This window comes from Toxotes jaculatrix, chromosome 15 (genome assembly GCF_017976425.1).
Source record: "Toxotes jaculatrix isolate fToxJac2 chromosome 15, fToxJac2.pri, whole genome shotgun sequence".
NCBI classification, from domain to species: domain Eukaryota; kingdom Metazoa; phylum Chordata; class Actinopteri; family Toxotidae; genus Toxotes; species Toxotes jaculatrix.
In genome coordinates, this window is record NC_054408.1 from 21,311,053 (window position 1) to 21,442,419 (window position 131,367).

General features: G+C 40.0%; 2 protein-coding genes across 7 annotated transcripts; one reads left to right on the forward strand and one right to left on the reverse strand.

Annotated features, from left to right (window-relative positions):
• Window positions 1-2,569: 2,569 nt before the first annotated feature.
• Window positions 2,570-68,209, forward strand: gulp1a (GULP PTB domain containing engulfment adaptor 1a). 6 transcript variants are annotated; one of them, XM_041056578.1, is made up of 13 exons: window positions 2,570-2,743; window positions 28,272-28,347; window positions 43,119-43,199; window positions 52,192-52,253; window positions 56,762-56,833; window positions 59,337-59,435; window positions 59,596-59,733; window positions 59,945-60,061; window positions 61,273-61,359; window positions 62,044-62,274; window positions 62,493-62,631; window positions 62,860-62,954; window positions 65,819-68,209. In XM_041056578.1, the coding sequence occupies exons 3-13, from the start codon at window positions 43,172-43,174 to the stop codon at window positions 65,888-65,890; spliced, it is 1,140 nt and encodes a 379-aa protein (XP_040912512.1). In that variant the 5' UTR covers window positions 2,570-2,743; window positions 28,272-28,347; window positions 43,119-43,171; the 3' UTR covers window positions 65,891-68,209. The 6 variants fall into 6 exon arrangements, with proteins under 6 accessions (XP_040912512.1, XP_040912510.1, XP_040912507.1 ...); XM_041056573.1 differs by lacking the exon at window positions 62,044-62,274 and having other exon boundaries at window positions 2,581-2,743; XM_041056575.1 differs by lacking the exon at window positions 62,044-62,274 and having other exon boundaries at window positions 2,581-2,743; window positions 28,275-28,347.
• A 247-nt stretch (window positions 68,210-68,456) lies between these two features.
• col5a2a (collagen, type V, alpha 2a) lies at window positions 68,457-105,795 on the reverse strand. Its single transcript, XM_041056572.1, has 54 exons — window positions 105,538-105,795; window positions 86,966-87,187; window positions 86,400-86,419; window positions 86,256-86,288; window positions 86,118-86,150; window positions 85,777-85,830; window positions 84,620-84,712; window positions 84,152-84,220; window positions 82,481-82,525; window positions 82,304-82,357; window positions 82,085-82,138; window positions 81,717-81,770; window positions 81,546-81,599; window positions 81,272-81,325; window positions 81,133-81,177; window positions 80,803-80,856; window positions 80,556-80,600; window positions 80,226-80,279; window positions 80,017-80,115; window positions 79,792-79,836; window positions 79,596-79,694; window positions 79,448-79,501; window positions 79,158-79,265; window positions 78,501-78,554; window positions 78,282-78,380; window positions 78,111-78,164; window positions 77,874-77,972; window positions 77,724-77,777; window positions 77,297-77,350; window positions 77,156-77,209; window positions 77,002-77,055; window positions 76,782-76,826; window positions 76,594-76,692; window positions 76,372-76,479; window positions 76,005-76,058; window positions 75,730-75,783; window positions 75,372-75,425; window positions 75,183-75,236; window positions 74,978-75,085; window positions 74,656-74,709; window positions 74,483-74,536; window positions 73,796-73,957; window positions 73,311-73,418; window positions 73,009-73,116; window positions 72,852-72,905; window positions 72,663-72,770; window positions 72,309-72,362; window positions 72,002-72,109; window positions 71,403-71,456; window positions 71,194-71,301; window positions 70,680-70,989; window positions 70,056-70,237; window positions 69,490-69,732; window positions 68,457-68,837 (listed from the first exon to the last, which is right to left on the reverse strand). Exons 1-54 carry the CDS (start codon window positions 105,626-105,628, stop codon window positions 68,691-68,693), a joined length of 4,485 nt encoding a protein of 1,494 aa, XP_040912506.1. The 5' UTR covers window positions 105,629-105,795; the 3' UTR covers window positions 68,457-68,690.
• Between the last annotated feature and the right edge of the window lie 25,572 nt (window positions 105,796-131,367).

The following is a 131,367-nucleotide window of genomic DNA, read 5'->3' on the forward strand; positions in this document are numbered from 1 at the left end:
CCCCACAGTGTATTTGCAATGTCATCAAAAGAGTCTCTCTGAAGCTGGTCAGAGGGAGAGAGTAGAAGCACAGTGACAGCACCTGGGGTGATTTTCTTGTGATATTGATACATTTTTAGAAAACTGTAGACAAGGGGAAGCTATTTGAAGCTGACTGTCTGCTGGCTTCTTTGAGACCAGGGTCTATAATCCTCTGTGAAATATCTAAGCCATTCTTGGGCTGCCATGAAATAAACAGAATTTTCTTGTAAATGCTTTAATCAAGGGCCTACATTTGACTGTGCAAAGCACATCTCTCTGTCAGCGTGGATACAGTGACTGACTTATTTGGATTTTGTTTGGAGAATCGTTCTGTTTTGAATCCTTATGAGAGGGATTTATATTTTAATGCAAGATGTCACTGATCCTTGTAGGAAACTGTCTTTTTGCTTTCCTCACAGCATGAAAATGTTAATTATTATCGTTATTATTAAGTATTCTACCGATTATTCTGACACTAATTGAGGACTCAGTCTACACACAGTGGGGTCCAAAAGTCTCAGACCACTTGTCAAGATACTTCTGTTTTCCTTTATTTTACACTTGTTTTGAATGTAATACTTTTTTTTTTTCATTACAAATGATAATGTTAACAATTTGAGTGAAAAGTAAATCTTTGGACAATGTAAATGAATTTCTGAATATCTTAGTATTTGGTTTGTCCCTATTTTGCTTTAATGACCACATGCACTCAAACTGGCATGGACTCCACAAGTTTGTGCAAAACCTGATGACCCATATTCTCCCAGCATGATCTGACAATGTTCCAAAGAGCTTCGTGTGATGTTACTGAATGCTTGGCTTTCCCAGTCTTCATTTGCCTCCATAAATGTTCAGTGGGGTTGAGATCAGGTGACTGTGGAGGAAAGTCCATGACAGTCAGGACTCTTTGGTCTTCAAGTGGTTCTTACAAAGCTTTGAGGTGTGTTTGGAGTCATTATCCTGCTGCAGTGTGAATGCTTCTTCACATGTCTTTGTAGGATGGAGTGGTACTCCTCATTGGTCAGGGTGTAGTCACTTCAGTGCAGTTGTCCAACTCCAGAGGAGGCAGAACACCCCCAGACCTTAATATTCCCATCACCATGTTTCACTGTGGGTATGATATACTGCAGTATCATTCTCTGTCCTGACTGTCTCCTTGCATTCACCCCTCTGCTACTGCTATCAGTTTCAGACTTGAATTCATCAGTAAATAGGACTTTTTTCCAGTCATGTACTGTGAAATTCTGGGATTTCTTAGCCCACCACAAATGTTTGGCCTTGTTTCCCCTCCTGAGAAGTGGTTTAGAAACTACTGCTGGTCCTCTGAGACCACTCCAGGACAGCCTACTTTTGACAGAACTTTTACTGATTGGAGTCTTGGGTTCTTTATTTATCAGGTTCTTCATCTCTGATGAAGTTGCTTTCCCATCTGTCAGGGCCCTAAGCTGGATGTATTGATCTTCTGTTGGTGTGGTCACTTGTGGTCTGCTTGATCGTGGTTTGGATACGACTGATCCAGTTTTTGCAAAGTGTTTTAGAGTTTCATCTACTGCCCCCATAGCAACCTTTAGTCTTGCTATGATGCTGAGAAAGCCCCTCTCCTCTGAGAAGAACAATATGACTTCTGACATTTTCACTTAGTTCTGATGCCATGCTACTTCATTTTTATTTTTATTTTTTTAAACAGGTGAACACTGGCTGCAAAGTTGGAGTATATATATATATATATATATATGTCCTATCAAAAATATGGATATTTGATATATGGACTTTAAAAAACCTTAAATATCAATGTAAAACAAAAATAAAAACATGAGACACTAAATACCCATTATGGAGCATTCCAGTTTTCAACACTGCAAAATGTTTTAGTATAACATTGCTTAATTTACTTAATTACTTAAATGACTTAATTAACCAATTACCCATCCAGTTATTTAAAAATAATATTTTGAAAAACAAAATAGTACAAATTAATCAATAGACTATTTGCTCAACTCTGCACAGTTTGGGATAAGAAATATCACTTTGGGAGAAAGCATTATACTAGCTTATAGTACTAGCTTAGCACAGTTACTGCCCTTTTACCGCAAAGCTAGGCTCCATGATAAGCCTTTTTTAAAAGGAAAGCTAATTATTGGCTAACAGTTTGCTAACAGCTAGCAGAAAACTACTTATTAGCCATGTTAAACTGCCATTTGACCTTATATTTAAATGAGTCCTATTAGCTTACCTACATAAATGTGCTGTTTGTGTCACTTTTTGACTTGAATGAGTGAATATTGAGGCAAACATTTTTATATCCAAGTGCTGATGCAAAAACATGAGGGAAGCTCCTACAGTCAAAAAGGCCCTCTTCATAACATTCTTGAGAAAGACATGAATGTAGTATTTCTTTTTTTTTTTTTTTTTCCGTTAATGAACATGGACCATTGTCGTGAAAGGGTAGCCTCCTCTCATGTGGTCCCTGCCTCCCCCGGTCCTTTCCGGTCGCGTCTCTCCCCTCCTTTTCCATGTATTATTCAAGTTGCGACCAAAGAGCTGAGCCGGTGGAGACTGAGAGCTCGTTGACGTCAGCAAACTTATCCAGCAGCTGTAGAGGCGAGCGGAGGAGGAGAGGGAATGAGACTGCTGGATGTGGAGCTCGGACTGTGGAGCTCTGAGGACCGTGGGCTTTTTTTTCTTCTACGGGACTGTTAGGACTTCTTCTTCTTCCTTCAGAGTAAGTAAAACTGTCTCCGTCCCCCCCCCCCCTAGACATACACTCACCTCCCTGTGTTTGAGAACTGAGATTCCTGTACTGCTGCTTGGAGTTAGCTGTCGAGTTTCTCGGCTGCAGGCAACAATCTTTTGTTTATTGGTGCACACTTTCGCTTGTGTGATTGTGCTGTCTGCCGACAGAAGTCGAAGTTGACACAAGTTGCTGTGGACTGCTTATGGCTCTCCTATTGTAGGGGAATGTGCTACATTTGTGTTTCCGAATTAAATTCACTCCTGACCTAACGGGAAACTTTGTTGCGCAAGTCCGTGCAAGGTGGACTGAGCTAACGTCGAGCTTTTCCGTCTTTTTCTTGCTCTGAAATCCTTTACCGTTTACTGGTCGGCACTTTGAAGTAAATAATATGAATATTGACCCCTGTATTAATGACGTTTGAGTATTTTGTGGAGGAAAAGAAAAAAACTGGTGCTGTCACTTGCATTAGCGGTGGCGTTAGACGTGTTTGGTGCCTTCGTAGTTAATGATGGAGGTGCACATTGTAAGAAATCTCTACTTATTACTGTTTCTAAATATAAACGGGAGAGCACGACTCCGGTTAAGCTGCTCTACTTCAAACGCATCTGCTTTGTTCTGTAACCAGACGTGAAACATCTTCTGAGGGACTATTTTAGACTTTAGCTCGTCATGTGTGTGTCTGTGTGTATGTAGCTTAAGACTTGGCGTGCTGAGAGCATCGCTTGTTTTATTTTATTTATTTTTATGTTTTATTTCCTCAGGCAGGAGAGGCACATGGAGACTTGTGACACTTAACCTTCAAAATGAACAGAAATCTATTAAATGGCATTTACCTTTCATCTTCACCTGCCAGATACCCTGCCCACCGGAGAGCAGAGGTTGCAGCTTTGTGAGCTGTCTGCCGTTGTGCTTTGCGCGGTATTAATAACTTAAATAAATGATGCACCCAGTACTTTGAGGATGGATAAGCATCTGTCAGAGTAGGTGGCCACTTCTGGTTTCTGTTTCATGGTTCTCATTTCACGGCTGAGGAGTCACCGCGTTCTGCAGTTGTGAAATAGAGGTTCTGGGAAAACCTGTTGGAGTCAGCAATAACCATTGTTTCACAAATGTACATCTTCAGTCTCCAGTCTGCCTCTGAACAGGTTGATGGTGTAACATCCATTGAACAAGCTGTGGATTTTTTTTTTTTCAGCCACTGGTGGCAGTAATTGAATAGCTGCTCTCCGAGTGGCTCCTATTGTGTGCTGTGAAAATCAGCATGAATTAGCCTGTAGGCTTCAAAAAATTGCAATTCAAGAGAGCAGTTTTCAGGTTCCTAGTAGTCCTCCGGTGCTAAAACAAAGTGGTCATGGAGATTTGATTTTAAGAAGGGTTACATGAAGGTCATACACATTAAATGATAAAGTCTTATTCAGCTTAAATAGTCTGGGCACCCAGTGTGTTGCCACCCTTCGTTTTAGTGAGTTGGCTGAGCTTTTGTTCAGCACAAAGAATTAAACGGTGTGGTTAAAATATATCAGTGGTGTGATATTGTCTTTTGTAAACAAGCCTGCTGCCACTTGTGTTCAGATGCCAAAAATTCAAGTGCATTTAAGATATAAGGTACTTTCTAATTCACAGAAGAGCCAAACAGTGCCCAAATCCAAACACAGGGAACTACTCACGATGTTGCAAAGCTGTGAATGCACAAATGTCCGTACTTAATATTTATTTGGGAATATAATAAACATGAAAAATACAGATGAAGACAGCAGATGAAAATTTATATATTTAAGTCTCAGATCCCTCTAGTGTCAAATGATTGTTAACCCTTGGTTGTTTTTCCTCATGTTTTTTCTCTCACTTCATTTTCAGACTTTTGGCAAGACATGTCTTAACTTGGCATGAAATATATATAGTTATTTTCAGACTAAATCTGGATACTCATGATATTTTATGAAAAAGAATTGTCCACAATTCGAAATTATTTAGATTTTATTTTGTCTTATGTCAACAACAACAACAAGTGTTTTCAACACTATTGGACATAAGACAATGTCTGCATATGGATATTTTGATGGGACATTCTGTGCCCTCTCTGTGCTCTATAGTTTGTATCACTCCTATTGTTTTTTTTTTTTCTTATTTTGGACTGCATAATGCTGTATGCATTGTCAGCCTTTTTTTTTTTTAGTTTCTGTTTTGATCAAACATGGTCATAGTGCGTGTTTATATTGTTATTTTGAACATACAGTATGCTGATGATGCTTAAGAAAATATTTAAACTGCTTATTATGATGCAAGATTTGAAGTTGTATGGGGTATATGTTATATTATTTCTAAACAGATTCATGCAGTTTTTACTTAGTGCACATCAGAGCTGGAACTGCCAAGAGTTAGACAGTAAGAGGTGATTTCAGTGGTACGGAGATGACTAATGTGTTCATACTTGACCACGTTATGACCCTTAGAAGACGGAAGTTGTGGGTTGTGATGCAGATACCATGCCACAGATTCAGAGGGTTAAATTCTTAACTCTGAACTCCAGCAACCATGTAGGCAGACACTGGCTTTAAGTTACGTGCAGCAGAATTTCAGCGAAGAAATTGGTTGGTGGCAGTGGGGGGCACAATCAGCAATCAGTCACCCGCTAGGGCGAACCAGACTTACCCTGACGTGTCTTGTTATCAGTGTAGGTACTATATGACAGTTGAAACTGTGTGACATAGTGCCTCTGCTTGTTTTTACATCAGGCCTAATAAGCCTAATATTTAGAGGAGAAATGATTAGTTTAAATATAATCTGCATTTATGCTATTTTTGTAATTGATCATTTCTTTCTGCTTCTAAATTTGAGGATTTGCTGCTTCTCTTTCATCAGTCATCGCTGTAAACTGAAAATGTTTGGATTTAAGACATGACCTTTCCCTATTTCTAATGATTATTTACCTCATGAAAAAAATTATAGGCCGAATAAACAACATCGAAAAACAGTTAGCCCGAGTAGTATCCCTACTGATATCAAAAATGTAATTTTCTTCTGACACTAGCTGTGGCACTCGCTATTTCAGGCAGGGCTCGGTGCCTCCACTGTAAATGCTAAAAGAATCCCTGTGTGGCTCGCACACACCTGAATGACAAATATGTTTCTTCAAGGCAATGGAGACAAATGTGACTGTTATTATTTGCCACTATGTTTGGTCTGCAAGGTGAACAAGACATTATGAAGTGTTTTTTGTTGACGTGGAAGGTCACATTATTCGCATGTTTTGCTTGAAATAGCCTAATGAAAGTATCTCTTCTGCCTGTTTAGTTTTTGGAATAACAGTTTGTGGTTTAACAAGCTGCCAATTCATGAGACTAGTCAGTATGTGATACACTGACTCCTTCCTCTTCCCTGACAGTATATATGTAAGATACTTGGTTCTTGTGGAATATAGTGATTTTGTTCACAGTATGATGTTCATATATTGATTTATCACATCTGAGTAATGACCACATCTTGGCACATTAAGTAGGTAGTTAAGAAAATCAGCATTATTCCTACTGTAATGTTGACAGCACTCATGTTTACCACTCGGCGCCTTTCCTTCAGGAGGTTCAGTAGACACTTCATCTATCAGTGTGCGATCACACAGTGACTGATAACATCATTACTATCGGCCCTTGCTGTCCATTCCTCACTGTCACCAAAAAACTCTATTACGACAAGTTCATCTTTCCACCCAGAACCGTTTGTTGTCACGCCGCTGGAAAGCTGAAGTGACTTCAGCCTCATGCACAGTCGGAAACATTAAACAGCTTCTTATCCACTATGACTATTGCAGCTGCTACCTCTGGAAGCAAAATTGAGCAGGAAGATAACAGTGCATCTTATTACTGATTCATTTTTTTTTTCTCAATATCTCTGTGTCAAAACAAAATCCTACTTATTGTCTTAAACCGCACCAGTGAGTTGCCTCAGTCAAGATAATTGATATTTTTGTCTTTGTGGGTTAGGTTGTTGACACTCACAAATGTCAGAGCCTTCGGTCTCACCATCTCTGAGATTGAATTAATCTTCTCAGCAGTTATTATACATCTCAATTAATCATGGGCTTTTACAAATGAGACAGCTGAGGGAGCCTTGGGTTTGTGCATGCTACTGCCTGTTCCACACTCGTGTCCTGGTTTTTTTTTTGTCCATCTTTTTTTTTTCCTTGGATGAGACTGGTATTGTTTTGTTAAATAGAGGCTCCTTTTCAGTGCTAATGAATCTTTTTTGTTGTTGATATGATGTGTCACTCTGGAAATATATCAAGACCCACAGAAATGGAAGAAAAAAATTAATATATCTGAAGTCCCAGGCACTAAAAAAAGGTGTATTTTACATTCAGTGCTTTGATGTTTGAGCTGAAAATAACACTTTTGTGCCACTTTCTGCAGCATAAATCATTTTAAAAGACCCACATACAGCAGCCAACCAAAAAGGTAGTGATACAGTGTATGAAGGTGGCAAAAGTATATGAATCATTACTGGACAGTTGTTTTAATTCTGTTTCAATCAAACGTGAGATATATAAACACTATTGTTTATTGACCTCACATTAAGTTTGAATTCTTATGATGCAGGTATTATTGATAATGTAACAAAGAGAAATACCACACTAGACCTAAAACAGTTATTAGGGATAGTAGTAATCAGCAGGGATCAAATTTATTCTCTCTTGATACTGATACCTGGACTTAGGCTATCTGCCAATGTGAAATACCAATCTGATACCAGTTTTCTCTTTTTGCCAAATTAGAACTCTTCATACCTTTAATAAACTGAGTATCTTTGTGTTTTGGACCATGAGTTTTTCTGTAAAACTGTGAAAGAGATTAGATTTTCCAAATGATGGACCAAATGAAGCCACATGTTTACAGCCAAGTGCGTTCCAAAACAGTCTGTAGGCAGTACAGTTTTTTGAGATGTGTCTGTCACTGACTTGGGCAGCCACTTCAGAATGGACCAATCCATATCTTAGTATTGGACATCATTGTATAAGACAAAGTGCAGCCCTCGAATGGCTCCACCAAAGGTAGCTACAATGCTTATGTAGGTTTTCCTGGATCCAGACCACTGCCTGTAAACTCAATAAAAGGTGTGTAGAGGTTGATGTAATAGAATCATGTCTAATAACTGAAAGGGGTACTACATAAAACATACCTGAAAATGTAGACAGAATTAAAAAACAGCCTGTACTAGGGACATTTTCTGGGCTGGATAGAGTGTTTACAACAGCTGGACATTCCCCCTTTAAAAAGCCAAATGAGTCAAGGGTAAATAAATCTGCCAGATAAGTGAATGAAACGAGGTGCTGGTCCTAATGAAAACTTTCAGCATGATAAATGAACCATCTTATTGGCCTCGCTCCTTGGATACCACATTACAGACCAGAGTGGAAATGACTTTTCTGGAAAATGCTTCCCACAGTTGTTCCTTTAGGTGCCTAAACACGATCAGCATTTAGTGCCTCAGTCTGTGTCAGTCTGACAACTAGGTGTGCAATCCTTCTCCCTAGGTTGTGATATATTTTTGGTCTTATGATTTGATGAAGTTTAAAACAGACAGGGTGAGTGTATTGATTTCTTCACAGTGCCTGCTTACACAGTACACAGTAAAGCTTCAGTCTCATTGGTGGTGCTTTGAAAGGTCAGCTGCAAATACAGTCAAAGTTGAACTGTGCTGGGGGGGGCAAACTGAACTATCAAGGTTAGTGCTGACATCAAGGTAGGCAGCTGAAATATGCCACAGAAAAACAATAGCTCAGTCAGTGCAGATCTGGCTTGCCTTTGATAATGTGTCCAAGCCTTCACGTATGTGTGATAAACGACATCATCCGTGTGTAATGTGGGGTGACTCATTTGTTTCCATTGCTTTTAATAAAGCTGCTAATAACAAACACTGAGTTTTTGAAATAATACTCAATCAGATTGGTCCTCTAATCTCAGACTCATGCACAGTTATGTTCATTTTCCAGTTTGAATGTTGATCTATTATGCTTATTTAGCACATTGTCTCTTGTAACCTTAAAGCACCAATATTTTTAAGTAATGAATGGGTCTACACAGTCATTTCATTCAAACATGGCTTCTGTGTAAGCTTGGCTTGTTGCCAAACCTCTGGGATTTTACTGTAAATCCCAACGATGTAGTAGGGCTTTCATGAACTGTGCTCAGTGACACAAGTAATCACTTCCTATAGACTTTTTGTTGTTCTCTGCCAGTGGAGGAGAACATGCTGGTGAACAGAGTCATTCTGAGGCCTTTGTCAGCTCTGTCTTGTTGCTTGAGTCATGTCAGAACCCATAAACACCCGGGTTGGGATGTACATGTTACATACAAAATTGAGCAAAATTTCATTAAATTATTTTAATCTAGGAGTAATATATAAGCTATTTTTTAATCAATAATTTCTTAAAAAATGTGAAAACCAAAGATAAATACCATCATTTCTTTGTCACAGGCCGAGGTGGTAAAATTTTATGTTTATAGTTATAGATGATGATGGTATTTCAACTTGATAAATTACAAGAAATTAATGATTGATTACAATTAATTGATACAACTAATGATTTTTTCCATTTTATAAATGTTTTTCTTAATCAATTGTGTTTTTTAAAAAATGTCCACTACCAGTTCTTGTTCCTTCTGTTTGAAAAATTCTGATTGTTGACTTGATTAATTGACACATCTTTTCAGTCCTAAACATTTCAGCTCCAAAAACAGTATTTGTTTGTGTTTATTTTAATATTTTAATATGTTAATGTATAATCTCCAGCCCTTTAAATGTCGTTTGCTAAGACAGACAAAAAAAGGTGCGTGAAGACAGGAGACACTTTTGTGTTCATAACCATCTGTTTCCCATTAACTGTCTGTGGAATAGGTCGGATTGATCTTGTAAGTAAATCACAGCTGAGACAAGGGAAGCTGGTGACGGAGGAAAATGAGCAGACGAGCACTTGAGGCGCAGGCTCCCATCAGCCTCATGACATTATTGCTTTCAGAATGTGGCTTTAGACTTTCTCTGATTTGTGGCAAATCACAGCCACTGATTTGATTTAATGTGGTGTGCTACGTCTATGGCTCTGCGAGCAGTGCTGCATCCTCTCTCTCTCTCTCTCTCTCTCTCTCTCTCTCTCTCTCTCTCTCTCTCTCTCTGATACTTTCTTGCCTTGCTTGTCTGAATCTGGTGTACAGCATTTATAGCATTTAGAGCCAAAATGCATGGAAAAACTGAAATTAGTCACAGAGATTCAGATGCTGAACTATTTCCTTTTAAGAATGCGTGTCAGAGTTAACCTATGACACATGCGTGTGTGTGTGATATTGAAAGCTGGGTCACAGATGAATGTCAGTGAGGATTGCTTGTCACAGTTTGGGCATGGATAAAGTTATACATTTTGATTAATGAAAGTCTCTCAGCAATGTAATTTTCTGATGAATGTACTTCTGCCTTTGTAAGTGATAAGCTAATGGAATGAGAAACATGGCTTCTCACAATTAGCGCTCATAGCTATCAAAATTTGATAGTGATGGTAACTATAAATAGGCACATCAGACATGTGGACTGAATGCTAAATCAGTTTGCAGGTCTGACATTTTGCTTTGTTCCTCACACCTTTGTCCTTATAACGACAGCAAACTCGTGGACATAGTTACTGGATACGACCTTTAATTTGCTGTGGAAATCAAAGCTGATAAACTGTGCTTTATCTCCCGGATGGTGGTCGAAAATATTTCCACATCCACAGGGTGGTGCATATTGTTCGCTTAGGAGTAAATTTGTGTTTCTACATGCCTGTGCATGATCATGACCCTGTGGCAGCTTATTTGACTCATGGCTTATCCTTACTGTAGTGCAGAATAAGTTATCCACTCAGACATGAAAGCCTCACTTTACTCTTTCACGTTGCTCAAACACTCAATGAAAAGAAATCACTGCTAAAATATAATGCACTTTCAAGTAAGTTGGTAAATTCAATTAAGACTGAACGGCTGCACAAAACATCTGAAGGCCAACTATGAGACATCGACTGAGAAGTGAAGATAACTTAGCATTCCAATGTTCTCAGCATGAATATGGATGTAGGCAGAGTGATACACAGGGCTGGCTCCTCCATCAGAAGACTAAGGCTTACACTGTAACATTAAGATAGCACATGTGGACAGGTTACCAGTCTCCCATTCACTTGACTGTCATGGGCATATACAGTATGTTCACTTTTAAGTAAGATACGGTTTTAGAAACTGTGTGACCATTACATGGTCTGTCCATCAACTCTGACAAGTTTATATTTCAACTGTAAAACAACCCTATCACTAAATATCTTGGCAGCAAAATTTAAGTATAACCATGCAAACAAATACAAGAGATCCTTATCCAAATTGTTTCTTTACATATTTATCGTAGCAATGGAACATCTCCTAATATGTTATCAGTAACGATTTGTTCAAATATCTTTGTCAGTATTTCAAATCCTAGAAAATCAGCCTCAAAGATCCAGTATCAGTTGGTCTGTATTGAAAAGAAATGAAGGCACAGGCATATTTCTGGAAGACTTACACCTTTGTGCGGGTACAATGGTGTCAGGGCAGCTTTTTATCACAGGAGTTAGTGATCAACTGCAAACGCCTGGTTAATGTAAGTAATCTACATCAAAATACAGTATGTGTACATCAGTGGACCAATGTTGCATTGGAATAGGAATGCAAAAGAAGATGCAGCCACAGTGAGCCACAGGTTCACGATGAGATGCATGTGACAAACACATAATGCATTTTGTGAAAATATTACACAGTGACATTTCTGTTTTATGGAGGATAACTTGGGCAAATGGCCTCATTATCCCAACCACACAGAAATTTGGCACAACAGGCGCCTCCATGTACTGGCCTGTATCTCTTGTCTGTTCACATTTGTGAAAGGCACTATGCACTGCCCATAAAGGCTTTGGATATCTGCATTTCATCACACCATCACAGATTCTTTTCGGCATTTATGTGGCTGGCAAATGGCATTTAGAGCTGATGGCTTTGAGCAAATCAGACAGGGAGACAGACTAACACTGTCTCCACTGGTGTTCCAATTTGGCTGAGGCTTTCTAACGCATGTCATCTTGATCCAACACCTCCAACGAAATCCGTGGCACTCGCCTTTCCAAGGTGTCCTCGGTTAATTCGAGAAGTCATCCTGTTGTGAGCAGAAACAGACCGCTTTTTATGGCTCTTTTATTTCTTGATGAGTACCATTAATTTCAAGGGGCAGGCCTCAGTGCTTTGCAGCTGGCATTTTTTTATCTGGATGGGACAACATGACTGCATTATCCTCCTTCTGGTAATGAATTGGCAGGAGTTATGTGTGTTTTATTGGTATTGTTTAACACTTTAGTAGGGAGGCTGATTTCTCTGTTCATTCTCTGAGTAGACTGCATATCTCATCCTCGCAGGCCTGAATGGATATTTATGTGTGGTAGATGTTTTGCCAGGGCTGCAGTCTGGAGTAAATACTTATACTTCTCAGGTACATTATTTATTTTCTCCTACACTATCAGCCTGGAAGCTTCCTCTATAAAAATCATTCACATTAAAGCTAATTAGATTTATTTGGGCTCATTACAGTTCCACCTCCCTGTGGAAACACAGTCAGGATTTCAGTGTTGTTCTATTACTGTTTGTGCTCCAAGTTTACTAAAACGCCAGCCTTCTTTATCACTCTGACATATAGTTGGCTGGATCATTTAAGTCACTTTCCAACATTATTGTAGCTAAAAAAAAAAAAAAAAAGTGATGACACCACAAAGATGCAAATAATAATTTTACGGTATCAGAACTATATAAGGTTTTCCCTTGGGTGCAATGAAATAACCAGTTCTCTGAACAAAACAAAACAAAAACAGAACTCATTGTGTGTTGGAGTATACTTTTCCTCTTCAGTCCTGTCAATTGCACATATTTTGTAAACACAATTAGAAGAACTCCAAGCTCGCACTTTGTTACTGCAACAGTTTAGAGCCGGTCAACTCTGATGAAGGGACAGTAGACTGAGACCTAAATGTTTTTATCACAACATGTGCCATGTTGTGTAATTCCAAACCTACTAGTTCCACATTTTCCATTATGTGTACTTCTCTGGTAAATGATGAACACCTCAGTAACATGTAGAGAAGCAGAAGTGATGGCACACACTGACACAGTTCTGTGAAATGTGTGCTCAACCCTTCCATATAAAGAGGGCCTTAGCTGCTATTTCACTGGTGGTGAAGTGTGATTAGAGTGGTGGAGTCAGGAGTCTGGGAGGCTACTGATCAGTTCTATTCCAAGAAGAGCAAGGAGACAGTGAGTCAGAAGAGGAAGTATCAGAAGAGGACAGCGTGAAGGAAAACCCTGATCACTATTCCTCAGATGACGATGATTCAAGTGAAGAGGACTCTGAGGAAGAGCAGCAGGCAGCAAGGGAGACATTTATGTCCAAGGATGACAAAATCTGTTAGTCTTCAGTAGCGTATCAGTCTACAGACAGGATGGCAGCAGAAAATGTTATCCAGATGACTCCAGGACCTGCAAGACAGGCTACTTCCCATGCATCTGACATTCTGACATTTGTCAACTTTCCAACTCTTCTTCCTTCCAGACAATGAAAAAATTGCCATTGAAATGACAAACGAGGAGGGGTTACAACGGTGTGGCAAGGAATGTGATGTTATATGGAGGGAGGTGAACTCCACCTTGAGAGAAAGCAATAGGTGCTGGAGGAGGGTCTTTTTGGGGGAGCTTGGAAACATCCTTTTGTTCCCTCTCATGCAAAGACAAGGCCACCTTCATCACACACCAGCCACAACAGCACGTTTAAGGGCAGTGCAGCAGTCTGAATCTGGCCCTGATCAATCTGCAGTCGCACAGTCAGTTGACACAAGGGGACAAGAGAGAAGGAGAGGCAACTTCTACAAAACAACAGAAAGGACTGTAAAACAAGCACAACCTGCTGCAAGTGTGGAAAACCCATATGCAAGGTCTGCACATTCAGTGTTTCATGCTCATGCAAAGACTGTTTTTTTTTTTGCAATTTGCGGTACAATCATATGGAGTTTTGTTCACGTTTACCTGACTCACGTAGGCCCAAAGCTCACCCCCCTTTTCTGCTCTGTTTTGGCCTTCACCGAGGGGACTATCTGGGTTTTTAGCTGCTAAATTATTAATTGTATTGACAGGCTAGTTGCTAACTGTGTGACTGCTGTTAGTATACAATGGGTTTTTACAGCTGCCTTGTGCTTTTCTAAGCCCTGTAGAGCTGAGGGGAAGTGTATTGCAGAGTTGATTGATAGTCCTGTGTGGGTTTTACCATTACAGTCATTAGAGCCATTGTTAATAGAAAATTATTGATTTTCAGACACTTAAGAGAAGGTTGTGTTCTGGACATTTCTGATGTTCTACATTTGTAAACTTCCACATTGTATTTTATAGCCGTGAACTTCAAACTCAACAATACAACAGCATATTGTTATATATAAGTACAACCAAAAACAATATGGCAATGATGGTAACAGTGCAGTCCCTGTAACAGAATAAACCAGCATGATCTCTCATTGCCATTAGTGGCAATTTAATTCTAATCACAAAGGCAGTTAAAATAATTGCATAATTTAATAATAATGAAAAGAAAACTATCCATATTTAAAATGTCATTTTTGATTGATATTGGAAATGGTTTCCTCAAGCACAAAATAATGCAAATAATCCTGATAAGCATTTTTATTTATCGAACAAACTAATATGGGATTTGTTCAGAGAAACAAAATGACTAATACAACAACTACACTGTCACATCAATCAGTTTTAGTCTGTTTTTGTTTTTTTTTTTTGTTTTTTTTTTTTTGGAATATTGGACAGTTTAATTTTTATGGCAGGATGTGTCAGTAATGCAGACCTATTTGAATTCCCCTCAGATCACCAAAACAATGCACCCTGTGAAATTTTCTGAGCCGGCTGAAATGGAGATTCCTTTCAGTCTCCTGGTAGTTGTTGCTTTGCTTTATCCGGCTCACCGGTGTGGTTGGTGGTTGCTTGGAAAGCTTGTCAGGCAGGAAGGCCAAAAATGAGGCCAGTGAGGAAATCTGGTGTGTAATTGCAGCACTAGCAGCAGGCCAGGTTAGCTCTTTGTGCACGAGCTGAGATACAGACCTAGAGGGTGGCTCCTCAGAGTCTGTTGATGCAGGCTTGGTTGGATATTGTAGAGTCGCTGTGGCCCACTGCCACGGAGACTCTAAGATCACTCCCCAGGAAGAATTGTAAAATGAAATTGTTGCTGAATTGTATGCAGTGCCTCCCTCAGACTCATGACTCAAGATATCATTCCTCTCCTGTCATACTCTGTACCTGCTCCGTCTCCATCTTAGACAGAACTTAAAGTCAAGCGACTGTGCATCAGCTGTAACTATCTGTTCCTTGGACCCCGGTCAGATCAAAGACTGACCTCCTCACAGTTCTGTGTTACATAAGCCCACTGTAAGCATAGTGTGTAAACAGAGGCAAATAAGAGAAATACAGTTTAGATGACAGAAAAATAAATAGAAGCTTAGGGTGCATGTTATTTGTCACCTTTTTTTTTTTTTTTTAAACTGTGCCTGGATGACTTGGACACACAGCAGGTACAATATGTAGAGTACAAGCCCATTTCAGAGGTCATAGTCATTTGTTTACCACGATATTCTAAATTCAGTTTGCATCAAAATATGCACGTCATTGCTTTCTTGATAATTGTAGAGCTTTAATCTTTAAGAAAAGATGAGATCACAGGTGGAAAATTCACATTTATGTGTTATTTTCACCTGGCTCTGTTAGTGCCAGTTAGCATTTAGAGAGAAAGGTTATGGAAACAGAGTGTTGTGACTTGCGTCTGTTACAGCCACCTCCACTGTTCAGTGTGATGAACTTTTCACCTGTCAGCACTCTCAGTAGCCACACAGCAGAGGTGCTCCAGTGCACGCCAGGACCAGCTGATATTTTTACATCACAGATAATGAACAAAGGCAGTACAATGTGAGTCTTAACTGTAAAACATGAGACTCATGTAGCTGTTTAGCGTAGGTTGGCTGCTCTGCAGGTGCGCTGGACAGGACTGTAACTGGGTGGAGGAATGAATAATCTACATAATAATAATCTTTCAATTGTATGTGAGGTGTATTGAAGAAGAAAAAAAGGGAAAAGAAAGAAAGAAAAACTATCAGTAATAATGTTTAGTATTTTTAAAAAGAAAAAAAAAGATCTATAGATGAGAAAAAGAATGAACCACAAGCTGAAGGAAAAAGTCAGACAAAAGGTCCGCACACAGCACTGAGAGCTCCCAGAAAATTGAATTCATCACGGCAGCGTTTCCACCTAACAAACATCTTCATCAGGCATTGTCAACTTGGCATGACAAAAAAAGAACAAGCAATATATAGACACAAACACATTCATCACTCAGATGGTTGTGATCTGCATCTTAATACTGTTTTTCCCAGGTCACTGACTGGCAAACATAAGGCATCAGTATGCCTCAAAGTAACTGAAGTGTCTTCTGAAGTGCCACATCTTTGCAACATTAGAACAGGGTGATTATTTGCATTTACTCAGCACAATCCTGCAAGCAGCTCACTTCACTCACTGACCGACTGTGATAAAATAGGCAGGTGTTTGAGCGCTCGTTAGCTTCCCCTTTTTTTTTTTTTTTTTTTTTTAATTTTCACATATTAATTTCTTTTTCGTGTACAAATGGTCGTAACACTGTGTGTCTGCACTCCTATCCCCAAATTTGAACGGTTGTCCTATATCATCCATCTCTATGATCTCTCCATATGATAAGTTTTTCATATAGTGACACTGATTTACTGTTATTTTTGACTTTGAATTTTCAATTACTGGCAAAGCAGTAGGTTTCAGGGAATTAAAAAATGCCAGGACTAACAAATGGAGCTCTTGCAGCTTTGTCTTCTTATAATGGACTGTCACTTACCAGAAACATCCCATTCTTTGATCACTTTAGAAACTTAAAACACCACTTTCCAACTTCCCTTGTCATGAGGAAAATTAGAATAAAATTAGAAGTCAGACACTTTCAGACACTTAGCTGTGGTCTTTAGTCACACCAGTGTGACCAAAGGAGTGCCACTACTTGGGGCTGGCGGGGGGGGGCCTTAATGTGAGGAAACGGTCATGCTCTGCAGCCCTGCCCTGCAAATACCTCTCATTTGCATTGGCATATTTTTGCTAACTCTGTTGACCGGGCTGTTGTTCATCTGTCAGTTTAAGATGGATTGCAACCTGTGCAGATGAGGGAATACCCTGCAGACTGATATTTGTCTTCATTGACAGTTCCTCATAATAGGCCTGTATTAATATTCTACCTGTAGTGTACAGTTTACAGATTTTACTAGTACACCGTCACAAGCTTTCCTGCACACAAACAATAGGTATTCAGACTTCTGTCATCCTCACAAAACCCATTTTTTACCCATCCTTATCTCGACCTTTAAAAGCTGATGTCCCAACCTTGTCATTCGTCTCAGCGGACCCGGCTCATCTTCTCCCCTCCTAGGCTTCTTTCTTCTGCCATGCTTTGCTGTTTCACCCCTGATTGTGTCCCCTTCATCTGTCACAGCCCTCTCCCTGTCTGAGAGGAACAGACAGTGATGGATGCTAATCACTTTTTCTGTGTGCCCATCCACCGCACGGCCTATCCAGCAAGCTCAGCCCAGGCTTCCCCCTTCTAGCCTATGAATAAATGAGCTGCTCTCCTCATTTCTAACGCCACTGTCACTGTTCGAAATGCACCTGTACTCATTATAGTGGACTCCAGGCATATCCAGTAGTCACTGCACTTGACATAAAGAATAATGCACACAATGCATTAAAAAATATAATATAACAAACAAGAAATGTATGTGTATTTCAACTTTTTCCAAATCAGTACCTCAAACAAAAATATCCCAAACTCTCTAGGTTTTTCCATCTAATGTGAAATAAAAAGTGAACTTTCTCGGGCTTCTGATTTACTCTGCCATTCATAAAGTGCAGACAGAGACAGTCAAAAATATCCAAATTTCATCTGTTTGTAACCCAAAGCCATTTATTTACTTAGGTAAATAATAAGGTGATGGCTAGAAGAGGTCTTTTGAGAAAGCTGCCTCACAACAACCACTTTGATCCTGGCAGGCTTTATGTTTGTTTGCACAGATGGCTTTGTTGTGTTTATTACTGTGGTTTGTTGCTTATGATAATGAAATAATTCTGGGTGTCTGAATTGGCTCCACCCCGCCCCAATTCATAAAACCTTTTGTAACATTATCTGTAGGTTTTTTGATTAATAAACATGATTTTTTGATGCATGATTTTTCATGTATTTTCTTTTTTCTGCATTTTGACTGATTGAAACTTTTTTTTTAAATTAAAAAATTAAATTCAGTTTTAGTTTTGCGGTTTAACACATTTTGACAAAATCATGCATAGAAGCAGGCTTGTTTTCCAAACTCCGACAGTGTACTGTGTTTAATGAGTGCTCCTCTGCAGTCCCGGTTTGGAATTCTGAAATCCATTTTCATTAATAAGCTGCTGACGTCCTTTGTCAGAAAACATTTCAAGCAATTAAATGTTGATGAAAATCACTCACATGGCAGTATTTGAAGGAGAACATCGGCCCTCTAATGATGACTGATTGCTACGGTCTTCCAGAAACTTGATGGAAATATTTAAACATTCTATTTCTAAAGTACTAAGTTCAAGACAGCTGGATTTGTGTTCATAGTCCTAAAGACAAAATAAATTCTCCTGAGTGGTGGTGAGTTTCCAGGCCCTTTACCTGTTTTGTTTTGGGTTGTTTATTGTCTGAACCCAGACAGTTATTTTCATTATCTGTTAATTCTGCTGATTGTTTTCTCTATTAATCTATTAATCAGTTGTTATATACATTTTTCAGAGAGAGTGAAAAGTGTATATCACAATTTCCCAGAGCCCAAGATTATTTGCATTTACTCATTTGACGAATACTTTTATTGAAAGTGACATATCAGTGAGGCAACTCAGGGTTCAGTGACTTGCTCAAGGATTCTTCTAACCCACGGACAGGAGGGGTCATCGGACTGCCCATCCTGAGATCAGTGGACCTGAGCCACAGGTGTCCACATAACTTGAAGATTATGTCTGTTTTTTTTTTTTTTTCTATTTTTCCCTTTTGTTTGTTTGGAGAAAGAACGATAAAGTTCTCTAAAACAGAGCTCGACCTTACCTACCCAATATGGGATATTGAAGTCTGTGAAGTATACTGCTATTATGTCCCATACATTCAGACAAATCAAGGCCATGTTCCCTGGGGTATAGAGTTAGGGTCATTTGTGATGTATTCAGATTAAACGTGGCGAGGATCCAGTCCATGATCTCACAGTTACAAGATCTTGTCTTTCTGCAGGAGCCCTGAAATGGCAAATCTGGAGCTCATTCAGTTTGGTAATGACCAGGTTTAGTGGCCAGTGAAGTGTATTGACCAGAACCTTAGAGGAGAGCTTTACATTGATTCAGGAGGCACCACCCTTGTGGAAAAGTGCCACTGTTATTTGTCCTTTTTTTTTATTTCTCAAGGCTGATCCATGTTCCCCTCTTAATGCTCAATGACAGGTGATGAATATGGATTGTAGCAGTCAAAGGGTCAAAGAGCAGCAATGTTTGTTTTGCTGCTGTAAAATAGTTCAAACTGTAATAGGTCATCTTTTTTGAAGCAGATAAGTTCAATTTTGATCAAATTCAAACCTTTTTTTCCTCAAAAACACATTCAGTTATTAGTAACATCTGTATCGACCACACACCCAACACCAATGTGACAGTAACAAATCATGCTTATTTGAAGACTTTAATGAAATGGAGATTTACTTATGAGAGAAGTGAAGAGATTGTAGTTCGATTGATATACAGAAATGTGCTACAGCTTTTGCTGGTGGGCGTGCTGTGATGACGGTGATTGATAAGCATATTTAAATGGGTGCTAAAAAAATCCCAGCGGCGAGGTTACACTTTTTGCAAGGGCACAAAATATGTTTCTAATTTTTTTTTTTTTTCTGTTTTCTGATCCCAGCTATGCAGTTAGTCACACAGTTGTTCTGCACATACTGTAGCAAGATTATCAGAAGCATAATAAATACTGAACACCAGAATGAATTAGTTACGGTAATGTAGTTTACACATGTGGTAGAGAGAACAATTTGTTTCCAAGGGGGAGCTTCATAACTCACTCAGCATTAGAAAACGAATTTTCATTTGGGTTTCATGCTCTCATTCAGCCCCACAGGGAGTCTGAGCTCAGTGTAAGAGCTGAGGAATCCTGACCTCTATGTTGAACCACTAAATCAAGATGAGCCAGGAGAAGTCTGAAGATGTGTTTCGCTTGCTTAGTTACCCTGAAGGCTATTTCCTGTCACAGCTACTCTATACACTGACAGAGAAGGATAGCCCCTTGGGAGATTGTTTTGGCCACTGGCCCATACATACATTGAACTTTAAAGTTGGCATGAGATCTGTCTTTCTTTGTGTGAGGGGAATCCACCCCACTGAAGTTCATTTCATGAGTCTAGCATGTAGAAATATACTGGAACCATTGACATGAAGATCTCACCCATGTTATTTAAATTATGTGAATATGTTCAGTAAATTCCTTCAGGTTTGACATTTGTAGCTCACCCTTTTACTGCGCCAGAGTCACCTCTAACCCACAGAGCAAACTACTATCCCTGTCAGTCAGAGTATGCTTGTGTCCTTTGTGTGTGGTCATTCAAAGTGAAGTTTAGCCAGCATTGTTCCACCCAGCAGCTGCGCCTAGTTAACCATTACAGTACATTTGAGTCCAGCTCGATTAGAGAAGATGACTCAGATGCTGAAGAAATTGCAGCTGGGGGCACAGATGAAGAAGAGCTACAGAAAACAAATGATGGTCAGTTGCAGACACACATTGCGATACAGCACAGAGTGAAGTGAAATGTCTATAAATAATTGCCCGAGCTGTTTGTTCCATTACATGAATCACAGCCATGTCATAGAATATCACGAGTGCATAGCCAGGGAAAAAACTAAAGGCAGAAAGTCACATATTTCCCACACAGCACTGTTGCACAAGCAATCATGCAAATGACACTCTGTAGCCTTAAATGTCCCCCAGATAAAATGAGACCATGGAAGACTTACATATGTTATTGGCCTATTTTTATATTTATAATAGCTTTGTATATATTTTGTATTTGCAAGAAATGTGAAACTGGGCGTATTTTAATGTGATGCTCTATATTTTAGCTCACAAATGCCTAAAGGCTTCTTAATGAATATGTGAAGTAAATGTCACTCAGAGTTACAATCAACGATTTACTGTTTATTGTTCAGTATAAGGATTTAACAAGAGGTTCCCTGCAAGGACAAACAATCTTGTTCAGGGGTGACTTTAAAAATAAAACTGGCTCTAAAAATATCACCCAGTCCTGCTTTCTAACAGCGTCTCATCTTTTCAGTAAATCGTTTCCCAAAAGAAATCGTCTTTCGTCCCACTTCTGGGTTTCCAATCACTTGAGTCACCCTTGTTTTTTGCACTACAAGAGTTGCTCAGCCTAAAGTTTCCTGTTGTCGGCAGTGTTCATCGTGGTACTCTTTAAAATGTCCTGCACTCGCTTCCAGAGGCAACAATAAAGCTAATGAAAACTGATGATTCCCCATCACAGTGGCTTAGACCTCTCATCTACCACGTTCCTGTCAAGCTCAAAATCAGAAGTGAAGTCAGCCGTCAACACACTACAGCTGCTGTGATGCTTTCAAAGGTCACCAGTTTGAAAAGGTCACTTTCCCCAGGAATAGGTTCAGACACATTCAGAGTGAAAAGCACTGCTGTTGTTTAACCTCAAAAAGAGCCGTTAAATGTAAATGCAAGTTCTGATGAGTGAATAATGTGAGGGTGTTATTTTTTATTTTTTTTCCACTCATTTTTATAGACTGCCAACTAAGTCATTCTAATACAACAGCCCTCCAATAAACACTCCCTTCATAAAGGTTATAATTCAGTTTGTGTTGAAACCATTTCAGAGACGTGTTGATTCAACCTCATGGTCATTTTGGAGGCTGCAGTTTGTGGTTCTGTTGAACTGTGTTATACAGGCAGGTGTTTCTGTTATTCTGTGTGTGCCCCATTTATCTTAGTGAGAGCAGCTTAAATAACACAAACACTTCTCTGTTATTTTTTCCATAAAAAAACAAAAAAAACTAAACTAAACTAATTCAACAAACCTTAGGTGAAAGTAGTTTAAAAACACATTTGAGAGGCTGGGAGTTGCAGAGGAGTGCTGCAAAAGAATGTTTGGGAGTTGAAATGAGAGGGTTTTCATGGTGCTGGCTGCACAGTCAGGAAACATGGATGACTGCAGTGGAACCCGTGTGTTGCTGGATTGGCAACTGGGCCCCTGGAGACATGTGGGGAAATACAGAGAGATTTTGACTTAAAGAAAGACAGGGTCGGACAGCAGGCTAAATGTACCATTTTCTTTTGTATGTGACCATGACCAAAGGCAGGCAAGCAAAACTTTACTTAAATAGTCCATTTTGTTTCAAGGGAAATCCAGTTTCACGGCAAAGCAAAGAAATCTAGTAGAGTATACCAACAACTAAGACCATAATAACTAGCAGCAGCATCGCAGACCTTTGACACAACCCTCTGAACACTCAAAAAGTCCTGTGCCGGAGGATCTGAGAGGCCTGACTCATTCCTCAGAGGTCTGTCAGTGAGTGTGGAGTAATGCAGGGCTTTTTGGACAATAAGTCCAGTTTTATAATTGAATCAAAGATTACCTGGCAGCCGATGCACTGATCTGAGGCCAGTTTGTTGTTCCCAGATGGAAAATTTTCCTTCCTGTTAAAACTCTGGCCCTGGCATTCTGAATAAACTCATCACCCAGTCTTTTTAGGAAGAGCAACGGAGGCATTATAGTAATCAAACTACCAGAGGCGAATGCATGTTCATGTTATATCTGCATCCACTGAAAAGAGGGTCTAAAATTCTCCCAGCCGGTACTCTGCAGTTGTAAGTATCCACACGGACAAGCCCATTATGGGCAGTTGGATAGATGTTATTAACCTGATAATCAGACTGACTTGCTGTTTCATTTTCACTTAACCTTTCCGTCTGACATTGTGTTCATGTCAGCTGTTTACAATATGGCAGGGGAGCTTATTGCACCCCAACCAATCAGCAGTGACTCATGTATCAGTCGATGTAATTTGCAGTTGATATAAACAGTTATTGTTTTTCCGACGATGTAAACAGCTGTCAATGAGCCCACCATGAGGCCTATTTGAAGCTGAGAAAGAAAAGGAAAGTCATTGAGTCAGAGGTGCTGAATCAGGCTGGGATGTATTTGAGAACTGGAAGAAGTTCAGACATCTCCAAGATTTTAATATGCACACCCACAGGGAGGTTTGACAGATCTGATGATGGAATTTCCATCATGGGGGAATTGTTGTTGTTGTTGTTTGTCCCAACTGTAAATGACCATGTTTGCCTGAGCCCCATCAAGGCTTTGAAAAACATTTTTCCTAACTGCCCCCAGCTTAGGTATTTTTGTTGCGTTGTCTGTTGGTTTGACTGGCTCAGGTAGCTGCTTGAGTAAATGTCAACACTGTGACAAGAGGAGAAAAGCTCTCTTCAGCTTTGAGTGTAATGCTCAGCCGGAGGTATGTGTTGTCTTTCAAAAACCCTGAAACCACATGAGACGACAGTAGAATTCACTTACACATTAAAAAATAAATAAATGTTTATTGTGCATGTTGGCCTGGCTCAGCAGAGCCAGAGATGTGGAGTGCTTCTGTATTTATTTCAAATTGAGTAGGTGCACATGGTAATGTTTTATCAATAATACAAATCCCCTTGTTGCGTTTGCGTGTCAGCCTGTGGTCTTGCTGTGTGCACTCTGCAGTGAGAACCTGATTAATTCGGCTCTGCTCAGATGGAATTACAGTTCAGCCTTGCTTGACTGAGGTTGACGTGGAATATCAGTTAGTGTTTTAACTGGGTCAGGTTGTACATTAAAGCTGCTGAAAGCTGCCTTTCTTCTAAAGTACACCAGGAAAGATGCAGTAGGTTTTTGCTGCATCAAAACATTTGTGTGAGGTGTGTGTGAATATCTGTGTGTGTGTGTGTGTGAGTGTGAGTGTGAGTGTTGCTGGCTGACTCTCTAGTCCTCTGAGGTGCAGGATATGACATGAGCATAAACAGTGTTTGCACCTTTTATATATTTCTCAGCTTTTCAATAGATGTATTCAGACCTTATTATTATTAGATGCCCAGTTCAATTTTCTCCTCCTTTGTGACTTTTCTTTCCTCCCAGATCTCATTTTTGAAGTTTTTGCAAACTTCTTTACCCAAGAAGTTTATTCCTGAGATCTGAGGATGGAGACAAATAACAGACATCAATAGAAATCATTTTAAACCACACAATATAATTGAATATAGCTCATGAACATCTGGGAGCACAGATGCATGTTTGCTATTTCCTGTGTGTCTGTGAGGTTTTTACTTTACATGGTGTTGTGTGTGTTGCTGATATACGTGCTGATGTTTAAGTGCAGATTATTACTGTATGTGTAAAAAAAATGGCTGCTGAACACACACACACACACACACATGCCAAACTCCATTAAGTACTGTTCTTGTGCTTTCAGTCACATCACATGATCTTCATCAGCAGACTGAGAATTCCTATTTCTCGTTCCATTTTTTTTCTGATCACATTAAGGTCTTCTCCTCTGTGCTATCCATGTTTGAAAGCTTAAGAACAGCTAGTATTTACAAGTTGTGGTTGTTGCATGAGAAGTCTAATAAAATCTCTAAATCTCAGTCATTAAAAAAAAAAAAAAAAAAAATCCTCAAACTGGGGATATCTGGTTCTGTGACCACTTCTATTTCCTTCTATATCCTTTGTCGTACAGCTGCATCCAGTAGCTTCCTCATCCGCAGATCTCAGCAATAAAACTGCTAAATGAAATTGTTTCATAACCAAAGTGAATGATGGCCCAGTTTACAAAAAAAAAAAGACTTTTCCATAACCCGGTTTATCAGCGATCTAGCAGTCAAAGTTTTCAAATTAAATTATTATTAGGCTGAAATCTCCTTTACGAGATGGCTCTAAAGCTGTGCTTGATATACTTTATATTTCATGGTGGTTTTATTTAAAGCACACATTCATAATCTTTTCCCATTGTTATTTAATGCTGTGAGAGCACTAATGTACCATGAAGGATGAGCTATTTAGAAAGCCTAAGAGTCACAGAGTCTCTGCTTGTTATTTTGAGCAACCCATTTTGTCAAATGTTTCAAAGTCGATGCATTTTGAACGTGTGTCTCTGTGTGCAGGTCAGAGTGCCCCAGGTTTTAGGATATTTGTGCCAGCTGGTACCTTTTGTACACGAAAACCTGACATCTGCCCAGTGCAGGCACAGTTCTGCCCCTCAGGAACTCAGATGGGGCCAGAGCCAGTATCTGTCTGTCCCCTCTCTCTTATCTATCACTTGCAGCATCTTATGTACAGGATCTGTGCTACTGCCTGCATGGTGGTGTGGTTTTTTTCTATCAGGAAACTCGTGTTTTACAGCCCTGAGGGAAGAAAAAAGGTTTAAGATCTTTATAAAACTTTTTTTTTAATGTGGCAGTATATGATGGAAGGTGCTGCCTACCACGACCACATCCTCTAAAACTGCTCTATCCACTGACACTCCTTCTTTGTCCTGGAGCAATTTGAAGAACTAATTTAAGTATTTGATTGGACTTAACAGTATTTCATTTCATTTCATTACTCACCTCACTGGACATATTTCTCGACCTTACTTTATTAGCTGTCATGCACTGTATTGGATTTACTACTTTGGTATTAGACCTAAAATAATCTTCTTGTTGGATTGTAATCCTATTTTCTGCAACAGCTGTCTGTTTTTTAATTACAATTTCAATCCATCTACTGCAGCTCTTGCAGCTCTGAGGAGTTTGTCGTTTTGATTTGGTTCTTTTTGGGGGATGGTGGGCTCTCTGTTGTTTTAGAGACCTTGGGCTGGGTTGATGTTTTCAAGTCATATTTAATATTTAAGCATAAAAAATGACTTGGCTTGGAATAATATATCAAGGCTTGTTTCTTCAAGTTTGTTTTGGAGTCGACTTTCTGCCCAGCTGTCGAAACTTGCCTAAGAGGATTAATCCGCTAGACCTCCCTCCTCCATAACAAGGAACTCACCCTCTGTCCTCTGGACTTTTAGCTTCTCACTGCCAGGACATCTTAATTATGATTTTTGGATGATTCTCCTCTAATGACAAGGAACAGAAGAAATCAGCTGAATGGTGCTGTGAACTTCTGCCATTTTCTTTCACATGTTGTTCCAATGAGCACTTATTACAGGGACCAGGAAGATGAGTAATAAAACTTAAACAGAAACCGGTTGTTTTTGTTGCTATGATGTTTTACAGGGGAACTGACTGCCCACTAGAAAGACACCAAACCATTCTTTTCCATAACAAATGTACTTTTAATTTAAATCATCCAAGTTTTACAACTTGACTATGTAATGAAATGAAATGATGTTTCACAGTATGAATAGCATTTACACACCCATTTCCTTGTTAAGGTTTGGATTTCTATCAAGTAAAACTGTATTTAAAAAAAAAAAAATGCATTGCTTAAGGGGAGATTGTTTATTTATCTACTCTCCTGCATTATTCAGTATAATACAGTATATACCGCCAAAATTCACCCACTTGAACACATTTAACAGTGAGAGAAAGGCTGAAGAAAAATCCATTTTACATTATTCCTCAGGTGGAAAGAGATAGAAGAAATTTGATCCTGTCAGCTTTGTTTTGGCTGCAATGGAAATGACAATATGAGGTGCAAAAGGATTTGATTTTGAGACGATATTCATTCTAAATAATACGAGGAGGTACAGTTTGTTTTTTGTTTTTTTGTTTTTTTGAATGAAACACAGTTGTCACAGTCACAAACTTCTTCATAAATTCATTTTTCCTCACCTGTGCAGTTGTTAGACTGATACTGGACAACTGCAGCTTTTCACCGCTGGTAGTAAAAACTTATTTTTTTCATTCTGTGGATGCAGATTTTTGATGTATTAGATGGGGGTGCTCTTCGAACAGTGCTATGACCATGAACTTGCAGAGCTAAGCAGTAAATAGTACGAACTCTCTGTGAATGCGATGCACTGTTTGTGTTATCCATTGTGCTCATTTTAAAATTCAAGACTAGTGTGTGCAGAGATTATCTCCAGCAGCATATATCAGAAAGATTTCACATACAATAATCACTCCGGTTTTAGTAATGCAAGACCTTCCACATTTATGCACACTCTTTGCTCTTTACATTTGTCTCTGAATGTCATTTCTCATAAATTCCTCAGACACTTTCATGATAACTCTGCAGTGCTCCAGGGAAACACATAATAGAGGATTTTGGGCCCTCATTTATCAAGTCTATAGACAACCCGTTTAAATCTTGAAAAGAGTACGTACTTTTACAAAGTGATTATTTGAACTTGCACATACTCAAAGATCATGAAGGCCAAAATACAGTGGAGAGTCTCCTCAGTTCTTCAAAGTTAAACCAGGAATCATGTGGGAAGAAACTTGAGGGGGTTGGAGGTCTAATGAAGACACAACAGATACATTATTCTAGTCAATGGGTCTGGCTGTGTTAAGGTTTTTGATTTCAGATTTGCTAGAGAGGCATTTCATAGATTTATTTATTCAATTTTTGAGAGTCATTGATCAGTGTGCTTGTTTGCTTTCTTTAATCCATTAATAAACACTGACAGCTCACAAATCTCCAGAGCTGACACTGTGCTTTAAATTTGATAACCTACATGAATAAAAATGCTTTATAGCATTGAACATAAAGCAAAGCTTATGGTACTTGAATAAAGCATTTTTCATGTGCTACCATGAGAAAAAGCTGAGTCATCAAACACACACTAAAATAATAACTGTGGTTGAATGTAATCTCTGATTAGATTTTTCCTCTTGTGTGTGCTTACATTATTTGTGCTTTGTGTTATCTGATCCACACACTTGTGTGCTCTTTAATGGTGTTGAAGGCATTGACATGGGATGTCCTTTGCCTTGTAAGTTTAGACTTATCCTTGTTCCACTTGTCAGTCTGAGGTTTGGTATAATTCATCAGAGAGAACATCTCAGTTTCACTTGGATGAAGTAAATAGCTTTTCATTATGTGTCTGTGACAGCCTCAATTGCAACTGAAACACGCGGTTATTTCTTTCAATCCATAAATTCATTTTCTTAAACTAAATAAAATTAATAAATAGCCTGTATGGATAAGTAACTATATAGATTGGAGTAAATTGCTTAATGTAATCACTTCAGAAGTTAGACTTCTATCAGGGCTCATTTTATCTCTTAAAAGCTTCATTCTTAATTTGATTTTTTTCTTCTTCCTTCTTGCCTTCAGAAGATGCAGCACTAATGAGCCTTTAGATGAGTGAGGCCCGACAAAGAAACCTGAACATCAAGAGCCCACAGTAACAGTAAGACTCCTTATCTGCAATCTTCAGAGGCCGTCTGAGAAGTTATCATTATATATCATTATCATCATCATAGTACACATGCTTATTGTTCAGATCAGTGAATATCACTGTGACTGTGGGAACAAAACCATCAAATGGCATATGGCAGCACACACACACACACAGCTCAGACACATTATTAAGCTGTGTGTATCTCGTCAGGGTTCCTTTGCTCTTTAATATAACATAGATGGGACAGAGGTGACATTTTGATGCCATTCTGTTGATCCTAGAAAATGTATCAGTGCTCGGCAGTGACATTTCTGTTTTCTTCTTTTAAGAGCAACATTCAAATTCATACAGTACAGGGAAATATTTCAGAATAAAATAGACACAAATAAAACCCCTTCGTAGGAGTTTTCTTTTTCATTATAACCCTCCATGTGCACCCATGCACACATCATGTCACATATTTTATAAATGAAATATATATATATATACTCCTGTGTGTGTGTGTGTGTGTGTGTGTGTGTGTGTGTGTGTGTGTGTGTGTGTGTATATATATATATATATATATATATATATATATATATATATATATATATATATATATATATATATATATATATCTCTCTCTCTCTCAAGATTGGGTAAAATGATGGAGGCCTGTTCTAAATCAGTAAATGTGTGAGCTGTTTTTGATGTGCAGATTTCCAGAAAAATATTGAAGTCAAAATAAACATGAACTATTTATCATTCTGTTCAAAAGTCTAATCAGATTACATTTTCACTCATGCGTTAGCTCTGTCTTCATTTGTCTCTCTTAGTTTACATGGCACCATTATTGCATTAGGTAGCTTCACCCTTCAGATGATGCCTTCCAGTGTTGGGCAGTGACCATCCCCTGTCCACAAAATGCAGTAAGCCAAGTAGCTTTCGTTGGCACCTCAGGTTCAGTCATGTCAGACTGTGTTTAGGGCTAAGATGTGTTAGTATTTCTTGGATCTCTATTTACGGTGCCAAATATTTCCAGCGTTTCCTATGACGGCACTTCTGACGGCACTTCATCAGGAGAACCTGCCTGCTAAAGCGTGTTGTGTTAATATGACAATTTGACAACCAGCAGCTGTGAGCTGACATTACCAGATTCAGCTGATTTTGTTGTTTTAGGACATAATTAACTTTCAATGTTTAATACTAATTTAATCTGTTATGAGACATTTGTACATTTGTTAGTGTTAGTCTTTGGATGTGGTGAGATGGTACTGGTTAGGTAAAATACATACATATTTACACACACACACACACACACACACACACACACACACACACACACACACACACACACACACACACACACACACACAGGAGTAGATAAGCTGTACAGATAAAGAATTGGATACACAATAGTTATGTTGAAATATGGTACATATAGCTTGTGTACATTTGATTAGTACATAAGTGATAAAATGGAAAACACCTATGCAGGAAATATCATAGAACTTTTTAGAGCTTTGCTTCCTTCCTTTTTGTCAGGGGAAAAAGTCCAAACTAGACAATACTGTGTGTCTTCTTCAATTCGAGGCATTATTTCAGAGGCACAGTCAGTAGAGAGAGTTATATAGAGGCAGAGGAAAGGAGAGTGGCATGCTATAAAGTTGAAGCTTTGATGTTTTCTTGCACTGAGAATGGCAGTGTTGTAGAGAATGTGATCAAAGTTTTTTTTGTTTTTTTCTGGGGGGGCAGGGCAGACATCACATGAGTGGTGTGCCTCTTTAGCAGCACCTTACTTACCATTTTATAGAGGACAGTTTGTACAGGTCTTTCATCATTGTGAGTCCTATCTGAGCTTCTGTGGACGTTTTGGCTCGTATTGAGTGCCTTGTCTTCTTCTCATGCTCCTCCTGTATGTTTTGAATGTCAGTGAGAGTAAACGTGGCCTGAAAATCTTTTCATGTATAATTTGAGAATAGGCTCTCCGGCGTGTGTAGTGAGTACATTTAAAACAGTCACTGACAGTAAAATATGATCATGTATAAATGACTTTGGCCAGATTTTATGTTGAAGCTGGGGAATGTCTTATCACACAGAAACAGGGGTGTAGATTAGAAGTAAATTATTGAGGTAGATTTGGGTCATAAACGGGCCATTGAAATCCTTCTTTAAGATTTATGAGTGTGTCACATCAGTTAAAGCGCCATTTTTATTCTGTATGAAACATAACTGCAATCCTGAGGCAATTGCAGATGTAATGGCTACATGCTATCACTCGTCTTATACAGCATTGGTTTCTGTCTCTAGATTTGATCTTTTTTTTTTTTTTTGGTCCCAAAATGAGCTTGTTTACAATGTGAAATCTCATTTTGTTCAAAGAGTCATACAGTCATAATCGGTGTATTATAGAGAGATTAAAGAAGAAATCATTTGCTGGTGCTGACTTTGTGAAGGCAGAGGTCATACTTGTTGCTGTCTGGGATGCAGTGTAAGCAGCCATTCATCATAGCTGTAGATGATGGCCCTTGACAGAGCTGTACAGTCTTTATCCAAACACTCTGGAGGAGCTGCCATGCCCTTCCACATATGCTGTGCTTGGTCAGCTGTTTCCAGAGCTGCAGTCAGGATGTGGTTAGCTTAGTGTAGCATAAAGGCTGGAAGCAGAGTGAAACAGCTAGCTTGGCTATGTCCAAGAAAATGTTCAAAAGTGCACCCACCAATGCCTCTAAAGCTGACTAATTTATACGACCCAGGCAGCTACAGAAATGTAAAACCACATTTTGTGGTTATAGGGGGAGTCATGTATTCGAACTGTTTCTAGACAAACAGCAGTTTATCCATCCACCAAATGCCTCTGTGCAGCTGCAGCCTGGGCTTCCAGATATGGTCAGTGACCGTAGGTTTTAGTGTCTGGGAGAATCTTTCTATATCATTGTTAGGACAAGCCTTCGGGAAGCTGTGCACAAACACAGGATTGCACCATCCTTACCGCACATAACACATAACCATGAAAAGATGCCAGATCTTCCATTTTACTTATTGAGCTATCAATTAAAGCTCCAGTTAAAATTTTGAAACTTACTCCAACAATTTTGTTTAACAGCTTCTATAGCTAAACAACTAAATATGTTGTTTCTACCTTCTGAAATGCTTTTCAGAATGCCCCATACGGCTGTTCCTAATTTTGAAATGCTAATCCCATGCTTATGCTACGGCTATACTTGAATCTACCAAATACCAAAATGGCAAAGGAAGGAAGAGCACATACACACCATCTGAAGGATCCACCAAAGTGCTGCCATCTTTGAAAACGTCAGACTTGCATCTGAAGATGGATCCTGAAGAGATCTGTCATTTGCAGAGAATACCAGGGAGCTGCAGTCACACACACAAGACAAAAGTGTAATGAGACTGATCTGTGCTAAAACTGACCTATCACCTACTGAATCTACAAGCAACATCTGTTTATGTCATGAAGTCATGTTAGTCTAAGAGCAACAGGTTGTATCAAATATGCTCTTAAGACTTGCAAATGTCCTTCACTTGTGGACTTTCAGTATGGGTCATACAGGTGAACTACTGTGAACTGCCAGTTAGGTTTCACTAAAAATGTTTTTACTTCTTTACTAAATGTCTTTACTTACTTTATTTCCCCCGTCCATGACTTTCCTCAAGAAGCATAATAACAAATTTTTCATGGTAGTGTGGCAGAATGGTCTCCTCTGTTCCCCCCAGACCATCGGAATCTGTCCATTGCTAGTTTTTGGAGCAGTTAAAAAAAAAAAAAAAAGTGTGTGCAGCTTGTTTTAGTCCTAAAACTAACAGGAAGCTTTAATGATAATTTGCTAATATTGACGACACCTGATGTCATCTGTACCGTGCTCTCCTGTGTACAGTCTGTCTCAAATAGCAATTTAAAACGGCACATTTCTCAAACATCCTCTAAATTGGATTACACAGGTAGAAAAAGCAGTGATCCCATTAAGAGGTATTTGGCACAATTCATTAACCTCCCAACGGCTTGTAGTTTAGAAAGAACTGGTTATATGGACTGTACCCTCTCTTGCACAGTAAAGCGTAAATTATTGAGTGCAATATCATTTCCTATGACTTTTTCTTCCTCCTATTGCCAACCTTTGGAATTATTATTGCTTCAAATTGCAAGTGTAGTGCAAACAGAACCGAACCAAGGGTGACCCTCCCCTTCCTCCTGGCATAGGTGTGACTCATAACTCTTCATATACAGCCTCTCAATATAGTATTCACAGCCTTTTCACTCGCTCACCATCATTTTCAAATGCTCTGAGGATAATTCGCATGTGTATACGTGTGTGTGATTGTATCTGTATGATAACAAGTGTATCCTGTCCGCGAGTGGTCTATTTATACTGTAAGATTTGGACCGTGATGTAGCTGTCCATCAATCCAACATTGTATCTTATGTAAAATCTGAATCACCCCTGCTCTGATTTCAACAAAACCTGGAGGGATGAAACATCTTTGGACGCCATCGTTTAAAAGATAAGCTAATCGGCTTAAAAGGGGCACCGTGAGAAAAGGTCAAAATTTGGAACACAGGCATTGTGTATCTATCTATCTATGCAATTTGAAGGAGTAATTGATTTCAGTTCTGTGTTGGCCTTTAGAATATTACACTAATTGGCCTTAAGGGTTTGATTCTGTAAAAGTGAAAGGTGTGAAAGAAATTTCATCTATGAATGCCTGGATTTACTCTATAAACAATGAGGTGAGCGTGTCATTCAAGGCTTGTGAAAAATAAAATGGTGGACTGATCTTTTAGGAATTGAGCCCGAAAGAAAGGTCATCAGAAGCATGGATGGTTAGTCTTATCTTAATGGTAGAGTTGAAAATGTCCAAACCAGACTTGCTTTCTATGTAGTGATGATAGATTTATGCTAGCAGTTACTAATAACTTGATCGGTAAATCACTGAAGTCTATCTGTTTTATATGCACAGTCTTTTGATGAAATCAAAAATGTTTTTTTCCCTTTCACATTATCTTGCATCTCAAAACACAGGCCTGTCTAGTGCAAATACCTCAGAAAAAATATGAGTCAGTCATATTCAGGCCTCTCATTTTAGCTGGTAACCATCAGTTTGGTCAGCTGAAATGACCACTGTTGCCTACAGTTGTAGATTTCCCAGAAAAGGAAACAACAAAATATTGATTTTTGAAAAGTAAGAGAATGTGTTCTGAGTAGATCTCTTTAGCCTCTATGCTAATTTCAGAATTCAGATCACAATTCCATGAAAAAAAAAAACCCTCTACATTTTGGTTTTCTGTGACAACAAAAACATGTTTGTAATCCTCTGCACTGAAAAAGCATCTAACAGATGCCAAGAGAAACCTGGTCACTGCTGAACTGCTTCCCAAAGCTGCGGCAGGCTTCACACTAAGAAAAACCTCAAGTGTCTTGTTGTACCTGAGGTCAATATTACTTGACACGCTTGAATAACGCAGACTATTTTTGATAGAAGTGTTATATCTACAGGGTAAAGCAGCATTTGCATCTCACCCACGAGATCTGTTGAGCTACAGCTAACACACACAGTGGCCCTGGGAGCTCAACGCAACTTAGGAAAACATGCAAATAGACAAAAGACAAGGAAACTAAGGAAATGTCTTCAACAATAAAACAACACAGGTGCAACATTTAGAAAGAATGCTGCAACTGCACAAAATACTGTCAGATGAAAGCTACAGAAATACAAAAAAAGGTTTGTGTACATTCAGACCAAAAAAGAAAAATGTGGGGACCTCTGCTGGTCACTTTAGAAAACACTATTTGGGAAAGACCACACAGGCTTTTTCCACCATTTTTTTCCATAATTAACTAGGCCGTTAATTCACACTACGCTAAATAATATTTCACACACTCTTTGGAGAAAAGATATTTTATGTCTTAATGAAAAGAACAAAATAAAAATGATTTTTATTTATGTTGCCTGTCAATCGATCAATCAGTCAATCTGTCTGCCACTTGTTAGTGTCCCTGCAAACATTTCTCTGTAGTCTGTGCTATTTGCAGCATTTGTGTGTTTCTTTTTTCTGTATCTGATTCTTTAACTGCTAAATGCTCCTCTCTGTTCTCAAGCTAGTCACTAACTCTGTCTGTCTGCTGCTTCACATCTCACAGACAGTTGATCCATTGGTTAATGTAGCTTTACATGAATCTTCCTACAGAAAATACTGCTCAGGAGGTATATCCGTCACGGGGAGACCCCGTGCCATAAAGTAAGGGTATGAAGGGTATGTGTGGTATGAACATTTGTTAGTCTGCTACAAATGATACAGAATAAATCAGAATGAATTAACCCGGAGTGCTTCTGTGCCTCATATCAGCATGGAGTGGAATTTGTCTTTGCCACACTCCAGCTGCTGAGAGACTACAGGTGAATTAAGAAAACAGTGGAATAAAAGTTAATTTATTCACTCCAGTAATAAAGCATAACAGCAGACACAACATGACCTTTTGAGCTGTCTCAAGCAAGTGTGTGTAGCATCCGCAGTGACAAGTGAAACATTACCAATACCCACCCTCCTGCTTTAACCTGGTAGCCCCTGATTTTGCATGGCTGGTCTCTTTTAATTAGCTTCCAAGTGTAGAATCAGCAAAAAAAAGACCAGTTCATGACCTATTGAGTTTTCCTGTTGTACAGCTTGGAGGTAAATTGATTTCAGTGTGATGTGTTCTTTTTTTTTAATGAATGTTAATGCACTTTTGAGATTTGCCATTGCCTATTACTAACTGCTTCAGACATTTTTTTTCAGTTTTAGCCAGAACAGCCATGTAGGCAATTAGAAAGGCACCTTGCCCCATCTGTGGATGGGGCCCCACAGATTTTACCCTTTTATTTGGGAAAAAAAAACGGTAAAACAAACTGGTACCAACAAAATCACACTTATTGTATGTGCAGTGTATTTTTTATATTATAAGCTTAATATTATATTGACCCGTTTATGCTACCTTGACTTTTTGTCCAATGTTTGGCTGGCTAATGCTTCACTGTTTACACTTTAGTGGCCACTAAGATTTATAAGACTACTTTGCTCATCTAGAGAATATAAATGTTAGATAGAGGTTTTAGCATCGGTTTATGGAATGATTTTATAACACATTTCGTGAGTAGACTTATTCAGGGATTAAAAAGCTTGTTTTTTCATGGTGTCTCATTACAAAAATAAATAGCCAGTGTTGTCAGACCTCTTCTGAAGCTGTGAGGTCTGGTTTCACAAACCTGAGGTTGAAATCAGAATGAATTTGAAGAACTGCTGGATTCGTGTTACTAAGGTTGGATATAAATCATGTCAAATCAGCATTTGCTTGTGTTAACCTTGTTGAGATTGAACAGTGCACAGTAGTAGTGGATGGAGATGATTGCTTTCACTCTTGGCCATAGTCATCATAATTTTTGGCACAGTGAATGGTGCAGGGACATTTACTCGCCAGTACAAAGTGAAAATACAGCGCAGGTATCACACATTGCTATTCTGCATTGCTGCTCAGATGGAACACAAATCATGTGGGGGCTGCAAATCTCAATGAAAATCCTCTGAGATGCTTTTCATTGAGATGCACATTCCTGCTTCTCCACCCACTCCACACTCCCACAAAAGGCACAGACACACACACACACACACACACATACACATCCAAAGTGAGAAATGAAATAACTGGACTCTGAACTTGTTTAAATCAGCAAACCATGAGAACTGTAAACATTAGTCCTGTCTACTATGTTGCCCGGCTTGATTTTTCTCTGTGTACATTTTACTACTGAACATGTAATAAGGGAGAAAAGTATGTTGCTGTAGCCTAGTTACTAAACAAAGTCTGAAAAGATGACTCATTGGTTTTGTTTTCAACAGTTGACCTAGATGCATTTGAGTTGTTCGGTTGGTGTCGGTTGTGCTTCTTTGCTGCTGTTTTGAACGTCTTTGCTTCTCAGAAAATGGACAGGTTTCATCTTTGTGAACTGTATTAGAGGGAGCCATACCTTTAGAAACTGTATATACACAGACAAAAAAAATAGTCCCATATATAATTAAATAGAACTTTTTCCACTTCAACTGTACGATGAAACAAAATTTCCTTTACTTTTTTTAACCCAGCTTTATTTTCCTCTGTGTGTGTGTGTGTGTTAGCATACAGCCCCCCTCCCCCTCCTTTCCCGGAAAGTGTCTGGGCCAGTCACTTCCCTTACCCCTTCCACAGCTGTTCATACAAGACGCAAACATGAAATGATACAGGGCAGAGCAAAGAAAAACCCTAGAAAAATAAAGTGTGAACAGAACAGCCCAAATCCTGAGACCCTCCCTGTTTTAAATGCTCTCTCAGGCAGAAACCAAAATTCTGCTGACCAGCAAGAACCCCACCACCACCACCACCACCACCTAAGGCCCTGAGCAAGCTGAATCTCTAAGCAAATACTCTTAAATGTCCTCCTTTGCTTTCAGTGACCTTTGTAAATTGGCTGCCAAGTGTTGGGGACCTTTGAATTTTCTGCCTTTTTTTTTTTAAATGATGGCAAAACTACTTTTCCTCTTAGTTGCTGCATTTCACATACACAGCATTTTTCTACAGCTCTGCAACGCTCATGTACAAAATGCACAAGTCACTTGGCACTTGTCAGTGCTGATACACACATGAATTCATATAGGTCCAAAGTATGCTCATTATATTTGGATGAATGTTTCCATTGTTGGGACAGCTGTGCATCTTCAGCATTTTTATGAGGACATGTGATCCATTGATGTATATCAGAGTTTGTCTTAACTCCCTTTTCATCTTTTCTTAATGAAACATCACCTTTTTCCCAAACTTCTTCTTCTTTGTTGTTGTTGTTTTTGTTGGAAACGTGCGCATGTGCCTTTAAAATTCTTTGGTCAGTTGCCCTTTCTGAAGTAGCTCAGCTTCACTGAAACACTCTAAAGGCTGTGAAGGATGTAGGGTCAGACAGTCAGTTTCCTGATTAGACCCAAGGGGGAAAACATTTGCATGAAGTTTTAGATGCGGAGATTAAAAAAAAAAACCCAACAAAACAAAACTGCACAGCTTTTTCAGCTTTCTCAGTTAGCAGAATAACTGGGTTCCAGGTGTTTGTCAGCTACCAAGATCAGCTTTTTAGAGCCCAGCTGATACTGGATTTGTGGGGCTGATGCCGATTTTAGGGAGTGAAAATTCTAACCGTTGATATTTTGGCCAATATTCTTCATAAATGTCATAAATGTGTGTGTGTATATAGATTGATTATTAATTATAATAATTAATAATTTACAGCAATGTGTCATTGTGAAGACGCTGCTTAACTCCGCACCCCTTTCTGCTCAACGTGTGCTGCACACAGAGGTTGAGTATTGTCGGAGTGCACTCTAGTGTACAAACTATGTGGTATCAGTATCGGATACTGTGAATATCGGCTGATAAGATCGTGGCACTGATATCAGTGAGGCCCAGATGGTTTATGCATTTCTCCGGCTCCTCTCCTGGACAGTTCATCCCTGTGTGATTAAGAAGGTCAATTAAGTGTCTGATTTTTAAAGTGCTATAACACAGTTTCAGCTGCCACGATACACCCTTTTCCACCCTCAGCGTTTCTGGAGTGCAGTGGCAAAGGAAAGGGTATTATTAAGTTGACATAATCTCACAGGGAGGCTTTGCGTTGGAGAGGTAGTATGACTTTTGCTTCATATTGTTTTGTGGCCATGCTGCTGTTTTGATTGATGTCAAGATGTTGACCCAAGGCTGTTGCCAGTGCACATAGAGTGATGATGAATCACATACTGCATCAAAAGGGTCAGACTGCAACCTCTGGCATGTTGGCTTTTGTAGGTCATCTCTGGTATGCCACGGTGCATCGCAGTGAAACAGTTCCTGTCGAAAGGGGTCTCTTTTTTTGCACTAGCAAAACTCCTAAAGAATCTATTCTGGACAAAAAGTGGGCGGAGGAAGTTGGGTTTGTATGTCAAGTATCATGTGTCTAGGCAAAAGCTTCTTGTTGAGTTTGCAAACCCCATCATCTCTCCTTGCTGCAGTCCTTAGTGAACCACCATCTGGCCCACAGCTGAAAACTATTAAGATCTGCTGGAACTTCCTCTTCACTATTCCTCCCCAGTTTGAAGGCGAGTAAGTAGCTTTTATCTCAGCTCTGTTGTTGTTTGCATGTTTCTTGCCATCGATCTTGTATTTTTTTTTCCCCTTCTCCCTGTAAAGGATAGCGGTGCTTTTCCTTGATAAAGTATGTCAGGGTTCTGCATTTGATCCACAGGAGTTAAAATGCCAGGCTGTGAGAAGGCAAGTCTGGCTTTTAGATTAGACAACAAGACACCACGGTTGATTCAACTGAGGAATTCTGGGACTGAATTCATAAAAGATTGCGATGTGTTGTGTGCTGCGCTTATCCAGTAAGATTCCAGAGCTGGGCTGAGAGTAAAGTGAAGAAAACAAAGGATCCTTGTTGATTTTCTTTTCTGAGGCATTATGTTGGGACCACAGAGGACCACAGAGCATGGACTGCTTCTATCCCATGTTAAAAGCCTGCTGCCTTTTTAGTGCATATGGGTCAGATTAGTGTGTGGCTGAGAGGCATTTATAAATGGGACGTTAACTTTGCTTTCTTTCTGTCTTTCTCTCTTATCTTTTTGTAATAAGGCTTTTTAAACATTAACTTTCATCAAACTTCTGCATTTGGGTTTATTTTCTTTTTTAGATCGTCTTTTTGGGGTGGGCTCTGGAGACGATTTCACAGGGTCAAAGTAGGTTGTGCTCATTTCCAGAAAGAGTCTCTCCCAAACTAAATTCCAAATGTTTGAGTCACTGAAGGTGAATTGTCAGACTCTGGACGTGGTTACTGCTGTGCGTTCAGACTGTTATATAAATGTAAGGGGTTATATATTTAAATGTTAAATGTTGAGGGTTTTTTTTTTAAGTTTCTCTGAGTGGTTTTGTTTTTGTTTTTGCTATTTTCAAGTTTCATTTTCAGACTGTGTTTCAGTATCTTGTTAAGTAGTTGTGTACTTTAACAGCATTTTGTGGTTTTAATTTCCCTTCACTTGTGGTTTGTGTATCCATTTACAATTGCGATTAAACCTAATAACGTGGTACCATTCATAATAATGGAGGATAAATGTGATGTTAAGTAAGCTGAACATACTTTGAGCCCAGCACGGACTCTGTTGTCGGGAGACACATTTCATTCGTGCAGTGTGTGCATGTGTTGTATACACACACTCTTGTGGTGAGGAATTGAGCAGAGCTGACCGGGTGCTTCCACTGCAGCTGGTAAACATCGAAAGGAGACTGAGGAAGTTTGCAGCTCAGTGTAAAGTCTGTGTGTGTGTGTGTGTGTGTGTGTGTCCTGTGTGTGTGTGCTTTGGTGTGTTTTGAGTTTGCCAGTTTTCCCAAGGGGGTGATGTTGAATCACCAGACAGGAAGCTATTAAAACAGGCCGAACACTGTAGTTGTCAATCAAAGTGAGTGACATCACAGTCAGGTGGCAGGCGAGGCAAGGCATTACATCACAGTACGCCACAAACAAACAAACAGAAAGGTAGCCAGATCTTTCTCCTGTGGTGGCCAAAATGAGGCCAGTCCTCAAGCTTTGCTTAAAGAGCGTAAAGCTCTTAATGGTGATTTTTAGAGAAGTACTAAGCCAATCCACAGGATCAGGACTGGGGCCAAATAAGGCATTTTTTTTTTAATGACTCACCATTGGAGATAAAGAAATCAATTTCCAGTCCCATTTTCTACTGAGAATTCCAGCTGTCAAACAGGCCATGTTGTGCTTTTTTAAAACACAGGAACATATTTGCACTGCAAGCTTATTTAAAAAAATAAAATAAGATAAAATAGGTCCATTTTAGCTGTACTTCTCAGGTATACCACACATCTAGAGTGCTGCTTTTAGTTAAAAATACTTTTTTTAATGTTCTTGATGGAAATGACAGGCTGTCCAAATCCCCTCCATACTTCCTGTCACAAAAGCCCCACACTGATGCTCCTCTCTCCCTAGATTTGATAAAGTAAAATAAAAAAAACAGAACATTATGACCCTATATAAAACACCAGAAACCATTAAAAGGAAGCTGTACTTTGCTAAAGCGGTGCTCTTGCACAGGAAAAAAAAAAAACATGTGTAACTTGTTTTGAGGATGACAACAGTGCACTTAAATCGAAAAGGCTGTTTCTCAAAAATGCCACGGCTAAGTACCAAGGCCACCACTGCCAAGGTCTTAATTTGGCAGTCCAGATACTGTGGAGTGGTTTGGTGCTGAGATCTGCACAATCCACTTCCGCTGTCTTTGGTGAAATGTAAACAATACCAGTGTCCTTGTTCATCTGCCCATGCAGTGTTTTCAGTGGCAGCATGCTAGACCTGTAAATAAGTAACAGAAGTTGTCTATTTTTTTTTTTTTTTTTTTTTTCAGCAGCGGAGATATTCTGTTTTGGCAGACTGAGGAATGTCCCAGTCCCCACCCTGATGCTTGTTCCATTGAAATTTTCTCCAGCCCTTTCCAGGGCCTGCGTTGCAGCAAAATATCCCCTTACACCGAGAACCCACATACAATGTATTTGTATCTGCAAAGTGCATTTCCCTCAGTTATATGCCATGTATCACTCGCTGTGTGCCTTATTATCTACAGTGTACGGCTATGGGCTTTTCATTTCTCAGTTTAAGAAGACAGTTGTTTATCTTTGCAGAGGCTGTTTGATGCAAATTCAGAAATAAGTGGAGCTCTTTCTTAGATGTGTATTTTTTGTCACTAGCTCCTCCCAGCCGTAATAAAGATATTTGACTTAATAGCATGACTTCATCATTTTGTAGCAGCACCTTACTGGTACTCAGTCAAAACTAATGACCCATTAACCTCCTGTGTTACAGTGGTTCATCGGTTTGTTTTCACGTACTTCAGTTTTTATCTTATTTCTATTGGTTGATGCTTTTTACATAAAGGCCTATTTCCTGAATGGCGTCATTTATGTCAAACCCGTAATAGGTGTTTGTGCGTCATACATGAGTTGGACTTGGTCCAAATTATTTTCAGTCAAATCTGGTCTGGTTTGGGTACTGTTGTATTGCTCTGGGTCTCAGATCTATGCATCAAAACATGTAATAGTTGAGTACATGGAAGGTCTGATCGCGCGGTGTGTGAAAGTCATCACAGGAGAAAAATGTGTTTTCAGATGTGAGATGAGGAGTGTGAACTTCAGGAAAAACGACTCATATTCCTACTCCTTCAGCCCAGGGTGCTTGTAAATTCACAGCACCAGGATTTTTTTAAATTAATCTTTGCAGGTGTGTTTACTATCAGATCCAAAATAAACCCATCAAGACCTCTAATCCATGTATGCCTCTATGTTAAGCTATCATGATTTGAGATAAATACCTGTATGCATGATTAATCTCTTTGATTTGATCTTTCTTTGACTTTAAGCCTACCAATGTGCTACATCAGTTTTCACATAATTTTGTTAATTATGTTAATATCTGAAGACTAAATCAACTGAAGGCTGCAGAAATATTTTCTTTTGCCATAAAAAAAGAAGAAACGTTTTTTTATCTGACTAAGCAGATCTAGGATATTCATGTAGAGAGCTAATATCGTTTTTAGAAACAAAGCCATGTTTCTAAAATTACAGCAGTTTTTTGGAGAATGTGATGGCACTTTGGTTCAGGATTTGTTTTTTTGTTTTTTGTTCCTTTCACTAAAACTGTATTATGACTCAGACTTCCCTTGATGAATGGAAAATGCCAGAGATGGAAAAATTCATTTCATTTTCTAAATTGCCCGGGCACAAGTTAATTTGTTTGCGAAGGCAAAGATTGAAATAGCTGTTATGGAGCAGGTCTTGCATATTTTCCCACAGTAAAAGAGTAAAGAATATTGATTGTGGAAGCACGCTGACAGCTACCTAGTCCTGGACACTTTGTCCTTGCAGACTGTGAGATTGCTGAGCTCTCGTGGGGAATTGATGCAACAGCCTGAAAGCAGTCAAAGCAGAGAGTCACATTTCAGTGACACTGTGGAGGTGGACATTTTGCATTTGTAAAAGGAATTGCCCTGTTTTCTGTAATGTAGCACAGTTCGAATCTACTGAACCAATTTCTGTGTAAGGGCACGTCAAGGCTTCACTGCTGCTACTACAGTAGGTTTCATAGAGAAGTAACACTGACCATATTCATCTCTTCCTTTGTCCAGACTATGTCAGTACAAGTGGAATAATAATGAATAACAGTGTTGTTTTTGTGTGAGATAATTCTATTACTGTCATAATATGGAGATGATTAGTAACAACACACTGAAGTTCAACGCTGGCATCTCTGGTGATGACTAAACTTCATGGAACTGGATTCAAGTTCTGTAAACATTGTGTGTGTAGCAGAAAGTGTATTGGTGGACTGAACACACAGCATTTGGGTTATTTTGCAAAGATTAGAGCTTAATGCCACTGACTGGTAAACAGTGTTACATTATTACTTGCCTCTGATAGAAATCAGCAGCCTTAGACACATCCTGTAAGGGCAGCGAGTACTTTATTATCAACAGTACAAGGTCAAGAGTACAGACTCCACAGATGATGAGTAAGATGTGGCCCAGGGGTAAACAAAGGTAATTCAGATGGACTGGGACTTTAATTTGAACACGTTCTGACAGCTAAACATTGCCTCAGTGCCTAAAGAAAACTTCAGACTGTTTGTTTTCAGACTTTCTGCCTTTTAGTGAAGTCTTAAGGTCAAAGCCATTTTTAACTCCCTCCTTCCTGCTGCTTTTCCAGGTGGAATATTGGCAGTAACTCAGGAGGGACCTCAGAGACACACATTTTCCACTATGAACCGCGCCTTCAACAGGAAAAAAGGTGAGCAAAAATAACCAATGCTCATTAAGCTTATGGACTTTAGGCTACAGCAAAGCCACAGACTTCTTCTCTCAGGGGTCTGACAGAGGAACACTGTCATCTCTATCACTTTGGTCACTCCTTGCTGGGCCTGTTTATGCTGAACACCCTCAGAGTGTCCTGGCATCTGAGTGTCAGTGGGCACTGAATATGTGATGATGTTTTTTAGAACTATTTTTTTTTTTTTTCTCATGGCAATAGATAAGAGAGGCTAAAGAGTTTTCTCTGGATGAAGCCCTCACTGTTTCTGTTTTGATTTTATGTTCATCAAGATGTAGAAACTCATTTGTGAATCACGTACACAAAAGTTTTTGGTGAATCCACTGTGTCTGAGTCTCTCAATTTCAGCCTCATGCAGTTCATCAATTTGCAGGATTATTAAGTCTTTGCACTTGAAAGCTCCCATGAAAAAAAAGAGAAAAAAAAACTGACTGAAGTATATGTTTATCATTTTGTCCAATTATTTAATTTTTTAGATAAAAATCCTGCACTGTGCAATTTCAAAGGCTGTTTGACTGACACAGTCTGCATTAAAACAACCCAAAATATAAAATGATTCATCCCACAAAGCTGTGAACTCCAACAAAACTGTTAATACAAAGCAAAGCACAAAACCGCCACTAAAATGAAACAGCAGTCTTAACAACATGTACCTGTACATCCTGCCATACCTGCCATGCCAAGTGTTAGACAGTTAAGGGGGTTGTGCAGCTGTACAGAGTCTTGACATGACCCTACCCACATGCAGAGGAGGGGGTATTTGGGACTGCCGTTTGCAAAGCAGTTTGATGTGCTTACCACCATCTGTCCCACTCCCCCTGGTGTGAATCTGCAGACCTGGAGAAGCCTTGGACCGAGTTTAGGAAAGTGTCCGGGCCCCAGGTGGTGCCCTGGGATTTAATGTTTCATTATAATTCCCTTTTTCTCATTAGGACCTCTATTTTAGGAGCTAAAGATGGTCATCAGGGAAGTGAGACGTCCGGCCCGCCTCACCTCACTGTACATTTACATTTGATTGTGTGCTCCATTCCTCTCATTTTAACTGGGATTTATTATTATTGTGAATTCAGCTGCTACTTAATCTTTTACATTTGCTCACGCCTGTGCCTATACTATGAGGGCGTGTTGGAAAAAGTAAATTATAGTTGGAACAAGGCGCCATCTTAAAGTTGGCTTTGGCAGCAGGCACATAACGAGGGCCCGTGCAAAAAGGTAGTTACACAGACAGGAAGGTGCTGCAGGGAGCTGCAAAGGGTGCACTCATTCACCCGTCAGCCATAATCGTGTGTTAAAGCCTTTTCACTAAGAGAAGGACAGCAGTTACCTAACCTCTGCCATGCACTAATACATCTAAACACAGACTGATGCCTGACTCTTAGGCATCTCTCTAGATTTAATTTCTGCAACATTTGTTACAGCCAGTCTGTAGCAAATGATGCCAAAAGGTCCCCCACAGGTATTACAATAAAAACATTTCCCCACCAGCAAGATAAGACCTTTTTATTTGAGGTCATGAAACTCAATATATAAACCTATTGAAACCTTTCATGTGTGTATGCACAGTACATTTTGCTACTTGCATGCATGCTCAGTGGACCTTGATATTTCAAGATTCTTACTCGAAACAAACTGAATGCAGATGAACGTTTATGTATATATGAATATATGTTGATATGAGGTTTAAATTGGTGTTTAAATGAGCTCAGCGTTCTTAATGAAAACCCTATGATGAGGAGGATAAGAGGATGCATGGTGCAGTTGCTCGTCTGGGAGAGGACTTTAAATATGTTTACTGCGTCAAAATACAGTGGTTTGAATCATTTGACTACGTGACTTCCTCAGTTTCTCACCAAGTTTGACTGCAGCTGTGGATAAAATGTTCCCATCAATCCCAAATATCATCTGAAACGCATAACATTTCATTAGCAGCTGCCAACCTCCCACATGAGTCGAACAAAGGTTTATTTGCCAGCAATTTCACAATAGAGTGAATTATTCTGTCTCTGCTGAACTCTTAATATGACTGAATGAGCAGAATTGTTTTGTGTTGTCGCTGCTTTTAATGTTACTCTTTTCCATTCTGATTTTTTTGTTGTGTCATAAAGTAAAGTTTTTGACGGTTTGGACAAAGGCTATAGGATGGTGACAGCTTGTCTCTCATCACACTTCAAATACAATAGTCGACGTGTGTATAAAAGTGCAACAGCTTTTATTTATCTATAATCTTCTGCACCTTGCCTCTGCTGCTTTTGGCTGAGAGAGTGAAGGCTGGCACAGACGACACATCCACTCCACTGATTTACCTCCCTCTTTATCTCTGCGTCTGGCTGTGTTTTTGGACTTGATCACGTCTAGCAGGTAATGCCAGCAGGGATCTTGATCATTTTTATCTCCTGTGTTTATTACCCCATGCTCTTGGACGTGACTAGCACTGAATAGTTTGACTCTACAGAGCTCATGTGGATCTTTTGGTGAGACACAGAGCAACAGTTTTGAAAACAACATAACACAACTTATCACGATGTATCAGCAAAGGAACCTAATCGGAGTGTGTAGCCAGCTGTCTAATGGTTTGATACAGAAACCTGAAAGAGAAAACCACTCACCATTTGCTTATCATGTTACATTACTAATTAGTTTGAAGGCATCGAACCCAATCTACTTTGAAAAATAATTTTTGATTCTGATCTATTTTTTTTTTCCACAAAAAAGTTATATATTTTTATACAAAAAAGTTAGTACTTATTACTTTAATATGTTTATCTTCCTTCTCCTATCAGAATCTATGAAAATTTTTCATTGTAAAAGTTTTACTGCTGGACACAAGATGTCTCCTGTGTCCCTGAGAAGGCCGTTCTCAGTGTGTGTTTGCACTGAAGGTTGCACACAGGACACTGGTTGTCTTCCAATTCAGTTGCTATGTCACAAAATAACACATCTTAAATTCAGATTAAAGGTGAGCGCAGAGAAACTTTTCCACTTCACCGGACAGAAGTCAAAACAGCCTTCCAATGTCAAACTCTACATCGCACATACATCACTGTGCACAGTGAAGCCCGAGTATCCATATGATTTATATATAATACAGTGTTTAATGTTAGTATAGAATGATGAGAATGATCTCCCTTTTTTACAGTGTCACTACATGTAGGCTACTTCACCAGATGTTGACTCACAGACACATTAATTCTCTCAGCGATCGTAAACACACACGGAATCCACAGTGTGAGTTTGCTATCTAACTTCAGAAATACAGGCTAATTCAATTGTAGGTCACTGTAAAGGGCTGCATAGTGTGTGAGCTGATTGAACTGATATTACAGTTCAGTTATACCAACAGATGGTGGCTGAGGTCATTAGTCTGTTGGTGCAGAGGAATAGCCTGAATATAATGGTCCTATGTACTGTTATTATACTGTAGACAAGGTCAGTGCACGGTTAACCCCAGATTTCCCTCCGGCAGTGGGAACCAGAGCTTTTGAGGTATATAGGTGAAACATTTTCTTAAGTTCACATATACTTATACATGCATTCATTATCATCTGTCTTTACTACATGTTTCAACTGCTGAAATAAAATAAAAGCCATATCCTTCATGGTTAATTTCTTATGCTTTATCTTGGACAGTGACTAATTTTGGAAATGTTGTCAGTAGCTACATCTAAATGATCGCTGGTGAAATTAAACCAACTAAAGTGCTTGGATGCGGTAATCTGACACGGTCACACTTTTTCATCAGAACTGTGATATTCACAGCCTTTTTAAGTAAGTTTTTTTCCCCTCTAATCAGATGTCCTCTATCCATCATTATGATCAGAATCAGCAAAAAGCACTCATACAGAAAATTAGATGTAGAGAATACATGGGCTTTCATTTTCTCATGGCCGTGTTAACTGAATCGCTGGACAATAAAAACACGAGACCAAACGCTGCTCAGCTCAGAAATGCGCCCTGAAACTATTACGTGAGACCTCATTAGTGATTTGTAATATGATCAGAGCGCAAATAAGTTGACGGGGCTTTTTTTTTTTTTTTTCCTAAATGTAATTTATGCATGTCTGATTGCCTCGTGCTGAAAGGACACCATGATGTGAAAGGAGAGTGTAGAGCTGTATGTGCTACTGCCTGAATGCCATCTCTAACTATGGTTTACAGTGCCCTCTGACCATCCCTACCATCCTCTAGCATTTCCTTTTCTCACTCTGTATAATCTGTATTAGCCTGGAATGGGCTGTGAATTTCTTCCTTTAAACTGAGTGAGCTCTTTCAAAACCTTTACAACAGAATGGAGACGTTGTGTTACATGAATCTGTGGGGGCTTGATATGAAAGCATGTAGACTGCACTGTCGTATTGAATTGCTTTGTAGCATTAAATAGTATATATGGTGGAGACAAAACCTCAAGCGAGAGTCTCTCAAAGGACACACTGTCAATACATCTATGTCACTGCAACATGTAGTGTATCCTTTTTTTTTTTTTTCATCTCTTAACTTTGGCTTCTTAGTGTATGTCACACAGTATTTGATGAATGGAGCCAGATGGATTTTTGTGCCCACGCAGTCGTACAGTTTAAAATGCTTTATCTCAAAGTAACCCTGTCCCACTGGGCCTCAGTAGAAGTGTGGTTTAGGTCCTCACTGCATGGAGCCCATTTGAAGTCGTCTTCTACATGATGGAGAACTGTGCATACCCAGCAAATTCATTGTGTGTCATTGATTGAGCGCTGCAGTGAATTAGGCTATTGCCTGCCCACTTCTTGTGGCCCTATAGAAAAATTGTGCACTTACAGTGCAGCACTGAAGCTCTAAAAGGCAAGAGCTAAGCTCAGAGAATATTAAAGAGCAGCGCCCACAGCACTGCACAACATGTGTTTCCTAAAGGTAATTCTTTAGATACATTCCACTTATATTATTTTCATCAGTAGTAATACAAGTAGTATCATTAGTAATAATAATAATAACTTTTATAGTAAGTGCCACAAAATAAACAACCACATTAAAGGAACAGATATGAGACAATGGATAGAGAAGTGTTTTTGTTTGTTTGTTTTTTAAGTGAAATATTGTCGTAAGTGGAGGACTTCAGAACACTGGAGTTCTTGTTTTCCATGGATTCATACCTCATTGACATGAGTACTCTTTATCACCCAAGTGCCTGGATTCACAGTAGAACGTGAGATAAGGGAGTGTGAGATAAGGCGACATACAGCTGTTAGCCTGTAGATAAGGAGAGATTGTTTGTGATAAATATCAAACCATCAGTGAATCCACAAATGACCATAGACTTTTATTTTTTTGAACAGGGTATGGGTCTCTTTTCCTCCAGTCTGTGTTAGGTCTGCAATGCAGTTTTTTAGCTGGTTGGTGGGGCCAGCGCTATAAATGCATGTATGTCGCTGACTGACTGATTGACTAACTGAGTGATGAAGTTACATCATTGGTCGGCCAGCAAAGTGTTGAAGTTTCCCCACTGGCTGTTGTTCGGCCAAACTGTATTGGTGTGAACAGTTTCTATTTCATCATCAGGGGGATGTTGTGTTGCCAAACTAGCACCTTTGTTGTTACATTTACCAACTTTTCAGACCCCTTTAGCAACTTTTTTTTTTTTTCAAAAAAGCACCGAGCAACAAACCTGTCAACGTTTGTTGCCCTGTGAGCATGAGGTTTGAGCTTCTAACTTTCTCTCTGAGTGATCAATTCACAAGTAAATTCATCTGAAATCACCTCACAACTGTCTTTAACTTGTGTGGTGATTTTGTGTGATGACATCACGGTTATAAGTTACTGCTGGTTAACATGTTGTCAGTTCAACAACAGTTTTCAACTGTGATGTTTCTTTTTAATTCAGTAATGAAAGTCCTGAGGGCAGTATTGCCAGTACCAATTCAAAACTGAGTGAAATGTGCTGTTTGTATGCACTTCTCACTACAGCATTAAATGTATTACATAATCTGTGTAATCTGTAGTTCAGGCAGATACAAACCATATACCACCAAAAAGCTTTTTTTTTCTTTTGCACTGTTTAGGAGTAGGAATAAGCTTTTATTTTTAGCCACAGGCATTCATTGTTTCCTTTTATTTATTTCCCCCACTCCAAACGATTAACCATTTATATCTGTCTACTCTGTTTAATTAGAGCAGGTATCTGTGGGCAGTGTTTCAGGCACTAGTCTACAGTCTTGCCAGTAAATCAAGAAGGTATTTAAACAAGGAAAATGCAAGATTAAATAGCCATTTCTGGAGCAAAAGCAGTAGTGTATTAGTACTGGATACATTAGTATACACTTTATTTGTCTTCTTACTTGAATCATTTGAATTGAATTAAGTTGTTATAACCTGGGGGTTTTTAGCTTTTGGATAGATTCGCTATTAGAAAACAGAGATATAATGTTGTACAGCAAATTATGAAAAATTCTCAGTGGTGCACAAATTTAAAGTAATCGGATAGACAGTATATTAAAGAGTAGTGGGTCATAAGCTCAGTGTTTTGTTTCAGTGGGCTTTAGAAAATTGTAACACACCCATTTTCACAAACCTGTGATGTTACAACAGAAACATGAAGGCAGCTGTTGTTAATGACGGCAGTTGCTGGAGTGTAACATGCATGAAGGACTTGTGACCTTTATGCTTTCACACATCCTAACTGGTTCTACAGGAAAGCAAGAAGAAGAGAGGAGCACTGCAGTCTCCAGAGAAAGTACACTACAGCTTGGCAGTGAGGCACTGACACTTTTCAGGCTGTCACCTCTTGAATTTTCCCTCGTCTCCATTCAACACCTGAGAGCTCAACCTCACAGAGTGACCTTCAGATTCATCCCTACACCCCAACAGCTAATCTTCCTTTTTGGCGACCCAGACAGCACTTATAACTTTCTGGTGTGCTCACGTAGTTGCCATTTTGTGTAGCAAATAGCTAGAGAAGAAGTAAACCCCCTGCACACACCCCGTCCTTTAATCGGAGAAGTGTGTGCTGACGCCTTGAAAAAATGTCAGCCTACCTGCCATGTCGCTGTGTCAGCCCTCGCCACTCTCCTCCTTACTGTTTCTTGGAATTTACACTTTCTTAGCCTCCTTAGCTGTACACGAAAGGAGGAGGTACCTCATCCCTCAATCACCTTTCCTTCAAGAGTCCCACCACAAATCAGTGGTGCTTTGGCTGAGAGAGTTGCGAGGTACAGGCAGGGATAATCTCATGGCACAGCTGTTAAGAAAACTTAAAGACAGGACAGTTTAAGTAAAGGAGAGGCTCCAGGTTCACCATGCCCTGTTTGAGAAGCACCATCTTTGTATGTTAGTTTTCTGTATCTTTGTGTTTTGCAGATTAAACCAAATTAAAATATCACTTCCTTTGCAAGTCAAGAGTTTGCCTATTGGTTTCTGTGGAAATAATATGGTGGATTAGCAAACATAAGCAATCATAATTAAGCAAATGTGTGGTATCCAAATTAATACTAATTAGAACAGACTTTGAATTCATCAAGCCACTTAACCAACAACATCAATGTAAACAAAGTCATTACAGACTTCGGCAGAGGACATGGTGAAGTTGATTCACATCGTTTGCACCTTGCAAAGTCTTGATTAACTCAATCAACCTACAGGAGATGAGTGCCCCAAGGTCACAGTCATGCATCTTTTGTCACAAGATTCATTAGCAGGGTGATAAGCCATTTATGAATGGGAAATAAAGAATGAAAAGGATCTTTAATCAGTGGGTGATTAAGAAATGCTGAAAACGGCATAATGGCATGCTTTGGATTGCGCCATCAGTGACCTTTAATGATCTCTGAACCACTGCTCATTTGGGTTGGTTTAATCTTCAAAGACTGTCTTGCAGGGCAATTTTTAAGTAAGTCATTAACTCCATGTACTGTGTGATAATGTGTCAAAAGTCATAATCATACTAAAACACAAAATGTTTTTACAGAGATTATTGCTACTGTTGATTGGAACCACTGAGTGGAACCACTCTGGAAATACTTGGCCGATGCCAGATCTTTTTGTGGCTTTCCAAAGCAGTTATTCTGAGTATTCTGTGTTTCTGCTTGTAGAAGTAACATTTTTAAATTCTGAGGATTGATTTGAACATTAAGAAATTCTCATTACATTTTTAGTTTTGGTTCTATAAACTGTCTGTTTAAACAAATACACCAGCATAATGCTGCTTAAGAAGAGACAAAGCAGCTTCAAAAAGACTCCAAAGCAGAGTTTACTGATGCTCACTCTTACTGGATATTATTCATTCAAAAATGGCCAACAGCTGTTTTTTGATGAACTTTACAGTTTACACTCTGACAGCTTTGTGTTAGAGGGATTGTTTACATTGTTTTAATAGAGCACAAAAGCTTGTTTTTGACAGATGTCATACATTCTCTAATGCTGAAACGTTCTTGACTTGCAAGGATGCTTCTTCACTTGAACTCATCCTGCCTAGAGCACATTCACATCTGTTTGCATCTATTACTTTGAATGATGGACACCACCTGTAAAATTTGCTTTGTGTTAAGCATACTATTACAGAGATGGGCTTGTGGCCAGTAGGTCACAGGTTCAGTTACCTGACTTGCAGGTAACCTGACAAAACCGGCTGGGAAAGTGGAATCAGTATTTGCCCATGACTAACTGCCACTGCTGGTATGTCCATGAACAGGGTCCTTAACCTCCAGCTGTTACTGTGGAGCTGCTTAGTAACCACCAAATCTGTTACAGTGGACTCTGGTTGTAATGGGCAACTTTCAAGTGTGTGAATGTGTGTAACCGTATCAAGAAGAGAAGCAGTGAGTGAAAAAGAAAACCTTGTACTCAGTGAGACCTCCCTACTTTATAAACATTTCTCTTTTGGAAGTTAAGGTCCTTCTTTTTCTGTGATGTTTTGTGTATTTAATTTGTTGTGTAATATTCTTCCACACACGATTATTGATTGAGGCTGAGTGAGCTGTTTGTATCATTTCAGATAAATCATGGATGCACACCCCGGATGCACTGGCCAAGCATTACATAGCCTACAATGCCAAGGTATGTGCCACTGTTTCATTGTAGAGAGCATTGTTAAAGCACTGTAACTGTTTTCTAATTACACACAAAGAAAGCCGGAGGTGTTCTGATGTTAAACAATGGTTAGGGCTTTTATAGTGAAGGCAACAGAGTAAGACAGTGAAATACAGAAGCAAGACACACAGACCGAATCCTTCCTTTTGTGGCTCCCAATTTCTGTTTGTTTGCTCTCTTTAGTCATGCCTATCAAACCGACACCTTTTACTCCAGGTGTTCCATGATGCATTTCTCCTGAGACAGCCGGGTCTTTCATGGAGGACAGCAGCTCACAGTGTGTGACAATGTCCAGCAAATGAGCTTGGCTGTCTCTGGATTTGTTTTCACAGGTTGAAAGTGCACAAAATTTTGTCAGATGGCGCATAATGGAGCCACCGGCACAGCCCAACATCCTTAACCCATTTAATTTCTAGGTTGCCTCATTTAAAATTGACATACTCTGCAGTGATAATTTGGATTTTTAATGGCGGTAGATGTTATTTTCTTTCCAGCGCACCTCACGAATGAACTGTCGAAAAGTTGATTTTCCCTTATTTATCTTGCAGAGCAGCTGTTTTCCCTCGGTGCTGTGATGAGGGAAAATCCTCCATGTCAAACTTTAATTTGAAAGAGTCTCTGTGTTTTCACCCTCTTGATTTGTTTATTTTTAATGAGTGTGTCAGTGGGGGGGGGGGGTTGTTTATTTAAAGTGACTCATGCTTCTGTCAAAACCAGCCAAAGCTCCTGATCCTGACAGAAGAATAACAAAATGAAATGGCACACTCAGTCTTGACTGGAAACACGGTCTGTTACAAAACACTTTTTTAAAAATATCCAACAAACACATCTCGAAGGAGGACTATTTCACTTGGGGAGCACTTCCCTGGTTTCTTGCTTCATTTCTCCTCCTATCTCAGGCTACAGAAATGTTATGATGAACCTGAGGAACTCCAGAACTACCACTTCCACTCAAATTGCTGAGGCTCCCTTACTGTGTGCTGCAAAGAAGCAGTGGGGGGAACTGGCAAGAGACACATCTCTAAAATCAAAGCATATTTTCAGCTTCCATATTCTCTGCATATTGTCAGCTTTCACTGATGAGTTGCCTTGTCTGGCCAGATTTGCTGAGATCTGAGCACACCACTCATCAGTGAAGAAACTGAAGGGGATGACACAGCCAAGGTGCTGAGAAAGTGCTTGGTCTGTTCTCCTGGTTTAAAAAAAAAAAAGGCTCAGTTAGCAATTCATTGTGCAATATCCTAGCTAGTTAGAACAGCGGGGTCCTCCCTTAGCCTTAAGAAAAGCTAGAAGGTTTCATCTAGTGGTTCAACAAGGTCATAAAAGTTGTCTGTGTCTTGAATCATTTGGATTTGATGGCGCTGCCAAACTACCTGCATTATTTTGTTCTTTTTGATCTTTTCCTTCAGGCTTTCTGAATGGAAACCTGAGATGAAGTATGGTCTGTGACATGACTCAGAGTATTAGAAAGCAGGGCTGTAGCCACTGATGCAAAAACTCGGGTCACATTCTCTGTGTTTTTCTGACAAGTTGGAGGTTTTACAGTCGACAGTTAAAGCTTACTCATGCTGGGTATTTTTAGACTTTTTAGACCTTAATGTTGGGAAGTAAAATGGTAATGCTTTTAAGACTGCAATTTATGAATACTATATGTATTATGAGCCCAGTATACTTTTCTAGATCCCAAGATGTCCTCAGATTACTTGTTTTGTCTCAAAAAAAAACCCCCAAAATATTCATTATACTATCATCTAAAACAGAGAAAAACAGCAAATCCTCATGCTGAAGAAGCTGGAACCAGGATGAACTCATTAATCTAACAGTAAAACAGTAGCTGATTAATTTGCTTACAGTAAAGTTTTTTCAGTTTTTTTTTCTCAGTAGTTTCCATGGATGTTTCCTGGAAAGAACTATGTAGATTTGAACTAATAATAGTGATAACAGAGACACAGTTATTTGAGTTCATTTAAGCTGTTGATTTTGAGAGACATTTCCATGAAAGAACTGTTGCATTTTAATTAAAACTTGCAGAAAGTGTTATTGAACTGCTAACTGAGTAAATTAAATATGAAAAATCGATCAGTCAAGAGCTGTGGGATTCTAGTGCAATGATTAGTCCATGTATGGTTAAGTCGATTGTCAGAAAAGTAACTGACATTTGTGACAAGCATTTTGATTATTATTTAATCATTTTGGTGATTTTTCTGGCAAAAAAAACCCCCCAAACATTCTCATTTGGCACGAAGGGGCCACCTACTGTTGTTATCAGGAAACCCTCCAACACTGTCGCCTCTTTATTCCCATGTTCCACACCAAAGCAAGACAGATCTGCAGTTTCATGTTTGTTCTGAATCCTTACCCTGCCATCAGCAAGTCGCAGCACATAACAGAATGTGTCGGCCCTGGTGGCATTTTCCTGCTTTGAATTTAATTAGCTTTATTTTCTCTTGTGGTGACAGTGGAGACCGTCATCTACTGCTATAGCCCATCTGTCTCAGTGCTCTGCCACTCCTTTGGTCTGACATGCATTTATGAATTTGACTGTCGTTGCTGCTAGGGCTCAGCTTCAGTGGGTTTCTGTCGAGCTCTCTAATCAACACGTGTTATTGACTTCTGGACTGCAAGAACAAAGAAAATGTTGAGAGGTTAATATCTGAGCCGCTGAGATCTGACATCAACAGTCATATCATATCCAGAATGCACTTTAAATACACATGACACAGATACTGCCCTCTCTCTAAAAGTTTGTCAGAAATAATCAGAGAACCTTTGGATCAGGAGGAGTGAGAGGCAGATAGACAATGAAGTGAAACTCAGCCTTCGGCTCTTCGTTGTTCATGTCAGTGAACCTTTCAGACCTGTCACAAGGTTGAAATCTGTGTGTTCTCTGTGCAGAGTTTGTCTAATTTTTTGCATTTTTGAGAGTGCACAGCTGAAGTGTGAATCCTCGCCTCGCGGGGGAATGAGGGAGCAGTGTGGGTTCGTTTTTCAGCTGCACGCACCAGTTGATGGATGAGCCTCCGAGCTTGGTCTGCCTTGTGAAACCTCCCCAGTCGTAGCCCAGAATGCACTGGTCAGGAACAACTGCTTCTCCATTCTATTCTGGGTATCTGACAGCGGCGCTCTCAGACATGTCCTTAAGGGTGTAGAGTACATTTGTCATACAGATGACAGAGCGCTGACATTTTTGTATAAAGCCTCAATCTGTTTTCTGGCTCTATTGATAAGTGCCATTTTGGTCTTGTTTCTCTTCTCGGTGCATTTAGAAATGCAGAAAGAAGTTGAAGGCTCCATGTAGACACAGAATTACAATGACTGATACTTCCAACAAATATTGCAGCTTTAATTAGTTGCATAATTTGAAAGCGCTCTTAATTAATTTCTTGGGTTTATTATATTGCTGCCAGACATCAGCAAACTATTTTTATTGCTGTCACAAACACAAAACAAAGCTGTCAAAGTAATAATAACTAATTGCTCAGTTCATTAAATGCTATATACACTGTTGTTAGTGTGGGTAACAGAGGACAAAAGGGTTTCTTTCAAAGAGCTGACAGACAAGTGCAAGACACAACAAATCACTCACAGACTCTAACATCATTTCACCTGCAGCAGGAGGACAGTAATCTGTGAGGCAAACTCCAAAGTTAAATGGACATTAGCAAAGTCATGGTGAGCTTCACACAGATTTTATTGTGTCATAGAGACAATCCACGTCTGTCTGTGCTGTCGTCCCTGTTCCCATGGGAGACATTGTTATTTTGGTTTTCCCAACCTTTAAGGGGCTGACACCGGTGTTTATGAAGTCTGATATTGGAACAGGCGCCACACATTAAGCTCAGGAGGCACTGAAGCACCGTGTGTGACTGGAACAATTACTGCTGCTCCTGCCAGATGGAAAGCACCATGTTCAGGCGCAAAGGTTAATGGCTCCATCTGTTGGAGAACTGCAGAAGTGCTGCAGCAGTGTGTGTGCGTGCGTGCATGCATGTGTGTCTGTGTGCACTTCTTTTACTATATTTGTTGGATCCGAAATCCTGAAGCCCACTATACTCGTGGTTCTGACAGCTTTGTGGAGACCAGAATGCTGGACCTCACAAGTTTAAGGGTTAAGACTTGGTTTTAGGGTCCAGGTTAGAAATAAGTTTTGGGTCAGGGTAAGGGGCTAGAGAATGCACTAATGTCAATGACAGGACACCATGAATACAGTAAAACAAGGGTGTGTGTGTGTTTGTGTCACGTACAGGCATTCTTCACAGGGATAGGACACATGCATACACATGAAGCAGATGATACTCAGTCTTGATACAGATAGAAAAATGCTCTGCTAGAGTTTTATGACCAAAGCACTATTCCAGAGCATACGTTTCCTTGCTTCTCCTCTCCATCTTCTCCTTGCTTATATACAGTATATTGCATGCCCCTGTTGTATTACTGTCATATTATATATGTGCAACCTTTTGTTCTCTTTCTAGTTCCTTGGAAACACAGAGGTTGAAGCTCCAAAAGGCACAGAAGTTGTAAAGGATGCAGTCAGAAAGCTAAAGGTAAAACCAGTCCTCTGAACAAACTCTAGCCTAAAGGACAGAAGAGTGTTTTTGAGTGACCGGATCGGATAGGAGACTCGGGACGGAGGGGGTGGGAGTGAGTGACAAATTCTCCTCTCCCTTATTGCTTACCATCAAGGTGCCCTTGGAGTTTTTCAGCTCCCAAGTGTGGATGCATTTAACTGCTGGATAAGCACAACATTTTGCTCAGTCAACCTTCCCCCGGGTAGATGTGAAATTCAATAAAACAGATATTTATCTGCCATGAAGCCTGTTGTTTAAGATCCTGACCCTACATCTTTTAATTCTAACATTTGTTCTTGATATACCAACACACTGTTTTTGCTTAATAAATCACTAAAGCGCAGGTACGTTAATGTGCGCTGTCAGAGCTCAGTGACACCTGATAACAACTCTTAATACTCTCCACAACCACTTCCTCATATTAATTAGGTGATCTAATTAGGTGCTGCAGCCTACATTTGCATATTAATGGAGAAAAATATAAATAAATAAAATCTCTTAATATTAAGTTAAACTGTTATTGCCAATACCAGTTATGTAAACACACAAGCGTGCTATAGAAATCTACTTTAATTACTGTATTGACAAAGCTGTGTTTATAATATACTAATAGTGGTTTTATTGGCCAGATGTAAAATGAAAGTTGTCACTTTATCTGTCATTTAGTGCTGGACAGGTGGTTCATAACTGGTTATTTCAGAGCTTTCTTGCCTATAAGAGCTGCTGTTACTGAGGTTCATGTTCCTTTATTGTATATTACTGATAGTTAATGTTGGTTTGCTTTAGTTAGGAGAGACTTATTTGTTATTTATTTAGGGTTTAGGTTTTCTGATGTGGTCAGGACACAGTTTAGAAACTTCCCCAGTGAATAACACTTAACCTGGGTGACTTTCAGGACACATACCACTCAACATAAGTAATATTTAACTAAACTAGCAGTGTTAGCCTGTAAGCATGGGAACGGCTACAGCCCAGGCATCTCTCTTTTCTCACAGCTTCTTGGTAATGTGGCTGTGCTCGCTGCCTGCTGGCCTCCCGTCTGTTTTCTCCTGCCAAGAGTTGAATCTGTGAGGCCACTTGTAGGGGAGGCTTGTTTTCCCAAACCCATACCTCTATTGTTACATTACATTTGATCTTGAAAGCCTGTTTGGAGACTAAGGCTCCACGGTTACTCTCCCAGATACACTGACAGTCAGGACAGGCTTAATTATATTTCCAAAGATCATGTGGAGGAAAAAGAAAAATGTGTTGGAAAAATAAGAACCGAGAGACAGCTCCTGAAGGCAAGAGTTCATGGTTTATGCCAAATACTGCAGTCGCAGATCTGTTAGAATATAAATGCCTGCGTGCACTTACTCAAGAAAGATAAATCTTCCTGTAAAACATGTTTACTGTTTTCTCTCCGGGTCTGTTCATGTTTGCTTCTGCAGGCCCTGAAAAGTAAAGGTCTTCAATCACAGGAGCTTTACTCAAGGCCTTACAAGGGCTTGATTACAGCAGAATATATCATTTTACTGTAGGCCAAAGTGTTAGACTACAGACTGTAAAAATACTGCAGAATCGTACTGGCACACACACACACACACACACACACACACACCTCACAAGCTAAAAAGAGCAATAGAGTAAAGTTTTTGAGCTGCAGATTCAGTCCTCTTTGATTTTTAATGCCATAGTGGATACTTTGGAAAGATTTATCTCCACATATATTAAAATTGAAAGTAATTATAAGGTAAGTTTCCTGATACAGTGTCTCCTCAACTGACAGCATACAGTCCCCTTTTAACAGACAGTTCCACTGGCTATTGACCTAAACTCTCTGCCAGGTCCTGTTGGTATTTATGCCACTTGGCAACAAAACTGTGAAAGACTTAAAGTGTTTTTTGGCAGAGCTCGACGGAGTGACCCACTGGATGGATTTCTTCTTGCATCTTCACTAAAACACTTCACCTTAATGATTAAATTTTCCTAAACAAATGTTCATTGCTCATTAATTGCTCATTAAATGTTCACTTGTTCATTAACAATAACATATTGCCATTGATTTTTTTTTTTTTTTTAATTCCCAAGAATGCATGTATTGTGTTGTTGTTTTGTTCATTGTTTTTGGTTTTATGGTCTGCAACTTTACTGTTTTGGTTCAGTCTCACCGCTTTCATTAGCCAGTGTTTCCAGCTGTTTTCTGTGGAAAAAAAACAAAAACAATATATAAAACTATATATGTGTGTGTGTGTGTGTGTGTGTGTGTGTGTGTGTATATATATATATATATATATATATATATATATATATATATATATATATATATATATATATATATATATATATATATACATTAAAAATAAAGAAGCTGTGCAGCATGTGCTTTTTTTATATTTGCTTTTCTGTGCTGTTCCTCATGAATATCGATGTGCTATTAGGGTGGTCTAATCTTTTGTTTTTTGTTTTTTTTTTGGTTAGTAATTTCTCTAATCTGCAGTTTCAGAGGCATATCAAGAAGTCAGAGGGACAGAAGATTCCCAAAGTGGAATTACAGATCTCCATTTATGGTGTGAAAATACTAGATCCCAAGACAAAAGTGAGTCCAGATATTTGAATTTTATTGATTGGCTGGTGGACATGACACTAGGACATGACACCTGAAGTTATGTTTGACAACACCATGTAGAGAAAGAAGTGGTTCATAATCAGCCTTTGTGAAGTCTGTAAATAAGGAACATATTGCTTTTGTTTTCCAGGATGTGCAGCATAACTGTCAGTTACACAGGATATCCTTCTGTGCAGATGACAAGACTGATAAAAGGATATTTACTTTTATCTGCAAAGACTCAGAGTCTAACAAGCATCTCTGCTATGTGTTTGACAGTGAGAAGTGTGTAAGTATTCTGTTTCCTTGTCTTTTCATTGAACACACACTTGGCAGGCCGTAGAATGAATGTATATGTGTTTCCTGATCCTGTGTTTTGATTACCCTCTCTCTAAACTGATATTTGTTGTTAACCATCAGTGATCTGTTCCAGTGTAAAGAGGCTGTAGTGACATTTAGGTAAATATCATGAACAAGCCTTTGTTTCTTTCATGCTGCAGGCAGAAGAGATAACTCTAACCATTGGTCAGGCCTTTGACTTGGCCTACAAGAAGTTCCTTGAGTCTGGAGGCAAAGACGTGGAAACCAGGAAACAGATTGGAAGCCTTCAGAAAAGAGTACGCCCCACACCCAGTTGGTTCACCTTGTTTGCTTTCACGGAGACTTTAATTGACTTGGACGCCCATGCTGCCACATTGATATTTGTATTAATTAATACAGAGATTGTTTTTGATCATCAGTGTGGACAATTAGGCTGTGTTGATGAAAAATGTCAGTAATGAATATTAATGATAACACTCTGTTGTTTCAGTCTGTAATTGAATTATTGTGCACCCTGCTAAAGAAAGTGGAGCCATCCCACTGGTTTTGTTTAAGTGATGATTTACTAAGACATTTGAGTGAATTTGATTAAATGAGGGCCGTGGTAGATAAACACTATGATGTGTCCTGTATTTTAAGGTTAACGTGCAGTGATTTGCAAAGCTCCACATCAAGTTTCACTTACTAGCTTTTCCAGAGCTTTCACCCGTGTCACACAGTATTCGACAGAAGATAAAGTTTGCTTAGTTGTCATGGAGATTGAATTGGCGAGCGCAGTAGCTGTTTTGGTTTGATGCTTAGCACTGTTAGGACTTCGACCACTGAAGAACAATGCTATCAAATGCGATGAAGATCATTTTGTGATGTTGAAAGCCCAGAGTGGCTCTGCAGTTGGGATTGTTTTGTCAGATTAGATGTTTAACATTTTATGAAAGGTTTTAGGGGATATATGATGAATACATCAGTAAAGAGTATAAATGTTTCCACTGTCAGACTCTTTATACCATTTCTGTCTTTAATATTTAAGGATTATTGCATCAGTGTGAAGAAATGTATAGATTTTTTCTGAAATTGTTTCTGAATTCTCTCAAAGACAGACATTCTCCTTTGCTGTTCTCTGTCTACACTATAAAGAGTTTTCATACAGTTTACAGTATCATAATATAAAGGTACATGTTGTTTAGTGACAGCCGCGTATCCCCAAATGTGGTTCATTTGAACTGTTGAGAAAAATGAAGGATTAAATGTTTCTGTATGGATAGAGAACATTCTCCTTTTAAAGCTTAATAAAAATGTCTAACAAAGCTGAAAAAAGATTTGGTTTTATCAACACATCACAATAAGAGTTCATCAGTGTCTAATACAAAGACTGTATGAAAATTACTAGAAAGCTTTTAACATTAAATTGGATTTTTATAGTTAATGTTTCAGTACCAGGTGCCATACTGCAGCTCATGTTGGGCTTTAAAGTATTTTAAACTAATCTACTGCTCTTGTTGTTTTGCAGATTCAGGAACTGGAAACAGAAAACTCCGAGCTTAAGAAACAGCTTCAGGATCTTGAAGAACAGCTGATGATAGCTCATGTGCCACCAGTAAGGACAGACTGGACAGACACACAACTCTTCATTTCAGAGAATGGACAAAATTTAGATCCTAAGTATTAAAGCAAGCCTGTTTAACTTTTTTTTCTGAACAGCAGTAAAACACAAGCCACAAGTGTTAATTAAAGGATAGTGTTACAAGCTAAAATGGCTCAGTTATATTGGCAGCATCTGCCTGAAGTTAGCTAACATCAGACACCATAACTTTCTGGTCATACCAGATTAAATAAGGCTGTAGCAGCAAAACTGCTTGTTTTAAAAAGTTTCTTTCAAATATTCCCCATCAGCCAAAAGTACACAACCACAACCAAATTTAATTATAGAAGTCAACAAAATGCACTCCTGCAGGTTTTGGAGGTATTTTTAAGGACAGCTGAGTTTGCTGATATTGTTATTAAATGCACAGCCTCAGACTCAGGTTTGGAATGACCAAACCTACCTGGGGGGAGTCGGTGGGGGTCTAAGCTGTGTCTGAAGCAAAGCAATTACACACCTGATTGGTCTGATGAGGAATGTGATATATTCGCCATCTCACTGGGGCAACTGCCAGTATTTGTGACAGCCTCCTGTGAATGCAATTACCCACACCTCTCCTACTCTACAAGACTGAATAACATTGTCTGTCTCTGGTCGTTTTCTGTCTGCGATCTTTTCTTTTTTTTTTTTTTTTCTCAGCCGCTGCACATAAGCGCAGCTAATGAAGCTTACATGCTGCAGAGGCCCTCCTCTCTCTTCTGGTGTCACAGCATCAAGTCGCTGTCCTGTCTGGAAATCTCCTCTGTCACACTCACTCCTATGAGCTCGCCAGAGTCCAACTTGTCCGCGGGGCTACTAACTCCTCCGCCTGCCAAACCTGCTCTCCTTCCTCCTAAGCCTTCTGAGGGATGCAGCATCCCACGGCCTCGCGTAAACACCCTACGCTTTCTCTTTTTCCCCCGCTCTGTGCTTTGCCGCCGTCCCTGAAGCCTTATTATTATCCCCTGCTTTTGTCTCCTTTTTTTTTTGCTATTTCTGCTACTTCTCTTGCTTTTTGTGCAAAAATAGCTTTGTAGTTTGTGTTTCTGCAAGCTTACACAAGTCTGACCTTGCCTGAACCGTTTCCCTTCCCTTGACTTTCCATACAGGCAGGCAGTATCTCCATGAAACCGCAGTCCACAGACATTTTCGACATGGTTCCCTTCTCCCCTGTGACACCGCTGGTGCCCACACCGGCCAGTAACGGCTGCCCACCACCACCGCCAACCACATTGCCACCTGATATAAGTCAGTAATAGCTTTCACAGCACTTTCACTTTCTGAATCATAAGGTCTGCATGTTTAATTAGGTCTCCGGCTTCAGAATTGAAGATTTGCAGCTGTTATAAACTCACTTGGTTTTTGTTTAAATACTGTATGTGTAGTACGACACGTACAAAATATGAAGTCACTGTCTATTGAACATATTTTTCCTCTCCAGTCTGTGCAGTGTTTGTCTGCTGTCTGTGTTTAAAGGGAAAGATTTATTTGGTGCTGAGCCATTTGATCCGTTCACCTGCGGGGCAGCTGACTTCCCTCCAGATATTCAGTCAAAGCTGGATGAGATGCAGGTGAGCACCTGTCTGTCTGTCTCTGTCTGATTCCTCCACATAGTTTTCCTTTTTCTTTTTTCTTTTCTTTTTGTTAAATAACTGCAGGGAGGCTGATTAAACTGTGAAACCCGGGTCTGCTGTCTCTCTTATTATCAGAATCAGCTCTTTGAAGATAAAACATTTCTGTTGTTTTTATGAGCAAAGGCTTTGTGCATCATGGGCGATGCCTGTTGAGCCAAACGCTAAACTTGCCTCAGTTTTGTAACAGTGGTGTGCAGCACTGCTGAATCATTTGTGGACAGTTTCATCTTAATCGGCCTGTTGTGTACTCTAAACTTTTTTTTTTAATTATTAATGTTAAAATAGATTATACCTAATAGCACAATAAGATTTTAATGAAATCCCCAGCTGACTCAGTGGGGAATATGACTTACTTCTTTATTCAGATTTATTAGGGATGTGAAACCAATTAAGGATTCATAACTAACCGCATTAATAAAAAAGTCTTCTTTGTATCACCCAGCTCTATTTTCATGCTCCTTCATGCTTTTCTATGTGAAAAGAAGCTCAAACGTTCTCAGAATTCAGTGGAAATGTCTTAATATTACAGAAACACAGGTTGAATGTGACTGTATGTGGTCTGATGGAGCAGGAAATGAACAACTGAGTTTAACATTGTATTCATTATTCAGAAATTCTAAACAAAACAAAAAAGATGATTGTGGCTTATCAGAAATAACAGCTGCACCCTTCTGTCTGGATGTAAGAATAAAAAGTCAATAACAGTATTTTTACAAGGGGCCTGTCCAGATTCTACTGTTTCCGTTAAAGGTAAGGGAAGCTGGAGAAATGCTGAAAGGAGCTTAAGTGCAATCATCTAACTCATGTGGTCAGAGATATCAAGATTTATTTGGACACAGCTGAGAAAATATAACAGATGTGTGACACTTTACTGTTAAGAGTATTCCTTAACATTTAATAAATGGTTATTAAGCCATTATAATGTCATTATAAGCAAATATGTGTTTATTAATGTACAACGACTGTAACTCATCCTGTGGACACCTGTATGTGGAAGCGTCTGTGTGAACACATCACGAATGACAATGTTGTAAAACAGTTGTAATAATATAAAACATGTCTTCATGGGAGAAGTTATAGTTGCTGGCAAATACTGTGCATTAATAAACACTTAAGATGTCCTGATATCTGTATACCACTGCACTATAATGTGTTTAGACCATTTATTAAATGTCTGCGTGCTGCTCATAAAAGCTCAAATTGACTTACAGTGAAGTGTTGCCCACAAACCTTTCCATCCTGCTTATTTAGCTCAGGGTAAGGTGAATGGAATTATCCAGTTCATTTTATTGGTCACATTATTTCAACCAAATAACATTCAAAAATGGACTCATTTTGTTGCACTCTTAAAAAAAAACACCGACCTTGAAACACAAGCTTTCCTGAAGCTTTCAGAATGCGAGTTAACTGGGCTGAACATGAATAATGTGTTCAAAGTCGTCTCCTCAGGGAAGAAACTGAAGTGGCTGCTTCATATTGTTTTTATTATTAGCAGAGGAAACTTGACATCTGGTAAAGACACACAGCATGTTCTCACCATGGCTGCTGCTCAAGTCGGAATTAATGAGCCCATCATATTAAGTTAATGCTCAAATATTTGTTGATTCCAGTAAATTTCCATATGATGTTTTTACATGTATGAATTTCCCATCATTGTTAATGGTTGAGAAGGATGGAGTTGGTTCACAGTGATATTTGAGGAATATGCATTTTAGCTGCTTCCAAAGTGAGTATGAGAAAAGTTTGAGAACCATTGCAGTCATTTGAATTGTCAAGTGGTTAAACTCATACCTACAGGAGCCAGTCGTTCTCTGTGGGTCTGTGTAAAGCATACAAGGTTTTGAATTACAGTCTGATCAGTAAATAATGACTTCTGCTGAACAACAGCAGCAACTTTTGTGTGTCCGTTTGCCAAATAACTGCTGAGTTTTTGCTGTGTGTTGCCAGTAGGAGGCAGTGTTGCTCTGATACACTTTTTTCTTTTGAGTGCAAACATTTCCTTCAGCTTCTTCCTGTCCTTAAGTATTAACATCTGGATTCATCTCTTGTTCTTTCTACTTGTAGCGTCAGAGATGGTTTGTACTCTTTGCTCTGTGTGCTGTGACTGTGGTTGTGTTTTTGTCTCGCATGCTTTGAAAGCTGCCGCATGTTCTCGTGTTTAACTGAAATTGATTGTGATGCATGGTGTCATTAATCAGCAGCTTCTTTATTATCTCAGCTCTCTCGCTCTGTAGATGATGAGCTTCTTTTGTCTCTCGACGACAGCAGACTCTGTGCTTGATTAACTGATGTGAGCAAACACTTCTTATGCTCTAAAATGTTTATTTTTGCACATAAAGATGTGAGAGGGGCATCTTCTATCAGTTAGCTTTTCATTACGGTAATAAAAGCATGCGATCATGCATTATAAAAGAGCACAATAAAGCAATTACGAGTCCAGTTTGGCAACATTTACTTTTTGCAAAATAAAGTATGACTTTTCCCTCCGATATAAATGAGCTTCACCAGGGCCTCCTCCATCACGGTGCATGCCTTGCTGTGTCTGCTTGAGTTTATGATCTGTATGTGGCGCATGACCAAGCATGACGGAGCAGCAGTGTTGTAATCTCTCTTTTGTTCAGCATTTCATTCTTTCTTAACCTCAGAGGTTTACGACCTTTTCCCATTGGCTCTAATCTAAACATCATTCAGACCCCCCTTTTTTGTTAAATCAGAAACAATGGCACATGTAATCTCACAGAGACCATGTCAGCGGTGCGCGGTCACTGAATGTCTCAGCTGTCCACTGACTTGTCTTCCAGGAGGGGTTCAAAATGGGACTAACCTTAGAGGGCACCGTCTTCTCTCTGGACCCGCTAGACAGCCGCTGCTGATGTCAAGAAGATGCTCCTTGTCGCATACTTTTATCTTGTTTGTATGAAGAAGTGCCAAAACCCACTCCACAGCTGAGTCGAGATGTCACAGTTTTCATCTTGAGGTTTATATGCATTTGCATTTAGATTGGTTTTTCGATATTTCAAGGTAAACTGAGATCCATTATAGAAAAGAACTATTTTTGTAAAAAAAAAAGAGAAAAAAAATGAGAGGAGTAGGTTTGAGAACCTTTGCTTGCACAGGCGATGAGAGATGTAAATAGCGGAGTAATAGCTGAATGGTACACTCTGTGGCAGACTTTTCATATGAGACAGTTTGTGTGTACGCGCCATTTGAATTCTGTATTGTTGACACATTCCTGTTTGTACGCCAAACACAAGCTGGCACGAGAAAATGAATGGAACCACAAACTTTCAGCTTGGCCATAACATCACATGCTGCACATACTGTAGCTTATTTTACTCGACATGAAGTCACACATTATGTAGTTAATTAATCCAGTTGGATATATGTATTACGTACTGACATTTCTACCTTTTCTTTTTGACATTGAGGGTTTTTATTCTTCTTCTTGTTCTGTTTATTTGTTTTTATTTTCTGCATTTCACAAGTTGGAGTCAGCATTTCAGTATTTACGTCTCATATTATTACTTTGTCATCATTTTGCTCACCTCTTTTCTTTCACCAGAAGGCACTTTTTTGGACAGACTGTCCATACATGCAGTACTATTCCCATTATTTTACTTTTGGTTGCATTGACTTTGCTGTTACAGTTATTAAAGAAAATCTTACCAAAAAAGAAAATCTACACAATAGTTTTTGTGTTTGAATTTGAGAACGACAATTGGCTGTCTCTAGCAGCGTGGTTTAAGGGATGGCAGTGTTGTTTGCTATGTCCAGACTAAAATGTCTTAAAAACTATGGGATGGATTGCCATAGAATTTAATACAGATCAAAACCTCAGTACGGGGTAAACAAGGAAATATTACCTTAAACATCAGCATGTCAGCATTGTTATTGTGAGCTTGTTAGCATGCTTACATTAGCATTTAGTTGAAAGCACCACGGTGTCTAAGTACAGCACAGAGCTGACAGCATGGCTGGAGATTCTTAGTCTTGTTTTAGTGTTTTCTTCAGTTTCAGTAACACTTCACTCTGCCATTGTCCTACTTTCTCATTCTGTGGTCTGGCTTCACATTTTCCTAAATTCATCCCAGATTTCCTGTTTTTGCCCCAAGATTTCACACCCTCTTGAGGCTGAAATGATTCTATTATGGTGCAAAGTTTTTGAAAGCACTAAATGAACTCTCCTCAAACAAGAACAGGCAGAGAGAAATATTTTCAATATTTATTTTCAAATGATGAAATGCATCTGCTTCCAGTGTGGAAAGCTCCCTCCTCCTCCTCCTCCTCCTCCATCTCCTCTCTGCCTCTGGGGTGTGAGCAGGCAGCCAAGCCTCGCAAAGTTTTACAAATCTATAATAAATATGCTCAAATATGAACCAAGTGATCACAATGGAATTGCTTGAAGGCACATTCATAAAAATTTAAAACAAACAGTTTACATTAGAAACAACTGGAACTATGTCAAGTACATTTGTTTTTAAGCTACAAAAATATGTCAGAAAATGAGTCTGTGTGCAAAATAACAAACTTAAAGGACCTAACTATACCTGAATTAATATGACAGGAGCTTAGGGGGATTAACAAGCATTTTGTTTAATTTGTTGCATAGCAAGAAATACAAAGCAAACAGGCACTCACAGCCACCTTATTCTATAAAACTGATTATAAAAAAAAAGAAAAAAAAAAAGAAGAAGATTTCAAGAGCATATAAGTCCAGGATACTGCAAAGGGGGAACTGACATGCATAAAAATAGAATATTCTGTGCTACCGTTTACTGTACCGTATGAAAGTCGAGGGACAGAAAAACGTTACAAATCACCACACACCACTCACACAACACCTCATTCATCTCTCCATCGTTGACAGAAAGATCTTTATTGGCATCCCCAAACCCTGCCCTGTACCGCATAGCTGGGAGACGTGCACAAAGATCACACTACTTACAAAACAGCACCTGTGAAAAAAAGATTTACATGTAGTGTCATCGTTTTCTCAGTTTCGGTGACGAGGTAGCTAACACTGAGGAATCGACAGTCTTAATGTGTCTTTAATGTTCTACGTGATCAGGTACAGAGTTTAGAATAACTGGATACAGACATTGGTTCATCAAAACTGTCTTGAGAAAATACCTGAACTGTATTTGTTTCCTCAATAGCACCACAATGTTGTTTTATATTCAGACATATAAAATTAAAAAAAAAAAAATAACAGACTAGTCTGTAACAATTAGTAGTGGCGGGACAACGTTTGACGTAGCGTCAGTGGGATTTTTCCGGGCCTATAAACAGCAGTTACAATTAACAGTTTAAAGCTTTTATATTCATAAATCTTTGGCAATGTGGTTTTGTGAAATAAAGTTAAAGAGTAAGATCTTTGGACCGAACTAGACCACAGTGAGCCTCGAAATGCATGAAGCTTAAAGTCAAACATTCACAAGAAGACAGAGGAATGATTCTGATTTTTACCTATTTTTTTTTTTCTTTTCCTGTAAATTCCAAACATTCATCTAACTTACAAATCTTCGATGTCTTGAACTGGGTCGAAAGGCACAATAAATATCTTGCCACAGGGCCAGAATAGTTCTCAGTACTCGTATGTACAATGTGGCTGATCGTGTCAGCTGTCAGTTCAACAGTCTCAGGATTGTCCTCGACGCATCCCTGCTAGCGATCTTACAGGAAGCACACGGGCCCGATATCGATGCCGAACTCTTGATCTGGGCCACCAATGTCCACAGGGGCAATATCCACAATAGGAAGTCTTGCTGTTTTCTGTGTCCTGTACTCAAACACTGTCTTGCCCCATTTGCCATTTGCTTGCTGTGAAAGGGAGACAAGCAGAAATTCAGTCAGTTTCTTAGTAGTTTTGCAGCTCTCTTCATCACATAAAAATACTTTTCAATAAACTGGTAAACAGTGTTTTCATCGTGCAGCTGGATGCTGCTTTGATGTCATCTGGGCACTGACTTTAGAGATTAGCTTCCTTTGCCTGTGTAACCTGAAGTTGATGTGGCTAATGTGTTAGCACAGTCACCTATTTACACACTGAGCAGACACTGAGCAACATTAGTGTTAATCTGGAGTCGTGTATTTGAGACGTTTGCAGATTTAATATTCACTCCTCTGTAAGCTCTGTTTTGATCCCCACTAACTCCTGATGAAAACATCTGGCTCTTTAATGGTCAGTGTTCCACTCTGTTCACTGGCTAATTGCTAACATGGCCTGTCAGTTTTTAAGACCAAACCACAACAGGAAAGGTGGACTTTTAGAAGCTAAAACAATGAGAAAATTATATATTAATGACCCACTTATTAAGAGACAAACTGAGACACTGGGTTTGGTCATCACATTGGCTTATTCAATTAAAAAGAAAAACATAGAATGTGACCTGCTTCACAACACCTTTGATAGATTTAATAATTAATGAAAATGTTAAAAGAGCAAAGCCACAACTGAAATGTGGGAACTTACCGAGCAGGAGTCCTCCACCACTGTGTATCTGAAGCGGTTGTTTCCCTCTGCTTTAAGCTCCAGATCGTTGGAGCCTTTGAGGATTACAGCTTTCTTCAAGTTGCCCATCTGCTCATCCTTATAGCCCACAGAGTTCTTGCAGTGGTAGGTGATGGTCTGGGATGCCTCTTTGGACAGGAGGCGGATGAAGGTCATCTGCACTGTGATGGAGTTCGCTTGCTGATCTTTGTTGCCATAAGTAAACTGCAGAAACAAACATAGCAATCAGTACAGAGCCTAAAAAACAACAACTTGTAAGCCAAGATGCACTAAACTAAAAATACAGCATGAGGTTTTCATTGTTTTCCCCCCAAAATTCAGTTGTGCTGCATCACGTCTGAGGGTACCTTCCTCATTTAGTCTGTAGCTGGCCTATTATTTCAATTACAGCACCAAATCCTTTACAAGACTCTCTTTCTATAAAGAAAGAGAGTTGTTGAAGACTTTCTATAAAGTTCAACAACTTTACTGTGCGTTTGCCGTTCACAGCCCTGCTACCCCCCCATCATCAAAATGTAAGCACTCACATGTGTTCCACTGTTGATGTCAGCTCCGAACCACACAGGTTTGTTCCTGGAAGAGCTCCACCACACTTTACGAGGTATGCTGGACGGGTTGGCAGAGATGCAGGTCTCTCCGGTGTCCATGTTGCAGTGCACTTTGATGGCATCCTCAGAACTGCCTTGGTTTGGATCCACCCAGTACTCTCCTACATAACAAAATGATCAGGAGGTGGAAGGACTTGGAATTTTGGAAATGCAGCACATGCTTTTAGCCACAGTGCTGATTTATTCTACAGCTGCTGTGATAAAATAAATCAGTGATATTACATGCTAGCAGCTTTATTTCACAGCTCAGAGACATGTCCGTATGAGATTTATGCATTTATCATATGACAAAGAAGCACTTGAAGATGAAGAGGAAAAAAACAACTGCTGAGATAAGAACATGATAAACTAGAGGAAGAAGGTTGGGATTAAAATTCATACTGCACAGCCTGTGAGACTCCTCTCTCATTCTGTGTGTACTGCTGTTTTGTTTAGTCATGTTAAGTGCAGAAAACAAGCTACTATTCTGAAAGCAGACCTTTTGGAGCAGCTTAAAATCTCCCATAACACTCGTCTCGCTCTGTGATTGTCACCGACACTCACCGCTCTTCTTCATGGGGTAGCATCGCTTCAGGTCATCACAGGTTCGGGCAGGATGTTTCCTGCTGCCGTCTGGGCTCTTCATGCTGTCGATCTGGCTGCTGAGGGCCTTCAGTGTGGCCTGGACGCCGGGGTCGACAGGCACAATGGTGGAGGAGTTGCTGTTGGGCAGAGCCTCATCCTCGCTGAACTCAGGAGGAGGAGGGGGGCCGGAGTCGTAATCCTGAGGGCCTCCAAAGAGATCGTCCATAGCAGCTATGGGAGGTCCTGGGGGACCGGGAGGCCCTGGGGGCCCGGGCTCTCCTGGAGGGCCCTGTGGATTTAGGAATAGTTGCGTGTTTTATTTTGCTGTATATATTTTTACGTTGTCTTAAACCATTCCCTTGTTCTTTGCATCTGTTTAAAGGATGTTCAGTCTTAGTTACTAAGTCACACAGTCTCTTACTGTATCTTTCATTAATTCAACATACTGTAGATACAGTAAGAACTTCCTCTCTACTGTATAACGAGATGATACCTCTGGCCCAATTTCTCCACTGATTCCACGGGATCCAGGAGGTCCCATTGGCCCTGGCTGTCCAACGTATCCTTCCTTTCCAGGAGGCCCAATAGGTCCAGGAGGCCCCTGAATCATATTTCAGTTAAGAGTTGTTAACTTTTAGCCTCAGAAGTAGCAGTTTGATTATGATATGATGTGATATTATACTGTCATAACTCATAATTTACCCTCGCGCCACTTGGTCCAACGATTCCTGGAGCTCCTTGCTCACCTGTTGTACCCTGAAAGCAAGAAATAAATATTCCTTAGTCTCCTTAATGTACCTACACTTGATGACCTAATCTGTTGGATGACACTCAAACAGGAAACCTCACATTAACACCTGCACCACACACACACACCTGCACTTTTATGACACAGTGTGCAAGGAGGTGACAATCTAGTGTGTCCCTTTAAATGTGGCTTCAGAGTCGGTGTGGTGTTTTGTTTGTTTGTTTTTTTTAAATCTCTGAGTGTTCTCACACAGCGAATGGGCCAACACAGCAGAAACACAAGTCTGTTACCAGGAGCAAGATTGAGAAGAGTGTAAGCAGAAGACTCAGGTGAAATCACACAGTTCAACTGTGTTGAAAGAAATCATTAAAAGTGAAGTGACGTGAAATAAGTTTGAACTTTTGATCAAGGCCTTGCTGCATTAGAACATGGTTGTCAAAGTTAACGTGAGCAGTGAAGGAACACTGTGACTAAACACACAACTGTGTGTGTCAGGAAAGGCTCTGAGGTGAACCAGACATGTTCTCGTTACCGTAACATCACGCTGACTTACCGGAGGTCCAGGAAGACCCTGCAAACCAGTGAAACCCCGATGTCCCTTCTGTCCTCTCTCTCCATGATCTCCCAGGTCACCCTTATCTCCTCTTGGTCCTTGGGGTCCCTGAATTAAGAAAGATTTAACACATTACATATTTGTTTTGAAAGCAGAAAGTTTTCATGGTGGTTCTGGGCTAATATCAGCAGTACTGTTCATCTGAATCAGAAAATGTCATTTATGAAAATCTACAATGTGTCTGGAGTATTTAAGCTCTTTTAGCACATTACCTCAAGACATTATGAGTTGGATTTTGGATACTCACCACTAATCCTCTCTTTCCAGCTGAGCCAGGTGGACCAACAGGTCCTCTTGAGCCCTGTAAAAGACTCAAATCATTATTCGGCCCCCGATGAGGTCAGACCTCTGCCAACGCTGAAAAACTCCAACTCCTTATTATTCCCAAAATATCATTCCTATCACTTCATATTAAGTCCATTCATGTTCCAACATGCCCTCAGGGGTGAAATCAAGTCTGCCTGCCTTCAGAACATTATGTGTTCTCAGTACATGTGTAAATCTGTTATTACTCTCTTGCATCCTGTTGATCGACAGAGACACAAACTAACACACAGAGCAGACAGTTCTGGGAGGATCAGCAGTGAAAAAGTCCACTTACAGCCTCTCCTCTTCTTCCAGCATCACCCGGTGCACCAACGGGGCCTGGAGGGCCAGGAAGTCCCTGTGGGCCAATTAAGCCCTCTGGACCAGGATCTCCTCGGTCTCCCTAGAGAAGGTAAAACCTGTGAGACACTTGAAATACGCAAAACAACACAAAGGTCGCATTTTAATTATTTTTCTCTCTTACTCTTTGTCCAAGAACACCATCCTTTCCTGGTGGGCCGTCAGATCCTGCAGGGCCCTGAGGAGCACACACAAACACATTAAGACAACTGTGAACAATTAGAGAAATACTTGGGGTAATGTAACTTGAGAACCACAACCACTTTACAACTTTTACTTACATCAGGACCAGGATCACCACGAGGTCCATTAGCACCAGGAGCACCCACTGGACCTGGGGGGCCTTTATCTCCGGATGGTCCTGGGGCTCCCTGTTTTCCTGGTGGACCCTGAGAAAAAGAAACAGGTAACTCATGATGGAGCACTTAAAGGACCATTCCACCCACTGCACACAATCAAAAGACACATTAGTATTAATTGTAAATTGTAGAAACACTGAAATAAAATGAAAGGCTAAATCCAAATATGGCTAGTCATGTAATGAAGAAAGAAGATCATGTGACAGGACATCAGTGATACAGACCGCTGGTCCAGGAAGGCCTGGCATCCCACGCTCTCCTCTCTGACCAGGAAGACCCACAATGCCTCTCTGTCCTGTAGTTCCAGCTGGGCCTGGAGGACCATCAGGACCCTAAAGCAAAGATCACCACCCACAGAGCATTAAGATTAAATACTGACAGAGTCCACTTTCTGTGTTATGGCTTTGAGACTGTGTCGACATGTGTCTCCCAACGTGATATAATATGTCTGTTTGACAGTGACCAACAACCATACGGTTTATTTCAGATTAATCTGTGTTTAAGAAGGATGGTCCCCTTAGTTATGATCAGTGTGCTGGGATCAGTGAAAAGACCTTTACTGACCTTTACTGAAACAACACAGAGCAATAAAAAAAAAAGCTCTTTCACCAAATCCTAAAGTTAATTAGAGTAAACACTTGTTTCTCACAATATTCCAATTTAGACATTATAGTTTATGGTCTCAGTGAACATCAAATTGACAGTTTACCGTGGGTCCATCCTCTCCAGAGTCTCCTTTGTCTCCTGGGCTGCCAGGTGGTCCTGGTGGGCCTCGCTCTCCTTGTCTTCCAGGAGGTCCATGGTCTCCACGAAGACCAGCAGGTCCTTCTTTCCCTGGAGGTCCAAGGGGTCCAGGTTCTCCAACTGGACCCTGGCAGGAGTGGTTACAGTCATGAGACAAGTAGCATGTGGTCATATTGTATTAAATACAAATGTATGTAGGTCCTGTACACCTCAGGCCATTGTGTTATTGGATAAAGATTCACTCAGACTGTCCTTTACAATGGCTACTAATTGAAAATGATTTGTTGCTACACCTGTGAGACCCACAACAGTGCTGAAGGATGATGATGATTCAGTGAAGAAGAGTAAAGTCAGTATTTGCATCACTAACTGTTGTTGTTTCCAGTAAATATTACTTCATGTTTTCTATTCAAAACTCATTTTCAAATCCAACTTTCTACTGAAGACATGTGTCCACACAAGGTTTTACCTCACAGACCGTTTTAAGACAGAACATCTATTTCAGAGCTAAACTGTTAAACAGGTACAGTCATGGTGCACATGGTGTTTCAGTGTTTGACGTTTGGAGGAATTTTTTCAAACTCTGATTTGAGGTTTGATGCTGGTGTCCTTCACTTGATGTGTTTTCTTTCACAGGGAGAATAATACTCACAGTGGGGCCTGGTGGTCCGACTCTTCCTGCAGATCCAGGGAAACCAGTGGGACCCTAGAGGCAGAAAAATAACACTATAACAGAATGCAACTGTTTGACAAACAGTCAAATCATTTTGTAATCATTTAATTTCACCTTGTAATAACACCTCTGTAATTATAAAGTGATCTTACTGGTGCACCCTGTGTTCCTCTTCCGCCTTTCAGTCCAGCAACACCAATTGGCCCCTGAACAAATAGGATGTAATCAGAAAAACATTTATCAGCAGCACGCTTCCAAAATATGAAAGTTAAGTTCTCTGGAACTTTGAAGACAGTGAACACATGATGACTTATTTTGTAGGAATTGATACATCAAAACTTCCAAACTGGACGAAATAAGAGAGATGATGGATGATACTGTTTAGGACATCGAGTGGTTGGTACACAGCTACTTGAACAACTACTACTAAGAGCATTCTCCATGTAATGTCTTTATACTGTATTTGAAACTCACAGGAGGTCCATGAGCCCCAGCCAAGCCTTGAGGTCCTGGTGATCCAGCGTCTCCTTTCTGGCCTGGCTCTCCAGGCTCTCCCTTGACTCCAGGTTGACCATCAGGACCCTGTAAAGTGCAGGTAATGTTGTAAAAAATAGATTAAAAACAGATAATTAAATAAATAAATGGTAAATGAGTAGTTTTCGGATATACAACTACTTACAGGGGGTCCAGCAAATCCAACAGCACCAATTGGACCAGGGTCACCTCTTGCTCCCTGTGGTAGAAGATGTTTTTGTTTCATCATGTAATAACCTATAGTTCATATACTCAATGCACTGCAGTGTGATACACCAAATATGCCAAAACAGCCTTAGTGTACAAGTTGAAAACACTGGCCATGTCTACTCACAGGCACTCCTCTGGATCCTGGGGGTCCAGAAGGTCCTTTGGGTCCAGGTTCACCCTGCAAAGATACTATAAGTTTACCTACAATAATTTCTACAGTCATTTACTGAGCCTGTGCAGTCCCATAAATCCAGTATGTTTATGTTTGTAAAAGCAGTGCAAGCCAAAGACTGTCCTTCACAAGCTGGAAGATACTATCAGACAGAGCCAAGAAAATAAGCAGCAGGATTAACAGCATAGTGGGCATCCAGGGAACTGACGCTTTCCTAAAAACAACTTCATTTCCTACAGTCGCAACCTTGAATCACTGTGATGTGAATAGCAGTTTTTAACATGTGTGAGAAAGATAAGAAAAACTGTACCTTCTCACCACTTGGTCCAGCAGGTCCTAACGGGCCAACAGGACCTGGGGCCCCCTGTTGACAGGAAGAAAATCTGGTTAGGGTTCTCCGCTCATCGCTGTTACCAGTAACTTGTACAGTCACATCAGTGGACACATTTCTTTAAAGAGCTGCGAAGTCTCGAGCTTGCTCATCAGAATTTTTTTTTTTTTTTTTGTAAGTGTAAATTGAACTTCTTTGTTCATGGCTGAGGAGCTGAGACTAAATGTGTTTGCAGTCAAAGATGTTTTTCTTACTCTTGCTCCGTCATTTCCAGGTGTACCTTCTGATCCTTTCTCACCAACTGCTCCCTATACAGACAGCAAGAAAAGTGTTAGGCTCCTTTATTCAGCAGAGAGAGACAGAGCACAGATCAGAGTCACACTCACTTTGAACAGAAACTAACTTAACAGGCAACTCAGACTCACTGAATATAAGTTTATAACAACTGACGTCTTCCAAAGACTGAAGTACTTTTCTAAAAGATCAAATTGTTATCATGTTTTCAACCCCACAAATATTTTGCAATCAAGATACATTTGTGTTGTTATTTTTACGTGTGCTATGAATGATAGATCATGAGTAAGAGTTAACAATATAAAAAGAAGATGATGACAAACTTACTCTGTCACCTTTAGGCCCAGGAGGGCCAGAGATGCCCCTCTCTCCCGGCATTCCCTGAAGACCTGGAGGACCCACATCACCTAGAGCACCGGGAGGACCGGGGCTACCCTTCATTGACAAACGGCAAAGTTAGTCCTTTTTCTTGTCTGTCAGTGGTGCAAATTGTTTGTCACTGAGTAGTATCTTTTGCTGTACACACAGGTTGTGCCACTGTCATAGTACCTTTGGCCCATCTGGACCAGGTGCGCCAGGGATTCCTTTAGGTCCCTGCAGACCAGTCGGGCCCAGTTCTCCTCTTTCCCCGGGAATTCCACGCTCACCCTAGAGAAAAAAAAAATCATCAGTTTCAGTATCAGGTAGTCAGAGTCACCATCTGCCTCAGAGTAGCTGAAATGATGTTATTCACCTACCCTTGGTCCAATCTGACCCACAGAACCAAGCTCTCCAGGAATTCCCTGAAAATAACAAACAGTGGTATGATATGATTTGTTGAATCCAGACTGAATCCTGATCACTGTCGAGCTCCATATGTGACATTTCAAACGATTTAACATGTATTAGGACACTAAACAACATTGATGTATTAATCAACATTTGATAAGGCTCAAAAAAAGCTTTTGTCATACTCACTTGATCACCTGGTTTTCCAGGTTCTCCAGGGGGGCCTTGATTTCCAGGCAAACCCTAAAAACACACAAGAACAATTAAACAGAGTATTTCTGCTGCACAGACTGAGGTCTAATCATTTCTCACATTTAACTACCAGCTAAAGACATTTATATACCTGGAATCCATTTACACCTGGAGGTCCTTGCTCTCCTCTGTCCCCTGCAACACCCTGTGAGGGCAGATATTAATGTTTGAGTCATTTATGATATCAGGAAAAAATGCAATTAATATAACAAATGAGAAACTGGACACTTACAGGTGGCCCAGGGGGGCCAGCAGGGCCAACTTCTCCATCTTTTCCAGGAGGACCCTGAAAACAAAGGGGCCGTTAAAAACCTTTCCACACTCTGAAAGGAACGGGCTGCTTGATCTCCTAAAGCTGTGTGAGGTTTTTAGGTCAAATGAAATTAGATTAAGAAGAAACTAGTGATCTCTGTGGTAAAGTGGACTGTTGCAGAATCAAAGTGAAGTAAAGAAAATACAAAAAGAAGAATAAAAAAACGGCACAGAAATGTAGTAAGTACAACATTACTGAAGCCAGTTCAACAGACCGAACATGCTGCAGTAGGTTCATTCAACTGTATTCTTGCTGTACTTGCTTCTGATGGATCAATGACTGGATTTGTATTAGTAAATGGGCATGAATTAGCAAAACACACAATTTTTTCATAAATAGTACTCACTCTTTGACCTGGCACTCCTGCAGATCCTTGTTCACCTGTCTTTCCTGGGTCACCCTTGGAAAATAAAACATGTTTAGAATGAGAAACAGAACTGAGGATACACAGACTGATCAGACTGATTGTTAATGCAAAGTTTAGAGTGACTCTTACATTGAAGCCCTTGGGGCCTGGTACTCCCATGGTTCCTGCGGGGCCTCTGTTTCCGATGGACCCTGCAGGGCCTGGACGACCATCCTCACCTGGGGCACCCTTTATAAGAAGAAAAATCATAGTTTGACTTAACCAACAATGATAATTTATCATAACTTTAAAGCTAACTTGGAGTGATTGTAAGTATAACGCAGTTTAAGTTCAGTGACTAATTTGTGACTAAGCACTGTGACCTACCAGTGGTCCTGGCTTTCCTTCTGCCCCCTGGACTCCAGGGGTACCAGTAAGTCCCTTTGAAAGAGAGATCAAAAACATAATTAATGGAAACTGGGGAGATGGAAATAAACCTATTACATGCAGAGAATGAATTAACAGAGAAAAGTAAAATGTCAAGCTCTTCAGTGTTACCCTTGCACCTGGTAGACCAGGTTCTCCTGTACGGCCAGGGTCTCCTAGAGAACCTTTGGGCCCTGGAGGTCCAGATATGCCACGATCTCCTTGAGCACCCTTTAGAAAAAAAGATGATTCATTCAATTTGCTCTTCCTATTTGGTCATTTGTTATTGCTGTCACACATACACTGAAGTGGACAATTTTCTAGAAACAGTAAGTCTGAAACATACTGTACCTTAGGTCCTGGCAGCCCATCAGCACCAGGGAATCCTCTGTTACCAGGAGCTCCCTATAAAACACATCAACAAGTTCAACAAGAGAGTACCATACAAAAAATAGCTTACAACTGTTTGTGTGGAGTAAAGATTAAATCCTCGTATTAAGAAAGTTCCCTAGGAAAAGGTTGCATGTAGAGGTCTGTATCAATACCACCAAATGTAATATGGAAAGCCACCATTCATCCATAATTTATACTGGCTGTATTTTGTTCAGGGTCATTGTGGGGGCAGTCACCAGTCTATCTGCAATTTAGATTCTTCAGTTTGTCTAATTTTTGGCAGGAATCCACAGCACCAGGAGGAAACTATATACAGGCACGAGGAGAACATGAAGCTTTCACACAGAAAGGCCGCAGCTGCCTGGGATTCAAACCCAGGACCTTCTTTCAGGGAGGCGACTGTGCTAACCACCTTATTTGCCCCCATCGTGTATTCCATAAATGGGGGCATTTCCAAAGTCACACACTAATCTGCTAGCATGATTCATTTTGTCTCTGTTCCCTCCCAGAGTGTTTACTTTTCTGGATTTAATTAATTGCTGCGATGACCCCTGTCCACAAAGTGCAGTTCTAGGACTGATGAATGTTACAGTAGGAGGCAGGATGCTGACTCACTCTCTCACCAACAGGACCAGGGGGGCCGACAGACCCGGGGTCTCCACGCAGTCCTCGCTTTCCTTCCTCACCCTGAGGTCCAATCACTCCCTGGGAGCCTGGTGGGCCCTAGAGAGTTAACACACAAGCCAGAACCTGCTTGAAACCAAGAGGCAAGTCTTTTCTTCCTTGTATTATATGTCTTTGTCTTAAAATGAATTTTATTTATTCACACATGCAGCTTATACTGTATAGAGCTTGTGGAGCAGAATTAAAACCTAGTTATTTATGCAGATACATTTGGAGCTTACAGGTTCTCCTTTGGGTCCAGCCTCTCCTTTAAATCCTGGTACACCAACATCTCCCTGTGACACAAATGTTCAAAAAACCTTTTGGTAAAGATTTTAAAAGATTCCATGAATAAAAAGCAAGAGTTTTCAAAGTTTAAAGCCAGTTTACCAGTTGTCCTTTGATACCAGGCTGACCAGTGCTTCCCTGAGGTCCTGGTGGGCCGGGAGGTCCAGGGTGGCCGCCTTGACCTTGTGGACCAAGATGACCCTGTGAATGGTCAGTCACGTTATACATGGCCTCAGTGTATTCGTGTATTCATATCATGAATATAAATGTTGTTTAAATTAAATAACTGTGTACATACCACTGGTCCTTTTGTACCTGGGCCACCGTCTGTACCCATGGGTCCCTTTGAACACAAAAGTTCTCCAGTTAGATGTTTAGTACTGTGACAAACTAAACAAGCTATCCTGTCAAACATCACCATTCAACTGTGAGGACGTTTCCCATCACAGCACATCAAAAGGTTTCTAAACACTCCCTTATGATGTGCTGTATGAGCATTGTATAATTAAAGCAAAAAACTAACCCTGATGCCAACTGGTCCAGGTCTACCCTGATGACCAGTCTCTCCTCTCTGTCCCTGAGGGCCCTCGGGACCCCGGACTCCTGTGGGGCCAGGTTGTCCCTTTGGAAAACAACCACCAAGTAAAATTAACAGACAGAAGTGTGACAGAAATATTCTGTAGGTGAAGGAAATGTGCTTTCTCTGTGTGTGATGTGTTTTTCTGTACTTGCCTTCATTCCTGGGGCTCCTGGGTATCCAGGTGAACCACTCAGACCCAAGGGACCCTGTTAAACAAACAGCAATTAAAATAAGATTTGAAGGATAAACCAAGAAAAGTCTACAAACACACTGGTAGTCAATGGATAGGAGAGAACAACTGCCTCAGTATCACTGCCTTATGTTGAACTTACTTTAGTCTCACCAACAAAACCAAATATTATCATTCACATTTATGAAAAACTATTTACCAAATACTGTTAACATGTGTATACATATAAATTCTAAACTGGACACAAATACCATGTTAGTTACTGAAGTATAAGGTGTGAATGCTCACTTACCATTGGACCAGGTTTTCCAATGTTACCCGGTGCCCCACGTTTACCCTAAAAGACAAAGATTCATAAATAACAGTGATGATAGACAGTCACTTTTGTAAGGATCCAGTTTTACAAACATCCAACTCCTTAAAAAATACATTATTAGCAACATACAGCTACCCATTTATTCCAAACGTTGGATATTAGTGACATTAAAGAGAAGAACATGGTAGCAGGTGTTACTGTTAGATAGTGATATCATCCTTACTGCGATACCGCCGGGCCCAGAACGACCCCTCTCCCCTGGCATCCCAGCAGGACCCTGTTATACACAGACAATCATAAATGACATCTGTCCTCCATTCAATGCATACGTTTAAAGTTGGAAAGTTCAGAGGATTATTTACAGTAATCTGAACACAGCTTTGTCTCTTTGAAGATAAGAGCAGGCAGCTAAATCAGAAATGTCAGTGTACTTTAGTCCACATACATTCATCAGCACAATAAGCTTTATAATCAGTATGGGCTGTCACAGGTAACTTATGAGTGTCAGACTTCCCTAAGCATCCAGTAGCTCCATTTTGAGACTATAACTCACCATGGGTCCAGGTGCTCCCAGTGGACCAGGGGGCCCTGTAGCACCCTACAAAACCAGAGAAAAGACATTTCTTTAGTTACATTAACATACAACTAATGTATAACAAGATATTTAACAGGCCTTTTGACTTCACTTATACCTTGGATCCAACAGCTCCGTGTTCACCCTTTTGGCCAATTGGTCCACCGTGGCCCTATCAACAAGAAAAAAAAAACAATTAACAAACTCTCTTGTCCTTTTAGCTGCAAATGCACAGCTGAGCTGAGTACACAGATGTTGTCTTGGGTAGTCATGTAAAAATGAACAGGGGAAATCTTGCAAAGTTTAGTAAATTCACTTTTATCTGAAGATTTCTGAAGTAATGATTTACTTATAACTCAGTAACATAAATGTTTCAGAAAATTTATACTCACTCTGTGACCCTTCAGTCCAGGAGGCCCAGGAGTACCAGGAAATCCTCTAGGACCCTAAAATATGTCACATGGAACAGCATCATCAGTTCTACTGACAGGAGATCACACCATCTCTGTAGTGATACGTTTTGTGCAGTTAAGGGATGAATGTATAAAGGTAGAGAAGCTTACTGGTGATCCAGGGAATCCAACTTCTCCACTATTCCCTGCTTTGCCTGCTTCTCCCTGTGTGAGGACATGACATTGACATATCACAGACTTATTTGACTGCAAAAGGTTTAGCGGAGAAATTAAAGCCATCGGATCACATATCAGATTTCTTCTCTCAGGTTTTGTGCTACTAAAGGAGAGTCTGAATCTCAACATACAGCACTTGGTATTCTGTAGAGGGTGTAGAGCTGGGGCAGTGTTCTACTGCAGAGGGGTTTTGGCTTCTTGCTTAAACAAACAAACAGTCTGCTTAAAGCAAGATTAAATGGGATTTTGTCCCTCTAGAGTTTCACACGTCATGACAGACGAAGAGCCCAAAGATGACTTACATCTTCACCTGGTTTCCCTGAAGGGCCCTCCGGTCCCCTTTGGCCAGATGGACCCTGAAACACACAGTCAGATTGTAAACATTGATGAATTACCAACTGTAAAAAAAATTAAAATATGTTCAGGCCATATTTATTGCAGGTGTGCTTCTGCACTTCCGAGCAGGGAGCGGACCACAAACTTCAAAATTACACTAGATTTACAAAGGAACAATGTCATACCATGTGACCTGGATCTCCAACCTCTCCAGGAGGTCCTTGTGGTCCAGATTGACCCTTAGCAGTAGGAGGGAAACAATAAAACATTTAAAATACAAAAATAATAAAATGCCACTTAAGTATTATGAGAGCTTACTGCACACTGTCAATCTAAGCTTGTTGAGAATGCTGTCGACTTACAGGCAGGCCATTTGGGCCTGGAGGTCCTCTTGCTCCAGCCTCTCCCTAAAACAAACAAAGCAAAGCAAAATCAAACAATGAACACAATACAACACAATCCACATGACAAAAAAAAAAACAGAAAAAAGTGAAGTGTTATAACTATTTGTAGTTTCTGACAAACTCAGTGGAAGAATGGATTCATTTGGTGCATTAATTTTTAATGGAGAAATTTTATGAAGCCATGTGCAAATGACTGTCGAAGCACAAACGGCACTCCTTTCATTACTGGTCCATTCCCCACCTGACCAATATTCACACACACAAAAATATTCTGTCCAAGCGGTGTGTAGTAACCATTTTGTGTGTCCACTAGTTTGTTTAAGAACATATCTTTTCCTGCCTTTATGGCCATTACTCTGCTTCGTGGTGGTTCAGTTACACAGAGGCATGGATTGATTTCAAAAGTCTCCCAAGACAGTGTGGTTGTGTACTTGCTAATGAAAATGTATAATGTACATTCTAATTAAAACAAGAGGAAATTTATCCTAATCTGAGGCCAGTAGCTGTCAAGATATAAAACCCAGAATGGTTTATGTTCCTTTTACGCCTCAGCAATGAACTAAAAGTATTTTCGTTTATTTAAAAAAATGGACTGTTCAATCATTACATGCTCTACAATTAATGCATAGGCCGTTTTTCATTTGTAGAATGAAAAGATAGATATTCCACAAAGTTTAGCAAATTGCATACTGAGGCTGAATGCACTTCTATATCTTGATCTTCACTTTTCAGTGCCTCTTATAACAGTGTTCAAGGACAATGTTCTTGCCACATTCAACCACTTCCTATGTTTGATCTAAGTGAGCTGAGTAGGTGTGTTTGTGTGGTGGTTAGTAGGTCCAGAGCTCCAGAGGTTTTGTTGCATCAAGCTACTTCTGGAAGAACATCATACAATATTACATTATGAGAGCTCCTCTGATTTAATGCATCGGCTGTTGTTTACTCAACATGGAGAGAATTATTCACATAGTCAAAGCCGTTTTATGATGTTGCCTATGTCTGCTGTAGCTCTGGAGGGGAGCGTGGAAAACATAACCCTGATGATGTCATCAGGGTCGCCTTGTTTCAGGTTTGTGGACTACACATTTATATTAGAAAGAAATTTATAACAGAAACAACCTGGGCCACTTGTATCATCCTGTATAGTAAGCATGGGTGTTTATTAGGCAGGGATGACCTAACAGAGATCAAACAAAGATGTATCAAAATGCATTATGGGAAATGTAGGATCCAGTGAGTTGTGGAGCTTGACTGGATATCACAGCGACTGCTGGACTCCTTTTTTTTTTTTTAAATATGTATCTGTCTCTCTCAAACCCCCCAAAGAAGTGTGCTTTAAAATCTGTACAACACATGGCATCCTGTCTCCCTAGAGCCTTGGTTAAAAACGTATTAAATAAGTCCTGGCAGCCAGTGTACAAATTTACAACTCTGAACCTCTGGGCTGCTCTTAACTGCCAGCCTGCCTCTGTTCTCTGCCAAAGCTGCAAACAGAAAAGAACTCATTTTCCAGTACAGAATCAAAGCTAATTTTAAAAGATAATTAGTGCTTTAGTCTGCTTTTTGGATGATCAGTTTAAGAAACACTGACAGATTAGGTTAGTTCATATATTGATGGCATCCTCTTACCCTTGAGCCACTTAACATGCCTTGGGGTCCTGTTTTTCCATCGAGCCCTGCCATCTGAGATTCCAGACCCTGCAGGTTAAATGTGTTAGTTTAGGTTAAATGTGTTCAATCAGTATGTACTTGCCATATTCATGAGTAAGGAGAATGGGTGCAAATGAAAAGCAAACCTGGGTACAAATGATATACAACAAAACATAGTGCACAGTATAATTATGCAAAATGAATGAAAGTTGTAGCAGTGAAAGCAAGTGATGCAAGTACATGTACAGTTGATTCGGATTCCCAAAATGCAAAGTGGTGGTTGATATCATGTAAAATATGTCATGGACAACTTGCAACAGAGTTTAAAATGTAGTGTAGGCTTTCTAAGGTGTGTGAGCAGTAATTGTGTCCTTTGCTCCTCCTGTGCTCGCTTGTATGTGCATGTAGTTGTACATATGTGTACACAAGGCTCCCTGCACAACTCACTCCTGGGTGTGTAGGATGTCCTGGAGGTCCTGGTTCACCAGGTAGACCCGGCACACCAGGCTCTCCATCATAACCTGCAGGACCCCGCAGTCCCTAGAAAGTAAAGAGAGAGAGAGAGAGAGAGAGAGAGAGAGAGAGAGAGAGAGAGAGTGTGAGAGAGAGAGAGAGAGAGAGAGAGAGTCACTTATTCACTGGTTTGAAAACCATTTTATTACCATGCTCAGTCTGACACTAATTTATTATTTTTTTAAGCTGCATTTATTTATTTACATATTTTGTGAACTTAAAATCTGAAATCTAGATTGATCAATCAGTCAGTGTTGCTAAGATACTGTCTTTAGCCAAGATGTACAGTGGATCCAGTTTGATGCGAATGATGCAGATGCTAATAAATCACCCTCAAAATGCTGCCCTCAACTGGATTGCAACTCCACTAAGAGGGGCACATTCATTCATCAACCTGCTACATTTTTGCTTGGTAAGCACATTATACATCAACTTTCCACATTACACTACATTTTGACTGTGTGTCTTTGCCCTTGAGCTGAAAAAATGTTTTTATAGAGCAGTATTTTGACCACTTTGGATAGTTTGACAGAATGAGGAGGAATAGAATCATTCTCATGACCCCAGTTATCAGAGAGTCCAGATGTCATGTGAAATCCATCTGAAGGGAGCTTCAGATGGATTATATGGACATGATGCTATATTTAACCATTTCATTTGTTTATTAAAGATATGCAGAAACACACAGTGGGGCCCAAAAGTCCAAGAAAACATTCCCATTCAAGTGAAAAGGAAAGTTGTCTCAGACTTTTGAACCCCACTATATATTATATTGTATTATTAGTCTGCATCTGAAGCGACAAGGCTGAGAGACTCACGACACAATGTTACTGCTGAAATGAAATACGCATACAGATTTAGACACATGATTATGATTGCATTATATTTGATGCAGTTAGACTATAGGCACACTGTAAACCATACTGTTATAGATTATCATGTTGTGTACTGACATATGTCCTCTAAAAATAAATGTTTAAAGCTTTATAACGTTTGATGAAATCAGGCAAAACGAGGTAGAAGGGTGAAATCACCATTTCATCACCCTACTTTGGCAGTGTAGGGTGTGATTATAAGCTACCGACACTTACAGGCCTTCCTTTGTTTCCACGAGGTCCTCTTTCTCCTGGAGAGCCGGGAGGTCCCTGTTGTAATAAATAAAAAGAGCCAGTAAAAATCTGAGAGTGATAACACTGCAGTCGCATCACAACAATGCGCTGTATTCAACATACTGCACGACAGTGTGGTGCTTAAAATGCCACGGTGACAGAGACGATTGAAGGACTATTCAGTTGTGGAGACGTCCTTTTAAGGTGAAGTTATGCAGGAGGTAACTGTCCTCTTATGCCATCTAGTGTCAGTTCAGCTCGTTGAACGTTCACACCAAAACAGGGAAACATTTGCAGAAGCTTCAACAATGAAAGATTCTCACCATAGGTCCAGGACGGCCTCTAATACCAGTCACCTGCAGGGAAATCATCAGAAACACCAGTTAGATTCAGCATTTAGACTGAGCCTGTTTAGCTAAATATTAAAGGACTGTGTAAAAATGTTTGTATTTAATACTCACAAGTGGGACATCCCCGGGTTCACCCTTCTGACCCTGCATGAACAGACAGAAATGACAATACCTTTCAAACTTCTATTTCACGATGCTATATAACAAAATATAACAAAAAAAAAAAATATCCAGTGTTATAAAACTGTGGCCTACCTTATAGATCCTGCCCCCGCCTACGTTGAGGAAAAAGCATTAGAGATCATATTATTATCCTACAATATTTTGGGACAATAGGTACAAAAATCCTCATTAAATCATCAGTGTCAAAGCTGAGAATGTTGTGTACAAGCTGAAACAGTTGTAGAGCGATTCATCTGTCATCATTATGCAGGTCAGACAAGGTAAACAAAGGCAATCCGGTCAATTAACACAATCAATCCGATGTCACTCACTCTTAGTGTGAGTGCAGCAGCCTGATGACGGCAGTAATTTGTTCATTGGTTCAGATAAATAGAGCCATTCACTGACAACCTGTCAAAACTAAAACATCTTTCAGGGTCATGATATTGTTATTCTTCTTCTAATTCTTGTTATTAATCTCTTCATGATTGTCTTCATTTGAGGCCTTTAAAGTTTGCATTTAAACAAGGGTGTGTGGAGCCTTTTGAGCCAATGGATGTGCTCTCTGCTCTCCACCTACAGTATAAAGTCCTAAATTAAAGGCTTGTTTTTCACTGCTAAACCTGACAAACAACCACAGACAGCAAGAGCTCACTCACCGAAAGAGTCCGTCCCGCCACTGCTGCCTGAATCAGACTGACAAACAGGGCAGCACTCGCCCTCAGGGATGTGCATCTTCTCACAGTTACTCAGCTCATCGCACTGAATTTCATCACAGAGGACCTGACCGTTGTCACAAACGCAGATCCGGCATGGCTCTGGCTTCCAGATGTCCCTGTTTGTATACACCTGGCCGTCTGCCGTGCAGCTCACGTCATCTCCTGGAACACACAGAGGTGGAGGGAACTCTTAGTTTATCAGATTTGTGTCAGTTTAATTAAAAGCAAAAGCCATGAGTGCATTGTGATTTTCAAAACTTTTGTTAATCCACAAAAGGTTTGCCACAGCTGTTCCAGATTATGATCCTTTTGAGGCAAAAACCAATTTTCTGACATTTCAAACAAAGCAGATCAAAATGTACCTTTTGTTCAAGTTTTCATGCTCAGCAGATCACAAAGAAGAAGAAGTCACATATTTTTGAATCCTTTAAAGAGGCAAACAAAAAGTAAACACTCCTCCATCCATCTTCTGCTAGCCCTGTGTTCTGTTTAGGGTCATGAGGACTGAAGCCTGTCCCAACATGTCTAAGAGCCCCTGGAAATTAAACAGTTTATTTCTCCTTGGAGCAGCTGCCTCAGGGAGATCAGTTGTTGAGTTGTTATCCTGTATATCTTGTGCGGTAACACTGCAGGGTTTTGTAACTGCAAAAGTAACCATGATACATTTTTAAATGCTTAGCCATAATCTCGTGTTCATTTTAACTGGTGCTTCAGAAATCTAAATCTAAAGAAAGAAATCATCCAGAAAATGCAATGCTGAACAACAACAACGTATACTTTCTGTGTGCAACTGCGCCATACATTTTAGAGTGTAACATTCTGAGCAAGGACTCAGAGAAAACAGGTCTGGAAAATGCAAGCCTTTGTTGTAGTGAAGTCTGCAGCCGTTAGACATGAGATCATTTCCTCCAGAGGCAGCGTCTCAAAAACTTGATTCATGTTCAAAAGACAAAACCTGCAACCACCTATGAAGCAACTGTTTCTCCCAGACGTCTGATTAAACACTGTGGTTTGGAAGTTGACTAAATACTTTTAATGTGAACTAAACATAACTGAACATAGAATTAATGTGGCCCACGGTGTGTTACACATGCAGCAGATTGTTAACAAGTAAAAACAAAAATCAGCTTTCATAAACAGTAAAATTCCTCTTTATTTTCTTCTTTTCAGAAAATTTAAAAAAAAAGTGAATGCAGAGGGAGACCCCCAGTCCATCGTGGAGTGTGCCTGGCTTTAACAGGGATCTACACGTCAGGGTTCTGTGATCTGAGCCCACATCTGTCAGGTCTGCAGAGAGGACACTGTAAAGCCTTCACCTGTTCCTATTATCAACAGCAGGTGGCAGCTCTGAGCTTCAGATTGCAGGTAAGTCAGGTTGACCAGCTGCAGGAGGCAAGAAGCTGCAGAGAGAAACCTAACAACTGATGGAGGTTTATATGATCCCAAGAAAACCACATTAAAGACACGTAGAATATGGTGTCAGACCTGTGGGGAAAACTAACTTCATTCCAGTCCTAAACACTAGAAGACTAAGACAAACTAAACTGTATAAACAATGATCAGTATCAGAATCCACTGCTGGCCATGAATGTTGACACACTTTAGGAAATTTGATTCTGTTTATCAGTGGCTCTCAATGAACTCACACACATTTCCAAGAACAGCTGTACAGGACAAATGTAGGGGAAGACATAAAATGTATTAGACAACTAGACAAAGGTGACCAGGATCAGCAAGCGTCAACATACTGCTCAGTAATACAATGACTGATTTGAATAACTGACAATGAATAACTCAATGGACTGATTGATTGACTGACATATTGCAAGGCATTCCTTCAAAAAAATCCAGTAAAAAATAAGCCCAGGGCTGTCCATTTTAATATAACCATACATCTAATGTGCAGTGATGAAGTCAAGGGCCGCTGATAAAACAGATGAGACACATCAAGACTCTTGGTACAAGATCAAACAAAGTCAATGTGTAGATAGATAGAGGATGTGAGTAATAAATTACATTCAGACTTGTCTTAACAAGACATCACTGGGACGCCTGAGATTTCTCTAATTAAACTACAGGCTTGGGTGCTTTACAAATGCACCACGTAATCGGACGCTTTTAAGCTCATTACATCTAATCTCACAAAAATGGGTGGCTGTGATTTAGGTAATCCCCTCAGACAATATTTCTCTTTCCTGCCACTTTTGTTTATTCATTTCTTTTCTGTCCTTTTTCTCAGTCATGGTGAAATATACCTATTGTATGAAGAATCTTATGCAGTATAGCAGTAAAGTGTAAATATAGTTTTTTTTTCACGCTCATGAAACGTCCATTTCAATGTGCGATTCAGCTCTTTACTATGAGATGAGAAAATTGGACCACATTAAAACAATGTGTAACAATGACACAGTGACAATATCTCAAACTTACTGCAGATCTTGCACAAAGAACCCTACACTTTGACTGACAGAAAGGAAAAGTTATTAAGCTGATGAATAAAAAGCAGAACAGAATTAAAAGGCTTGGGTATTATGCTATAGGATTAACCGTAAACAGGTAAAATGAATGGATATGTCTGTGAAAGCTTTCCTTGCAAAAGGAGTTGAAAGCTGCCCCACAATATCCCATAACTCCTTGTTGTCACACATTTTGACCAAGGTGATTAGAAAGCCAACTCGTACGGAGATGATAAACCACAGTGTAATTTGCTGGTTCACTTGCTGGTGCTGCCTCGTAATACTCAGGAACAAAAGACTGTTGTAGTGATTGTTCAGTGTACAAGTACAGTTTCCACACACATCTGTGTATGTGTGTAATAAAGTGTGCAGTATCATAACTGATCTCGGAGCGGTGGAAGGGCAGCTTGAAAAACATATTTTGTCTGTAGCTAGCTATAGCTAGTTACCCATCGAAGATCCCAGGATTATCCACAATGTGCAAACGTTCAAAAAATACTGCTCCCCCCTCTGTTTGACAAGCCCCAGCCTTTTGCTAACGAAACACAGCTACGAAACGACAGAAACGATAGATATAACGACTGATTGTCCACCTAGCCTCTAGGGACAATAGCCAACTGCAGCCACAGGAGGGCAGTAAGTTATAAGATGAATGCAAAACAATGTCAGATCATTTCTGAGACAGAACGCTGTTCTGAGATGTGAGGAGAAAATCGCTTCCACTTCGGTATCATTCTAATGTCTATGTTTCGCTTTATCTGGTCAATCACGGCCTGCCTTGCTTGTCCTGACGGCACTGGTATGAACACAAAGTCACATTTATCCACACACGGAAGGCTACAACAGTAAATGACCCTTTGACATACAACAGCCGCCAGCCTTTAACATAGACTCTTCAGCGTTATGATTCTCTCGTGCAACTGTGTTGGCTGAGGACTGCAGCTTTAATCCGTGCACATTTTAGAAGATCAACACTCTAACGAGCAAATACAGTCTGACGGCATGCTTTCTCAGTCATCTTTGTTCTGTTTGCCGCAAAGTATTTGACGACACTAAAAACACAACATATTTCAGCTGTGAAATTTCCTGCCTTTTAACGGACAGTAACATCCCACCGTCTAAGTTGTGGCCTTTTAAAATGAAAACCAGTTCTCCATGGAATGCAAGTGTGCATTTCCCTTCATTTGTGAGGACAGGATAGGATTAGCCTTTATTGTGTCCCTTAGGAGAAATTTGTCTTGGACATTAAAGAGAAACACAGGTGTCGCATGGGCACACTTCCACATAAACATGTACATGAACAAGCTTAACTGTTGTCTAGAAATACATTTAAGTTTTTGTTGTTTCTTTAGCCTCAAACAAACTGGACTGAGTCCTCAGTCCTTCAGTCCTTCTCAATGCTCAGACATAGCTGGGGGAACAATTTTCCTTGCTGGATTTTGAGAGATTTCAAACACTACGTGGTGGGAGAGTTTAAAATTTTACTGGAACAGAAGTGTGGTTTTCAGAGCAGTCTTAAAAACCACACCGCAAGCCTTGAGGAGAAGGAGGAGGGGAGGGACGTTCACTTTTTCCCCTCCTCTCAGCTAATTCATTGCAGGTTCCACACTTTTCCACAGACGCTGTAAAGGCGCAGTTTAATCGTGACAACGGTGAAAAGGCATGCTCCCTTCAGATGGTGACTGCTTGATCTGGATTTTCCACTAGTCAGCTAAGAGGGCAGACGGTTTCCTCTGCTGGTTTAAAACATGGAGTCTGGAGCTCTTCAACATGACTCATGTGTCTGCTCTGTACCTATCATTTGGTACAGTTCATCAGACATCAGCCAGATAACAAAGAACCCAACATCCTCTCTGAAGTCATCAAGAACTCAGCCATGAGGAAAAACCTTGCCACAACGTGATGTAGTTGGCAGATGTGAGGAAGCAAAAAAAAAAAAAAAGATAGTTTATGGATTTTCCTTGGCTAATATGGAAATACTCATACTGTGTTTGGGGAGAAACTACTGCAGCCAGAAGTCGAGGGGTTAGAAAATGACCTTATGGAAACAATGACTCATTTTAAACTGGATCTCTCATTTCCTTTAGCAAAAGAAAGAAAAAAAAGATGAGCGGGACCAATTGCAGGCCCAAAACTGACGGCCACGCTATTGTCTAATTTTCAGATTGGATGGTAGGTTTATGGAGTCAAACCAGACATAAAATTTGTTTCCATGCTCTTTCTGAACAAGTTCTTCATTGCAGTGAGAGTAACTTGCCCCAAATGACATGGTTAATACCGTGAGGAGTTCAGCCTGATTCCTTGTCCAGATGCAGATGAGTTACAGCTGCTGAGGGGTGGCTCTACAGCAGCTGTGCTTTCCTGCTCTAAAACCCTTGGTGCCACGGCCAAACATAAATCTTCCCTCTGTAAAGGACCTTTAGTTCAACCTGTGACTTGTCCACTGATAAAGCTGTCCATAAAGCCAGCCGGTCCACGAACATCAGTCAAGGCCTTTGACACATTAGCCCAAAGCCTAAGTTGTAATGGGTCAAAAACAGGGACACCCACCTTTGGGCTCACATGTCAACACAGTGTTTTGCTTCAAAGTGAATCTGCACCCTGTGATTATCCCTCACCCTGTTAGCTTTATTAATGACTGGCACAAGGATTTTAATATGTAAAAAAAAAAGCATCCTGTCTGTTCAATATCCAGAAGCATGGAGGATTTGCTGGATTATGTTGACAGGGCTTGAAATCTAAAAGAACGCTCTAGTTTGAACATGCTCTTCACCTTGGCTTCCACAAACAAAGCTCAGTATCTCAAGGGAGGAGTAAGAAGCTCCAGCCAGGAAAGTTGAAATGAATAAGTAGCTTGCTGATTACATGTCTAGGCTTTTCCATCAACAGGCCCCATCTCCAATGGGTCCTCCTTTAAAGAGGCAACCACAGTTATGAGCTGTTCCCCTCCCATGTTCAGCTCGGGGAGAATTGTGGTCTTGCAAAATTACAACCCCCCCACCCCCTCTCTCGCCACTTATCTATTCTGCTGACGGACTCCTTACTTTCTGTTGCCTTGGATTTGATTCTTTCCTGTCTAATAACGTTTGTGTTTTAGAGGAGAGCTGGTAACTGTAGTACAAACCTGCAGGTTAGAGTTGCCTACAGAAAAAAATAACCTACACAATAATCCTGTGTATTCAGTTAAATTAGCTGTAGGGGGGAACATGGCAAAAACAACCATTTAAAAGATGGATCACACATGTAGCAACATATTCTCAAGCATCCTTCATTTCTGTTGACATGAAATATTGTGAAAGCGAGATCCTTAGTCGTCAGTTGTACCAGTCAAACAGGTTCTGTTTCTTCACACCATATGGAAAATGAAATTTACAGCATGTAAGTGGACTCATTATGAACTAAATACGCTGCACAACAGATGGCGTGCTCTAAAATGAATAATTTGCTGTAATTAGAGAATTAAAAAACACAAGCTGTTGCAAATGGAAACGTAAAACTACTAAACAGTGAATGTTCTTTACTACAAATGCAAAAGGCCAAACACTCGTTGGCCTCACCTGAGGCTCTCACCAAGGTCAGGGTCAAAGTTCAAATCCAAGGCAATCTTTTCCTGGTCAGGCCTACACTGGTCAGCCACAGGAACGTGCTGTGGTTATGCAATTTTCATACAATATAATATTTATGTCCATGTTACTCTGTAGACCACATACATACACATTCTCTGGGTTTGTTTTGTTTTCCCTGCTTTTCTGCATCAAATATGGCACAGTCTGACTGTAACAATGCCGCCTTTTAAAAGCAGGTACACTTTTTGTTTATGTGTTTGTGTGAAATTTCCTCTGAGTCCAGAGCGATGCTCCTAAATGAGTACTTAACCTCACCAGGTGGATGTGTTTGATTTGAAATCAATCTTACACAAAGTCCTGGTAAACTCTCAAACATGTGGTTTTCATATCCTCTCAGATGGTTCCAGTGCACATTGATCAGTCTAAATAAAACACACTGACACACTCCACTAAATTTGAATAGTGTGCTGCACAAACCTGTCCTTTACTTTGGGATATTTGCCTTCACTCACTTCATAGACAAATACTAGAGCATGTACCTGCAGTAATGTATAATAAACTACCGAATGAGTCAGTACAAACCATCCGGCCATCAGCTGTGAAAAACATTCTGACATTTCCTGTTGCTGTTGCTGCTCCATGCACATAATCAGTGCAAGCTAAATAAATACCATCATTATCTAATCGCTACTGATATAAAAGTAGAAAAGTGTTAATTTGAATAAACAATAATACGTTTGGCTGGCTCATGTAAAAGCAGCTCTGCAGCAAAGGAAAATGGGTGACGTCAAAGATTCCAGTTTACCAGAGCCAAGCGTTAACGTATACAAGGGGTCAGAGCGCCCTGGTGTTTTACATCAACTGAGCACACAGCCAGATGTGGAAGAATAAACTGTGGATTCTGCGCACAGAGGAACTCAGAGGAAAACTGTTCCCTGCACAATATGCTCTAACTGCATGATCGAAACACAGAGAAATACAATGAAGGCCTCTGTTTCAGGGGCTTTATATTTATATAAAAACAAATGTCAGTGATATACGGTCACCTACGGATACTGAGGATGTTGGCTCTTTGTTCCACTGAGAATTTGGCACCACTGTGGCAACTTACAAATTTATTCATAAACAACTTTGGGGGCAACAAAAGGTTGGTTATGAAAATTGCCACAAAGTTATATTCTTGTAGAATAAACCTCTGATTAAAAGGATTTAATCGATCTTAGATTTACTTTTTCCTTGCCCTAGTCGTCTTTGATGGATGTGTAAGCTCCTGTTCAACATGGATTATAAGATATACTGTACATGAAATTTACCTGACGCTCACATGGTCCTATCTTGGAGAGAGTCATGAGATAGTACTCCTCATGAGGATATCAGTTGATGGTTGTGGGCATTAAAGTAGCCACAATTTGTTAAAGACAAAAAAGATAGCCTAACTGTAATCTTATTGCTTAATGTCAGACAATTTGGCCTCAGTCAAAAAAAAAAAAGACAAATCTCATTTAACCCATGTGGGATCGAGCCATGCAGATAGTTTCAGATGCTGCCAGTGTGCTCTGTGGTTTATATAGAGTAGCAGGGACACTGTCGTTGTTGCTTTTGTTCAAATGTCCCTCTGGCTACTGTAAACACCACAAACAGTTAACTGTCAGTTAAGCTTCATGTCATTGGAGTTGTGGCAAAAAATATCAGGGGCAGATAATTCAAGATTTTTGCAGTTAATCTGAAATGATTTCCATGTTTAGATACCACCAGGAGTAAGTGAGAAAATATGTGTTTTTTTGGTTTTGGTTAAGCAGCAGTTTAAAGCATTAGAATCCATGCTCTGCACTTTTCAGCATGCTGAACACATCTGTTTGCCTTTTCAAACACAGACCGACGTGCTGGCACAAAATGTCTGTCTCTCTCTCTCTGTCTCTGTCTCCCTGGTATCTGCATCTCACAATGATGATGTTACAGCACATGAGCATTATCACAGATGGTTGATCATTTAGTTGCCTACATTAACATAACATTTTACACAACACTGTCATGCAGAAAATTACATATCAAACTACAGAAGTCCAAACAAATGCAACACAATGTATATATGTATACATGTATATATAATATACACACAGTATAGAGTAGGTACAGCTTATGATCACAACCTAAAGATGAACGGACGCTTCTCATTTTGAACCTTTTCTAACAATCTACATTGTAAAAATCGAATGATGGAAAGCACATGTTCAACCATTATCATTCTTAAGGTGGGGAAGGACTTGGAGTTGTTTTATGAGACGTCCTGTATTAGTAGTGAGGAGCAACCCCAAAGGCAACAAGAGATTTATTGCCTCCACATTTTGTCTGACCTCAGTGCTACAGCAGTTTAAGGAAGCTGCATCCTCTCCTCAAACCAAATGGCTGCCGGAGGCTCCTTTTTAAATCCCACTTTTTCTTTCGCATTAGCCTGTGTTTTCTCATATCCTCGTCAAGCTCTCCAATCTCCCCTTCTTCCTCCTGATCCCTGTCAAAGCATAAGGCCTCCTTTTGGACTTTACCTTCACGCAGGGCTGGACTGGCCATCTGGCCGACCGGGCACTTTCCCGGTGGGCCAACGTACCTTTTGGGCCAACACAACTTTTTAACTTTTTACTAGCCACGGCAGTGTGACTGATATTGTTTTCACCTTGTGAGTTTTTTGTGTGCACGTGTATGTGTCATAATGGCAAAATGGGGCTCTGGAGACACCACAAAGGCAGTTTTGGGTACTTTGGCTTTTATATACCATCAGAGATGGGTGTGGTCCAAACAAGAGTGCCTGAAGTGGGGGCGGGGTGGGAGTAGGGAAGGCACCACTGGCCCCTGCACTTTATACCCCTGCCCACATTCATTTTAAGTAGCAATATTCAGTTTCTATCATTCCCATCCACTCTGAGACATTAGGTAAAACTACAGAGCATCTTGCGATGGCATCGCTTGGTTTGGTAGACGCAGTAAATCTTGTACAGTTCACCTGTTTTCACCAAACTCACCTCTCTCATCACAACAGATTTTGTTTGTCTCAGTCCAGCCCTGCCTGCATGCTCCTCTCTTTTTCCCTTTCCTGCTCTCCTTTCCTTTGCTTTTCCTTTTCTATTGTGGCTATTTCAAGTGTCTACTTCTCTCTCAATCGCTTTCCCCTTTGCTCTTTTTGCCTCTGTCTCCATTTTGTTATTCTAAAAGCTCAGAGAAATGATTCAGCTGCTCGGCCACGACACCAGCGTACACTGCATCATACGAGCAGCCCCTCAGGCAGAGGATGTTTTCTATAAATATTTACATTTTCAACTGGATTGCAGATTGTGAGGCCCACAAGCTTGACATTATTTATTTTTACATTAGGTTGTGAGATTTTTCTCTCGTCCAGAAAAAAAGATTGTAATCTCTGTAACAACAGGAGAAGTTAATTTCAAAGACTGACATGATTATCAGATATCAGTGCTACTATGGGACCAACTCCCTTAAACAAGCTGGAAAAAAAACCTCAGTCTTTTTCCTCAACACTTCACCTTACAACCTCTCTATTAAAAAAGATCTGAGGATATAAAAGTCAGTAGGTAAAGTAGTGAGTGCAGGGCCTAATGCCACGACACACTGCAAAAGTTTTCCAGTGCTGAACATTGCATCATGGTGCATCCAAAACACAGCTAGAAGGCTCTTGTTTGAAAGTTATGTGACATGATTTACAAAAATTCAGTTTCACAAATGGGTTACAGTCCTGAAACCCCAACACTAAGCCAATGTTATGGAGAGGACTTTGGAAGCAGAGACTGAATCTGAAAAGAAAACAGTGTCTGAGCAGATGTTTAGGCCAAAAAATCCTCCAAACATTTTGAGATATGCTTGATTTGGCCTCAGTCCAGTATCATCTCGAAAATGAAAACCATGACTTAATTCCAGGTGAACCACATCAAGTGCTGTCCTAGTTATCTGTTATTACTCAGCCTAACTAAAAGCACAGAGGAATAACAGCCGGGGTAGTTTCCAGTGACTGCAGGTACAAACCACCTGGGACCTGCGACTGCCAGCAGCTAGTATTAGCTGTGGTTCATATTGGCCAGATAACTGAGCACAGGGAAGAGCCTGAGAGGCAGCCGACACTGCGGGGCCCCTTCCCTGTGGTGACATCACTCAGGCTGAAGCCCCGGGGGGATGCACAGAATTTATCACTTTCCCTTTATTGCTAAATGGAGCCCTTGAAGTTTACTCCAGCCTGCATTTTTGTAAATGCTGGTGACAGACAGAGACGGAGAGGTGACGAGGTCAGAAGGGCACTGTCGTGATACGGTTTAGCTTAGTGGGGTCACTGAGGCCCGGCTGAGAGGCGGCCACAGGGATCTCCTTTCAAAAGTCTGCATCTGTGAAACTTGCTAGAGCCGACTGACAAATCAGCTGTTGTGATGAAGAAGAATCATACTGGTTCATATTTTGACAGAGTATTAAGCGTGGCTCAGGTGGTACAGCAGGTTGGCTGCTGATCCCTAGCTTCCCTGGAACCCAGGTTACGTAAAGAAGGGCTCCTGAAGTAAAAACTTTTGCCAAATTAAACAGGGAGCAGCCAAGAGACAATGACAACAGCAACATTAACAACGCAGTACAGAAAGGCCAAAGATATATTTGTGGTCTCTGTTACATAATTTACCCACTTGAGAGCAGTGACAACTTTATTTTTCAACTGAAACATGTTCTGCTCAGCACATAACTTGGTCACAATTGTTCATGTGATGTGTTGATGTTAAAACTATTAAACAAATATGTCCATTTTTAAAAAATCTCTTAAATCCTGTTTTCAGTGTCTGTAAATATCCGGTATCAGTCAGGTTCTAAGGCTCTGATGACTTTATACATCTGGGGCACCTCTTTGTGGCTTTTGACAGGATAAATCAAAAGGTGAAATCCCACGTTATTTAATACAGTTTAATGTTTTAAAGGAAATTATGTCCAAATTTAATTGTAGGTAAATCTACTTACGAGTAAATGCTCTCTCTCTCTCTCTCTCTCTCTCTCTCTCTCTCTCTCTCTCTCTCTCTCTCTTTCACACACACACACACACACACACACACACTCACACAGAGACCTACATAACTCTAATGAGAAAAGTATGAGGGGTATATTCCCACCCATGTCCTTGTGACAGTGCAGCAAAACAACATAAGTGCAGCTACCAGTGAAGCACGTTTTTACTGAGGGTGTTCTGCGAGCATTCTTGCAAGCAGTGGATTATTTCTTGGCAGACATGTTGCTGTTTGTTAGCTCTGACTCCTCCCTTCTATCAGTAACAGTTACATACTTTATTCAACATGTCATCAACAGCTGTGTGAGCTTCAGAGATGTCTTCCCAACAGGAGGAGTCCAACCAGAAAAAAGGCCATAATCGTAGTTGTCTTCATTTCATAAGTGCTCGCAAATCGCCAGCTGACCTAATTTTGATACAAGTGAAAGCGTTAACATGTTTCTACAAAGAGCTGTCAGTGCTTTGTTTTACTTTTGCCCTTAACATTATTTTATTGTTTATGGGTGCACAAAAAGGCAAGAAAGAAAGTTCTAATGAAAAAAAAAAAAGTTTTTATCTCATATCTTTCCTCCATGAATCACAGTGGTCATTAACTACAACCAGAGCTGAAGCGTGCTGTTTCAGAGGAAATTCCAATTTGACATGACTTCCTGTGCTGGAGTTAGCCCAGTCTGTTGCGATGCACCAAACAGTCCTCTGGGCTTCCCTCATCGCCACTTCTTCCACACGCTTTCATATTCTCACTCTTGTTTTTTCTCTCATTATAGATTCCAGCTCTTCCAGCTCCTCTGTCCCCGCCTTGACTCCTCTCTGTCCTCTTCCTCCGCCTTTCTCTTACATCCCTGTGTTCTTTCCACTCTGATCTGCAACTGTGCCAGTACTCTTTCTTCCTCCTCAACCCCCTCTCTCTCTAATAGTTATAAAATTTTCCTCTTTTCCAGTCTTGTCCCATGTTTAAAGCTTGTGCCCCTAAATACCAGCCCACATCAGTGGAAGGCTTACAAACAAGAAGGAGGAGAAGATTACACAGAAATCTATAGTCAGAGCCTGTACTTGGAGCTCTGATTTAGCCCAGGTAAATAAAGACTGGCATGATGCACAACACGGTTCAAGCTGTGTAAACCTGAGGTATTTGTTGGTGTGGAACTGGTTTGGCTGATTGAAGCCTGAGTGAAAATGTCTATTCACCACAGCAATTACAAGGTTATTGTGCTGGATATTGTTTCTTTAGGCAAACACATGTGGCTTTGCTTTAATTCTCAAGTATATTTACAAAAATGCACAGTGCCAGTATTTGATGTCATTCATATGGATATAATTTTAAAGCAAGTGAACTGTAAATGCCAACATTGGGATTTGTTGTTCTCGTGGTTGAAAAGCTGGAGCAGTAAGGATGCTCGTGAAGACTAGTAAGTAAGTAAGTGCTAGCTGATTTTAATTCAAACTAAGTCATCTCATGTTTTAAGTTAGCTTAGCCATTTTAGCTCCATTCTCAAAAACTCCAGGACACTTTTTAGACCCTTCTCTGCAGCAGCAGTTTACCCATTTGGTGAAATCATTGAGGTTAAATGGTAGCCATGAGTCACCGGCTACAAGCAGACATTTCCACATCTCATTGGTCTGGCTCAATGTGAGAAGCGTCTGTTTGGGAACATTGACTGGACATTGCAGTCTGTGGCTAAGGGGCAGCACAGATGCACATTGTGTTAAAAGAATGCGCCCTTCTTTTTACTGAATAACTTACTTCTCTACTGGACACGTCTTAAATCCTGTCACATAGAAACCTCAATGGCTAATGTCATTTTGATGCAACAGGCTTTGATCCAATGACAAAAAAGTTTCTAAATACCACATCTGATTTACTTTGTTCTTCACAGAACTCAGAACAAACTTGATGCTGCTCCCAGCCAATACACATCTGCCTTTACACAGTATGAGTGTGATTGTAGATGACATTTCAAGAAACATCATACCCTCTGCTGAGACTTGGCAGTGCTGCACAGTAAAGACTCCAGCAGTATGAGTGTTGGATCTCTACTAAACCTAATATTTTTCCCTCTGAACACGAGCCTCTTGATGAACATCCATGTTTGCACTATGGAAGACCATTGTACATTTATCATAATGATTCATTTTGTCTCAAATCCACTCTGCTTTAAGACTTTGATCTGGTATAGAAATATTAAACAGGAATTCCATCATATTGGGTCCGAGTCAGTCGAGGCATCCATCATTCACAATCAGCATTAAGTAAAAGAAATCCACTGTTTATTTTTAATGTTTCTGGAAATAACCTCCTAACCATAAATTAATCAGTTGTGCCTTCGTACTACTTTGAACAGCCTGCAGTGATGTAACTCCTGCAGTGTGAGCTCCACTGGTGGAGGACCACCTGGATTCAAAAGTACCTCAAGGCACTTTACTGCGCTTATATGAGGCTTTTCACTGTTAAGTCAATCAGCTGTCCAACAAGTTGTTAAAGGCCTAAACATATCTTGGGCCACATTGCTAACCCTTGTCACCCACCAACACCCATGTAGCTCCACTTGTTCACCCTCAGAAGTTGTAATATATACAACCTAGCTACAACTTAGAATTTAGGCTAGACCACAACCTGCAATTATGGCTGACAGTCACCATTTTGTGGCATTGAAACAAGTCAGCATAGCGTAGAGAGAGAATCTGACAGATGGTATTATCACATTTTTCAGAATTTACGAGGTAACGTTCAGGGAGGTTACATCTAACAATGTGGGTGTTGCTTAACTGAGATCCAGACAAAGCATGCAGCCATTATATTTCAGGGACTCTCTAAAGCTTACACGCATTTCCTATTACCACAATCATCTTTAATTACTAACAATGAAACTCTTATTTGCTTAATTTGGAAATTCTAATCTAATTTATTGAATCTTTACCACACTGAAAGCACTTCACCACAGAGAGGGAGAAAAGTTCCCCAGATGAGACACAACTTCTCATAAAAGCAGAAGATCTAGAGCAATTATAGCACCCTTTGAAATTGTCACCAGGGGAGAGGCAGAGAACATGTTCGAAGGGACGGCTACATTACACTAAGACTTGCCAACCTACAGAGGATAAGCTGCAGAGGGCAAAAGTCATCCTGATCTCCTGGAAAAACTACAACCAGCTGTATAAACACTGTTAAGGCAAACTTTGCTGTGCACCACTGATGGCTGACTTATCAAAGCCATTAACATGATGGTCATGGTTGTTTTCCTGGCATTCAGGGGTGCACAGTGTCACTTTTTGTTTGTTGAGAGAAATACAGTCAAGAGTGCCCACATTAGAAACTAACAGTTACTTTTAGGAATGATTAAAGGGGTATTCCAACAATTTAGTGCTGCACGTCCATAAAGCTGGAGGACTGACAAGAGGCAGATTAAAGAAAGAAGCAGAGGATCAAAAATCCTTTTATGCCTTAGTATTGATCAAGCTACAAAAACGCTGGATCCTTCGTTTCCCATAACTGAATAGTACCTTTCTCTAGACCTTCCCTGCCTAATATATGATGACTTCTTTTAAACTCACCATCTCCAGGTTGTAATACAGACTTTATTAAAGAATAATAATAACAGTCTCATTCATCTCATCTGGGTTGTGTTTTGTTTGTTCTGTTTTTTTCAGCTGCAGGTCACGTGCAGATTTACTGGCCAACCTCTTGCGCTTTGAATAGTATGGGGTGTATTGCTGGGGACATTTTTAATCAGAAGGCAGATCAAGGCAATTACAGCACTTGGAAAACCCAGCCCATTCTGTGTTTACATTCTGCCCTGTCATCCTCCCACATGGACAGGCTGAGAGGATCACAGGGAAGATTGGTGAGTAAGTGCCAATCAAGCACTGGGAAACCTGACAGGAGGAGCCATAATTGCATGGCTTTTAAACAAATAGTTACTTTAACTTGAACCTGTGGAGGTGTTCAGTGTAAAGATAAGGGAGATTACATGCTCTCAGGCTGTTTAGCCGAACCGTGAGCCAGTAAGTGTCATATCTATAGCAATACTGACATGTTATGTTTTACATTTAACGTCCTCCCTTTCCAACCTTCTCTAAGACTTTTTTTTTTTTTTTATATATTTTCCGAATACTGCCAAAGTGACTATTTTAACATCTGGAAGTCATCCCCCCACCCCACGCCTCCTTTTGCTGACTGCAATAATCTGGTTTATAAGTAGTTCCCATGGAGCAGTCCTCTCAGGCACAAGCTGCATTAAAAATCTATCATCTCCATCCTCTGTGCCACCAAGACATCCCAGGTTCAGCGCCAGACATCACACATCAGAAAACTGATAAAACGTCGTCTTCCTCAAACTCAACACAATGTACGGATCTCGTGAGCCCGACCCCCTTAACTCTGGAAGAAAAGAGGCGTGTAATCAAGTCATAGCTCAAAAATGCAGCATGTGTTTCTAATCAAAGCCGTCTGTGGACCTGGTTGAATTCACATGTTTGGATGTTTCAGCTTTGGTAGAAAACAGCCCATTTGTTGCGATGTCAGTGATGTGGCAACAACAACTGGAACCAATTTAGAGGACAGAGTGACCTAATGTAGGTTTGTTGATTTGGAATACCAGATTTTTGCTTTCAGCTTGTATGTTTCTCTCAGTGAGGGAAAAAGTGTTTTGAGTTGATTTGCGTTTTGGCTGTGATGACTATCAGAGATGTGGTGATGATGAGACAAATGTGACCCTGCTAACAAACTTTCAGAAAGACTGAGTGTCTAGTCTCTTTGATGTAAGGCGCTAAGTGGCATCTTTGAAGATGTTTTACAGCGATGTCAGCGTCTGGGACGGGTAATGTTCCAACTCTCACATACACGCAGAGGCATGATTCTCTCTGGCTAAACTCTGGGCACAGACTCCTGTTTTTTTGTTATTGGAGTCAGTGATCATTGCTGTTTTTTTTTTTGTTTTTTTTCCTTTTTCCATGTTCACATCCTTAAACCTTACTCCAAATATTATTTGAACACTTCTGCTTCTTCTAATATAGGTCGTAGGTTTTGTATGAGGGCTGTACTATATTTTTATCCTGATAATCTATGCTGGCGTCACCGGTTCCAATTGTGAGCTTAAAGTCTGCTCCTTGATCTTATTTGCCAACTTGTGTTCCTCTGCAAGCAAACTCTCCACACATGTGCAGGCATATGACTTTCATCTAGAGCTGTGTAACTGTACTGACTAAAATTTTCAACATTTGCTTTGGTTGCCTTGTTTTCAGTCTCAAAGCAGCATATTTGATAACCTCAGTGTCCTCAACATAGATTTTTGCTGACTTCATTTTCTGAACAGACTTGGTTTAGAGAATTCTGAAAGTATGGGTCTGCTTACAATTATGTAGTTTCATCAACATTCAGCCACAGTCAATTGGCTTTTGTAATTTTCCATACCAATGTTCCAGTTAAATGGAGTAACAGTAGTAACCATAGCCATGGTCATATACAGTATTTCACCTTTTTTTTGGGGGGGGGGGGGGGGGGGGGGGGGGTTTGGGGAGTTGGGGGGCCAAAGGTTGGCTAGCATCGCCTCTCGTCACATCACAGCTACACAAATTGCTAAAACAGATGGAATGTAAAATCCCAAGAAATCTGCACATCAAAAACCATCGCATACAAATGTAACTGGTCAATGTGTGGAGCAAGCCTCCATCGCCCCCTCACACACACACGTACAATGTCTCAAAACGCTGGTGAACCACATTTTCCCTTAGTCTACAAAAAAAAACCCATGAACTTTTCCACTGTTTTTATTTGGTCGAAATGCAATCACCTCACCCACCACTATTCCATGGAAAGAAGCCTGCAAGATCACTGTGCTGTTTCACATGAACAAATATGGACTGAGACAGTCCCTCAATGAGGGTGGAGAAGCTGATTAAAACAAAGCTTCTAAGAACTATTGCACTACTTAACACAAACATAAATCAATTCACAATCTTTGTCCCTGATTATTTCAGATCAGCAGAGTGCTGCAGAGATCTTGTCTCATGATCATGTAAAGCGTCCTTTTTAAATTGTTTAAATTGTCCGTGTTGGTGAAAATCAGTTTCACTGCAATGCTCCCTCATTCCTCAAATGGTAGCATTAATATTAAAATTCAGTTATTTCTTCAGCACAGTGGAAGTGTGCGCAAACAGGACGTGACACGTTTTGGGCCCTGTGCTCCGTTCACCACAGGGTGGTGCTGTATCTGGCTCCACACTATCACACAACTGTCTCTGCTCTATGTGAAACTGAACTTAAAGCCAACTCATTTTAGTTAATGATATAATGAAAGAAAAACTTAAATTATCCAGAGGGAATGGCAGCTTGAAAAAATAAACAACGCTGTCTGCGCGGCACTGCTCAGCGCTAAACTCCGGCAGGGGCCCATCCAACCAACTTTCCAGTGCTCAGCGTGGCCCATGACATCATACACAGAAACAACACAGTCCATGTGACGACACAAGAGATCAAACACTGCAGCTGAAAAAAAAGAAAAAAAAACAAAAAAAACAGGGGAAGCACAGTTCAAGTAAAACAAGAACACTCAGGTGTTCCAGCTCTTGGTGTTGCCAGCTGAAGGCATCAGCAGCCCCACAGTCTCAGTGACTCAGAGAATCCAACAGCATCTCTGCTTCTCATGTCTCCTCACATCTGCCCTGAATTAACATGCAGTCTGTGTTCCCTCTGAGGCGCGTGAGCTCTGGTGCTGAAATTCTTTTCGCAGATGTACAATGCAGTCTGAATTGAGGGGGGTGGGTGGGGGGGTGGTTGTGCTAACACTTAATGAATGTTCCAAAGTGGCGGAGTGGTGCTGGAATAATGTAAAACCGCAAAGGTGCTCGTTTTCCCTCCTCTGCACATTTTCAGTGCCTGAGGGTGACATCACTTGCAATCACTGACAGATGTCCACGGACTGTTTCCTGACATACAGGGCTCATTTGCCAATTGCAGATAATCCACTCTGGAGCTGCTCTCATCTTGTTTAAATCTTCTCTAAGCTCCGACTCTTCAGTGACCAAGTGAGGTTTGTCTCAATCATCACCATCAGAGATGTAACTTTACTGAACACGTTCGTCCTCGCTCTTTCTACATTTTCAGCTGCTATCCAATAGAACACGAGGCAACAGAGCAAATGAAGTCATCATGTACAAGGAGAATTTACTTTGGCACAACTAAACCAACACTAGGAACTCAACATTATCTGACAAATCTGTCTGAAATAACCTCTCTATTAAACAACAGCACACCTGTAGGAGTTTGTGTAATAAATTACTTTAAACCACTGAGGGGAAAAAAAAAAAGAGAAACAACTAAACCCAGCTTCTGCCTCACAGTTTGCACAAGCCCAAACAAAAAAGTCAAAGGTAGTGTTTGAAGGTCAGCCAGCTTCACACATTATAACCAACAGCAATTAGGTGTTAAAACAAACAGCAGAGGGATTCACTTACCACTGTTCCCGTCTTGACATGTAACAATCAAAACCTGAGCTACGGAGACCACCAGAAAAAGGAAAGTCCTTAAATGCACGAAGCTCATCATGTCTATAAGAAAGACATGAGCCTTCCTTGTGTGCAAAGCGAGGGGAAAAGGGATAAGAAGAAGAAAAATGCTCAGGTTATCACTGCACCACCATGAATACAAGAGTGCCTCTCCTTGTAAGCAGCACGCAGACCCAGCCCAGACTGCGTGAGTGCTTTTTTTGTGTAGTTACAGCTTTAAATGAGAAGAATGCTGGCGAGCCTAATTTTCCTCCCCCTTTTGTCAGCCCTCTCCCATAACCATCCTCTCACAGGCTTTTGTGGCTGTGGGAGAGCTACACCCATGTTCACAAGTTCTCATAGTTTCCAGTGATTCTCTCTGTCTGTGTAGCTATCTCAAAATGTAATCCCTCTAACTCTGACTCGCAGAAGGAAAAAAAAGATGCCAGTGAACAGATAAGGAGAAATGACTTTGCTTGTTTGAAGATGGCACTGATTTTTCGCCTTTCTTCAGAAGTGGTTGCTAAGCAAGATCATAAAAGTGCTGTTTTATTGCAGTCTCTGGGGCACCAAACAAGACACAAAGTAAGCCGAGAATCCCTTTTTACAGGGCAATTAAAAGTAAGAATAGAGTTTTATAACTCTTTTGTTTTCTGATGAGAAATTGTCGGCAAGAAATTGTAATATACAAGATTGTTTGTTCACTTATTTGCTTATAAAATTAGTGGGGTCTCTTTAGTTAGACGGTCCTGGGACAAAGGTACAGACAGAGGGATAAAACCTGACAGTCACTTTGGGTGGCCATGATGGTAGGTGGTCAAGTTAGAGAATCCAGAGAGTATTTTTAGAGAGAAATCTGAGGTCAACACCTCTTGACTTATGGTGAGAACATGGAATGTGCCCACAGTGCCAGCACAAGTTTTACATCTGATTAGATAGTAAAATTTAACAAAGAATTATATAATCTGTTTTTCAATCCATGATATACGATGCACGATAACTGACAGGATTTGTTTACAAGCTACATTCCCCCCCCCCAGAAGACACGAAGGAATTTGTTGTAGTTTAACTCTGTAAATCACTACAAAGAAGGCACTGATTCATCTTTGGGAGAAAGAGAAAAAAATCCAGCACAAGGATTCTCTATGGAGTGATTTTTAACTGGTTCATCCAGTTATGGTGAATCTTTTTTTATGAATAATACAAACATGCAAATATGTTTGGATACAAACATGATGTTATGATGAGTTTACTCGTATTGTACTTTGAACAACAACTCTGAAATTTGAACAGAGAAACCATGAAGTCAGAACAACTGATGTGACACTATACGCTTTATTTTTAGATGTAAATTACAGCTCCGACAGATTTGTGTCTGTCTGCCAATTTAAATGAATTCACATTTATTTATACTCAACTAATTAACACGCAGGCTTCTCACACACAGAGGTTTCTCTCCCAGGCTTTGCCACACGGGGCTAACCCTGAGCTGTCTGACAGGAAACAGCTGTGTGCCGTGTTCACAAGGTGCTAAAAGCATCAGGTGATTGGCTTTGCATCAGACAGGGTGTGTATGTGTGTGTGCTAATGAGAAAGACAGCTGTTTTCTTGTTGGCCCTGCCCACAAACCAGGTCAGCCAATTCATGGTCCCTCTGCTACAGGACTCACAAGAAACACTGGTGATATTTTCTCTGAAAACTGAAGAATAAAGGAAACAGGGCACTGCTGACTCTGCCAGTTGTCGCCTGTTCGCCAAAGATTTTGTCATTAGAGACACTGTTGCCAAAGGGAGTGTAGGTGCTCAGGGAATCAGTTTGTGGAAATCTCTGGTTTGTCCCCTCAATACTGACCTCCTACCCTGTGTGTGGCTGTCAGCACCAAGCCCATTTTGTCCTCAAGTAAATCTTTAAAAATGGTTGTACTTTCTTTTTGTAAATAGCTACTAAATAACTTCCTAAAACAGCAGGACACTTGTCTTTAGGAAACATTTCTCAAATTGAAGTCAATAGTCGGTTTGTTGGGGACTATTTTCAGCGCATTAATACACATTTGGTTGTACATCAAGTATTTATCGCTTATCGGTTTGTGGTAATGGAGGAACATGTCATCCACTCCACAATAATGAAGATCTGTAGCACAGAGTAGAAAACTGTAGCTGGATACATTGTACGTTAGTTAGGATCAATTTGCTTTTGGTTTTGGTCTTTTACTGGAATTTATTGACAGTGAGGAAAAATACAGAACATCTCTAGCATTATCTTAAATTTGAACCTGCAGACAAATAGTGCATTACCTTTGATTTTAACACCATCAGAGTACTGTGGAGGATACTCAATGCATCAGACCAACCCTGACAAACCGGCTTCTGCAACCTGAACAAAAAGAGTTAATAATACAAATAACTAGACATTTTAGTGACAATGGTCTTTGTTTCTGTGGAATGAACGGCTGCTTTACAGCAAGGTTCCCTCTTCAAGAACAAATCCAAGCCAGAGGTTTGTTCTTGAAGAGGGAACATGAGACTGTTTCTGCAGAGTTTGAGGAAGATTTCTCAGGGGAATATGTGTATTTCTAAAATAATATGAAACCGCTCAGTCTGTGGCTTGCATTCTGTTTTTGTTGCATTGTTGATATTATAAATAAATAAAAATTCCATAGACAAATTAAACTCTGTCACTATGCACAGTGATTTTACTGTACCAAATCCTTATGTATGAGGGTTTTGAATGCACAATGTGCATCTGCTTATTATCCAGCAGGCTGCAGATCAATCTACAGGTCCTGGTTTCTTTTTACATAAAGGCACAGAGTCATGAACAGATGCCAGGTTCTATCATTACCTTGTCACCACTAACATTAGAGAGAGAATGATTATTACAATTTACATTTCTCGGGTGGGTTTTGGAGATTATTATCCAACTCTGCTTCCTGCCTTAATACTTATGACCTTTCTTGACTGGACTGTAAAATAAGACTCTCCTTTCTTTAGTCCAGACTGAATGAAACGGTGCAGGCTGGGTAGGCTGTAGGGTATCAGGTCATGGTAAGGTAAGATTTGGCCAGAATGGGGACTGAGTATTTGGTAAGATAAGTTTCCTTTAGGTACTGTATATCTATGTTTTTCTACATGGAGCGTGGACATTGCCACGGTAAAGGATCAGATATATCTCATTTTACAGAAAAACATCATCTGTCTGGCAAAGAAATATAAATATATATAAAAAAAACAGCCCATTGTGCATGAGATGGCTCACTGATAGTAGCACAGCTCACCCCATGATATTATCTACCAGCAGTCAAGCATAAGTCCTGATTTTATCACACATGGTTATCTGTTGCAGTTATCAGAGTTTTTTTTCATTCAGCACAAAGACCTGGCTTCACCACAGCCTTCCACAGTAATTCCACTATTTCGGCTGTAGACAACAGTGGAAAGCCACTGCAGTGTTAATTTTGAACTTTAAAGCTTGTACTTGACTTGGTTGATACTTGATTTTTTTTTTATGTTCAATTCATTGATTTTCATTTAGCTCATTAATTTAGTTGTTTTCAAGTAGATAATTAAATGTAGAAGCTTGCACTGATTTATTGTGTTTATTGAAAGCAGTGAGATTTTAGAACAGCCAGGAGCTTTGTTAGCAATGCAACACCCTTCAGCTGTTCTAAAGGCACTGTAATCGAAAGCCCACATCTCATAGTAGGAAAATCACAGGTGTTACCAAGCATGACTTTTTTTATATTCAGTGAGACAGCGTGAACAAAACCTGAACCCAATCAAAACACAAGCAGGCGAGAGTGAGACAGCTCATCTTCTGCTGTTCTTCTTGTCTGAGTCTGGGTTGGAGTTTGTATTGCACTGTACTGGGTGTGCAGCTTTTCAAGAAAGCAGAATTTGATTTTGATCCAAGGACATTATTTTGATAAGGATGCTATGGAAGGAAGTAGTTTTAAAAAAAAATCTGCTGAACTGGGACAACTGGCGTAATCCTCCATTTCACTCCATCTCTACCCTGAGTAAGAAACTCCTCTTATTAAGATTTTTATTTTCTTTGTAATGCAGAGGACTGTGTAAAGTGAGATGGTATCCAGTGACTGCCTTCTAACTACTGCCCTGGGTGCCTAAACTGTATCACAGCATGCTTCATACATTCTGTAGCTAAAGTTGATGACAGCAGTTACTACAGCAGTTCCCCATCACAATTTAAGATAAGATAAGAGAATCCTTTATTAGTCCCTCAGTGGGGAAATTGTTTTCTGAAAGTTGTTTTGAAATGTTCATTTTTCTTTTTGTCTGTGGACTAAATCTTTTTACTGAAGAAAAAAAAAACCTAACAATGTTTATTCCATGCTCCATTTTCAGACATCCCAGGTGCACATGGATCTGACAACACTGACAGACACTGGGGGCTTCTTTGATACAATCCCAAATAACCTTAACTTTGTGTTTAACCAGAGAATGGAAATAATTAGCAGTGTCTCAGTCACCAAGGCTACGCCTGCCAAAATATTGCAATAAACAGACTCTGCAGCCAGAGCTAACACACCACCAGAAAGCTCACCATTCCCCAGAAAGTAGTTGTCTATTACCAAGAAGAAGAATCATTTCCACCTAGGATTTTCAAAGATCACATTCAAATCCACAAGACGGAATTCCTTTTACTCCTGTTTCTGTCTTGTAAACTGAGCTATTGCATTGGACAGGAAGAAGGTCGGAGCAGATGGAATGCACATGGGGCCTGTTGTAAAATGCAGACCTCCATGTTGTATATCAGAATATATGATCCTGTCAAACAGTCACACAGAAATTAAAATAAACCTTTAGATGATGTTCCTTTTTGTAAACATCTGATACCCACTGCACTATAAAATTATATTAATAATAACTATTCATGCAGCACATACAGTATATATAGCACGAGCATCATTAGGAAGAATTAGAAGACAGTAAAATTTGTGAGAATAGAAGACATGTGTAAAGTTAGGTCCTACGGGAGATTTAAAAGCAAACATGATGGTCAAGGGATAAATGCTGACCATCAACCCTGTACACAGACAAGAGCGTCAATATGTCTGTCCGACATCTGAAACTTTCTGAAACCATCCATCAAGCATTCACACCCTCACCATTGGTCAGCTGTGTGAAGGTCAGAAAGTGCCAAGGGCTCTAAGCTCTCTTTTTCCAGTCTTTGTATGTCTGTCACTTTTCATGTGAACAACCAAGTGCAACACTATGACTGTCTTCTGGGAGAGACTGTCCAAAAAGCAAGGGACCTTTGTTGCATGTCATTCTCTGTTTCTCTCCCCCATTTCCTGTCATCTCTCTACTGTTGTCTAGTAAAGGTGTACAATGCCCCATCCATCATTATGTAAAAAAGTAAAACACTGAATTGTGTATTCTTAATGATTCAGGCAGACTGTTCCAGAGTCTGGAGGCACTGACCACAGAAGCATGATTAATGTATGAATGTTTGGGAAGTTCAAGGAGAAACTTATTGGCAGACTTGAGGGTACATTCCAGGGTGTAATGAGTCCAAAATGTAGGTTGGAGCTGAGCCATTAACCACTATGTATGTGATTCGAAAAATCTTATAAAATCAATTCCAAATTCTGCTGGAAATCTGTCCCTTTTTTTGGCATTTGGCATTGATAAGATGCTGCTGTGTTTTGGGCCACTTGTAAAGGGGGGTGGGGGGTGCTGTCAGCTAATGTGAGAGTTGGGAAAGTTGCAACAAGATGAGATAAAAGCATGAAATACCTAGTTTTGTAAAACAAAAAACAAAAAATTTATTGTGGATATAATATCATGGATGAATGTTTGTATTTTGACTTTGAGTTTTGTATTGCTTTTTGAACCAGATGATGCCAAATTCATATAAAATCACATAAAACCGTTTCTTTGTAGCACTGAAAGTGAAACAGCTGAGTGGACAGGCAGAAAGATTTGACAGAATTCTCCCAGGCAATGTAAGCTGTGAGTGGACTTCCTACAGCGGAAAAATAAAACCTCCCCTGTGCTATCTCCTACTTGTACTTCAAGAATCCTCCTTCCACATGAAACTAAGCCTGAATCTCTGGCTGCCAAGGCTGTGATGACTTTCCCCTCTTCCTAACATGTAGTTTCATGGTCCTGGCTCATCTGTTAAAGTCATCTCGCCCCAACCCCCCCTCTCCTATCCCAGAAGACATTTGAGGCCAGTAAAATAGAGATAATAACAAGACACAACTTGAAACAAGAAAATCTGATTTTCTTACCAGAGAGAAAAGCACGTCCAAGGTACAAAATGTCCAACACAAACAAACTTTTACAATATTAGGCCAGTATTTTTGGTTTTTGTTTTTGTCATAAATCTGCTCTGGTGAAACTACAGACATATGTCTGTCCGCATGAATTATATAATGTCTTTGTTGTAATATAAATCAAACAGATTGGGACAGATTCTCTGTTTTCAGTGAGATTAATGAGCCACAAGGGTTTTAAAACATAACACGTATTGCAAAGGCTGTATTACTACACTTTTAATTTAAAAACAATATGAACATTGGCATTGGGCTTTTAGAATGAGTCTTTACAATTTCACACTCCCCTCTTTGGTTTTTGGCCTTAACAAATTGCCTGTACGGTCCTGCAATCGAGGATTAAACTGTTCTCACCTTAATTAGCTTCTTTGATCATGTAATCCAAGAGTCATCTGGACTGCAGGGGTATGTTGTTTTTGGCATGAAGCACATTTCTGTCAAGTGTAAGTGAAGGAAACTTTGTAACCTACACCAGGGGCCCACCTCGGTGCCCACATATGAACACCTTATGCTGCAGTGAACCCAGGGTCGACTTCCTTTACCCCAAAGAGAAATGAATTGTTTCCTCAGTCTTCCTGCTGAACCCTTGATGCAAGGGCACAGGATCCTGAGGAAAACAGACCAAAGGAATCTATGGCAATGAGTGAGTCCTCAATAACAGCGACTGCACTTCACTCTGTCACTGAAATATAATGCAGAGGAAATTAATTATGTCCTCAACAAAGGAGCATTTGTTCAATCAAAACGAGGTTTTCCTAGTTTCACAAAGTAAGTTTCGTATAGTTTCATTAGATGTGTTACTCTGTACAGTATATACTCACATTAGTAAAATCATTACATTATTCTGTAGTTTCAGACAAACAATTTTACTTTATGGGACAAATATCCATAAGAGTAAAGTTAAAGCAGCATTAATTGATATTTCTGGGCCACTTTGGGACAGGAGAATTACTACCCTATGAAATTTATATGGTGATTGTATTAGTGAACACATTCAGACATGAAGACATGGAGCAATATTGACATTCATTTTAGAGCCATGATTGTGTCCACATGTCAGATTAACCCCTTTTATCTTTGTTTTGGTCTCCACCAACTCTTGAAAGAAAGTTCTGGCCCTTTATCTGCTGAATGCGCCACTATGTTCACCGGCTAGCAGCTAACTTTATCTGCCAATCATTTGCTTCTGGACATAGGGTGTGTAGTCAATGTGTCCCATTTATTTTTTGTTGAGAACAGCTGTCTGATGTCTGAAAATGGAGTTGATGAGAGTGTTGCATGAACAGTGAACTCATGATATTTAAAAAAAGCTCTGTAGAAATGAGGGAAAGTGCAGTTATTATTGCTAATTAGTGCTTTTAGAGAGTGGGAAGCACTGCGTATCTCTTTCATGGAGATTTACTCCCTCTCTGAACTGGCTGAATGAGCCAAGTATTTGTGTCTATTTAACCTTTCACTACGCATTTCCTGACAACAATGGTGCTGGCTTTGTAATGGGTGATAGATGCTCTTAAATAGATTGTCAAAGAGCTATCAGAACAGGTCCCCGCAAACTTCTCAAGCAGAGCATCCAATAGGAATGTCGAGCGACAAATGAAGAAATGAAGCCATAACACAACAGTCATCAGTCATTGTCTCAGACAAGCTCCTCCAGGCGGATAGCATGCAATCTGGGGAAGGGATTTCCTCAGTAATGTGGGAGGACTGAAGCAGAAGATCTCATTTATGGCAAAAAATAAATTCACTTCAGTGGAAAGTACCATGGAAAATGAGATCCAAGAAAGGAGGTCTGGGTGTATATCACTTGATGGTCTGTATATCATTAATGCAACCACATATTTTTAATGGTACATTGAGAGATAATGAATAAACCTGACTCCTGTCTGCAAAGTGGGTGAGGATTACTAAGACTGATGCTGACTAAAAGAAGGTGAATTGGTAAATCATTTCTGCCTATGCATGACAAAAGTTCTTATTCTGCTAAAGCTAGCTTGAAAAAGGATGGGAGCTTGCACTCATGTTGAATGAGTTCAGCTATTCAGTGCTTTGCTTCTTTAAATTAGCAGGAACAACCAGAGAGCTGGAACAACCAGAGCAAATAAGTGGTATGAAGGTTTTCAGAGCGGCCTAGTGCCTAACCACATGTACATTTGGTTTTACATGGTTGTGGGGAAATGATTTGCACCTTGTGGAAAATGTGAGGAGGACTGAGGCGACTGAGCATGAGTCATTGGCCAGCTATCTTTGAGGGGGATGGAAGTCCTGCCTTTGAGTGCCGGACTCAGACATTTGTTTACTTTCCAGACAGAGGAGTTGAGAGGCACGAGAAGGGGAAAATGGTGGGCAGAAATGCAACTTAACACATTTCACTGTTAAGAGTGATGATAATGTTTTACAATAAAAGTGCTAACTGATATGAGTTAAAATTCTTCCTGTACCTGATCATCACCAGGATTAGTCTGTGCTGTCCTCATGATTCCTGATGGATGATAATAACCCACAGAAATTAAATAGTTCTGGTGCAACAGAGTGCAAATGTATTACTGAAATTTATGTAAGTTCATTTTTCATTTATAACAAAATTAAGATGTGGGACAGCTCTTAAAGAGTTTGGATTTATTTTTTCAAACAGTGGGCTGCCTCCGTGGATGGAGTTCCCATGATCTCATGGCTGCTCAGAGGATCTTAATGTCTGAGAGATGCAGCCGAGTGAGAATTTATGACTGCCTCTCTCTAGCTCATCCAAATCTTTGGTGAGATGTGCAGACCACTCATTGTAGCTGTGGATCAGACCTGCACAGCATTCAGGAAGAATTTCAGATCATTCTTTCTGACAGAGCTGCATCAGCTGCATCATATCTGTAGGATGTCTGGTGTGAGCAGCTCTCTTCAGGTCATTCCACAGACTCTCTGCTGGGTTCAGGTCTGGGCTCTGACTCCAGAAGGTGGATTTTCTCTGTTTGCAGTCATTCTGTAGTAGCTTTACTTCAGAGTTTAGGGCCATTGTCCTGTTACATCACCCAGCTTCTACTGAGCTTCAGCTGCTGGACAGCCAGTCTGACATTGTCCCCCAAATCATGAAGCTGCTTTCACTGTGCTTCACTGTTGGGATAATGCTTTTTTTTTTTTTTTAACACCACTCACAGTGCTGCATGTTCTTCCCAAACAATTTAAGCTTAGTTTCATTAGTTCACTAAACATTTTTGCTGTAGTCTTGAAGTGCAAAACTGCTCTTTGACAAATTTCATGGACACCACAGAGAAAGCTGCTCCATGATTTGCGTACAGTCAACTCATGAACAGAGATGTTATTTATCCAGCTCCAATGATTCCTTTAAGCCTTTAGTGTTGCCTCTCTGAGCATCTGTGTTGTGCTTTTGGAGTCATCTTAGCTCGGAGCTGACCTCTAGGGAGAGTAGCCACAGTATTAAATCATCTCCATTTATAAACAGTTGATCTGACTGTGGACTGATGACTATCTAAACTCTTTGGGATGAGTCTGGAACGCTTTACAGCTTTATGCAAATCAACAGTTATTGATGAGTCTTCTGAGATCTCTACTCTGTGAGGCACGGTTTATATCAGCAGATGCTTCTTGTGATTAGCAAATTCAAAATGTCTGAGTGTTTTTTATAACCCACACCTCCAATCTGGTTTCACTGACTGGACTCCAGGTTTGCTGACTTTTGACTGTGATTAGCTTTTGTTCATGCCATTAACCAAGGGGTTCACATACTTTTTCCAACCTAAACTGTGGATGTTTCAATGATTTATTCCGTATGGACAAGAACATAACAATGATTTGCGTATTACTAGTTAAAATAGATTGTGTTTGTTCATTACTGTTACTTAAATGAAGATCTGATCATTTTTACATAAATGCAGCTAATTCCACGGGGTTCACTTACTGTTTCCTTCCACTGTGTATGATGATCATAACACTGAACATTGAACATTATTATTAAAGTTATGAAGTAATACATGTTACTGACCTGCTAGTGACGGATGACAAATTACCAATAGTTGGTCCAGAGCATTGCATCTCATTAGATATTCATGATTATGAGCATATGAGTCCAACTGATTCATATCTGATCTTTCATCTTGGGACCTACAGGCATGATTTCCATGAAATCTGATATGGATTTTCATGATCCTCAAAGAATTAATCACAGTATCTCACACTGTCTTATCTTAGTGTCCTACTAAAAGCCTTTCACATGGAGCAGGGCTGAACTTGAATATTTGTGAACGCAGCAGAGGCTTTATATAGACTTAAAGTACTTTGCATGGCCTCAGGGTTTGCAGCTTGCTTGTCAAACTGTTTGGAAACTGGCAGGCAACTTGGCTGTTTGCTGTATGTGTGCTGATGCTTGATGGGGGCTAAGACTTGACTTGAGGAGATGAAGAAATACTTGAGTTCAGACTTTTCAGGTTAATCTGACATGCTGTGTCCCAGAGGCATTCAGATATTAGCCATGCAGTGAGAGTTAAAACAATGAGCCATACAAGTCTGTGACTTCACTTCACAACAAAGCACTTCTTCAGATCACTGTTTTCAGGTTAAGAGGCACTCATATGATCACATCCTTTCAGCGGTGCTCATCCAGCTATTTAAAATGTCCTTAAGGCAGTATAGAAAGCTCTGTATGTTCTCTGCACCCAAAGGAAAACTGACTGCTTATCAGTTTGAAATTTCAACTTTGGAGAAATAACATGTCAGAATGTTTTAAGCATATAAATAGCAGACATGGTTATGGTTATGATATAGCATGACATCTGCAAGGTTCACTGTGGTTTGTACAACCCAGTACTTTCTGATTATTTAGGTGATTGATATTCCACCAGTCACCTCTGGGTAACAGTAGGGTTGTGTTTCTGGGGTTGTTCCATGTTTTCTGGTGCAGAATGCAAGACTCTAGAGATGTCACCATCTGTGACTTAATGGAAACCCAAAGTTTTTAACTTAGGAATCAATCCATTGCTAGAATTCTTACCATCTTTTCCATCCATTCAATTTCTCAAACATGTCGCAGTGGTTCTTCTAAATAAAGCAGCTGAAGTGACTTTTCCTTGCTAAGGAAAGTAGCAAGGAAAAGTCACTTCAGCTGCTTCTAAATAAAGCAGCTGAAGTGACTTTTCCTTGCTACTTTCCTTAGCTCCACCTCTATCTGATCTGACGCCGCAAACTCACGTCCGTCAGTGTGAAGGCGGAGGGGTTCTACGTCGAGCTCCCTCTGGATGCCAGAGCTTCTCAAACTGTCCCTCTGGGTGTCATTCTGTTGTTCACTACCTAAAGCTTATGACCATAAGAACATATATTCATAGCTGTTAGGTTGGACTCCAATGCTCAGTCGGATTCACCTCAAATGTATGGAAACATGCACTGAAACTTCTCGTATCACTCCTGCAGCATACTGTGCATCTTAATCTACTCCACCAAACACTCTCATTCTTCACAACATGGCTAAATGTCATGTGTGATGCCAGTTCCTTCTTATAACTCCAAAACTAAGTGTTGTGTATTTAGCAATTTATTGGGAAAACAGGGTTTTATACAGAGCAGAGAAAATTGCTCAAGAGGAGAAAAGTGGCCCATGCAGCAGATGTGTGGTTTCAGAGTTTTGGTGGACATTTTGGTACTCTCTTTGTCATGACTCTGCGTTGCCAGTAAAATCCAGCTGCTGCAAATCCAAGCTAAGTAGAGCTCTTGTCAACAAAGGAGCAATCTACCAGCCTGTCATTCCCTATATGCAGTGAGAAAGAATCATAAAAATTGTTCTCTATTCAAGTATTCCTTTAATAAACTTAAAATAAAATTCTCCTAACCTCCTGCTCTGTCAGTCTCACTTCTCTGTCCACCTACTGAGAGAGACTTGGAGACTTAATCATGGAGATGTGTCCCCTTGACACATTAAATAGTGGGACCCACCCACTGAACCACCAGAACTGGTTTTACATGATCATACATTCCATTTCATCTCAGATATATGAGCTACTTGAACCTTTCACGTCCTTTTTAAACCATAATATGCTCAGAACATTGGTTCAATTAGGAGAATTTGGTGTAACAGCAAAAGCAGTATTCATCCAAGCCCATGTGACCACAAGCTGGGGAGCAGTTCTGCATACGGAGGCAGAAAACATCCAGGCTTCATAGAGCTTGGGTAATCTTGAGCCATCTCTTCTTACAATGCACTGAGGATGAGGTCAAATGAACTCCATAGTCCCTGGGAATGGTCATATGGGAAACTGGCTTGAATTGTAATAAAAGTAACACACAGGGCGTCAGTTTAGCATTTTTCTGTAGATGCAGTCTATTGACATGTATGCAAGCCTGTGTGTGAACTATGGCTGTGATTAGTGATATTTCCACAGAATCCAACATAAAAAAGTTGAAGTCAAAAGAAAGAAACTGGATCCTATTTTCTTATGAGAAAGTTAAGATCCACAACACAGGGATAATCACTAGGTATAAAACAAATGCATGTACTCTGGTGATGTCACACTTTTATTAGGATGGTGTGTGAGCCTTTTCTTTCCACAGCCGAGGGGGAAAAAAAAAAAAAAATCATGGCCCTCATATTCCAGTTGCTTCTACAGATGGGTAAACCACCCCTGTGTGTCTGGTGAGTGGGGGTCTCCTCCAGCCCAAACTGGAATGTACCAGAGTAATTTATCACTCTGGGGTCTATGAGTCAAGAGGAAAGAAGAAGAAGAATTCCCTCAGGGAAAAAAAGAACCACGTTTTAGGAAATCTATGTGGAGCGTTTCACAGTTAAAAAGTTTTAAAGCTACCTTTGTACAGCGAAAATGCCATCAACACAAAAGACAACAAATCTGACTTATTTGTTATCAGCAAGGGAAAATGAAATGGAAACTTGAAACTACTTCTTAGCCACTGCCTGTTAGTAAATCGTGGTTAGTAAAGATAGCAGCGGTACAAAAGTTATCACCTCAGCCTCCCTGGACTCCTGTAACAACAGTATCTGTTTGCCTTAAAATGTTCTTTGCAACCTGCCTGCTGCATGCCTGTGCAGACTCCCCTTAATGTATACAGAAGCCTTAAAGCAGAATGACTGGCCTTCGCTACAGAGCTGAGTGATGGAGAAGAAAAGCTAACCTCAGGCAGGTAATGTTACAAATAGCTGATGGGTGAGTAATGACAGCTCTTCAAAAAGTTATTTATTCAGCCATGTCGGGTTGTAGTTGGTACAGGTAGGGAGCATTCGCAGTGCTGCTCGACCGTGCCCACAGTGATCTGTGTTTGAGTCTCTTGTGATTTTTTTTTTCCAACTGGGAGGCACTGATGATGTATTGAGTTTTCTTGCCAATAACTCATGGAGTACACCTTCCTCATCTTGTACTGACTTGTAAAGCTCCAAAAAAAAGAGAGAGAAGCCAAGCAAGTCATTTCATCTTGTATGCAGATAAATCAGATTTATAACTTAAATATGTAAATATATTCTCTCCATTTGACTTATTTCAACTTCAGTGAACTATTTTACACAGTAGATCTGTTTTTTAAGCTTTACAGTGTGTTTCAGAATTTCTGCCATTGTGTAAGTATGACAAGCCACAGTCTTGACTCATAATTTAATATCTTTTCTTGAACAAAATTATCCTCATTGTCGTATTCTTATGTAAGCCAACATCGGTTGTTGGTGCGTTGCAGAGCAATAAGGTTTCTGCTGCAATGAGTTTGGACTACAGTCACTTTGCAAAGCTGACATGTTGGGATTTGTCCACTGTGCCTACTGACACGCAGACCACATGCACCAGTACATGCACAGTAACCAACACATGAATACATACCCACATTTACATACAAGTGTGCATGCACAACAGAATAAGCCCCTGTGCAAGTATAAGTCAGCCTTATCCTCTCTCTAATTCCACTGTCATTACAAACAGTGTAAATGTGGGTACAATGACATGATGAATTTCCATTAGATGAAATGATGCAGCTATAAAAAAAAAAACATGGAGTCTGTTGTTTGAATAATGTCCTCAGTACAATCACTGTACTGCTTTAATGAAGAGCTAGATCCAGGTGGTACAGAATACATTCAGTGTGTGAAGCTCTCAGGCAGAGTGAAAAACGTTTCCATCCTCAGAGCAGCAGCAATTAAAGAGAAATTGATGTTAAGTGGTTACATGTTTAAAAGCGTTAACATGCAGCAGACAAAAGGTGCCACCAGCAGCAGACAGTATGTGCTTAGCATCCAGACAGTCAATGTATGAAGACAAGCACAAAATACACAATAATCCTGGTCAGTCCGCTGACACTCACAGGAGCGTTTGAGGAGCAGACTTTAATTTGGACAAATAAAGTGAGGTCACATTGGTAAAATATCCCTCTCTTTTACTGCCATATGTTTACATAGAGTACAGAATGGTACATCTTGAAAATTCAGTTCTGAGATGGGTGCAGTGTGGCTCACACTCTGTACATTATACAGTCACAGTTCAGAAATTAACACATCATTTGTGGTTTACAAGACCAGCAACTAGCCAGTTGGCTATCACACTGGAAAAATCCGGTTTGCCTCTTCAGACTTGTTTGTTATGCACACCTCGTTATATCTGAAGGCTTTGCTTTCCCTTTAGACGTCCACTGTTCCTCTAATCCCATTGGAAGGTAATCTGAGATCTGCCTTTTATGGGTCTGGACATGTAAGTATTACATATTCCCATATGTCATCAAAATGTACACTGGGAGTTTTTTTTTTTTCTTTTTAATATTTCAATACTTCACAGGCACACTGGGCTTTCACCTTCAAACAAGTTAGCAAACTATTTTTTTTGTTTGCCTGTTTCTCCCTTCAACAAAAGGACACAGACGCAGGGAAGGAAGGATCCAGAAAGAGAAAAGAAGGAAGCCCCCCTCGCCGATGACCTCAGTGCTCAGATCTGTTCACCACATTAGGCTGGAAAGTCTGAGCCAATTATGCTTGTTTCCTGGAGATGGAGGGGCCCTGACTGGGCTCCCCCAGTCTGGCGAAGGTTGAATCGGTTTGCCCCCCGTCAAGTTGTGTGTAACTGCTGAGTCACATTCCCTGGAGTGGGTGATGGTACAAAGGCGTAGTGGACACAAAGGTAGCAGTGCTACAACATGTGCTGCTGGTGTGTTTGGGGTTAGAGTGCGACGTGTGCTGCATGTGTAGGATGTAGTTTAAAGTCCAGCAGCTGGCAACAGAGCACAACTGCACTTCCTGCATTTGGATGTGACCTGTGAGCAGCATCATATGTCATCCTTCTTCTAGTGGCCCACCCCCAAACTGATCTCATCAAGTCATAATGCCAAGAAAATATTCGTAAAACTTATTTTCAGCACAAGCATTTCCTAACATTCACATGACAATATAAGTTTGCACTGTTTTGTGGATGCCAGACAGGCTAGGAATTCAACTCCTTGTTCAGCCTTGTTTAGTCAGAGCAGATATATGAGGCTGTGCCTCACCGTGCACAATATAATTTGGGGTGGGGGTGGGTCGTTTGACACTGTTTACACAGTTCCTCTCAGGCAGCAGGCCATGTTTTCCTCTATGTAGATGTGTCTGGGTTTGTGTTTACGCAGGAGTTAGCATTTATACTGCCATTCCAATAAAAGCTGTCAAAATCCAGCAGACGCCTTGATGTATGGCTCACATGTGGGCAAAAAGTTGCACTTTAAAATGGCATCCAGCATTTCTCATCAACGTCCCCCTACAATTTGGGTTCACTCATAAAATACACACAGGTCAACAAATGTTTCTTCTTTCTGACTTCAGGAGATACTTTAAAGATACAATGTGCAGTTTAAAGGAGTGTGTAAAGTGTGGATGAATTTCACTTCTTGCCACAAAAAAAAAAGTTAAATTTAGCTTCCAAGCAATTGAGCTCGACAACTAAGAAAAGACATCTAAAAGTTACCAAACAAGTCAAATAAATTATATCAATAGGTGAAACTTAAAGTTGAATAATTAAAACAGTGTAAAAACAAACTTTATTAATCGCTCTCCCAATGTGATTATTTTCCTGTAACCTCCAAAAATACAAAATATTTCGATTTTGTTAATTTTTCCACCAATCAGTTGTTAAAACAAATTCTAATTCAATTGAATTTGTTTTACTTTCCTACTTATCTTTCTTGAGTTTATTTAATTTTTATGGTTTTACTTTTTAGCCTGTTCAGGCAGCTGTAGAGAAACTGGAACTTCAGGGTTCAGGTATAGAAGTAACAAAACCTCATTTAAAAAAAAAAAAAAAAACTTGTAACCATGTTAATAACTAAAGGGCAGTGTTGGAACTGGACCTCTCTGAACAACATGTCATGTGGCTAGGATCATAAAGGTCAGTACAGTCTAATATCATTGTTAATTCAGGTTTTTTGGTGTTTTTAGTGGCCTTTAACAAACATGATTTTCCGTAGGCCCTAAACATTCACTGGCTAAATATTGCAGACCAACGGATGAGGTTGAGGCAAGGTTGAGTGTCAACCACGCATCACCTTTGATAGCCAAACTGTCAACTCTGGCAGTTAGCTTGATCCATTTCCCAGACTACACAAAGTTAGCTCCACAGGTATGACCTGTGTATGTCCATCACAACACAGCAAAGGTTGAACTTAAAATCACAATGTTAGCATCATACTATTCTGCTTTACAACTGTACAAGTTAAGAGCACTGGTGCACTCATTCTGTTAAATTTAAACTGACATGTATGAAGATCCTGCTGTTTCCTCAGAATATACCAGGCGCTCAATGCCTGATGTATCATTACTGTAACAACTCATATTAGAGATGACAGCAGTGTAAACAGGCAGAGCTTCATTCCTGACAAACAGTGCCAGTACACTATTACTGATCAGCCACACAGGATAATGAAAAGACTCTGTACGCCTGTTTATAAATTTCTGGAAAAATTATAACAGCGTGACACATTTTGCATCCTAAACCATCTGTCTGCTCCATTTGTGTTGGTGATCTGGGTCATTTTTCTAAAACTGTTTGGTGCTCCACTTTTTCAGTTCAGTGTGGGAGAATGTAATTGCTGCAACACGAAAGAAAAAAAAAGATAGAATAAGCCTATATGCATTGTTTCATGACTTCTGGTAAAGTTTCCAGAGAGAAATGTGAGGTTCCACGTGGTCTTGGACAAGTTTCTCTGATATCTTATGTATAAAACAATTGAACAGGGCACTCTGTTGTTCTGTTGTTACACTTATCAAACCCTTTGGGTCTTTATGGGAGCTGAGGCAACACAGATGTTGTTTGCTGAGTACTAAGTGGTGTTACGGCTCTTCTACTGTTCTACTCCCTGCATTGTGTGGCTCACCACACCATTCCCCTTTACGTCTCACAGGGAGCCTGTCCTCTGCCTGTTGTGGGCTGTCTCCTCCTGAGAAGCTTCTTCTTCACAAAGTTCTTTTCAGTGGTTTTGTCTGATTCAATTTTACTTTTGCCCATAATGCCCATAATTTTGAGCTCAAGATCAGAGTCTAATACACTCTAGACTTTCCTAACATTATACTTTGGACTTATTTTAGATCACAGTTCATCTGAAGTGTTGGACTGTTCCTTTAAGATGTTCAGCTGTGTTGAAGCAGGCTCCCATGGGGCATGCTTTTCATCATGTGCACAGTTGCAGTCCCAATCCTGCCAACTTCCTTTCAAAATGTCTGCTTTGGCTTCTCTGAACGCCATTTTCCAGCACAGGCATTCTGCTGGCATTACTTTCGACACATCATCATTTACAATTTATTTAAATGGCTGAACGCTGCTTTATTTTAAACATGCTTTCCTACTGTTAGAGCTAAAACCCTAAATAAAAAGAGTGATGTCTTGATGTCATTATTTACAAAAGGGGACCCATATGTTTTACTAATAATACAATGGCCTCAAACCGATTTCCTGCATCAGTGTCAAAACCCTGCCACTAATAAATAATTCATGCAATGAGTGTTTTGATACAACTGAACAAAAAGTTAGCATGCTAACAGTGCTCACGGACCATCTATCAGAAAATGTGTCCTCGCTGTGGAAAAAGCTTAGAGCAGAATCACTTGCCGGTTCTGCACTGAGCTTTCCTGGTTGCTATCATCAATGCCAGATAAGATGCAGAGACACGTGAAGATGCTGTTTGGCAGCTGGCACAGAGGGAAGCAGAGGAGCAGGCTGTTACCTGCTTATCAGACAGAATCTGTGCACAAAATAAATTTATTATATTAATGAAATTCCAAAGGAAGCAGAGAGGCCTGAGAGGGAAGGAAAACTGATTTCAACTCAGAATATAACCACTGGAGAAGCTTTTCTCCGTTTCCCTGATTTTAGTGTGCTTTTTTTTTTTTTTGACATTTATTTTCAGGGGTGGAATGTACTTAAATACATTTAACTCAAATATTTAAATGCAGAGTACAGTTCTGAGATATTTGAAATTAAGTATTTCATTTTCTTGATATTTTATACTTCTACTGCTCTACAATTCAGAGGGTAACAAGGCCCATTCCACTTCCACCGATCACAACAGTTAAATGTGCCCATTGTCCTGAATAATAATTACATTTATGTTTAATACTTTTAGTACATTTTACTGATAATAGGTATGTATTCTTACTTAAGCAAACTTATTACAGACTTTGACTTGAAAGTATACTTTTAAAGTGTGGTAATGCTACTTTTACTTCAGTAAAGAATCTGAATACTTCTTCTGCCACTGAAACCAAATGGTTTTGGTAATTATAGATTTTAAAAGCGAATGCAGAGTCCTATCAGTGTCCATCTTTAAATCCCTTGGAACAAGCACGCAGTAATTTCTGAAAAAAAAAAAATGCTAACATGTTAACTAAAAGCAAAGAGCTGCCTATTTACACATTCAGCAGACAAGGAGTGACACTAGCATTCACTTAGAATTGTGTTTCTGAGCGACCTCTTTCAAATTACACATAGTAAATTAAGTCATTGTAAATGTAATATATATTGATTAATGCAGCTTTGAGTCAACGGATGTTAAAGATGTAACTATAGGTGCATGTAAAGAAGCCACTGGTTTGTAGGAGTGTAATACAGCACAGCATGAAGATTGAGTTGTCACTGTATGTCAAAAGAAGAAAGGTGTCAGAACAGAGTGAAATAAATGACTGGTGGTCTTGAAGTGTTATTTCCCTTTGGGAGACCTGTAATCACTTGACAAACAGCCTTGCCCCTGGGCCGCCAGATCTGAGCATCAGGTACTGACGGAGCCAAATGAAACATCCTGGAAGAGCAGCTGAGGAAGTCTGTCTGAGGTCACATTAGGAAACAAGCTCAAATCAAGTCACTACATCCCCTGTAAGTTCATTCAAAGGCAAAATAGACTTTTTTCTTTTTCTTCTTTCTTTTCAGTATTTTGCACAGCTGATCGCCACTTTTAACTCTGTTCCCTCTTTGCTTCTGCTTTCATGTTTGATACTGTAACAGTATTCAGATGGTGTTCATCTTGTTAACCTGGTGTTGTGGAGAGTGAAACTATCTTCATCATCAAACTGAAAGGAATTAATGAAACCTGAACGCAGCAAGCGAAATCCCTGCTACCATGGGAACAGAACATTAAACATGCTTTAATTCTTTAGTAGACAACGACAGTGTAAACTGTTTCATCTGGTTGATCTTCCATCTGTGAAACGTCTGTGATGCAGGTTTAAACGTCATTTTAAACATTAACAGTTTCCTGCCACCATCATAAAATCTGTCTTCTTATCTTTAGGGTTTAGTGTGGCAACTAATGCCATAAATTCATATGAAGAATAATGCAACAAATGTTCAGTCATCAGATTTGATTTGATGTAAAAATGCATTAAAGCTTGTTTTCCATTACATGGGAGGCTTTATTCTTAAGTTAGAGCACCATCTAGTGGGTTGAACCCATATTGCACAAATGTGAAGGTACAGATTGTGTTCCCTCTGTTTCAGTGTGTTCACTTGAACCTGGTTTACAGTGCCTCTTAACATTTTGTGTACAAGTTTCTGTTATTTGAATGGTTAAGTATGTTAATCAGGAAATCAGGAAAAGAGTTGTTTATCTACCAAAGTCTGAGGGCAGATAAACATTGAGACTGAACACAGACTGAGAGCTGTTGGTGCTAATTCTACATTCTGCTTTCCTTTTTCGAAACTTTGCAAGTAATACATCACCTCAGTTACTTTGCATCTGCTGCAACTTTACACCACCTTATGACCATCTAAATGCATTTGGGATGGAGGATAACTGGCCATAGGCAGCTGTCCTTTTCACCTGGGTCTGTAAAATAAATGTAACTGTGTTAAAGACATGTCTGGACAGAAAGAACTCAGATCCCAAAAATTCAGGCAAATATGCCGTCATTGTTTCACTGTAACATGGAATATGACTTTCTGTGTGCTCCTGGAGGGAAATCATCAGGAATCAAGATCAGTTAAAGCTCTATATATACTACATGACTGAATCCACTTCAAGCACACATGAACTGAACTGAAGATTTGCATGATTTTACATTTTTTCACCAGTTTGGTAGACAGGCCCATATAAGCAGGAATTTAATGTAAGAGCAACTTCAACAGAACAACTTATTTTTTGTTCTTATTTTTTTTTACTGAAATATCAATCATTAAGATCATTGTATTATTTATTGATTCTGTTTTTAACTGTGCTAAAATTATATTGTATTAATATTACAATGTTGTCCTGCATTTTTATGTCACTGCCAAAACAGCGAAAGTTTCAGTTCATTGGCTGAGACTGATTTTAGCCACACCCCCTACATGTCTGATCAGGAAGTATGCCTGCAGCATGGTGAGTAGACAGGTCCCTTCATTTTGAAGCAAATGTGGTTTGAAGATCAGAATTTGTCACACCTGTGTCCTGCTATCTTCTCCTCACTGGTGTGTTTGAGTCTTTTTGTTCCCCTCACTCTTTATCAGTCAGTCTTCTTTGGTTTGCTCCTAAGGCAACATGTTGATTGGCTGGAATAGTGTGTGGTTTACAGAGTCAGGACTGTGTCCGAACACCAGAGTGTTTTTGAGCGCAGACACAGAACAATCAGATTGACACAAGAAGACTTTTTTTTTCTTTTTTCACTGGATCTTGTCCTTTTCCTTCCACTCATTTCCTCTGTTTTTCTGTCACCACAGTGCTTGCACCACTGCAGTGACAGGACAATGACATCCACTCCAAATTGTTCTGTTAGATTACAGTCACTGAAAATACACAAAAAAAGACAATCTGGAATTAGCCGACAGTGCTACTGTATTTAAGATAAAGTGTTTTGAGCAGGTGTAGTCAGGCTCAGAGCAGCACTGCTTTTGCCACTGCTTTCTAATAAGTATGACTGACTTCTTCAAATGTGTCAGTAATGGTAATTTCTATGGTTTAGTTATACAGGGACATAAAAGACAAAAAAAAACTGACATGCAGAAACAAATCTGACAGTCTGGAGCTCAGAGACTGAACCCAGAAAATGGCTGGATGACCCAGTGAAGTAAGAAAAATATTTTTAAAATAAAATCAAACTGAGAGTGATTCTGAAACACTGTGTGTGCACACCTCTTCTCACTTACATTCACCTCAAGACCCAAACTGTCCAACAGCTCTTCAGTGAGCTTTAATCTGATAGTCATGTTCTGCTATGTGTTCTTTTCAGATATTTACTCTCTGATGTGTTTCTCCTATATGTGCAGTCTGCACGTATATGTTATGATTTATTAGTTTGATTTATTAACATGAGATGTTGACAATCTGATTCAGCTGTGGCAAGCTGTGTTTTAAGAACATATTATATTAAGATGACAATGTTTTCGATGATGGAATGTCTTCTTATGTTTAAGGTTTAGTGTGGCAACTAATGCCATAAATTCATATGAAGAATAATGCAACAAATGTTCAGTCATCAGATTTGATTTGATGTAAAAATGCATTAAAGCTTGTTTTCCATTACATGGGAGGCTTTGTTCTTAAGTTAGAGCACCATCTAATGGATTGAACCCATATTGCATATTGGCACAAATGTGAAGGTACAGATTGTGTTCCCTCTGTTTCAGTGTGTTCACTTGAACCTGGTTTACAGTGCCTCTTAACATTTTGTGTACAAGTTACTGTTACTTGGATGGTTAAGTATGTTAATCAGGAAATCAGTAAAAGCCAAAGAGCCAAAGCTGTTGGTACTAATTCTGTTTCCTCAGACAATGACAGCAAACTGACACATGGTTGATGATCTGCGACTAAATATGCTCCAGTGTTCCTCTAGGTGCCAGCTGTAACACTGCAACTTACACATAATGTTTGAATGCACCGTTATATTCAATTGAACAGCTGTTACATTCTGCTTTCCTTTTTCGAAACTTTACAGGCACTTTATAGACTTGGAGTGGGTTTATCCATGAGACCAAAGGTGAAAAGAGGAAGGTGGCTGACTACTGGGACATCATTTCGTGAGTATAAGTTTGTCTTTTGCTTCTGTTGTTACAATTTAAGCCACCAAATGAGGATTTTGAGCCATGCATTTATGGCCACACATTTTTTACATTTATGATTCATCATTTAATGAATTAAACGAGTATTTCAGCTCCTTAGATTCAGCTGTTTGGTCATAAGTGCTGTGCAGCTTTTAGTCCAGTAGAGGGCAAAGCATCCTATTCATGTTTGTTCTTACTGAAAAAGAATTTACTTCAAGCATGTAGTATATACTTTATTTAAACTGATTAGTGGCATACTGTTTTATTTTAGAATTACCTTATAAAATGGCCTCTTGCTGTGTAATTGGGATATTATGCAAAGTGTTGTTTGTGCTGTTGTTTTTATTCTTATTTTTAGGTGTAATTCTAACGGTAAAATACACAAGTGGAAACAATATAAACTGACAGGTTTTTTTTAAGTTTGTTTATTTATTTTTTTTATTTAAAGATGGGCAGTTGAGAGGTGACAAGGAAAGGACCAGGAGTTAATGTTCTGCTGGACCACCACAACACTTTAAAAGAAAGATTTTAAAACCAGGGCCCTTCAACAACACACAGGGGCACAGTATTATGGAACAAAGCGGGTGTCATGCAGGTATTGAGGTCCCAGAAAAATTACCAAAACATAGTGAATGTGGAGCTGTAAGGATCCCTGGGGGTCTTGGTCCTTCCAGCCTTTTGTGTCTGTCCTGGGATTTTCACACACAACAGCTTCTAGAGTTTAACTCAGGCTGGAGTCAGAAACAAAAACCATCCAGTGAGCTGCAGCTGACACAAAGGCTACAGTAACTCAGATAACCACACTACAACTGTACTGAGCAGAAAAGCCTCTCAGAGTGGACAACGTGCCCAACCTTGAGGAGGATAGTCTGCAACAGCAGCAGAGACCACATCAGGTTCCCTTCCTGACAGCCAAGAACAGGAAAGTGAGGCTGCAGTGGCTCAAAACTGGACAGATGAAGACTGGAAAGGTGTAGCCTGGTCTGATGAATCAGGATTTCTGCTGAGGCTGCAGATGGTAGAGTCAGAATTAGGTGGCAACAGCATGAATCCATGGACCCAACCTGCCTTGTGTCAACAGTCCAGGCTGGTGGAGGTGGCGTGATGGTGTCTCCAGACCTGAATCCAGTAGAACACCTTTGGGGTGTGGTAGAACAGGAGATTGGCACCATGAATGTGCAGCTGACAACTCTGCCGAAATGATGTGATGTCGTTATGTCAACATGCAGCACAATCTCAAAAGACAGTTTCAAACATCTTGTGGGTGAGCTTACACAATCTTCTGTCCCTTCCTTTTTTCTTGTTCTTAAAATAAATGAACGTAATTATTTTGTACGAATATTTCAACAAGCTCCTCCTCAATTGAGCACCATTGAGACACTGGAACATAAGGCGGCTTTTTTTATGCACTGAAAATTACTGTAATTTATGGAAATTGAAATGTATTTCTACATGTAATTGCATGTGGCATGTGGTTGTAGCTTTGCGTGTTCAACCTGTTCGGAGAGCATGTTTTTGTTGTCCATCCATCAGTGACTTCAGATTGGGCAGGTTGTCCTCCAGAGTCACGTGGTCGTGCTGAGCATCCTTTGCAGATCCAGCAGGCTGCGTGGCGTGTCTTCACCAGGTTACGGTATGAGGCAGCTCAACTGCTGCCGTGTGTAGTCGCAGCATCTCTTGCTTCTCTTTTGTTTTTTGTTTTTTCTTTGTACAGCTGGACTGCTCTCCGAAATCGCAGGTAAGTCGGCAAATGACTCATGAAAATGTTAAAGCATTGAGTTTCAAGTAGGCAACTACGGACTGGCCTCAAAATGATGCTGAGTCGCTGTCCGGGTACTTCATATGCAACAAAGACATGTATGAGCCCGAGCAGCAAAGGCAGTGACGGTGTGACGGTACAGAGTTTAGGGTTGTTTTTTTTTTATTTGCTCTGACTGAGATATGCAACCGTGTAAATCAATGCTGGAGAGCCCTTGTGGGTGCAGGGCTGCGTGGAGAGGCAGAGACGTCTTCATTGTGTGCAGGTGGAGCACCGCTGCTCCGGAGGCGGTGGCTTACTGACTGTAGCATGTTGATAGTCGTTATTGTGCTGCAGTGTTACGCCTGTACAAAAAAAACAGAGTGCGTCATTATTATTATTATTATTATTATTATTATTATTATTATTATTATTATTAGTGCCTTCTTGCTCAGGAAAAAAAATAGAGATACTCCGAGGTTCCAGTTCAAACAGAAGCTGGGGGTGGGTAAGGTCACATAGTAATGACTCAGCAAGCAACGTCTGCTGAGGAGAGTACAACTAACGGTGCTTCACAGGATTTCCCCAAATCTAGCGGTTCAAGCAGCTGGTTGTGTTGTGCCTGTGGTAACGGGACACCTTTCAACCACAATGTTTTATAAATACGAAATTTCAGAATTGAGTGCAAGTATTGATTATTGTACCACTTATGTCTGAGCAAGAGGCAGCAGAGTGTGGGATTTCAAAAGCCATGTGAATGACCGTCCTCCACAGGGGTTATCCACATAAATGAACTGGAAGGTAAAGCAAGACTCCAGGTCTTTAAGGTTACAACACCTTTCAGGAGATTTGATCCCATCTCTAGTTTGCATTTTAAATACAGTGATAACATTCCTGATTTTATGTTACAACACAAACTGGTGTCAATTAAAACTTGATGATTAACCATAATGTGATTAAAGGATCAGTTCAACCTAATTACACGTAGATAATCAACATTTTCTCACTTAGTGGTATCATACCATGCAAATACAGTTTTGGCTTTAATTATTCATGTTAGAGTTATCTGTCTTTGAGATTTCTGCCTCCACTCCAATGCAGCTGAAGTGAACTGAATTTACTTTATTTACTCTCTGCATTGCAATTTTTCATTTAAAACAATGCAGAGAATCTGCAGCTGTACAGTGGCTCTGCTAATAACTCCATCACACCAGGCGAACATGTTCAGCACCATCTCTTCCCTGAACTCAAGGAGACCAAGCCTCCACCACACCCAAAGGTTTGAGGCTGTAGCTTACTTTGGTACTTGTTGATGT

Coding starts and splice junctions, on each gene's coding strand:
- gulp1a (XM_041056578.1), top strand. CDS start 43,172: ATGAACCGCGCCTTCAACAGGAAAAAAG. Junction 59,734..59,944: donor TGTTTGACAGTGAGAAGTGT/GTAAGTATTCTG, acceptor TTCATGCTGCAG/GCAGAAGAGATAACTCTAAC. Junction 62,955..65,818: donor CAAAGCTGGATGAGATGCAG/GTGAGCACCTGT, acceptor CTTGTCTTCCAG/GAGGGGTTCAAAATGGGACT.
- col5a2a (XM_041056572.1), bottom strand. CDS start 105,628: ATGATGAGCTTCGTGCATTTAAGGACTTTCCTTTTTCTGGTGGTCTCC. Junction 81,326..81,545: donor CTGGACTGAAGGGTCACAGA/GTGAGTATAAAT, acceptor TCTTGTTGATAG/GGCCACGGTGGACCAATTGG. Junction 75,237..75,371: donor CAGGATCCAGAGGAGTGCCT/GTGAGTAGACAT, acceptor CTTCTACCACAG/GGAGCAAGAGGTGACCCTGG.